General features: G+C 35.8%; 4 protein-coding genes and 3 long non-coding RNA genes across 31 annotated transcripts; 4 read left to right on the forward strand and 3 right to left on the reverse strand.

Annotated features, from left to right (window-relative positions):
• Window positions 1-6,532: 6,532 nt before the first annotated feature.
• LOC104886555 (F-box protein At5g49610) lies at window positions 6,533-10,366 on the forward strand. Its single transcript, XM_048639093.2, has 2 exons — window positions 6,533-6,686; window positions 8,905-10,366. The coding sequence occupies exon 2, from the start codon at window positions 8,906-8,908 to the stop codon at window positions 10,220-10,222; it is 1,317 nt and encodes a 438-aa protein (XP_048495050.1). The 5' UTR covers window positions 6,533-6,686; window position 8,905; the 3' UTR covers window positions 10,223-10,366.
• Window positions 10,367-13,678: 3,312 nt separating this feature from the next.
• On the reverse strand, window positions 13,679-19,496 carry LOC104886556 (uncharacterized). 8 transcript variants are annotated; one of them, XR_007271317.2, is made up of 11 exons: window positions 19,220-19,494; window positions 19,040-19,111; window positions 18,841-18,930; window positions 18,670-18,749; window positions 18,133-18,264; window positions 17,665-17,822; window positions 16,103-16,540; window positions 15,009-15,142; window positions 14,571-14,702; window positions 14,062-14,185; window positions 13,679-13,965 (listed from the first exon to the last, which is right to left on the reverse strand). It is a non-coding gene; the product is annotated as an uncharacterized LOC104886556 (long non-coding RNA). The 8 variants fall into 8 exon arrangements; XR_007271315.2 differs by having other exon boundaries at window positions 18,841-18,919; window positions 19,220-19,492; XR_007271314.2 differs by adding an exon at window positions 14,268-14,354 and having other exon boundaries at window positions 13,724-13,965; window positions 18,841-18,919; window positions 19,040-19,495.
• A 10,407-nt stretch (window positions 19,497-29,903) lies between these two features.
• LOC104886557 (uncharacterized) lies at window positions 29,904-68,848 on the forward strand. Of its 17 annotated transcripts, XM_048639084.2 has the most exons (24): window positions 29,906-30,329; window positions 30,801-30,861; window positions 32,795-32,931; window positions 33,166-33,267; window positions 34,750-34,807; window positions 34,894-34,995; window positions 35,623-35,660; window positions 35,757-35,837; window positions 35,931-36,070; window positions 36,200-36,309; window positions 36,425-36,528; window positions 36,853-36,985; window positions 37,074-37,196; window positions 39,358-39,432; window positions 44,701-44,797; window positions 48,183-48,296; window positions 48,370-48,494; window positions 48,709-48,924; window positions 54,118-54,234; window positions 54,431-54,493; window positions 55,090-55,299; window positions 63,454-63,690; window positions 67,966-68,205; window positions 68,564-68,848. In XM_048639084.2, the coding sequence occupies exons 3-24, from the start codon at window positions 32,912-32,914 to the stop codon at window positions 68,612-68,614; spliced, it is 2,556 nt and encodes an 851-aa protein (XP_048495041.1). In that variant the 5' UTR covers window positions 29,906-30,329; window positions 30,801-30,861; window positions 32,795-32,911; the 3' UTR covers window positions 68,615-68,848. The 17 variants fall into 17 exon arrangements, with proteins under 17 accessions (XP_057248617.1, XP_057248609.1, XP_057248612.1 ...); XM_057392626.1 differs by lacking the exon at window positions 30,801-30,861 and having other exon boundaries at window positions 29,905-30,329; window positions 35,757-35,825; XM_019247507.3 differs by lacking the exon at window positions 30,801-30,861.
• Window positions 68,849-76,880: 8,032 nt separating this feature from the next.
• On the forward strand, window positions 76,881-84,807 carry LOC125494991 (uncharacterized). The gene is made up of 7 exons (XR_007271320.2): window positions 76,881-77,011; window positions 77,109-77,282; window positions 77,946-78,042; window positions 81,320-81,433; window positions 83,905-84,024; window positions 84,160-84,297; window positions 84,397-84,807. It is a non-coding gene; the product is annotated as an uncharacterized LOC125494991 (long non-coding RNA).
• A 7,140-nt stretch (window positions 84,808-91,947) lies between these two features.
• On the forward strand, window positions 91,948-95,825 carry LOC104886559 (F-box protein At5g49610). Of its 2 annotated transcripts, XM_057392635.1 has the most exons (3): window positions 91,948-92,171; window positions 94,253-94,280; window positions 94,386-95,825. In XM_057392635.1, exon 3 carries the CDS (start codon window positions 94,387-94,389, stop codon window positions 95,701-95,703), a length of 1,317 nt encoding a protein of 438 aa, XP_057248618.1. In that variant the 5' UTR covers window positions 91,948-92,171; window positions 94,253-94,280; window position 94,386; the 3' UTR covers window positions 95,704-95,825. The 2 variants fall into 2 exon arrangements, with proteins under 2 accessions (XP_057248618.1, XP_048495051.1); XM_048639094.2 differs by lacking the exon at window positions 94,253-94,280 and having other exon boundaries at window positions 91,949-92,171.
• Window positions 95,826-99,148: 3,323 nt separating this feature from the next.
• On the reverse strand, window positions 99,149-115,218 carry LOC104886560 (copper-transporting ATPase PAA2, chloroplastic). Its single transcript, XM_010671013.4, has 18 exons — window positions 114,431-115,218; window positions 114,004-114,081; window positions 113,246-113,343; window positions 113,087-113,140; window positions 110,226-110,312; window positions 109,043-109,207; window positions 108,807-108,917; window positions 108,570-108,638; window positions 107,560-107,669; window positions 106,526-106,631; window positions 104,396-104,462; window positions 104,158-104,237; window positions 103,576-104,027; window positions 102,217-102,391; window positions 101,786-101,917; window positions 100,777-100,927; window positions 99,488-99,611; window positions 99,149-99,391 (listed from the first exon to the last, which is right to left on the reverse strand). Exons 1-17 carry the CDS (start codon window positions 115,062-115,064, stop codon window positions 99,496-99,498), a joined length of 2,685 nt encoding a protein of 894 aa, XP_010669315.1. The 5' UTR covers window positions 115,065-115,218; the 3' UTR covers window positions 99,149-99,391; window positions 99,488-99,495.
• A 4,478-nt stretch (window positions 115,219-119,696) lies between these two features.
• LOC125495210 (uncharacterized) lies at window positions 119,697-120,871 on the reverse strand. Its single transcript, XR_007271896.2, has 3 exons — window positions 120,744-120,871; window positions 120,509-120,588; window positions 119,697-120,378 (listed from the first exon to the last, which is right to left on the reverse strand). It is a non-coding gene; the product is annotated as an uncharacterized LOC125495210 (long non-coding RNA).
• Window positions 120,872-144,179: the final 23,308 nt, after the last annotated feature.

Raw genomic sequence — 144,179 nt, forward strand, 5'->3', positions numbered from 1 at the left:
TGCACCTCCCTGAGTTTGACCGTATATACTACAACATCGTTCACTGCGGTATTAAAATAAGGGAAATGATATATGTAGCCCTTAGGGCTATGTATAAGGTGTTTAAAATGGAAATAAAATATTGAATCAAGCATTTATTAACTCAGTTGATGTGAAAATGTGTCTTGAATTCTTAAATTGTTTCCATTTAAAGAAATGTATTTAATGCTTATATGTAGCCCTAAGGGCTACATATAACATTACCCTTAAAATAAAATCCTAACAGATATTTATATACTTTTCATAGAAGATATCAAGAGATTAATCTCTTCATATCTTATGGTAAAATGGAGAGTTCATTTCATAGATCAATGGTTGAAAATACTGAAAGGGGGTATAGGGTGATTTTTTGGAATATTATTTTCGTGATAAATTAAGTGTACGTCTTAATCCTAGCATATGAAATGGAGAAAAGTACACGGAGATGATCCTAATACATAAACGAGTATAAGAAAAACAAATATTATACAAGATAGTTAACATATTCTTCAACAATGCAAATTGATTACTACTTTTTTCTTAACTAACGTATGTATTAAAAATTTAAAATCATTTCTCTTCAAAAAAAAAAATTAAAAATCATTAATAAATGATATAATATAAACTATAAGTCTTATATTATTTCGAGAGTGGATTATAATTATTCCATCTTGAAATCTTGACAAAATATTTTTACAAAGTATTATGGGCATGTTGGCAAAACTAGCGGTTCTATTAATAGTTGTTAGCGGTTGCAGTAGTTGTAGCTGTAACTGTTAGGTGTAATTGTTAGCTGTCTACTAGTAGCTATTAGCGATCAGCGATTAAATTAGTTGTGTTAATTAGAAGTGTTTGGCAAAATTAGTTGTTAAAATTGTAAAAGACAATAAATGTCATTTATTCGTTCAATAATTAAATTCAATATTTATTTTTTTTAAAAAGGTTACATAAAAAGGAGCATAAGACTTTTTAACTGCTCAAGGAAATGTATAAATATATCTAGTGACCATTTTAATACTTTAATAATCACATTTTAAATCCATTTAGTGACTAATTTGCTCTATTAAGTAACTAGTTTAATCCATTTGGTAAGACTATAAATTTTAAAAAAAAATTGTCTGCGATAGGTCGAAATTTAAATGGAAACAAAGCAAGGTGAAATGGTGGGACAACTAGGTTAGTGCGAGAGGTTTAGGAATAGTGTTAGGTTTAGAGCGAGATGGAACGAGCTTGTTAGGAGAAAGAAATATTAAATGGATCAGGTGCATACTAACTTAGCGTGCACCGGGTTGGTAATTGATATTAACTTCATATAGTGAGTTTTAGAGAGATATAGTGTACTTATATACTCCCTCCGTCTTTTATTAGTTTACCCCTTTTGACTTTTGACACTATTCACATACATGACTTTGACTATCTTTTGTAATTTGTATTTAAGGAAAAATATAATCATGTGAGATCTGTTGGATTCGTCTCCATGTGTATTATCCAAATATCAACTTTTTGTAATTTTTGCTTATCGAAAATTAGAGATATTAAGGTTCAAATTAGTATCTCGGCAAATGTGCCCCAAAGAAAGGGGTAAACTAATAAAAGACGGAGGGAGTATTATATAATGGATTTTATCAACGAAAAACATATGATGATATTATATGCAATATAATGAAGGATTTAATTTTAACATAATATTTTAACATGCGGGAAGATGTAGGTTGTGTAGTATATATCGTAACACGTGATTTAGCATATCGAAAGATGTAATTTCTGCATAATAAGTGAGTGTCTAAATGATATAGTGAGTTTCTAAATGATATAATGAGTTTCTACATGATATAGTGAGTGTCTGAATGACATAGTGTATAATTCAGAAATGATGTAAACTTGTATGACATAATATGTTTCTATATGATATAGTGAGTTTTTTCATGATATAATGAGTTTCTGAATTATATAGTAGATGGTTTAAAAATGATGTAGTTTCTACATGATATAGTATATTTTTAAATGATATAGTGAGATTCTATATGATATATTAGGTTTTTGCATGATATAATTGGTTTTTGAATGATATATTGGATTGTCAAGGAATGATGCATGCTTTTGACATGGTGCACACTAATATTAATGTGAATCGGGTCCACACGAGTCAGATTGAATGTAAAAGTTAGATTGTTTATTCTAATGATTTAGGGGGCGTTTGGTTCATATATTGGTATGAGTTTGGAATCAAAAATGAAATCAAAGTGTCATAGGTTAGAACTTGATGTGCTTGGTTTTATTTGGGAATGAAATTTCTTATTTAATACCTAGAGGTATTGATATGAGCCAAACTCACCTCCCTTTTGGATTTCTAAACCCCATACATTATAAGTTTGAGGTATGGGTTTTAAATCTATCAAATTATCAAAAAAACACTAATTATTACACTAATTTCTTATTTTGCTCATTCTAAACCCACACCTAATACCAAAATCATATAAACCAAACATTCTCATTTGTATATAAAATTTTATAATAATTCGGAATATCACTCAAGTCAAACCCGAAATAGTAGTTAGATTTATTATACTGCTCTCGTATCCCTATCCCCTCCCCTAGTCCCTCATACCAAACTCCCTATAAGGGAGTGTTTGGTTCATATGATTTTGGTATGATGTATGGGTTTAGAATGAGCAAAATCCATACCTAATGTTTGTTTAATAATTTGATAGATTTAAAACCCACACCTCAAACTCATAAGGTATGGGGTTTAGAAACCCAAGGGGGAGGTGGGTTTGGCTCATACCAATACCTCTAGGTAAAGTAGAAGAAAAAATGTCATTCCTAAATAAAATCAAACACATGGTATTAGGTATCAAGTTCCAAACCTATACCACCTTGATTTCATTCCTGATTCCAAACCCATACCACTATATGAACCAAACTCCCCCTAAGAGAGTGTTTGGTTCATATGATTTTGGTATGAGGTATGGGTTTAGAATGAGCAAAACTCATACCTAGTGTTTGTTTAATAATTTGATAGATTTAAAACTCATACCTCAAACCTATAAGGTATGGGGTTTAGAAACCCAAGGAGGAGGTGGGTTTGGCTCATACCAATACCTCTAGGTAAAGTAGAAGAAAAAATGTCATTCTCAAATAAAACCAAACACATGGTATTGGGTATCAAGTTCCAAACTTCTACCACCTTGATTTCACTCCTGATTCCAAACCCATACCACTATATGAACCAAACCCCCCTAAGGGGTTTGGGGTTTGGGGTTTGGGGTTTGGGGTTTGAGGTTAAATACACTTGGCAAAGGTCGAAATCTTAAATTTACTTCATCCCCGAAAATTTTTCGTTCAGCAGATTAGTATACTTGAAGGTTGAATCTTCCATATTTGAAGGTAAACATCCTAATTTTCTGACTGACATTGCTGTGAATTTATTTTTTCAAGTTGATATTATACGGAAGTACGGAGTAGTTGGTTAGACTTTGAATTTTGAACCTCTTCAAAATCCCAGATGATTTGATTTAATATTAACAGTAGTCAATTGATTCAATCTTATCTGAAATCCCATAGTTGTCCTCTTATTCTCAGTGAATGTGCAATTGTGAATGTAATATTTGTTATTTTTTGAATTAGAGTCCCTTGCTAACCAACTTACTCTCGATGCTAATTTATCCTGTTTTAATACCAAAAAATTGTACCTTTTATGTGTTATGATGTGGACCTAGATTGTGGCAAAAAAGGAGAAATAAGAAGATGAGTTGTTCTCAACATGAAAATAAAAATACATAGACAATATACTACTGATTTATCAAAATTATTCAACATTTTTCTTCGTCATCAGGCCCGTTTATGAGATTTTGGAGGCCTAAGGGTTAGCTCCAATTTTTTTGAATATTTGATTTTTGGTCCAAACCAAAAAAAAAATTTGGTCCGCATTTTTTAAAGTTTTGATTTTTAGTCCAAATCACGAATAAGTTTCTTTTTCGGCTTTTTCATAGTTTTTATAGAAAAACTAGTTTTACAATATTTTTATGTATTTTTTTATGGATATTATATCAAAAAATTATTTTAATATTATTAATAGCTATATTTTTTTTGTATATTAGAGATAATGGAGAGGTGACAGAGAGATAGAGATTTTGTGTAGAAGATGAAGATAGTGACGGAGCCATTTGAATATATGAGTACCAAATTATTGTTAGAGATTTTGAGCTTGTCGGAGTAAGCAAACTCCCTTATGGAGTGAAATTTGCTTTGGATGTTGATCATTAAATCTATTGGAAAGTATCCAAATCAAAATTTATCAACTTTATGAAACCTAACTCGTTTACAGTTGCAAAGCTAGTCGATATAATATAATACAATATAATATAACATAACATAACATAACATAACATAACATAACATAACATAACATAACATAACATAACATAATATAATAAATTTTTTTTTTGGAGGTACATGAGGTACTAGTGGATCCCTATCTCAAGGAAAATCCATTAGGAACCTAAAACTAGTAGAATCCCTATCTCAGGGAGAGACTACTAGATAACTAAAGTACAAATAAAAAAGAAAAGAAAAACTAGTTCTAGCTTCTCAAGGAAGCCTTACAAGCAAACTTCACAGATAAGTAGCAACCCCACAACGGTGGAGGATGTTGACCCCTCGCTTCAGCTTCAATAACCTGGAACACGATGTCTTTGTCCAAGTCCTTTTGAAGGCAGGGACTATGAGGGACAAACCACCAAACCACCAAATACAACACCGACAAGAGCATGGATGTGTCGGTGATGGCGGTGGATCCGATTTTAAGAAGTTCGGATCCAAGTCCGGTAAGAAGGAATATTCACTTCAGATCTAGGGATTTTGGTGTCCTCGAATTGGCTGCAGAGATGGCGGTGGAGATTTATAGATGCATGAGTGGCCACCAGAGGAGCGCGGTCGGATTCGATGGCGGTGCCACCGAACGGGGCATAAGCTCGCTTCGTAGCGGCAGACGAACTCTCTAGTTGTGGAGGAGGCAGTAGGGGCGGTGGTTAAGGCTGAGAGAGACGATGAGAATAGGCTGTGGATAGGGCTAGATTAATAAGTTGTGAATAGGTCGGTGGAGGGGCTGGAGAATTCTAGAGAGAAGGGAGAGCCCCCCTCTCTAGAAAACTCTTTTAATAATAATATAATATAATAACTTGCGCAAAGAACAACTTCGGCTAAGTAGAGAAATATTTGTAAGTCTTGCTAATATGCTTAGAGCACAACAATTCTAGTAGATGGTAGATAATAATAATAATAATAATAATAATAATAATAATAATAATTATTATTATTATTATTATTATAAAGTAATAGTGATAGTGATAGTGATAGTAATAGTAATCTTCCTCCGTTTCATAATACTCGATACACTTTCCATAATAATAATAATGCATTGTGGGAAGTTTCACATTACTTGCTACACTTCCTTTTTGGGCAATGAACTCTCTCTATCTCCCTCCTCTCACATGAGTCCCTTATATTTTTACTCTCTACCTTTCTCTTCTCCAAAAATTGCCTAAGAGTCCGTGAATTGAGATGTGTAACGAGTGATATGAAACGGAGGAAGTAGTAATAGTAATAGTAATAATAATGATGATGATGATGATAATGATAATGACAATGATAAAATAATAGTAATTGTAATTGTAATTATTAATAATAAATTATATTATTTTATTATCAGCGAAATAATTAGGAAGTGAACAAAACTGATTGGAATCGAGGCTATGTTGGTTGGATGTAATATATTTTCAGTATAGAACATTTTACATGGAAAATCCAATTGTGAAGCTAATTTTCTTTTGTTTGGTTCAATCTAAAAAAAAGTTATGGAATGAGAAAAATCGATGGGAAAGGAAGACGAGGGATAAGAGGAGAGTAAAAGGTTGCTAAGAAGAAGGGAGAAAAATGTGTTTTTCCTTCTTTTTTAAAGAAAAATAATTTCCACCTATAGCTACTTTGATAGAAAACTTGTTTTACATCCCTTAACATACCAAACGACGGAAAAGGAAAACTAATTTTCATGAAAAATATTTTACACCCTACCAAATGAAGCATGAATCCGACTGATTGTAACTGAATTGAAAATAAGATGGAGAGAACAGACTATGAATAATAATCCTATTTATATGATAGTATTTAGAATCCTAACAGATCATCAATGTACAATAAGCTATTACTAGTCTCATATGCACGTTTATATTAATGTATAAATTCTTACTTTTTAATTGTTTGAAATTGCTTTATTCAGATTAGTTTAATTTTCTACCAAAAATATCTCTTTTTAAGCATATTATTTTGGAAAATATTTTATGTGTACATTATATCTTATTATAAATTAGACAATCTTAGATTTTCTTATTAGTTATTAATTGAATATTTTATAGTTAGCATTTTTTTTTTATTAAATAAAGGGTAGAACAGTAATATTAAAAGATGACATATAAAGATAAAAGTTACATTTTCGGGTGGTGTGCATTAAAAAAAACTTAAACTACATAGGTATAGTATATCTTGCTGTGTCTGCGCGTGTTCTTGTTGAAAAGTTCGACTCAACGGAAATTGAATTCCTTTAGAACCTCTGGAATCTGGAACCTCTCATATTTCATACGCAAAGCTCGAATTGCAGAAGCTCGTTCCAGGTTCTTGTTTTGTTCCTTAGATGAATCTACTTGTTTTGTTGCGGATTTTGGTGTGGAATTGCGATTTTTGAGATCTACTTGATGTGATTATTCATGCGATTGGTTTTATGCTGTTTGTTTCATGAATTCAACTTATTTTTTCTTTCTCATATATGCTATTTCATGTTTTTAGTGATAATTTACATGTTATAAACTTATGATTTGAATGAATTTCTGGTATAACTTGTTAATTCATGTTTGTTTGTTTCATGGAAGTAAATGATAAGAAAATTTATGTTACAATTTGTAGATGCGCATATTTGTGTTCACTTGTTCTTGTTTAATTTCATGAGATCAATTTTTCAAGTGTTGTGGCTGGAAATCAGTAATGAATGACCTGTCATCCCCGGGCCCAGGGCGGCCGCCCCTCCTGCCCTGGCTCAGGGACGGGCCTGCTCGTCATCTTGGGCATTGGCCAGATTTATGCTATTCCTTTACTTGCAGTTAAGGCTGGAAATGAGCTGAGCCGATAAGCTCGGCTCAAGCTCGAAGGGTAGGAGGCTCGGCTCGAGCTCGAAGCTTGTCGACCGTCAATTGCTAAGCTCGGCTCGAGGTCGATGCTAAAGCCACAAGCTTGCGGCTCGGATACAAATTGGGCCATTAACCCATTATGGCCTTCTTTTTTTACCGGTTGTTTGTGACAAAAAGGTGCCTATCAAAATTTGTTAAAGTTTAACCAAGGAAGTTATGGTTAGGTGAGAGCGTTAAAATGAAAAAAAAAAAACAGTTGATAATGTTGTTAGCACAACCCATAATTGAGGATGCAAATTGCTACATTGATGACGATGAGCAAGTTATTATGTTATCTTCATCTGAACAAACATCCTTATCGATGTCAAGATTTGCATCCTCACTTGTTGCATCAACCAAAATCACTGAGATTTTGTTTGCATTTTCCTCAACTTTTGGTCTCTAACATCTAATTTATTTTGAAGTTTCAACAATCGAAACTTGATTTCCTCCAACTCAATTTCCTTTTTGTGTTTGTGTGTGTTGTGTGTGCGCATGCGTGCTGTCTATGTGCGAGCTTGGGGATGTGTGTGGGTGTGAAAGGCGTAGCATTGTTATTCCAAGAATTTGAAACCTGATTTTTCTATTTCTAGGCCCAACAAATTTTACAAATCTTGTTGTTAATTGAGTGTCAAACGGTTGTAAAATAGGCAATTTGATCAAACTAACCAAGAGAGAGCAAATTAGTGATGCTAGGTTGGACGAATAAGTGTCTCACATACTGTAATATTGGTTCATCCACCATCAATTTTAGTACCATCCAAAGAATTTTATTCGTTTTTAGGATTAGGCGATTAGCAATAGTAGTATCAGAGCAACTCTAATGGAAACACCTTGTATCTTGACTTGCCACATCAGCTTTTTAAGCAATATTGCTTTCTAGCTACAAGTTCTTCCAATGGTAAGCTATAATACATTGTTGCTTGAATGGTACCACATCTCAATCAATATTTTCAACTTTACTTTTTTATTCAATTATAATTAGCTAGGAAACATTAAAAATTGTGCCTTTATTGTGGATGGAGATACACTCACCTACCATATGGAGTGTGAGCATCACCTTCCCTCAATTTTAAGCCATATTGCCTTTTTAAAGTCAAGCAAGTATCAATTATCTTGCTCCAATGGTTAAGCAACTTGCTCACTACTTTCAAATATTACAAGCAGGTCCAAAATTACAATCATTGGAGTTGCTCTCATGTGGTTAAATTAATATTAATATGTATTAATATATTAGGAAAACATAACTGAAGTTTCCGTGTATATTGATGATTCTCATTCACTGTTTATTCTCTCTTTTTTCTTCAAGGGACTTTAAATTAATGTGAAAAATATTAGTTTTTTAACTTGCATTTCTATGTTTGCACAGTATGGGAGACAAATTATTACTTGTCTGTTTTGGGTGTAGATCTTGTTTCCTAGGTCTTTTTAAGCTAGCCTACTAAATTACTCTTGATCTTGCTGCTCATATGGATAAGAGTGCATTGTAGTGTTCATGAGATGTGCAAGTTTAACCTTTTTTCTTTTTCTAAATAGGAAAAAGATGTTTAGCAATTTTCAAAAGGTTGTTTATACATGCTTTCTTTTTGACAATTATATATACTAGTGTAGTATCTGTGCAAAAATTGCTGTTCCTTTACTTACAGTCTAAAATATTCTATTTTTACAGCATGGAAGACAACTTATCTGTTCTGAGTGATGATCTTGTTGCCTATATCTTGGGACGTTTGCCCCCTAAATCACTCTTAACATTTAAGCGCACTTGTAAAAGGTGGTGCAGTTTCATTTCGGACCCAAAATTTCAACGTATTTATACATTTAACTTGCAGTCGTTGAGTTCTTGTTACCCTGCAGGACTTTTTACTGAAATAACGTGTTATTGTTGTGATCGTGTTCGAGAAGCAACATACTATGTTAGTACAAGGCAAAGGTTTGTGTCGCAGAATATTCTGGATTTCCTACCTGTCAGAACAGCATTGGTTGGCTCCTCAAATGGTATCCTTTGTTGCCGTAGTCTTGACCTAAGTCGGTGTAAGATTGATCGGTTTCACAACGTGCCCTGTGTAACCAAACTTCCTCTTATTGAACCCCCTTTACCATTAGTCTTTTATATATGCAATCCAGCTACAAAAGAATGGATTTCTTTGAGGTTGCCCCCAAGATTTAACTTGGGGAAAGCTTTTGGATTTGCTTTTGATCCAGACGGTCCGAGTTTTACATTAGTTGGCCTACAACATTCTTGTCATAAACCAGGTCGGTGCTCCTTTGTCATTTATGATTCCAAGCTAAAGACGTGGAGAAAGTCAAAAGAATTTGATTGTTTTGCTTTAGGAATTCATCCTGAAAAGCATGTTTTTCTGAATGGTCGATGTTATTGGATCACTTATAGGACGATTTTTGATGAGTCTCGTTTACACGACTGTGATTTCCATATGGTTATATTCGACATTATGAACGAATCATGCGAAGTCATTAAGTTGCCTCATCTCTCAACACGGGATAGTGCATTCCCTAGACGTTGTTGTTTGGGAGTCTCAAAAGGTCATGTTCTTTATGTATGTGCTTATCGTTATGAAATGAAAATTTGGCAGTTCGACCCTAATGAGACTACGCATTTTGTACCTGCAGCATTGAGATTTCCATCTCTTGCTGAGTTTCTCAATGAGCCATTCCCCCCAATTGACGATCCCGAACAATATGTATGTTCCTCACTTGTGAAGCCGTACTACTTGTACGATGATGGCTTGTTTCTTGGAACGATTGGTAAATTAGGTTATTATAATATTAAATCAGGAGAATATGTTCCCCACTTCGGTATATCCACTAACCTTTCTTATGATACTATGTGCTTGATGTATTGGCCGACTTCTTTTCCATTGAAGAGGTTTGGAATTAGACGGTTACAAACTCAAGGATGCTACCCTTGCACTCGAACGCGTAAAAGGAAGAGGTCTGTTTTGTCACCAAAGAGATCTCCTCTATCATAAAGCTGTATTTTACGTTCACCAAATGTTTAAAGTTATTTTGGTTAGAGAATGAACAAGCTTAAACAAAATTCTAAGCTCGTTTAATGTTTTTTATAATTGTTTATGTACTCATTATTAACTTATTGATGTTAGTTGATATGCTCATTTATAACTCCATTTTTTCCCTAGTTGTTTCAAACTTCGAAGGAATAGTAGTCAATACCTTTGAAAAAAGTCTTTTAGGCTGAACGCTAATCAAAACGATATGTTTTGGACTTCTGGTGAAACTTCCAAGGGACCATCATCAAATACGCTTTGTTTTGCTTGAACGAAGGAGAACTTTTATAAACAAAGCTAGTGAACTACCCGGTCGGCACAATGGCCAATTCTACCACGCCAAGTGGCCTGCCGTCTATTGCCATTGCTCAATGACTAGTTTTTACTTTTTAGTACTCATATTGTTTCTAGTGCGCCGCATATGATTTGCCATTAAAAAATTTACTTCCTCTGTAACATAAAGAATGTAACAATTGGGTACTATTTGTGACTTATAAAATATTCAGTTGTTGCATTCTTTCTATTACGAAGGAAGTAGTATGTTTTAAACCCGATTTTTAAAAAAAATATAGTATTATCACTAATGCAAAAAACGCAAGGGTTGCGTTTTTTAAAAAGCACATCCCTTAACAGTGAAGGGTTGTGGTTAACCCAAAAAACAAGGCCCTTCATAAAGGATGCGGTCAATGCAAAAACTACAGCCTAAGGGTTGCGGTTAGTCGAACATCGGAACCCTATAAGAAATAAAAGGCTGCGATAAAGGGTTGTGATTTATTGAAAATCGCAACCCTTTGTATATACGAAGGGCTGCGGTTAGGCTGCAATTTTCTTATAAATTGTAGCCCTTCACGTTCCTTTTTTTTGTTAACATTTTGCGCATGCATACACAGTGCTTAGCTTCCCTCCCTCTAACAACTCACACAAATTTGCCTCCTCCCTGCTTCTAACCGACACAATTCTCTTCTCTCTCTCACTTAACGTTCGCCGGAGCCTCGCGCTTCATCGCCACCGCTATCATATCCTTTACTTGCAGCTGCCGTTGTCATCTCCTCCGCCTCCGCTGTCATCTCACACGCACTCTCCTCCACCTTTCGTTTGTCACGCGACCATTATTGCTGAGTGTCCGGAGCTCCGGTTTACCTCGATCTCGTTTTGGACTACCTCGCCGCTGAGGTATATTCTCTCTCCTCTTTTTTGATTTTAAGTTCTACCTGATTTTGCTTTTTTTTTTTTTTTTACGATTTTCCTAGATCAAGGGTTTGAAATTGTTATAGTCTTGCAATGGCTTACGTTTCCTTTGTTATTGGTTTAAGTTACTCCAATTCTTGGGTTTCAATGATAAATAGGAGCAAAGAATTTTTTTTTTTTTTTAAAAACAGTTTTTACCTGATTTTTCTTTTGTTTGGAAAGAGATGCCGAGGGATGTATAACTCATGCTTTTTCCCAGGGGATTCATAACTCATGCTTTTTTAAGAGTTTTGCTTGTCATTCTTTTAGCTAGTTCCATTTCATTGGTTAATTGGTTATTGTTATGAATTTATGATAGTGCATGGATCTTTCTTCCCCTATGCGCACCAAGTTCTATATCACATAATTTCTTATCAAGTTCTAGTAAAAGTAGTCAAACATTGTCTTTTGTCTTCTGACATCGTGATAAGTTTCATGCCTTCATTATTAGCTTCCATGCATTAGGTCTAGAGTTTTGATGTTATCTTCCCTTAGCTCGTGAACATCCATTATCAAATTCGAAAGTATTAAGCATACAATCCATGCGCTCATCAGATTCTTTTGATGAAGTAACAGTTCTTGAAATCGATGGATTAGGCTGTGAAATGAACAAGTCATTCATGCCACAACTTATTGTTCTTCTGAAATACTCATTGAAAACCTGCTATCTTTTTCTTTTTATTTTATTTCCTTTGCTTGACCTTTTTACCTTTTTAGTCTAGTATTTTTCTTATAGAAATGATCGAGAATGGGGGATGAAAATGCTTAATTGTGGTGTTTTGTTAGACCTGGGAGGGTAATCATGCCAAAGCAGCTTGTCTTCCACATAGTTACAAATGGTGTCACATATGGTATTTTGCAGATATATGCCTACCATGTTGCACATTTTGTCATTTAAAAACATGTTATTTTATGAGAGCATTTATTACTTCTCCATAAATTGTAGATATGGTTTGCCCTTCTAATAATAATTTACTGATATGCAAACATTTCAAGATTAATTGAATGCAGCTAGAGCCTATTAGTTGTTATTGAGATATCAGTCGTCCAAACCTCAATTCTACCATCAACTTTTGTATCTCCACTTCAACTCAATATCAAAATCGAGGAGCAAAGAAAACAAAAGGGGCAAAATTTTCGGCATAGAATTCCAATCATCTCATTCATAGAGATCTCGTTTGAAATTTGTTTACTTAATCAAATCATAGAATTTTTCTCAAAATACATCATCATAAACAACACAAGACACTATAACTTTACATAAATGAAATCATATAACACATACAAAAGCACAAACACTTACACGCTCAAGCTTCAACAGTCCTAATTTCTTATCATCAATTCTCAACCATTAATAATCCCAAATCAATTTCAAAATTGGTGTTGTCTGAGTGTATTGATGAGATTAATAATAGCCTCAGTTGTGGTTGGTTGATGGCGAAAACATTGTTTTGAGAGTACCAAATTCTCCAATGTGTTGCAAAAAAGACAGGGAGATGGTTTCCTTCCTTTCCATCATCTTTGCAGAATTTCGTAACCCTGGCTATCAGCCATTGTTAAATAGGCAGTATTGGTCTTGTGTTGATACATTGTGCCAGGGGACTTGTAGACCAAACTTCCAGAGCTCTTGGATAGGCTCTGAGGCAATGATGGAGGTCCTCATTGGAATTGGCACAAAGCGGGCGAAGGTCACCTTGTCCCATACCTCGCTCTTTACTGCGAGGCTGTTATGCCATATTTTTCAGATAAAAAGTTTCCATTTGACATGATGCTCATCCACAAATATCGGAAAAAAATAACTTCCTATGGAGTTTTCACGCTGGTGATTTCTTGTTGCTAAAGTAAAACATAATAGGCTGATTTGGTTAAGAAAACACCAGATTTAGTGTGGGGCCAATAAAGAACGTTTGGATGATACCCTTCCCCAAGCATGAAAGTACCGAATTATGCAATCAAAACTAAAAAAGAAAAGAGGAATAATAAGTCGAAGATTATCAATAATTACTTGCTGGCTATTTCATTTGTGGTTCTACCCCACTTATCCACTCCCCCAAGAAAAGGTTCACCCACAAGAAAATTGCTGCGAAATTCCTGTCGAATGCTCTCATCTTTCACCAATAAGGTGGTTACCAAATGTTTTGGAAGGTGAACTTAACAAATCTTACAAGAGGCGGAAAGTGTAGTCTCGTATCATGCAATAAAGTTACTAATGTACATAGCATGAAGAAGACAGCAAGAGAGTAAAATCGGTGACTGAGATAGTAAAATTACCAAATTTCAGGGGAAGGAAAGTGTTCTAGCGATAAAATGATTTCTGGTACAATTTTACACAGATCTCTACATTGAATACAGGCTCTTTCTAAGGGCCAAAGAAATATGATACATTTTAGAATAAAATCTGTGAGTATTAACACAGATTTACAAGAATCTTTGAACCCTAATCTCTTTTCCAATGTTGGTAACATGTCTGAACAATGACCCTGTCGCAGATATCATCAGATTAACAAAGTAAACCAAACAGCATGCAGAATATATTGGTATTACAGTTATCATTTCTATCAAGGAAACAGGCAAACCTATAATTTCAGGCTTGTTTCAGTGTTCCTGAGGTGATCTCTTCCTTCTCTTTGTTGGAACCATGGAGCTGCAGTAGAAGAGAATTGGAGACGACAAATATTAAACTCAAAGCCATTAGCCCACCTGATACAACCGATACAGAAAAAGTCACTCAGTTAGCTTTTGCCAGAGCAGACAGCCAGACAGGTATTTTAGGACATACTACCTTCGCTTTTTTTTACTTGCTACATTTTCCTTAAATGGTTGTCTGATAATGACAGCTTATGTTAAAAGATATTGAAGCAAATAACATCTGCAGGAATTCATAGGCAACCAAGAGGTAATGAGTGGAAATGGGATGAACAGGAATATCAGATTTACTTGGAAAGAAATAACATCGTCGATTTTCCGAGAACATCTATTTTGCTGTGTGTTGCAATATATAGAGAAATTCATTTGAATACTCATGCCAGAGAGCCAGAAGTGTTAACAGACACTGGATATCTTATTTTTCCATGCAAAAAGATACCTGTGACAGCCTGTTCCCAAGAAGTACAATGGAAGCAGTATCAGATGCAGCATTTTCTTGCATCCCAGTTTTCAAAGCGATTCCGACGTCTGCAAGCGCCAAAGAAGGTGCGTCATTTATCCCCTCACCAACCTGCAAGGAGTTGATATTTAGAAAGATACATGCAAGGAAGCAATACCAAAAAAGAAGGAAACAAGGTTATACTATGACTAATACTGTAATACAAATACCAAAAGACTAAATACATGTAAAGCTAGCTTGGTTCCCCTTTCTAATCAGTTATCCAAATTCCCTGGAGAGAGGTTGAGAAACCATGCCCTAATATATTTGCAAATAAATACAAAGGAATGCAAGAAAGCCAAAAACTTCTGTAGCTAGGATTGCAAGGTTCAAGCTCAATGAATAGCTACAAAGCCGTCAGAATAGAAGGTTAATTACCATAGCAATACGATGTCCTGAAGCTTGTATATCTGATATAAATTGAGATTTCCGCTGCGGATTCAGGGATGGTACATGTTCATCATTTATTCCAATGATTTTCGCGACTTTTGTAACTGCTTCTTCCCTGTCACCTGATAAGAGAATGTGTTTAATTCCCATTATCTTTGAGCCTACAAGAGGCAGGAAAACCAAAAAGCATAAGCAGGTAAACTCATTATTCTCGAAGTCTTGTTAGAAGTAAGTTTAAGTATTTAACGACAATAGCAGGTAAACTCATTATTCTTAAAGCCTTGCAATTCTGTAAAAACAATAGCAGGTAAACGAATTACTAGAGGTCTGCTACCTTTGTGTTTTATATCATAGAAGGGCCTCGTGGAGAGATTGGGATTAAAAAAAAAAAAGGAAACAAAACATGTATGAGGGTTAATCTAAGATTATCATTGCATGGTTAGTAAAAGTCGGCTAAATCAGACTTCAGAGCATCAATAGGCCTGACAAAGGAAAGCTTTTCGGTAGGTTAAAATGAGAAGCGGGTAATATTTCTTCACTCTGCATACTTCTAAAATTTCTTCACAGACCACCGTTATATTACTTGTTCAAGGGCGAGCAAGGCCATCAGGCCCCAAGGTCCTAAGTACAAAAGAATGAGGCTCCGAATGCATGGGTAAATATTGGCACCGAAACGTTGATGAGAATGAGAAGTCATTCAGCACATATAGTATTCCATAGTAACCGGAGAACCAATTATTACATAAAATACGATTTGGAGAGCAAGGAGATCCAAATATAGTTATTCTTTGTTGTTTTTCTTGCACAACTCCAATTAGACGCTGGGAACCAGATTTTAACAGATCTGGGTACTATCAACCTAAAGTTGCAGTTTACAAGTTCAAACCAAAGAAAACATGCTTCCACATTTTGGACTCTGCATGCACATTGCACAACAATGAATGGTTCAATGCACAACAGTGGAAAGATGAATTGGCTGAAATCTGAATGCACAACATAATTACAGAAGTTGCAGAAACTCGTAAGTCTTATGCATAGCATGCATCGATCTAATAGATGACTTCAAAGAGAAATTTATCTACCGTGCTACAGTAGCTTCAGCATCATGCCTTAAGGCATCAGAGATTGCAATAGCACCAATGACACCCTCTCCTTCACGTCCAACATAAACCACCGTTTCCGATTTATCCAATGATGAAGTTGGTTTGGCTGACTCAAGCACCAAGGCACGCTCCAAATGTTCTATATCTGATTGGTTCTTCCTTTCAAAACGTTGACAAACCCATTCCAAAGAACCTACTAACGTCGATCTACTTCAGCTAAGGTTCCAAAACCTGGCTCTGTTAATTGTCGACTTGTGGTTGGAATCTGCAAACCACATGACTCTGCTTTACTTAAGATAGCATTTGCAACTTGCAAGAGGATGTGATGTTGTTTTCTCTACAGCAGCAGCAAGCTTGAGAATTTCTGAAATATCATAAGCCAAGACATCGGGGAAGATTTTTGTCCCGATAGACGACCTACAAAAGTCACCAAGCAATACCGAGTGATCATGGTGAATTTTAGGCAGAATACCATTATCACTGTCATTTACATCCATGGAAAGTGATAATAGACAGAAAATTATTAGTATATAATTTGTCAATAACTGGTTTGAGGTTAAGATGTAGGCTGGCTTACCCCTCACAGCATGGGGGAGATCAAATGTAGAAACAATTTATCCCTACTAGAGAACTACGGAATACTCATAAGAAAAAGAAAAAGAAAAAGAAAAAGAAAAAATATAGTTACAATTCGTTAAAAAGTTATAACAGACAAACAAAATATATTTTTTTATCATAGAAAGTAGACAGCAATTCCTGGAATTTACATCAAATACAGACAAATCCTTCTCGCTTCAAGCTGGTAAGTTGAACATGCGCCAGTAAAGCACATAGTAGCGGTTTGTAAATACTTAACGATACACAAGTGCACAAAAGGGGGACCAAAAGCTAACCATCATATGATGTATTAAGTCATAATGACCCTATTAGCTGGGATTTTACCTTATCCCCCAGGCGGGCCCGGCCCCAGTTTAACGAAATTCAGATGAAATTACAATATTACATTATAAGGACAGAGATAATCTCACTGTGTCTCAGAGTTCAGGACATGGAAGCACATTTTAAGCATGTAACAGTATTTCATAATTTTTCAGATGAAGTGGTTTTTCCTTCCGATATTAAGCTCAGATTGAATTGTGCTTTAGACTACAATAGTCTACATCAGATATTCGACAGAACTGTTCTTTGTTTATCAATAATATGTCAATGAATTGGCTGTCAGGTTATTGTTCATTTGTTCCAAAAGACACAACAGAGACTACAGAGGTCTGTGCTAGGTTGTGTTACTGTGTACATCTGAACTCTTCTTCCCCGTCGCTTACCCTACTCTAGAAGGGAGCTTTTAGAAGGGATGAAGTAATGGTATAATAATATGCAGGTAAGAGAGTCGAAATACTAAAGTTTCATAAAATCTTAATAGAAAGAATTGTTTTTAAGGACATAATACACCCTCCTACATGACTAGTCATTTTTTAGGATCTGGTTACTTTTGCAAATTTTCACCACTACATCCAGGGATCCCAAACGTCCTGTGACTATACCTGATAAAGAAGGCGTCATAGCAAAATCAAAATGAGGAAGCAGTACACCAGCAGCTACTGGAAATTGGAATTGTAACAACATTATATGCAACTGCCCACAACAAATTTGGATGTATTTTGCTCATAGTCGCACGAGCAAGATCAACAGCTTCAACAACCTGGCAAGAGTGCAGGTTAGTGGAAAAGGAAAAAAAGCCACCAAGGAAAGTCTGATAATGACAGCTTATGTTAAAAGATATTGAAGCAAATAACATCTGCAGGAATTCATAGGCAACCAAGAGGTAATGAGCGGAAATGGGATGAACAGGAATATCACATTTACTTGGAAAGAAATAACATCGTCGATTTTCCGAGCACAGCTATTTTGCTGTGTGTTGCAATATTTAGACATTCATTTGAATACTCATGCCACAGAGCCAACAGTGTTAACAGACACTGGATATCTTATTTTTCCATGCAAAAAGATACCTGTGACAGCCTGTTCCCAAGAAGTACAATGGAAGCAGTATCAGATGCAGCATTTTCTTGCATCCCAGTTTTCAAAGCGATTCCAACGTCTGCAAGCGCCAAAGAAGGTGCATCATTTATCCCCTCACCAACCTGCAAGGAGTTGATATTTAGAAAGATACATGCAAGGAAGCAATACCAAAAAAGAAGGAAACAAGGTTATACTACGACTAATACTGTAATACAAATACCAAAAGACTAAATACATGTAAAGCTAGCTTGGTTCCCCCTTCTAATCAGTTATCCAAATTCCCTGGAGAGAGGTTGAGAAACCATGCCCTAATATATTTGCAAATAAATACAAAGGAATGCAAGAAAGCAAAAAACTTCTGTAGCTCAATGAATAGCTACAAAGCCTTCAGAATTCAATAATCAAGTCATTAAACCAAAAACTCCCCAGTAAGTTGCCCCACAGCAGAAAAGAACGAGAAAATTTACTTTCAGTAATCAAGCTGCAAAGTACAAACAAGTCAAGTTGAGTGAAGTTTAATGACATACAATACTTGGAAGGCAGTACAGTTTAACAGTTGCCTATACTCTCAGGTATATTTCCCGTCAGACTGTTGTTCCTAACATTACTGCAAAAATTAGAGGACACCACATTACTAAGATCCAGGTAAGTGACAAATGCTTGAACTACATATATAGCTAGAAGTATAGATGACTTACAAGTTACAAAGACCATAACCCAGTCAGCTGGCACATATCAGGTGAGAGTGTCCCGCCCAAATTGTTTCTCCGAAGCCCACTACATTTCAGCTAGTCATTAAGAAGAATGTAAATATACCAGTCCCCAAAACAGACAATACAAAGTACGCTTACAACATCATCTAATAAAGCTTCAGCAAATTGCTGGTATTATACTTACAGATATTGCAAAACCTCATTCCAGTATATAAGCCTTGGGATGTCCCCTGTTAGATATTTCTGTGCAAGGTCTCTGAATAAACGATGAATGAATTGAATCAAATTTGTACTTATCTAGCCCTTGAAACAACGTGATAATGATCACAAGTTTGCAACTTAAAGGCAGGTTTCAGAACTTTACAATATTTTCAAATTTGGAATTTGAGAGAGGGTGGATGGGATTGGGTCTGTCAATTGATTATTCTTCAAGATCCTGGAACACCATTTGAGATGACAAAAAATTGAGCTTTTTATTGCACAAATAAATCAATCGACTAATCAGCAGCAGATGAATCCTTTCGGAGCTTCTAGTTGTTTCAACTTCGATATTGAAAATGGTATGTCCCTGTAAAGTTCATTGAAAGACAAGTCCCTAATAACAAATCTTCGCGAAAACAAGTCACGATAAGCTTTGCACATATAGAGGTTTGTACAACTATAAACCTAAGGTCCAACCAAGGATGTCTTGGCCTAGTGGTTAAGATTGAGGTGCTTGGCATGAGAGCTTGTTTCGACTAAGGCTATGTTTAGTTCACCTGAACTTATCTGATCTGATCTGAACTTATTTTTTCTTATCTGATCTGATCTGAACTTATTTTTTCTTATCTGATCTGATCTGAACTTATTTTTTCTGATTACAAGATCTTATCTTTTAGATTTTTCTCAATATATAACAAAAAATATAGTAATGTGGGGTCTTGTTTGATTCGTCTCAATGAGTACTTTATTAATATTCAATTATTATAATTTTTACTAATATGTAATGAAAGATATAATGATTTTTAAATATAAGCATAATCTGAACTGATCTGATCTGAACTTATTTTTTCTGATCTGATCTGATCTAATCTGATTACATCTGAAATAAGCAAAAATAAGGTGAACTGAACATAGCCTAAGGCTTCGTTTGGTAGGGTGTAAAACATTTTCCTAGAAAACTGTTTTCTTCTATTTTTTAATTTTTTACATTGTTTGATTTGCAAAGGAGTGTAAACCATTTTCTACATCCTTACTTTCCCTTTCAGTTTCCTTTCGTTTCATCATTTTTCTTACATGGTACCAAACAAAGAAAATCTAATTTTAGAATTGTGTTTTCCATGAAAATCATTTTACACTGAAAATAGTTTACGCCCAACCAAACAGAGCCTAAGATCAGTGTTCAAACAGCATACCATATATCAGCCATTGATCATATATAGGCAAGGCCAAAAGGAAAAAAAGTAAAACTGACACAAACAAATGCAAAAATTAGTATAGTGTGCATTGATTGATAGTAAGCTCTTGAGATCTCCAATGGAAGATGAAATCTCTCCATCAAGATTTAGCGTTGGAAAAATCCTAAATTAATCCCACCACCCGAAAGACAAACAAAAATTAGAAAGTTTCGGATAAAGAACAAAGCCAATATGCAAAACAACCAAAATAGCATGATGATGACTTTGTTGGACTAAGCAAAAAAGCATAAATAATATATAAGCAAATGAGATAGTGGAAATAGTAAATGATCATGTTATATCTACAATTCCTGGAGAATAGAAAGTCTATTTGAATTCGCATACTATAAGCAAAGAGGAAGGAAACTTTGGAGTCCATGAAATATACTCCACAAAATTCCTCAATGCAATAAGATGCTCAAGTCTCTCAAATCATAACATACGATTAAAGGTTGGTGTGCTAGTTATGCTTCTAAGGAATATTAATCAAACATCTGTATTATGTAATGGCACGAGGTTAGTCGTCAATCATTTAAGAAATCATGTTATTGAAGCTATTGTTATTTCCGGAAGCAATGTGGGAGCAAAAGTTTTTATTCCAAGAATGACATTGTCCCCTTCGTACTCCACCAAATTTACTATCAAAATTTAGAGACGTCAATTTCATTTAATGATTTATTTTGCTATGACTATGAATAAAAGTCAAGGACAATCTTTGTCTCATGTAGGCATGTATCTCCCGATACCTGTTTGCAGCCATGATCAATTTTATGTTGTTGTTTTCAGTGTTACGAGTAAAAAATGTATGAAGATTCTTCCTTTTGATAAAGAACACGGAGTGCGTACAAGTATAATAAATGTAATTTACAAGAAAGTGTTTGCAAACATATAGATTGATTTAAATGTTATATATGTAATTAATGTTCTTTATCACTCATATATGATGGTTTTATGATGTTGCGGTATTTGCATCATTGTTATTATTTGATTATTCCTTAATTATGTTATAAAGTAATAAATACACCCGTGCATTGTGCACGGGTCCTAAAACTAGTTTGATTGTATGAGAGAGGGAAGAATACATGTGGTAGCATGACATCTGTTTGTCAGACTTATTTTTTTCACTTTTGAGACAAGATGGGATAATGAAATTAATGAGAAAGCATGTTACAAATTTGGTTAAAAGTAGAAACATCTCTCGAAACTTCATCCCCCAATTTGCCTCCCTCAAAGCTTCAACATCTAGGTCGCCAACGGCCAAATCTGCCCACTAGTCGCCGACGAGCCACCAACTACGGTGACCTTTAGCGTAATTTGGTGTGCAATAGTCTTTCGTGTTGCATGTCTCGTCGGACGATGAGCGTCGAAATCTCCTCGGCGGTGTACGGTACTTAGTGTCAGTGTAGGAGTCTTCTACCGTGGTTGGCTTATGTTTATCAGCGTAGCGATCTCATGTGTGCTCTTTCTAAATCTTGTGTTCCTTTTTACAAGTCGTTGTTGGAGCCTCTCTGTTAATTAGGTTTTGATTCTCATTTCTTGTTTTTCAGATATGTTTTATGTAGAAGGTTGTGAGAGGTTGAAGGGAGAGCTCCATGAGCTTCTCAATAAGGACTACTAGTTTTTATATGCACGCTATGCATGCGAAAATACGTAGAATTTTTTTTTAGAGAATGTAACAAATTAAATTAATTGTTAATTATATTTAATAAATTAGGGATATTTGAATTGTTGATGTTTTTTTTATAATGTCTTTTTTTATTTTTTAAATTAATTAGGTAGTTTCCTTTTTTATTTTTAAATTAGAGTAAGCAGTTATAATAGAGATGTAATGAGGGTAAAATGAGATTTCTAATATTTTGGTGTCCTACCCCTCTTCCCATATAGAATAGAGATAAATTAAGTCCAGATAATAATGAGTTTTTGAGTTATGTTTCTAATTTAGACAGTCCCAAGACTTCATTGGAGCTTGTTAAGTCATGGAAGGAAGAAGGAAACTCCCTTTCAAGTCAGGGAGATATTGACGATGCATTAGAAATTATGGTTTTGCTGGAGTGATGCTTAGCTTAATTGTTTTGGAAGAGGAACATATTAGAAACTTTAGTGAATTATCTTACTGCATCTTGCTGAATCTAGCTGCATGTTTACTGAAAAAAATTAAATTCGATCAAGTTGGTCTTCTTTGTTCTAAGCTTTGACCCGTGCAATGTGAAGGCCTTATTTAGAAGAGCTAAAGCATCAGTAGGGATAGGAAGGTGTGATTTAGCTTATTGGGATTTACTGCAAGCCTCTAAAATTGACCCATTAAATAAAGAGATCGCAAAGAAACTACATGAAGTTGAGAGTTTAATTTGTTTGATCAGTAGAAGGATCGCCCATTTGGATTAGGGGTGGCGCCGCTGCCACCAAGAAAAAATATGAAGGAGCATCATCAGGAAGAAGGGGAATGTTCTTCTAAGGTGATGGAAGGGGCAAATAGAGAGTATTTAAACTTGTTGCGGGTTAAAGGAGATAAGGGTCAAGCTGTTGGTGAAGATCATGATATTGAAATGGAGTGTGTTAAGGAGAGTGTGAGTGATTCCGAATTTGAAAAACCAAATCAGGCAAATCCAAGATATCGGTTTATTAACCGAAGAAGGCTGGGCTCCTCATTACAATTGTCTAATAATATTATTCAATCACTGAGGCAAAGGAAATCATTGCAATTGTATAATCCAACATCAGGGTCATACATGGTAGTTCGTGTTCGACTTGCTAATTTCACAAAGGAGGGCACCAAGGGGAAAACCATAATGCAAGGCGAACCTGTGAGTGAGCATAGTCGCCCTAATAGAGGTCGATAGTCCTATCTTAGCTCTCCAGGAAAGTGAAGATTTATTGATGGAAAACGAGGTGGCCAAGTCTACATGTGTTATTGAAAAGGAGATAGCAGCTAGTAGGCCCCAGCTGGCCCAGACGAGCCTAGTTGTTTCATCCAGTCTCCAGCTAGTGGGTGTATTTCATTAGCCTCCAAGGAAACTCAAGGACGAGGAAAGCGTAGCAAAGCCCAATCACAGTTTGGGAATTCCAGGAGAACCCTGAAGACTAGTCGTAAGAAAAGGTCCAATTTTCTTCTTAAGTTTGATTTTATTGGCAAGTTGCGTGCAGGAATGAAGAGGAAATCTGATTTCTTTGATGATCCTGCCCAAAGATCAAGGAAAAAACTAGCTCCAAGTTCTTGTGTTTCTAACAATAAATCAGATGTTCATAATGCGTCAAGTCCTTGTCTGAAGTTGGATGTTCTTAGTAAGTTAAATGTTAGTAATGTGTGACGTCCTAGTTTGATGTCGTCTAGTAGTGAGTTTAAGGATGAACTTACTAGTCTATGTATTATGATCCCGCAAATAACCAAAGTCTACAACCTAATTATAGAAGCTAGACAAATGGGGTCACTTGTAGTTTAATAATTTTATCAATGTATGCTTTTGGTGCCAAAAAAAAAAAAAATTAACGAGAAAGCGAGTAATTTAAGGACATACACCATACTATTGCCAATATTTGGTTACAAGTGTATAATTTCGCGGGTAACGAACCCAATGTTCTACAATCAGAAAAAGACCAAAAAAGTTGATTTTATCATTGGCTTTTTTTTTTGTTGGCAATTATTTCTCTCTCTTCTCCCTATATTATAGCGTTTTTCAATTTCCACTACCTGACACTGAGTTGACACACTTTCTCTTTCCTCCATGAACGCAGGCGCAACTCTTTCTCTCTCTACTCTACTGTGTTAATTCATTATCCTTAGCTCTCCTTTTCGTCTGTTCGTCTGTTCGTCACCAACAATATTAATGTCCAGTAGTGGTGGTAGCTTTCTTGGGGGTATTGGTAAGGGTGACGGTGGTAGTGATGATGGCGGAAAAGGAGGTAGTAACAGTGGAAGAAGCAGAAGTCATAATGGTTATGGCGGAATGCGAAGGCGAAAGCAAAAGCGAAGACGAGGTCGTGGCGAAGGGTCACCGCCAACGCCAAATGAGCTGAACATAATAATGACGACTGATCATTGCGACATAGAAACAAGAAGGCGATTATCTTTGTTCAGACTAGGGTTTGGGGAAATCGGGATAGTTCATGGACAACTTCTCCATTACGATGTGATTTACTTTTTCTCTTCTAATATCGTCTTTTATACTACTGTATTATCTCTTTAATTTATTTGATTTGTTTATACTTGATTTTGTTTGCGCATAATTTTTTTATTACAAGCATGTAAAATTCGTTGTAGTAATCTATATCCGATCATGTTCGTAATTGTAATGTTTGTTTGTTGTTGTGAATTGGGGATTTCCACCTGCTAAACCCCTTGAGACTTGAGGGGGCGTTGCATGGTACGATAACTGGAAAATGAATGAAAATAATTCGGATTACGTGGTATCACTACTAGAAAAACCTTACTTTGGGGACACTTATTGCTCGACGCCACAGTATAAGTGTTGGATGGGTTAATAAATTTCCGCCTCACCTCAACGCCTAAAAGCGTCGACAACCTTGATAACACATTTTCGCGTCCAAAAATTACATGTTGCCTATAATGGACTTCAATTTTCATTAAACATGTATTCTCGCGCTCAAAAATTTGTAGGAGCAAACTAAATAAAATTATCCCACGCACTAAAACCGCACGGCTAATAACTCCCCAGTACTCGATCCGCGTCTAACACCAAACCCTATCAGCGCTGGCCGGATTATTCTCAATTCCTTCACCGGCGTGTGAATTCTTAGGTAATCTCGTCGTCTCTCTCTGTAATCCTTGTCCTTCTTTTCTTCTGCATCTTCGACTTTCCATTGAATTCTTTTTCTCTCTTACCTCTCATCAGTCTTGAAGCTGCGCGAAAAAGATTGTTGCGAATTCACTTTGAAGTTGTTGCGAATTCACTCTGAATTTGTTGCGAATAATAATTGTCTTAAGTGGGCCACGGATTGTTGCGAATAATCGTCTTCAGTAGGCTAAGGATTGTTGCGAATCAATCGAAATCTAGGTTTGTTGCGAATAATTCTTTTTTTCTTGAATTTGTAAGATTTCAATATGAAATTCACGAAATTGTCTCTTGATTCTTTGTCCTCAACCTTTCATCAATTAGGGCTGACGGATTTGAACACTTGATTAAGGAAATTCAGGTTCGTTTAATGAAATCTAGGGCTTTTTAAATAAAAAGTATAGTACTTTTAAATAATTAAGGGTATGCTTCTTATCATGAATATTACGTGACAAATTGGCAATGTTTTCAAATTTCTGGCTACATTAATGATGATAAATTTAGTTCAATAGTTAAAATTTCATCTGGATTGTGCTTATTGTCTGTTAACATAGTAGCCCAGCATGTATAACTGCTTACCTTTTCTTTTGCAAAGGGGGCAAGGGGGGAGTTTCCTTAAGGGTTTGTTATAATCAGATAATCTGAATTGAGTTCTGCATTTCTACATTTCTACATTTCTTGTGAATCTTCGCATCTAGCTTATCAATTCATATAGCCTATTTGAACGTGCATTTTCTATAGGATGTCCCAGTTAAATGTATAGGATTATGAGTTCTGTACTCACCTCTTAGGCCCTTGTTTATGCAAGAGAGGAGTTTTAGTAGTTTCACAGCTTTTCTATGACTTCGGCTTTACTTCTTTTAAAGACTTGTATCTGCTTTTGATTGATCTCTGAAATGCAAGATCACAAGAAAACTTGTGTAAAATTGGATATACATGAAACCTACCTCTTGAAAACAAGTATTGTTTCAATTTCAATAGGATTCAACTTACAATTTGATCCATTTACTGTTTTCTGATGATAGTAAGAAGTCCTAAAAGTCTACCCATGTAACATCACTTCAATGAAGAAACTTGATATGTAAATGAGTGGAAAAACTCACCATTGAGTTTTCGCTTGTAGTAAATGAATTTTCATGGGAGTAAACTTTTCTTTCTAGGGTTGCTTCTTTCAGAATTTTCATGGGAATGAAGTCGCTCATGAAATGGGATTATTGAAGTATATTCTTTGTGCGAATCGTTCATCTAATATAGTCTCCATCATAGCTCATATAGGGAATAAAGGGTTTGACGTTGATTAAGGGAGATAATTCTTTGTGTTAATTGTTCATCTGATAAAGTTTTTCTGGCTAAAAGATTTCTTCTTTGTCAATTTTTTATGTGTATTCATCATGAGAATGTGTATGTTGAAGGATCAAGATAGCAGCATCTTTCTCATTTTTATACTTATACACACTAGTGGAATCTAATATTTGTGTATAAAGTGTATTAGATTCGCTACTTTGAATTTTTGATACTTGGGAAAATCCTTGTCCCTCTATAAAGTTAGGCAAGTAAATCATACAGTATTTATTCTATTCGTCAAGAATTATGTGATATAGTAAAGTATGATTGTATCAAGCATAAATTTGCTTGTTGGCTTCGTTGCCACTATATGAAAATTTTAAAGTCTACTAGTAACCCCCCTCCCTCTCAAACAAAAAAAGAAAAAAGAGAAGGGGAAAACTGAGAAATGTGATTACTTATCTCCTTGGATTATCTTATATGCATAATATTTAGTCAAATTTGTTTGGCCTCAGAATGAAGAAGTCATGAATTGTTGAAGAGATTCTTGATCTTGTTTGTGTCAGGAAGGCCTCGTAGTTAATTATTATAACTTAAAACTAAATAGATGAATCTTAATGAACTTTAAGTGCTTAGTTAGTAGAAATACTTAACCTGGACACTTGTGTTGTCTATATTGTTGTGATGGGTTGGCCAGTTGCCCAATTAGCTGAGTATGAGGTTTGAATACTATATGCTCATTGCTTGATTTATAATTCTCTCTCCATCACAAACTAGTCACTTCCTTAGTTTCTACTTTCTACTCTGGTCAACTTGGCTAACCAAAAGATGGAGATGGAAAATTAACGGACCTTCTATGATATGAGTTCCAGTCAGCCAAGGTACCCATGTTCAACATGATCCTGAAGTCTTGTGCACTAATGTCTAGAACATGATACAGAAAGAATTTATGATTTTTTTGATTAAGCAACTAGATCCCCCATTCCCCCTCCCACTCTCTGTAGGTCATTAATATTAGATATTTAAATAATTTGACAGCCTCAAACATTGTATTTGCTATTGCGTGGACCTTATAGCTCCGTAAAAACAAGAAACAGTTACTCCCCGGAAAGAAAAAACACAAAAGCAAAGTCTGATCCAGAAGAAGACAACAAAACAGCTGATGTCTAGATGCTTCGGAATTTGTCATATGTAGTCATAAATCTATCTTTAATTCTTTTTTCCGTCCTCTTGTTTTCTGTTTCTCTCTAGTCGGCTTTCCAGTCCACACACCAAGCCGCCACAACCACCTGATCACCCTTTGCACACTTTATACCACATTCTGCCATCCCAACTTCACCTCCCCAATCTATGCAACTTTGCCTTTTGCAACACTCACTAATACAACCGCCACCTCTGACCTCCCCAACTCTAAATGTCTTTTAAAATTTTCCAGGGTATGGAATGTTTTATAAAGAACTAATATTTTGGAATTAGTATGTTCACCAGTAATTTAAGAACCTCTGAAATGAGTGAGACTTTAGTGATGTGTTTTGTTCTACTTATTTCAAGAAGATAAGTTCTGGCTTGCATAGCTGCTGATGAATTATATTCATACACTGACTAAGATGCTAACACACTGATTGAACTGTGCAATGAATTCCCATATAAACAAATGCATGGCATTTGGAATCTCTTACTCCCGTGTTCTCTTATTAGAGTACATTGTCCTGTATTAGTTTCTGATTACCATTATGGAATCGATTCTCCTGATAGTTTGAAGGCTAAATGTATCAACTTTACTTTACTAATGATGTAGAGGAAATTGATCATGTCTAAAACTTGTTCCTATGATATATGAAGTCCTTTCCTTTTGCATCTCCTCGAGCGAAACTCCACTCTTTGGTTACTTTTGCCATTGGCTGATATGTTTGACTTCTGTAGTCTAACAAAGGCATAAGTGATAAACCTGCAATGATTTTTAATGAACAGGGATGAACATATGATGCATGCCAAATGACTCTGTGTGCTCATTATTTGGGGCTGATTATTATTATTTTTGTGGAATCGCTTGCAAGTTATGACTTTGTTCTGTATTAATATCATGGATCGAGCTATTGTTGCCTATTTTTTGGCTCCAAGCTTATTGATTTTCTGTTACCGGGAGTATTCATGCCAGGAGAGGTTGCTATTTTTTGCCTATTTTTTGGCTCCAAGCTTATTGATGACATGAATTAGTCTGCTCTTTTATGGGATTCATCGTAATCCTTTTCTCTTCTATAATCCCAAATTTTTCTATTGGATAGGTTTGTAAGTTTAAGGTTTACGTTATACTATAGTATATGCTTTGGATGCTTTTGGGTTTAAATTGTTAGTGCTATATATTAAAATGTAAAATTATGAACACCAGGGATAATTTTGTTATCAAATATTATGGAAATGCAAGATTACTTTAGAATATGAGCCGCATTATATAGTTTTCAATTTGACGAACTCTAAACTTTTATATTATCATTACTGATTATATTTTTTGTCTTTTTTTTCCTCCTTTTGAAGGTACTTGAAAATATTGAAGGTGCAACAGATCAAGAACGGATAACTTCAAAGTAGCTACCATCGTATCGTCATCTATTTTGCTAGTGCGATAGATCTTATTAGTTAGCTTATTTTCAAGGCTACTTCACTTTGGATATTTTTATTAGACTCAACTACGACATACGATTTGGAATAATGTTTATAGAAAAATATTGGCTAGGATTTTGGTGAATATGCAATATTTATAGGGATTTTAATTATATTAGTATACATTTATAATATATTGATCAAAGTATTTTTTTTATCTTATATATCTTCAAGTTTCAATGTTTGTTTTATTTTAGAGCTAGTAAATGTACATATGTGTGTGTGTGTGTGTGTGTATATATATATATATATATATATATATATATTATTCGGAAAAATAGCAAAAGGGACTACAAAAATCGAAATACATTTTATAGCCATGAAATTTTGCCAAATAAATATTAAAATTTGAATCCAACTTTTCTTTTAACGACGCCAAAAAGCGTCCAGATTTAGACGCGACAAGGTGTTGGAAGTCATCGCGAATGGAGACGCTTTTACGCGATGAGACAACTAAGGACTATGTTAAGTGTCGAGAATGGCTGTAATACCCTTATTTTAAAGTGTATTTTATTAAGTGCTAAGTATGATTACTAGCCTTATTATATAATAATATTTCTCGAGTGTATTTAAAAGAAATTTAGTTTGACCATACAATTAGTGAATAGCTAATATTCTTTATTTAGTTAATCGTATTGTAATATTTTAGTGGAATTACTTTTAATGTAAACTCTTAATAGTAGTATATAACTTATATTTTGAAAAGGAAAATATATGTTTTCTTTTAGATGTATATATGTATAAGGAGAGAAGTTTAAGATAATTTGGACCAATTAGGAAGCAAAAGTCGGTTATTCCCTTAACTTGTTTTTTTTTTTTTAGTCGGTTGAAAGTAGTTTGTCTTTGTTGTTTTGTCCATTTAATGAAATAAAACCCCAAACCCGTTTCATGTTGGTTCATATACCTTCTATGTGAAACCCATGAAACTCCAAACCCCAGCGAACCCCCAACGAACCTGACCTCCTCTCTCTCGCTCACCTTCGCCTGCGCGTCGCCGGCGATTCTTCCAGGCTCGCCGGAGTTTCGTGCCGTTCCTTTCTCTGTTTCGGTGCTGCTGTGTCCTTTCTTCGCTCTCCTTAAGGTTCGATTCCCTCCTTAGCTCGCGCTGCTCGACGCTGCCCTTACGTCGTCCCGCGCCACCTTGTCGTCGCCGGTGCTACTGTGCGCTTGGTGCTGCCGCTTATCTAAGGTGATCTTGTTGGTGTTGTGTTGTTATTGTTGTTGCTGCGTCGTTGCCGAAGCTTCGAAATCTCCCTCTCAACCCTCTGTTTCTCGATTCTTCGCTGATCCTGATAGAGCAGAGGTAACTTACCTCTTTGTTTTTAACTTCAGAATTCTTGATTAGTAATTCAAGCCTAATTTATAATTAGATTATGATTAGAAGTTTAAGTATGGAGTATAGTTTAATTGAAAGGAGATACAGTGGTTGTTGTGTTAGTATGGTTAATGTTGTTGTTCTGTTGAGGTAGTTTAATGGTAAACTGAATTTTAGTTATTTATTGAGGTAATGGTGTTGTTGCTGTGATAATTATTGGTGGTGGTTGTGGAGTTCTCGTGGTGATTGAGGTAGAATTGTTATGTTGTTATTGTTAGTGGTGGTGTTGCTATTATATTGTTGGTGGCTGCCGTGGAGTTGTTGTGGTGGGGTTACGTTGTTGTTGTGTCGTTGTAGTGGTGGTGGTGGTGATGGAGTTGTTGTTAATTGCTTTGTGAACTAAAGTTAGTTGTATCCAAGTCTTTTATTACTTACGAAGTATACATATTTATATTGTAGCTTTCGGTTTCATTGAAGAGTCGTTTAGACCGAGATAGTTGTTTAACTGTGATTCGAAAAGGTAAGGTTTCATATTCAGAACTTTTATAGTTTACATTATAAGTCCAAAGAGGTACGATTTCTTACCTAAACGTTTGGTAAGGTTAAAAGGTAATATTTCTTATTAAGACGTTTATAGTTACGAGAAGAGTTTTATAAAAGTTTTAAACTCATTTTGATTGAGTTTCTTTTAAAAGATGGGAGTTTAGTTTTAAAAGTATCTTTTATAGTTTACAAAAAGAGTTTTGAAAGGGTTTTTATCTAATCTTTGTTGAGATTGGTTTGAATGGGAGGATGCTCCTCCAAAGATAGAAAGTTTGGTTTCCGAACCGTAAATGAAGGAAAGATTATAGAAAGATATTTCGAATAGTTTTTTTATGTTTGCAAAGTTATTGGATTGCCTATGTGGTATCTCTAAGAATAGTTTTGTGTTTTCAAAGTTGTGGGGATTACCTTAAGTGGTATCTCAAGGAATTGGAACTTCGTCGGGTTTGTCTCGACTTTACAGATACAGAATAGTTGGGGGGTACGTTGATCAGTACCTCGAACTTAGATCTTCTGCTGCGGTTTGGCCGTATGTAGGGTGTGCACACTAGGGGGTCTTTGTCTATAGTTATCCAGAGGGCCTAGCTAGCCCAAAGGCAAGGAAAGTTCGTTCCATTCCCTAGGTTTATGATTCTTTCTTCGTGAAAGAAAAAGAAAAAGAAAGGATTTGATTTAAAGAAGGAAATAGAAAGGATTTGATTTAGAAATAGAAAAGAAAGGATTTGTTTTGGAAAAGAAAGAAAGAAATGATTTTATAAAGTTTGTTATTTTATTTATATGTTTTCAAAGAAAAATAATTTGTAGGATATGATTAATGTTATCCTACCTGCATATATGTTTGGCTTCTTAGTATGAAATCTTGCTCAGCCAGTTTGGCTGATACTACATGCCTGATATATGCAGGTACATGAAGGTAATGTATAATGAAGAAGGTTCGATGTTGGAAGTTTGTTGTATGCTTTATACGATTTGTATCGCGGCGAGGACGATCAACTTTGTAATATTATAGTTAATAGTTAATTTGTAATTGAATTAAAAAGGTTTGAGTTTGTAAAGTCTAGACTTGTTTGGGTTGCTGGATTTTGAGGATACAGGATTACGAATCGGACGCGAGTCCTAAATTATGTTTTAGGCGGTTCATATTACAAATGGAACTCTGTCGAATTTTCTGTAGAATTTTAGTAACATATCTAGTTGTTTTAAATATTTGAGGATCATTTAATATAGTTTATTAGAGTTAGAGGTTCTAATATATTCATTGGATTCTAAAAGTTTTAGTAAGTTAAGCGTTTTTGAGGTCCACACTCGTGGTGAGTGTGATGGTAATGGCCCGGATTAGGATTTCCGCTGTGTTTAGTTCCTAATTAGGTTGGTTATAGATTCGGGTTGTTACAATGGCGACGCTTTTAGGTGTCATAAATTACCTACTCAATTGACGCGACGCTTTTAGACAGCGTCGCAAGCAAATTTAGCGACGCTTTTGGCGTCGCCAAATGGATTAAAAAGCGTCGCGATAACACTCCTTTTGTAGTAGTGTATGTCGGTTGGATAGGTGGTTTTCGTGATGCGTATGCCGTATGGGGTGGTTATGTGGTTTCGTGGTTGGTATGGGGTGGTTCAGTGTTGTTGGGTGGTCAGTTTATGGGGTGGTTAGGTGGTGTTCATGGTGGTTATGGGATTCGTAGTGGTTTCAGGGAGGTGTTGTCGGCACTGGCAGCGTCTAGTTGGTGGTGGTTGGATAGTGGTTGACTAGGTGGTGGTGGTGTTTAGACAGTGGTGGGGTAGCCCAGTAGGTGGCGGGGTAGGTGGTGGTGTGGTGTGGTGTGGTGTGGTGTGGTGTTATAAGATGGTTACTTGCATGCATCTTCAGTTTGATTTCTAGTTTTTTTGATAAAATACTTTATTGACAGGAGGCAATATTTCGTGTATTGGCTGCTAATCTCCATTTGGGTAATGTGGGATTTTCTCCTGGTAAAGAATATGACTCCTCAAAGATAAAGGATCCGACATCTAGCTTCCATCTTCAGATGGCCGCTGATCTTTTAGAGTAAGTAGTGAACTTACTGAACTATAATTATTCTTTCCTTGCTATAGGTTCTTTGTAGCTATTACAAATGTATTGCATATTTAGCATTTTAGTTGATTGCTTTTGCTAGTCGTGATGCTTTGGCTAAGACTGTTTATTCTCGGTTGTTTGATTGGTATACTTTCCATAATAAAGAAGCTTCAAGATGTTATTTGGGAAATGAAATTGGAACTTAAATGTAATGGATCATTTCAGGCTTGTTGAGAAGATTGATAGATCTATCGGGCAAGATGCAAATTCTAGCATACAAATTGGACTCTTGGACATGTATGGCTTTGAGTGCTTTAAGTACAGCAGGTAGTTCTTTAGCAGAGGCTAGTATGGTCTTTTTCCCGAAGAATACTGTCGTACCTTCTTTAGTCTGTTTGTCTTTGTCTCTTAGTACACATAGCTAATTGAGGAGTAACCTTTTTTTCTTTACTTGTTGATGAAAGCATATGTGGTATTGATCTCAAAAATATTTCTTGCTATAAACACACCTTCAATTTTAATAGGTACCCCTTCCATTTGAAAATGTATGGCACATGAGTAAAATAGCACATAGATTAAGAAATTCATATAGTTAGAAAACTAAAGAAGATGAAATAGTTATAAAACTAAAGAAGGTTAATTGACTACTATTTATTGTAGACACTTGATTGTATTCCCCTAATATAATCCCTGGTGATTGGACTCTAAGTCATCTAAATGGTGCGAATGTGATAATGGCCTCAAGTATCACCTAAAGTATATAAATACAAAGAACCACTAAAAAAAAAAATGTAAATACAAAGAAGCCAAAACCTATTTCAGCCCATAGTCAATCTTTATTATCCGTAAATGGTTTGATTATAAACCTAATCCTGCATAATCAATAAATCCAACTTAGCCGTAAATGGTTTGATTCCAGATGCCACGGACGGTAGGCATGTTTCTGTGCTCTACCATGGTCACGACTCATGACCGTCCTTGAATCATTTGTCCATTTTTAACCTAATTTTCTTATTTGCCAGTTAATAAAGGTCGAAAACCTCATCATTTTTTTCTACTTATTATTATTGAGAAGTACTAAAATACCCTAGTTCTCTTTAAGCATTCTGAACTTCACACATAATATGTCCCCATTCATTCACAATACTTCCTTGAGGCAATTTGAAGATTCTTTTTGAGGATCTGAGGTACTACCTTCTGACCTAGACAACAAAGGTGTAAGTTTTGTTGGTCGTTTTCTTTCTTTATTTCACTAAAAGAAACCCTGTCTCTATTTCACTCCCTTGTTTGCTTTTTTACTTCTTACTAGTAATACCTTCCCATGACTTAGATCTAAAATTTCGCATCTCTTGGATATTTTGTGCCACCTTTATTATTGTTAAACAAGATTTAAAACATGTGTCCTCATGTTTATTAAGATCACTTGGACAAACAGATTAGGATCCTTGGTATACGTTGGCTGAAACTTACTAGCCTTTATTAATTTTATTTATTTATTTAAGCAACTCTTACTGTTTGGGTGTTTATATGGTTTGTTACTTTGTTTTTTTATTTGAATTACAAAAGATATGCTATGTGGAATCAAGTATTGGTCAATTGGGACGGATTTGGGCTCCTGGCCTAATACATACTCTCATTTCCGAACTCCTTATGGTTGAAGATCAATGGAATTTGCCGATGGTTTCCTACCAACTAGTGTGTGTGTGTGCGCGCGCGCGCTCTGTTAGAGGTCCTTAACAGTCCCTTTTATGTTTCCAATGGTGGTCTGTTTTTGCACTTGCTTGGATAATTTGTGCTCTGAATCTACAGTTTCGAGCAGTTCTGTATCAACTTTGCAAATGAGAAGCTCCAGCAACACTTTAATGAGGTGTGTAGTGCTGCTAAACTGATCTCCGATTTGTTGATGAAGTGCCATTTGACATTTAAGGATCTAACTTCTTCTCTCGCTTCCAGCATGTTTTTAAAGTGGAGCAGGAAGAGTATAATAGAGAAGAGATCAATTGGAGCTACATTGAATTTGTTGACAATCAGGATGTTCTTGACCTCATAGAAAAGGTGCAATGTGTTTTTTTTTCGCTTGCTGAAATATTACATATGCTTTTATTGCTCAGTTTTAATCTTTGCACTTACAAGGTTTTGTAGTTTTTACCCTGCCATATGATGTTATGAGCTTATCTGTAACCTGAAAAGGCCGACAATAGTAAACTAAAACAGCCCTTCGCGGGTTTTTACACAATTCCTAATTACTTCCTCCGTTCTGAACTACTTGCAACAAATGGACTTTTGCACTATTCATGCACACCCTATTCACCATCTAGTATGATTTATATGTAAGGTCAAACAAAGTCATGTATGATCTTGTTTGATTTGTCTCGATGTATACTTTCAAAATATCAACTTTTGTAACTTTTACTTATAGATAATAGAAGATATCAATGTTTAAAATTGTGCATTGGGAGGCGTGAATATCCTGGTTTTGCAAGTATATTAGAATGGAGGTAGTATACAGAAGCTTGCCTTTCCCAGACTCGAGGGCTGAACCTGCATGTTTTAAGAAGTCTCTTTGGTGCTTGGAACTTTATTTTATCTAAGAATAGGATTCTTTGTGAAGTATTGGTTTGCACCTCTGCAGAGGCTGATCTGCTTCATTTGCTTATTATATATCATATTTGTATTTTGCAGAAACCAATTGAGATCATTGCTCTTCTGGATGAAGTTTGGTACAGTTGAAGTTTCTTGCTGTTTATGGGTGTGCATTGTCTAATGAAGTTATGTTCATATTTTTTATCCTTTCCCCTGTTGTGCTTCAAATGCAGTATGTTTCCAGAATCAATACATGAGACATTTACCACCAAGCTATTCCAACAGTTCCCATCACACCCAAGGTCGGAGAAGGAGTAAGTTTGCATCTATTGCATTCATTGCATATCTTTCTAAATTATTATAAATTGCAATTGATGGATGCATCATTTTCAATTTTAATCCTACAGCTATGTTCCTGTCCGAAGATCTCTCTTCAATCCAAAGAGTGGCGGTGATGGTGATGGTGATGCAGCTGATGATATGATCCACTGGAAAGGTTTTCAACAGACTTTGCAGCCCACTCAAATGAGTATTTCCTTCAACATGGGTAATCTTATACCCTTATAATTGTGCTTTGTTGTTGATGATTTGGCAGTTGGCGTGATGGAAGGAGTTTTCTGAAGTTGGATTTACTTCTCATCTCTATTCTAAATTGTTATATTTCCTACCTTCATAGGTTCTCCTGCAAGACTATTGTGCATAGCTCAGGTTGTCATTAAATCTCTAAAGAACAAATTTGGAAGCGGTTTACTTTATAGATATCTCTCTGATCGAGAGTGTCTCAAGGTGAATATAATACTTTTCCAACTCAAATGATATTATCTATCTCCTTTTTTCTGTGACATTGACTATGTATAGACATATAGTTATATCCCGCTATGGTCTTTTGCACAATGAACAGGTTGAGAAAGCCTTGAAGGGGGTCATAATCGAAATCCTGCACTGGAAATCCCGGAAACAATACAAGGCTTTAGGCTTATCAGCTCAACCATCAAACCAGTTGACGTAAGTTCTTGATTGTTATAGACTCATAGTACACACATCAGTGTTGGGTTCATGCACTTCCAATGTATCGAAGTTTCAATATACGATATGCTGGTAATGTATGATTTGAGGAACTAACTGGCATGCTATGGCTTGTTTAATTTTAATTCAGATAATTCGTGAAAGTTGGTCTGCTGCTATATTTGCACCGTGGCTCTTATTGATTAAAAAATCTACTCTGCGGCTGTTCCTTATATTATCATAGGTGGATTTGTTTTAATATAATTGGCAAACATCATGTTTTCATTAGAAAGTTATAATGTGCCTTTTCCCTTCTACTTATAGGTTTGCCCTATCTGGCGTGACTCAAGAGTCTGTTCCTCAGTTTTTCCTGATGAAGTATAAACTCATGCTTCCATGCTACCTTTCGTGTCTTGAGGTTGGAAGTAGCAGACATCCAATATATTTACCCGTGGAGGTATTTCTATTGATCTGTTTTCTGGAACTATGTTTTGCACATAATGGAGTTGCACCAACTCTAAGCAGTAAGTTCTATTATATTTTAGGTATGTGAAACGGTTGAAGCCCGAAGATGTCCAAAGAAATTGAATGGTACTCTTGTGTTCTATCTGGTGAATAATTGTGCAATTTCTCCATTGAAAAGAGCTGCTGCTATTGATATCGTAAGGGTATAGTAATTATGTTCTCTCCCATTTCTAGTGATAATTATCTTCTTTTGTAGCTTGCCTGATTCCATGCATCATGATTTCTGCTGATGGTTAAGCAGAATAATTGTAGTGAAGATGACTTGGTTGAACATTTTGGACTTCTAGTCAATAATGATTTTGCATTAGTTGAAGCTCGAGTGCTGCCACATATATAAACTAGTTGCATATGCACGCGATGCGTGCGTCGATAATCTTATATTGGTATATATAAATGGACATATTTTTTTTATCTAAAATTATTTTTGTAGTGATGTAAATTATTGAGGTTCTTTTGTAGATGTTATTATATTTTTAAATTAAAGGTGAATGATTTTTAACTATTCAGTACCGTAACTGAAAAATTTGGTCGATGATTTAATAATTTCTTTTCAGCAATTTTAATATAGTTCTTTAACCATTATAAATATTAATAAACCACATTGTTTGAAATATTATGTTATCACAATATATTGCTAACTTTTTTTGGTTGAATTCTAATTGATAATTGATTTCGTGAATTGATTGTGTCAATCTTGTTTGTCAACTTATTAATGGTATTGCATATTCTATTTGACCTACTCATATGGCAAGTTTCATTGATTCTCATTTTCCAATTTTTTATAAAAAGAAAAATATTGTTTTAAATTATTAAAGGGTATTCTAGTCACTTCAAAAAAGGACACCACACCTCCTCCCTTGGCTTATATAATAGAGATATTGATAATAAATGGCAACGACGACTTGATTTCTCTTATTTTTCTTTACTTCTTGTCTAGCTTTTGTATGATGGCCCCACACCAGCTCGAACTGTTACTTCTACAGTGGGGCAATGGAGTATGTCTTATCAGGTGTATCGAATCAACGATCGTTACTATTAGTGATCTTACATGCATTTATGATTGTCCATGTTTGTCTTCAAAGATTTCGTGAAGGTGCAACCAAAGTTCTTGTCTTGTATAAGTCTCTTTCCAAGCATGTATCGCAGAACTATGACAGTGTGATAGAATGCATGCTTTTATGTATAGGAAAAGTCTCAAGAGAAGTGAACATGTGAAATTTATTAATTTTCATTTTTTGTTCTATGATGCATGAAAATTAGATACATGGCATGTCTTGCTGGCAATGCCTATAGATAAATAGTACTCCCTCTGTTTTTTTTATCTTTCTCACTTAGAATCTTGGCACTATTCATACTTAGAGAGAATCTTCTCAATTATTTTTAATTTATGAGAAAAAATATAGTGATGTGGGGTCTTGTTTGATCTGTCTCAATTAGTACATTATTAATATTCAATCCTTATAATTTTTACTAATATATAATGAAAGATATTCAAATTCAAAAAAGTGCACTGGGAGGCGCGCACAGAAAAGTGAGAATGATAAAAAAAAAAACAGATGGAGTATTTGTTTATAATTGCCAGAAAAGCCTATGGATAATAGCATATATTATGAAATTGCCAGAAATGCCTATGGATAGTAGCATATATTCTGATTGCTAGAATTGCCATGCTTTTGAAGGATAATAATAGGTACCTAGGTTCCTGCCTAGAAGCATCATAAATTAGGAGCAATCAATCTGTATATTCAAATACATCCTAAATTCTTGTTCATGATGAAAATGGTATTCTACTGTCATATTTACCTGGAGTGTAACCCTGTTGTGGTCACCTACTGAATTGAATTTATTTTTCTGTTTTTAACTTTTTTTTTTGAAAGGAAAGCCAAGATTAAATTTACTGAACTGAACAATAGAATATTTTTTTCCCTTTCTGAAATGGACTTATTGTTACTGAAATGCTTTTTGTTCAACTTATTTGCACTGAACAGAATTTAATTTAACTTAACTTACTGTACTTATTTTTTAAAGGCTCAACTTATTTTTTAAAGGCTCAACTTATTTTTAACTGAACTTGTTATGATAAGGTGAGTAGAAGGGATCGTACTCAGATAGATAACAAAGAAATACTTCTTCCTTATATTTATGATAATTTTTGGCACTTTGACCATGTGAGTTTTACTCGTCATCAGTCTATTGTTATGGCATACAGATTATGTACTAATAGCTTCATCTTATTCCATAACTTTGGAGATGTAGTCTACATTATCTTAAAATTGCATCTTTATTCTTAAATCTAATTTGCAGACACATTCTTTCAAGTTGCTTGGTGGGGTAGGAGACAGTAGCTGTCCATCATCTATTGCTGCGAAAGAAAATTGTGTAAGTATTATATCTCAAATATCCATTTTTGACACTATTTTGCTGCATGTATTTTGTTCTATAGAGCACTAGTATAGTAATAGTGCAATGCATAATTTACAAACCTTAATATTTCTTCCACACAAAATCTAGAAACTAAATTTAATTTAATGCATAACAATAAATATTATTTCCATGAACATATTAATCATAATTCGTGATGACTATCTAATCATGAAAATATGGACCCCTCAAAAGGATTTATTTGGAATGTAAAAAGTTAATATGCAAAGTTTGACCTTTCCGATATAATGTAGCAAGTTTATAGAAAATATGTTGTTTAAAATGAATCTTTTTTTCCCTTCTAATGTGAGAGCCTTAATCGACTACCCACATATTGTATATCATTTATGTGTCACTCAGTCTTATTTGTTGATATTAAAATCTTTTGATATTAAATATAAAAGCTGTTGCCAATATATTGATAACAATAAAAAAGGGTGCACAATTGGTACGTTAATAGTACTCCCTTCGTCCCATAATATAGTGCTTGTTTCTCTCTCTTCGGGTCATACTTGAAAATCTTTGACCAAATATTTTCATTTGTATATATAAAAAAATATATTCATGTGTGACGCAGTCGGAAAATATGGAGAAAAGCAAACGCTAATCTCGATCAAGAACGAACAGATTTACAAGCGATAAATCTGTAGAAAATCCGGAATCCACCAGAAAAGAGTAGGAACTCTGTGATATTATTAAAAGTCAAAAATCCACCGGAATCCTAATAATGTTTAAATACTTAGCGGTGAGTTTGACTCGTTGACCCGTTCTGCTTCCAGAAAAGTATCACAATAAGCAATCGGACACCGTTGGCCCGATTAGTAGAAATCATTTCAGGCTAATTTGTCGAACTTCCTTATCGAACTTATCCGCTAACCTTCCTACGTCATTCTCCTCCATCTCTAAAGAACTTGACCCCGAGTTCGTATTATCATAAAGAGCCTCATCCGCATGGTACTCATAAATGTCAGCAACATTGAATGTGTTGGAAATGTTCCTATCATCTGGAAAAGCTACCACGTATGTATTGTCATTAATCTTGCGAGTCACCTTGAACGGCCCATACTTGCGTGGCTTCAGTTTATTTTACGCAAAAACACCATCACATCATCACCCACACTGAAAACCTTGACTCTCCTGTGTTTATCAGCAGCATACAACTTAGCCTTCACAGTCTCCTTGACAGCGACAATCTCTATTCTCTTCTGCCATATTCCCAACTGCCAAACTAACTCCCGAACTCTTAGGAAGCTTAATCAGATCAATCACATGCCTAGGAACATAAGTGTAGACCACAAAAAATGGTGATCTCCCTATGGCCGAATGCAATGTTGTAAGCAAACTCCACCTGAGGTAAAGCCAAATCCCACTGTTTTGGTTTATCTTTACAGACACTACGAACCATATTCTCCAACGTTTTGTTAGTGACTTCAGTCTGACCATCTGTTTGTGGATGAGCTGTTGAACTCCTATTCAGCGTCGTCCCAAACATTCTCCACAAAGTTACCCAAAAATGGCTAAGAACTTTGGTGTCCCTGTCCGAAGTGATAGAGGTAGGAACACCATGAAATCTGACCACCTATCGAAAGAAAAGCTTAGCCACATTCGAAGCATCATCCGTCTTTTTACATGCAATGAAATGGGACATCTTCGAAAATCGATCAACTACCACAAAAACTGAATCCACTCCTCGTTGAGTATGAGGCAATCCCAACACAAAATCCACGGCCAGATCTTACCAAATATCATCAGGAACATGCAAAGGCATATAAAGACCCGTATTTTGAGACTGACCTTTGGAGACTTGACACACATAACAGCGACGAACTAAGGTGCCATCATCCCTTCTCAAGTAAGGCCAATAAAACCTCTCTTCTAAACCTGCAATAGTCTTGTCTCGTCCCAAATGTCCCTCAAGGCCACCCCCATGAAGATCTCTAATCAAGGCCACCCCCATGAAGATCTTTGATCAACTTCTGTCGTAAGGACGAACAAGGAATGCACAACTGATCACCTCTAAAAAGGTAGCCCTCTCGAATGTGGAAATCTGCACTAGGGTCTAGGCTGCCCTTTGCTACACTTGGTCCATAACTCCTTAAACTCAGCATCATCCTCATACAACTCATTCAAGCATTCAAAACCCACGATCTCTTGAGCTAACGTGATGAGTAAGGAAGCTCTCCTACTCAATGCATCTGCCACCTTGTTCTTCTGCACACCAGATTTATGCTATATAATGAAAGGAATTTTTTGAAGAAAACTCACCCATCGAGCATGCATTTTATTGATCACCTTTAGGGTATGATGATCAGTGTAAAGGATAAACTCCCTCTGAACCACATAGTGCTCCCACTAACGAAGTACCCGAAACACCGCATAAGGCTCCTGTTCATAAGTACTCCATTTCTGCCTAGCATCACTCAATTTTTCACTGAAATAGGCCTCTTATCTTGAGACAGAACAACTCCAATACTGATGCCACTGCCATCACATTCAACTTGAAACACCTTATCAAAATCAGGGAGTGCTAGGACCGGAGCACTACAAAGTTTTGCCTTAATCAATGAAAACTCCTTTACTTCCCTTTCTTCAAACATTCAGTTATGTGTGCGGTTATGGTACTGAAATCCCTGATGAATCTCCTGTAGAAAGTTGCTAGGCCATGAAAACTACGAACTTCAGTCACTGATGTGGGTGTAGGCCAATCCCGGATTGCGCTCACCTTCTCTTCATCCACCTGAATTCCTTCGGCACCCACAACAAACCCTAAGAAGAGTGCACTTCTTCAGATTAATGTACAGTTTATTCTCTTGCAAAACCTGCAGCTGAGCCACATGCTCCGGGTGATCTTTCTTGTTCTTGCTATAAATCAGAATATCATCAAAATAAACAACTACAAAAGGACTAGTAAAAGGACGAAGGACTTGGTTCATCAAGCGCATGAAAGTGCTAGGCGCGTTCGACAAACCAAATGGCATTACCAACCACTCATACAACCCCTTCTTACTCTTGAAAGCTGTCTTCCACTCATCTCCAGGTCGGATACGATACCCACTTCGCAAATCTATCTTCGAAAACACCTTAGATCTGACAATTCATCAAGCATATCTTCCAATCGAGGGATAGGGAAGCGATACTTGATAGTTATCTTATTGATGACCCTACTTTCAACACACATCCTAAATCAAATCAAACGCTAATCTCGATCAAGAACGAACAGATTTACAAGCGATAAATATGTAGAAAATCCGGAATCCACCAGAAAAGAGTAGGAACTCTGAGATATTATTAAAAGTCAAAAATTGCCTCCCAATAATGACCTAATAATGTTTAAATACTTAACACTAAACCCTAATACGAAATTAAGGAGATAATAAAATACGGAAATAATTAAAATGCTGATTTAGGGCCTTAAACGAACTCGGATGGCTTAAAAAGCCTATAGGTCACGACGTAGCGGTGAGTTTGACTCGTTGGCCCATTCCGCTTCCAGAAAGGTATCAGAATAAGCAATGGACTCCGTCGGCCCGATTAGTAGAAATCGTTTCAGGCTCTTTTGTCGAACTTCTGTATCGAACTTATCCGCTAACCTTCTTAGGTCAATGTGGGATCTTGTTAGATTCACCTCAACGATAGTTTAATAATATCAAATTTTTATTTATTTTAATAATAAAGAATTGAAGATATCGAAGGTCAAATGGTGATCTCGGAGACCGTACAAAAAAGAAATAAGCACTATATTACATGACGGACGGAGTAGGATATAGGATATGGATCTAATGATGGAAACAAAACTTGTATTGCTTCACCATCATGTCATTCACCTTTGTATCACGACCCTTAATCAACCTAATGCAAATATAACCCGAAATAGTGGGTGGGGTAAGGTCTCCAACCCATTTAATTAAAAATCTTGACATAAATAACTCGTTTAATCATATATATAAGCTTAAGGTTTATATTTCCTATTAAAAAACACCCTAAGCCACTTAACACATTAATATGAAAAATTAATATTTTAAAATGTGAAAAGTGGTCAAAAAGCTTATAAATTCTAAATATCTATTATAAGTGATATAGCGAATCAAATTTGCAACATGTTTATGGGTCTTTTTTTTAAAAAAATAAATAAATTATATTCATTTACCTGAACTTATGCAAATGGAATTTGTCCAATAGTCAAACCTTATTAGAATTTATTCGAACTTACTAAAACTTATAAGGATTGGGAGTAATTAAAAATAACATTACCTATCTCTTTGCACATACATGCTCTAAATTATGTAAAAAAAGTATAATAGATAAATGAGTTAAATGTGTTAAATGGTTAACCCATTTAACAAATAGCGGATTCAATATCTTCAATCAGTGTAATAAATGGATTAGGATTGGAATAATAGAATTCCAACAAGACCCAGACCAGATCCGACCCAACTAACCTTGCCCAACACATTACCCACTTTACATGTTCTAGCAATTAATCTTGCCCACCAATTTTAGACTTAAATTTAGCATATCTTTATATGTGTTTCCACCTCTATCTAACTCTAGGGCTTGAGGGAGATTACCCTAGCATCAAAGATATGTTACACCTTTCATAGAAATTATAATCATTTTGAGGTGTAATAGAAACCTATGTTGCTAATTTGGTTAGTGCCTTTGCAGCCGTGCTGTCGTATTTCATGGCCATACTTAAGTTTTTAACCCTCTATTATTTCATATGTTGAGGTTGTCACAATGATTATATGTTAGCATGCTCAATTTTTTGATTTGTGATGATTGCAAAACTATTAGTGTAAGTAAACTGCTAGGGATCAGATTAGTAACACACAAAGAAATAGTTAAGTTGATAACTAGTTACATAGAAGATAAGTGAAACTTTATAATGGTAACCCTCTACTTTCAAGCGGTAGAGTAATCTCCCAAAACTACTCCATATATTAGATCAACATTTGTTCCTTCATGTCATTGAGTTTATTATTGCATTATAGTTTCTTGTAGTTAGATTTAACTGGGATATAAACTAATACCTCTTATACCTCGTATCGGATATGAGCCACATGGAGTAGATTTTATTCATTTATTAATTAATTTATGCATTTTATGATAAGACAAGCCGATTAAAAAGCGTCACTTTTGACTTGTTTGCCTTGTAGTATAATGTATTTATTAATTGTCTAACTAGTGAGTTCATTTTGAACTAATTTATACTCTTGTTTTTATCAGCCGCCAGGAATTCAGAATCTAGGAAATACATGCTTCCTTAATTCTCTTTTACAGGCATTGGCGAGTTGCAGACTGAATTGGCAACTTCCTAGCTTTTGTAAGTGTTAGTTTTTTTTTTTTTAATCTTAATCTATATTGGAATTGTTCAGCCTTAATCAATCCTAAAACAAAGAACCACAGCACAAGATATAAAAAAATAGATGAGCAACATAATTGTATGATTAAAACACGTCACTATATGTTTGAAGTTTAAGATATTAATATCGTAGATACCTTCATTAAACACCCAAAAGAGTATTTATACTTAAAAGTTTAAGATCTGGACATAAATTTTGCGCTACTGTAGTCCAATTGTGACAATAGGTTTGTTGGCATGTGCATTATGTGATCCAAGTTGTTATAACAATTTCAGGAGTTTGTTAGTAGTTAATTACAATTAGTTAAAGTGTTAGTTAGTTGCTAGATAAAGTCCGTGTGTCTTGTAATGAGGCTTGATTCATTTATCAATGAAATTCCTTTTTTCCTTCAATATCCTATCTCTTCCTTTCTTTTATTATCTTGTAAGATTCAAAGATCTATACGTGTTAGGACTCTATGTATGATATGTATTAGGAATAGGATTGTTATTCATAGTAGGACTCTCTAAATAAGTTGTATATATATATATATATATATTCCTAGGATGAATGAGAAGATGTGACGGAAATTGACCATAATTTAACAATACAAAATCTTCCTAGCTTATTATTGCATTGGTATTAGAGCTGTTTTTTGTTGCCATAACTCCGAGCGGTGTAGTATTCAGCAACAGTTGAGTGCATACTAAGTGTTTGATCAAAATACAATTCTAGAAAACCTACAATTTCTATCTTCGATCAACACTTTGGTACCTATCTTGCAATTTTGGTGTTAAGAAAGTTTCTGTTGCAACTTGCAAAGCAATCAAACAATAATGGAGGTATAAGTTAGAGATATGGAACAAATATACTTCAAGTTAGGCAAATTAGATTTTGCATCAATTCATATAATTACTCTTCTTCAAATTCTACTTCTTCTGTTAAACCTTTTGCTAGATCCGTAATTACTTTAAGCCTTGACAAAGGATATGAAAGGAATCACAATTCACAAGTAACTAAAACAAAAACAAATGTTCATTACGATTTTTTGGTGCGGAAGATTTCAAGTCATGGAAGGTTGCCCAATATTTGAGCATGTTCTAGTTTTATAGCACCTTCCCAATTTGAAATGAAAAAGGGCTTGACAAGTGGCTTTTGATTTACATTTTTTTTATGATCAGGTGTATTCAAAGGTATGAGATAGAAATTGTTGGGCAAGCACACTTTTGTGTGAAAAACAATTAAATAAGGGGAGGTAGAAATTGAAGTCAATGAAAAATGAGGTGGATGAAAGAGAAAATGAGGTGTAAAGATAAACGAGAAGAGAGAGAATATGCTATAAGTCACTCGATACTTTGAAAAGGAACCCTTACACATTCCATATTATTTTGGGAGTATTCATAATTTCCTTGACCTTGGTTTAGCCTACAAACTCGGCCTTAACCTTGAATCTATTGCCACATAAGGATTGTTGTCGCTTGTCGGTGATGGAAATCATTTATCATGTCAAATTGTTTGTAAAGATTTCTAGTGGAGTCTTCACAAATCACAATACCATGTACACTTCAAGCATGTTAATCATTCCCTTGGAAAGTTGTGATATGATAGATTTTAAGAGATTATTGATGGAGTTCGAGTACAATAGATGTCATCATGTATTAAGAGGTATCCCACCAAACAGCACTAAGACCACTGAAAAGGTGAAGTCAGAGATTATGCATATTTAATTGCTTCGCCTAAGTTTAGTTTATCCTAGATGACGGTTTTGGAAGTGATAAAGATATTGATTAAGATGATGTAAATGATGAATGGATGAAAATTTTGATGTTTATGGATTGATAATGTGGAGATTGCACTAACAAAGATAATCTCAAGCTTTTGAGCAGCTTGGTTCTCTCCTAATTATCTGAAGAGTTATGTCATACACCCATCTAAGCTAGGGTAATTCCATTGCTGAGTTGGACTAATCAAGAGGAAAGGAATACGATGATCTAGTCCAGTGAAACCAGAAACGCGGGACGTACGGCCGAATCGCGTTCTGGTTCGTTCGTACCGAATCGCGGAACGAACGCGACCCAAATCGCTGGGATTCGCGTCTCAGTACGGTGGTCATGGCGTTTCCTTTTTCTTCTTCAAGGGTCGACACTAGAGGACCGAGAGAGAGAGGAGGAAAGAAAAGAAGATGAAAAATCACAGATCTAGGGTTGATTCGAAAACCTAGATCTGGAAATTGAAGAGGAAAATGCTTATACTAGGATAAATTACCATGGGGCTTTGGTTCTAGCAAGAATTCCGAGCCAGATGGTGTTGTCAGATCCCCGGATCTCCGGCAGCGGCGGTCGACAGCGGCGGTCGGCAGTTGGCCTTCTCTCGTTCTTTCCCTAGCCTCCGACATTTCCTTTCTCTGTCTTCCTCTCTTTTTTTTTTTCATTTAATGGGCCTCCAGTCAGTTTTTTCTAATTACGTGGGTGTGCCCCTCCCCCTTCTCTTTATTTTTTTTCTTTTTGACTTTTTCTTAAAGTTTTACCAATTAGGGTTTTAAAGAAAGCATTAAAGTGGGCTAGGTATAGTTGGGCCTTTAAAAAAAACTGTCAGAACTCACAACACCAAACGTTCCCGATTCACTCAAGGTAGCGTTTCCCGTTTCCGTTTCCGTCCCGCGTTTCGTATCGAATCTCGTTCCTTGTATCATTGATCTAGTCAATATATATAGTGAGAAATGATGTTGTGAGAGTCATTGGGATTAATGAAGTGAGAACTTTTTTGTATTGTAACTTTAGTGGGAGAGTCCAGCATCTACTTGAAGTGTGCTATGATTGTACTATTACATAAATCACATTGCAATACAAAATTACCCAACCTTACCTTACTTGCCATTATTTCATATCTTTCACAAACTCCCTTAAAGTTTTCATCTTTATTATAATCGTCAACTCAAACGCAAATTCTTGTCTATAACAGCTTGGCATCAGTGATATACGATTCGTGGTTGCCCAAGTACGATAGGGTATCAAGTAATGGAGTTAACTAGATTAGATGACCTAATCTATATAGTGAGAAATGTTATTGTTAGTCAATGAAATTAATGAAGTGAGAGAATCTTTGTATCGTGACTTGGAGAATCCTGCTTGAAATGCTGCTGTTTTACTATTCTATTGCAATGCTTTCCTTACTTTGTTGTTATTTCATATCTTTCACAAATTCATTTACATCTTATTCTAATCGTCAGCCCAGACACAAATTCTAGTCTATAACAAGTTAATACTCAATAATTCAACATACTTTTCCCTTACTTTTCCCTCTATAGAAATTAACCTATAACTAACTTTCAGGTTTTATGGACTAACAAATAGATCAAATTTTCAGGTACATGTGTTGCACAACATTGTTTATACATTCAATTTGGTGAGACGATTGAGAAGATTCTCAATCATACTGCAGGACCTATTAGACCAAGCAGTATTATTCATCTTTTACATGGTAAAAGCCTAAACACATGTCTAATATGTAAATAAAATCAGCTACACTTGACAAATTGTTTTTTTGTTTACAGATGTGTTATCATCATATGTCATTGGTCAACAAGAAGATTCGTCTGAATTATATGTGAAGTTGTTATCCAAATCCTGTTTTAAACGATTGAGAGACTTCTTCACATTATATCGGAGTGGTTACGAGGTATTATATTTTTCATTTAAATATCTTTCTAATTCTATTATTGTGCAACTACTGATTCTAGTTAGTTATCCTCTGCAAGTACAAATTCAATGTTACTGTTTCTCCAAATGCCTTCCCTCTTTAACATATTTGTTTGCTAACTTAAATGTGAGAGTGACATGCTGGAAAATACCCTGGTATTGTTCTGACCTATGTGTGTTTATTTGAACAACAGGTTGAAGATATCCACTTTATCCTCGAATTGCAAGATGGAACCACTTCGAGTTCTGTTCAACATTTACTACAGGGGACAGTATTTTCCAAATGTCCTCAGATCTTGACCTGCTATGTTGGATACAGTTTCAAGGAAAACGGGGAAAAACTAAAAAGAAACCTAGTTTGTGAACGTCATTTAACTCTCCGTTCTTCTAGCAACGGCGTTGAAATTGGAGTATGTTTTTATTGTATTTCTGTTTTGTTTTTATTTTTTAAATTCTTGTTATGGGTGTGTGGTAAGAAAATATGTTTAATTACCTATAAGCAATAAGTACATGTAACAGCAGCCTAGATAACTACTGTTAACACAAGAGTATTCAAGAACTTAAGGGATAGAACAGATAGAGAGAGATTAGAGAAATAGAGAGAATAAAGAATAGAGAGAGATCAGAATGAGATAAGAGGGTGAAGATTGTTGTTATTTACCAGAATATATCTCAATTACAGCTGATGTTAGCTACTTATACTGAAAATACAAGCTAATAAAACTTCCCGCCAAAACTAACAAACTTCTAATAACGGAATAACTATATTCTGTTACAATCCTTCCCCCTTGTAAAAAGAATTGCTGAATCAATTACATGAATTCAATCACTTAAGTAACAGTTTCAAGGTATTGAAAATGTAGGATAAGTGGATTCAAATTCTGGGAGAGATACCAAGTTGCGTAGCTTCCATCTAAAATCTTTACAAATGAATTGACATGCTAAGTGATTGCCATCTGCAACAGTGATAGCTTGTATAGCAATTGGTTCTAGTTCTAAACCCATAGATTTAGTTAAACTTAAGTCTAGGAAGTTATGAGTACTCCCAGAATTAACCAATATATGTAATGGTTTCTTCCCAAACAACCCATTGACTCTCATAGTCTGATAGTTATGGCTACCACTCAAGGCTGTAACTGAAATACAAGGCTCAGTTTCAGGCTTTCAGCCTCAAAATATCCTTCCACACACTGATCACCTCCATCTTCTTCTTCTTCTTCTTCTTCTTCTTCTTCTTCTTTACCATAAATCTCAATCAAGAACAATTGAGTTTGTCTCAAATTACAATTATGTCCCTTCTCTTAGGGGTTATCACAAAAATAGCATTCACCCTTCAATTGTTTCTCCCTCTTTCTTCTCTTGAAATGTTAATTTGGGGTCTTTGAAAACTGGTTTGAAAAGGCTTAGAATAAGTGGGCTGTATAGTATTTAGTTTAGAAGAACTAGGAGAGGTGGGTAAAATAGGTGGTAAAACTGGTTTTGTGTATTTAGAAGATGAAAATGTTGGTTTGGCTTGACTAGCAGTTATATTCTCTTCTTGCAACCTATGTACTGGATTTAAATTGGATATAAATTGCAACCTAGCAGCCATTGTTACAGGTTTGATGGCTCTTACAAAGGGTTTTAAATTGGATTTATTCCACCAATAAAAGAATCCAAGAAATAAAAATCGGGGTAGAACATGATTTTGCTGTGATATCAAAGACTTTAACTCCTCAAATTCATTCCCATATTCTTCTAGACTAGCAGTTTGAGAAACCTTATTAAGTTTCTCTACAATGTTAACCCCTGCTTCATCTCTAAATCTGGCAGACAAGTGAATAACAAACTCAGTCCAATCTACATTTTTCTGCTTAACAATGTAACTAGACATCCAATGTTCATACTTTATCAATCATGTTCAAACAAGCAAGGTCAACTTTTTTATCATCAACTATTTTGCATAGTGTAAAGTATTTATTACACTTTTTAATCCACATCCTAGGATTAAACTTAGGGAAATCCAATTTAGGAAACTCGATTGAAATTATGATCATGATTCCTTGGAGAAGGAGACCCTTGCCTTGAACTTGCTTTTGCTTCCTTCAATCGCTCATTCATTTCAGAAAATGTTTGCATTATCGTCTTCATAGATTCCTCAAATTGTCGAATTTGAGTTTGTTGGGCTTGGAGTCTGCTTGAAGCTTCAACGGCTCTTCCATGGCAGAATTTGCGTGTTGCAGGTGCCAGAATGACTAGAAGATGAAAGAAAATTGAATTTGGGCGAGTTTGCTCTGATCACGGAAAAAAAACATGGCCGCGTTCGCGGGAACAACTTGTAATGGGGAAATAGAATGTTTCGCGGCCGACGCGGTGTGAATTTGTTTAAAAAATTCACATAAATATGTTCGACCTTATTTGCAATTTTTTTAGTTTATGAAGCATTATTACAACATAATATAATCAAATCTAAGAGAATATCATGTTTCGTCAACTATATAATTAAATCATAAAAAGAATTTGGCTAATGTTTAAAAAGTATGGATGTAACAGGGATAAAATCATTCTAACGCGACGAATTCGCGTTACGGAACAGACAACAGAGTGAGAAGTATGTGAATTTTATTATGACGTTCTGTAACGTGATTTCGCGGAACGACAAATCCAAAATCTGTTACACAACGATCGTTCTGTAACGGGACGGGAGAATTTTAGTTCCCTGGCTCTAATGCTAATGTAACAGCAGCCTAGAGCCATGTGACTATCCAAATCAACAACATACCTAATTATTTTTCGAGGGGAAATCTTGAAGAGGGAACTAATTTGATAAATAAATATCAGCAAAGCTAACAACAAAATTCGGAATATCGTCCACCCAACATCAATAGCCAATCTCCACATGTTGGAAATGTGCTAACATATGAGCCACCTTATTGCCGGAGCGTTTAATAAAAGACCAACTAACAACATCAAAATCAGAAATATAAACTAAAATGTTATCTATAATCAAATGGAAATCACTAGACCCTGTCTCCTTAAGCTTGAGGGCATTTATAACGTGTAAGCAATCACTCTCCACAATGAGCCTTCGAACATCGAGTCTACTAGCCAACCGAAGCCCTCCCAAGCTGGCTCGAGCCTCGACCACGTGAGTCTCCAACCCAACACGCTGCTGCACCACAGCGCACACTTCCGCACTTTCGTCCCTGCACCACCCTTACCCCCACGCCTATGCCTAAGCCATCCACACCCAGAATCTCTGCCTTCACATTACACTTCCACCATCCCGGGTCCGGAGCAGTCCATCACTTAGCGTGGCCCTGCAGCAGTCCGACACTCGCCCGTGGACGCTGAATCTTAGTCTCAAGCGCCCCTTTACATGTCTTCATAGCATATGACAAGGTAGCTGCCGGTGGTGAGAAGTCATGCTCCATCAATGCTTTACACCGTGCGCTTCACACTGGAGCAAATAGTAAGGAAAAGGGCCACGACATTATGGTCCATCTCCTTAAGGCATTTCGACCACCATTCCACTATCGACCCACAAGCCCGAGGAGCGTTCAAATCAAACGAGCTTACCTCCCATACCTCGTCCGCAAGACCACAAGTGTGTATGGCATGAAAAGCAAATTCTTCGACGCACCCACATATACCACAAAAAGGCGAAATATGCTTTAATCGACGACGTAAAGCACGGCTAGTTGGTAGTGCATCCAAACAAGCCCTCCAAGTAAACACTTTAACTGTAAGAAACACCGAGGCCCCCAATAATTTTCAACATATCATCAATTGAGGATGAGGATTCTTCAGACAACGACCACACATCATTCACTATCGCATGATAAGGAGACTTCACAAAATAATTTCCACTCTTTTCCAAATCCCAGCACATTCTATCTTCCAGGAGTCGATGACTCAACGGGATTCTCAAAATTCTATCAACTTCAAAGGGAATAAATAACTGAGAGAGAAGTACCTCATTCCAGGTTCTAGAAATAGGGTCAATCAACGCTCCAACATTAAGATCTTCACCACACGAGGACAAGACTTTGCGCGACTGGGAGCCGGGAATCCAAGCATCATGCCACACTCTAATCTTCTCTCCATCAGACACTCTCCACCTCATACCCCTCCTCAACACCCATTTAGCCTCCCAAATGTCTCTCCATGTATAGCTCGGATGAGAACCAAGTTTAGAATCTAAGAAAGAGGTGGTCGGATAATATCGAGCTTCAAGAAGTTGCTCAAATAAGCGTCCTGGATGCATGACAAGGCGCCACCCCTGCTTACCCAACAAGGCCCAATTGAACATCTTCAAGTCCCGAAATCCCATGCCACCTCACATTTCGGCCTACACAACTTCTTCCAAGCAACCCAATGGATCTTACGCTCCCCGCTCTTTTGACCCCACCAGAACTGCGAGATCAAGGATCGAATCTCATCACAAAAAGAAGATGGAAACTTAAGAACACTCATAGCGTAAGTAGGGAGAGATCGGGCCACAACCTTTATCATGACCTTTAGAGTTAATTAGGCTTTATTTGTATTAGTGAGGTTAATTTGATTGATTTAACCCTAATGACTAATTGAGTTGATGGCCGTTAGTCATTAAAGGTATTCTAAGTATTTTTCAAAACCTCAAGGGTACCAGGTGAAATGTTGAAAACGTGAGGGTAGCAAGTGAATTGTTGAAAATGCGAGGGTACCAGGTGAATATTGTGAAACCTCTGGGGTACCTAGTGAAAAAACTGTATCTTAAATGAAATACTTAATATAATTTTTAATATATATAAATAATTTTTTAATATATAATATTTTTTAATCTAGAATATTTTTTTAATATAAAATATATTTTTTCAGCATAAAATAAAAATCGAGCTGTTCACGAGCTTTACGAGCCGAGCTTTACCTAGCTCGGCTCGGCTCGTTTAAGTCTCGAGCCGAGCCCGAGCTCGACTCGTGCCCTAGCTCGAGTCGAGCTTCAACGAGCCGAGTTTTGACTGAGCTAAGCCCGAGCTGCTCGCGAGCTTGTCAAGCTCATTATTACCCCTAATTATTCCTAATAATTTTTCTTATTAACAATTAGTTTTCTTATTAACAATAGGATTTTTTGTCCCAAACTACCTTTAACTTTCAAGTTTTTGCGAGAAACTACCTTATAAAAAAATTGTTGTCCTAAACTACCTTACTTTACAATTTTGTTGTTGACAGCTACCTTATGCCGGTTTCCGGCGTTGACTTTTGTTTTTTCAGTTCAAAATTGTGGGAAAAACAAAATTACCCTTGTGGGAATTGAAGAGGGTGATTGTTTCAATTTTAGTTTAAGTAGAAGAGGAATTTAATAGTGGATTGGTGGTACAAAGTGTCACATAGATATGAGGGAGAGAGCGCGCGCACACCGGAAAATGTGACAATAAGAAAGCGGAAAAAACAAAAGTCAACGTCGGAAATCGACCTAAGGTAGTTGTCAACAACAAAATGGTAAAAGTAAGGTAGTTTGGGACAACAATTTTTTTATAAGGTAGTTTCTCGCAAAAACATAAAAGTTAAAGGTAGTTTGGGACAAAAAATCCTTAACAATATAATCAAGTTGTCTTATTATCATTTGATTTTATTGTGTGCAGGTTAGGTATCAATTTGTAGCGGCTGTGATTCACACGGGACAGTGTTTTACCATGGGTCACTATTTTACTGTTGCAGCTGTTGGAGACGACATATTCATGCTTTTTGATGATGAAACCGTAAGATTTCTTATATTGTCAATATATTTTATTTTATTTTGTCGCAAGGGATATACTTTTTAAGTTCAGATTTTATTTTTGATTCCTTTAAATATTAATTATTGAGGTCATCTATAAAATCATAAGAATAAAGTGAATTCATAATCCTTTAAAAAGTCAAAAGTTCATTTATGTTGTAATTCTTTTTGTCTTACAGGTAAAAGTGTTTGATCAAGAACTTCATTTTGATGAGGCTTATATGTTGTTCTACAAGAAAATGGTAATATATTTTACATCTTTTATATATAATTTGACTGATCAAAATCTAAAAATAAACAAAGTATGTTTGGAAAAATGGAAATGAAGGGATTTATACTTACCAACCGTATACTTACCAATGATTTGAATAATGTCTCTTGTCTTTAACTCTGTACCACTTACAAATGGAGCAAGTAATGGTTTCCATTTATTTGTCATAACATTCTCCATTTTGAGACCCAATTCATTTGCAAACTTTTATGACACATTCACCTCAGACATCAGCTACATAAGTCTCACCCGAAAGCTTGGTTAACTCATCCTGAAGCGATAAATATAACTTATAAGGTACATTAAAATAATCCCTATATTAACAACAATAGTTGCTTCTTATACGTTGTATCTATGTTTGAAACAATGCCGTATCAGTTAGTCTTTAAGATTAGATATGTGTCTTAAAGATTATGTTTGTGTTTTCGAAAGCTAAGTCTTGTGTTCAATATTAATATATGCACTTACAAAGTGATCATATTAATTATTAATACCATTATATTAATCCAATAGTTACCGTTAATGAATTTATATAAATCTCAACTAAAAATTTGCGTCTGTTTGCAGGCTGTGCCAGTAGAAGTCCCCGTCGAGAGTTTCTCATTACGGAGGTCTGGGAGGACTAGGCGTCATCCTGTCCATTTCCGTGTCCCTATAGTGACTGGTTGCGGATGTGGCTGTTTGGCTTCTAGGACCAGACGCCGCCGTAGGACCACACATCGTCCGTCTCTGCATCCTGTAGCTGACACGGAGTTGAGGCGAGATGACTTTGAAACGGTATGATAATTTATGGTTGTTCATGCATTTCTTTATAGATTCTAGCCAAAAAGTATTGATTAATATCTTAAAAAAAATATAAAGCTGCCCTAAGATTAGTTTTTCATACTCCCCAACTCCCATATCAATAGAAGTATTAATTATCTATATCGAGATAGAAAAGGAGAAAAATAAGAGGAAATGGACGCACTCCCTTGTTCATATCTCAAGGAGGTGAGAGGGGTCCCTCCCATATAAGGCCTTGAAAGGTCCCCACTTAATTAGTGGGCAGAGGTATTATAGCTCTACTCAGCCTAATGCAACCAATCAAACCAAGTCTTTGACTTCATGAAACGTTTAAGATATGCCACAAAGTCTTTTGTTAAGGACCTCATTTTTCCCATTAGATGGGGGGTGATAGGCAATGCTTCACTCTCTAAGCTGAGAACGGATGCCATAAGGGAAGAAAGTGAGCATATTTGGGAAGCCTATCTACCACCATCCCAACGTTGAGAAATTGGCAAGGACTCTAAAGTCCATTGATTTGTCCTCCCACACTTGAGTATTGAGGGGTAGAGAGTGTAGTAGCCCTAAGCAACTCAAGGAGGATGTTGCCGCTGGTAAATCACACTAGTTTGCACATATTTGGATATGTCCCTTCTGATACCAACTTAGTATCACGCATATGCAATTTTCTGGTAAGTTTTGAAGTCACCTATTCCCTCTACTAGTGAATGGCAGCAACGAGAGTCGGAGCCCACCCAACCCACATGCAATAGATATCCTGGTGCATGACACTTGAGAAGTGGAAACCTAGATAAGGGATCTGCAACTTTGTTTGAAGCTCAAACTTGTACCCGTATGTCTTGCTTACCCATTTCTGATATGCATGCCTTATCTCTCTTTGTTCCAAAAGAATTTGAGACTCCCTTTTGAAATCTCAAGCTAACCACAAATTGCCTTCGAAGTAAATAATGCCTCAACTTTTTAAATGGCTAGACAATAACCATTAATTCCTTCTCATAGATAGGTTTGTTTATAACTTGTTACCCCATAATTTGGTGTATAGGATGGCCATTTTGAGATAGGACTGTGGAAGCCATGACTTCGAAATGAAGGTGTGGGCGAGTTTGGCATGGCTAGAATTGGGCTATCCTCAACAGAAAGTCGCCATTCTTTTTTCATAACAAGAAACACGGGCAAGAATATGGATTACAAGAAATTTGTATGATAACATGTCTTGTGTATTAATCTTTCGATTTCATTTGTATGGTAACTAATGGGTTCGTTTCTTCTTTGAGAGTAATGACATGCTCTTTTCCCTAATTGGTGGTAAGCCTTCAGCTATGTTCAACATATGTGTTGTTCCAATGGTGGTCTACGGAACCAACTTATGTTTCTTTGTGAATGTCCTGTCCCTCAATTTGATTAAGCTTCACTATGTATCCTTACTTCTTTCTATGGGATAGGAAACATAGTTCTGACCGTAAAGAAGGGTCACCTAACATCTGTTTTTTTTTTTCCATATGGTTAACATTTCCCATCTTCTAGTCATTAGATACCCAAATAATCAAGTCTGAGAAGTCGAAAGGTAACGTAAGAAGTCCTCCACAATACTTATGTGATTGGAGCAAAATCCCCTTGCACTCGCTTTCCCCTTGAACAACTTCTCTTGTTCTCGGAGTAACGCCAAAGCCCTTGGAACTTGTGGTGACACCCTGCTGTGGTTGAGATAAAAGTGTGAGTCACGTCGGGATCTATGATCACCATTATCTCTTTCCCCTTAACGTGTCCAATTAGCTTCATGGTTTTTGTGCTCGAGATACCCATCGTCGAATTGAGGGATATTCCTAGTTGAGCTACTCCTTCCAACTCTTCAAAAGCGGATTCCACCGCGTTAAGCTCCTTCGCATTTCGATTTCCTTTTCGCCATCACCCTGATCTAACAACTCACTAAGCTCACGATGTTTATAGCGATGGTTTATATTCTATTGCTCATCACATTTCAAGCATAGTCCCTTTTCGCGATTCGTGGTTCCGATGGAAATGTTTTTGCACTTAGGCTCCTCACTCTCCAAGTGGTCGAGCTACAAGCATGCGGCGGTTGAGTTTGTGGTTTGATTTTATGATGGGTTTTCGTGGGTGTGTATTTAGGTAAGTAATTCCGGTTGGGTTATATTTGTTGAGTGTGGGTGTAGGGTTTTTCCTTTGGGTTGTGGTTTTAGGTTCTCATTTTTGCATTGGGCTTAGTTTTAATTTCTCTACGACCTATCGTGAAAGGTCCATTGCTTGGTTTAGATTAGGTGGAGTTGGACTTCGACCCATATGTCCTCCTTTAAACCCACCAAAGGTGCCAACAACTCCATGACTGTTTGTGATACTCCATAACCCCCTCGACTAAGGTGTAGGTTATGCAATGATCCAATGGTGTAAACCGAGCAAAATTGTCGAAGACAAGCTCTTCAACTCTTCTCGCCAAAAAATCAACTTGCGTTGGTCCTCCTACTGGCTAGGTTGCACTGAAACTGATACGGGTGCACACGTAGAGGTACATGTACGATGCAAAACGCTAACCCAAAAATTAAAGATACGGGGACATGGAAAAATTCTATTAAATAATATTTTTGTATATTTATTATATTACAAAAATGTTTTTCTTTTTTTATCCTATACTTTATTATAACATTAATTTTAACGCATACCAAATGATTTTCATAATTTACTTTTCATTTTCTCGAACCATATGTCCTCCTTTAAACCCACCAAAGGTGCCAACAACTCGATGAACTGTTTGCGATACTCCATACCCCCTCGACTAAGGTCTAGGTTATGCAATGATCCGATGGTGTAAACTGAGCAAAATTGTCGAAGACATGCTCTTCAACTCTTCTCGCCAAAAAATCAACTTGCGTTGGTCCTCCTACTGGCACGTGCTAACCCAAAAATTAAAGATACGGGGACATGGAAAAATTCTATTTAATAATATTTTTGTATATTTATTAAAATTACAAAAATGTTTCTTTTTTATCCTATACATTATTATAACATTTTTTTTTAACGCATACCAAAGGATTTTCATATTTCATGTGAATTTTTAAACTTTAAATATGTTTAAAGATGCTTTAAAGTGTTCGAGCTATATCTTATAGCTATTCGTTTACATACAAGTGTTGGACACTCGAACTATATTCAGGTGTGTCCAATGAGTGTCAGTCATTACGTGTCGGATACGGGATACGCCAGTTACGCGAAGTGTCCATGCAACCTAGCCTAGTTATGGTGGCTTCCACCATATCCTCCTTGCTTAACCGATAAAGCTGAAAATAGTTAGCACGATCCACTCATCAGGGTTCAAACCATCAAAAATTAGGATAACCAATTTCTTCATCTTCAACTTTAAGTATTCCGCCGGTAATGGTAGTTTAAACCCTCCGATCATCCCAGGTTTAACCCCCCCCCCCTTTAATCTCCCATTTCGTCATTCACGCTAGACCTTGATTCGCCTTGCTAATTGTCAAATACCCCATTAAGGAACATGCTTCGATATGCTATCACGTTCACCAAACAAGGAAGAAGGCCACGCGGAATGGGTGGTCCTTGTTACAGGCTAAGATTGATGTGTAAAATCTTTCATGGTCTTCTCGCATCGACGTTGCCTTCTCTTCCAGCCGCAAACTCATCCTCGACATTTTGACGTTGAGGTTGCGGTTCACGGTAGCCGCCACGTAAGCAGCGAGGTGTTGTTGAGTTGCGGCCATGGTGTTGACTACTTCTTGACTCATAGCTACAATGTGGTTGCCATTTCGCTCCTACTTTGTTGGCTCTGTCACAGTGTTGATAAATTGTAGAGAATATTGAATTGAAATGCACACCTTCATTAATGACCCAACCATCATATTTATAGTACAACCTAATAACCTAAAGTATAAGGATACACCGAATAGGATTTGTAAATAATACAACTTTCCACAACTATATATAATTCTAAATCACCTAGAATTCCTAACACTCCCCCTCAAGTTGGAGCATGCAAATTCCGGATACCTAACTTGTGCAATAAGAAGCCAAGTTGTTGCGTGCCAAGCGCCTTAGTCAAGATATCAGCTAATTGATGACCAGTAGGAACATACTAAGTAGAAAGATTACCGGAAACTAACTCATCACGAACAAAATGACAATCCGCCTCTATATGCTTACTACTATCATGGAAGATAGGATTCTTAGCAATGTGTAAGGCCGATTGGCTATCACAAAATAGACGCATAGGCTTCGAATGAAGAATCCCAAGAGAAAACAATAAAGATTTTAACCATTTCAACTCACAAGTAGTAACTGCCATAGCACAATGTTAAGCCTCAGCACACGAACGTGCAACAGTAGGTTGCTTCTTCGTCTTCCAAGAAACAAGAGAATGTTAAATAGCCGGTCAAAGAACGACGCGTAAGTGGACAAGCCGCCCAATCACTATCACAGAACGCTGTTAAACATAAGTCAAACATAGGACAAAATGTTACACCTTGACCAGGGCTACCCTTAATGTAACGCAAAACATGGATAACAGCATCCCAATGTGGAACTTGAAGAGAACTTAAAAATTGCGCTAAAGTATGAACGGCATAGCTCAACTCAGGTCGAGAGTATCGATTGGCTTACACCCAGACAAAATATCCATGGAGTATTTACGTTGACAAAAAAACAAGCCTGCAGGACTAGCGGCTCTAGGCGACCTAACCTCAGCACCACCTCTAGGCAACCCAACCTCAGCAGCAGCTCTAGGCGACCCAACCTTAGTGGAGCTGGGCTCCCCCTCAACCGAAGCGGCGTCAAGGTATAACACCACACGTCGCCGATACGAACAACACTAGAACTGGAAGAAGTTGCGGCCCCATCATGGCCCATTGTGGGCACGTCATCAACACCAAAAAAACCAGGACTAACATCATCCCACAATGGAATCTGACGAAAATAGGCCTCCCGTTGGAGACGGGAACTATCACGAAGGGTGTCAAGATAAGGGAATGTAATCTTCAAAAAATTGCACATCACGACTCACAAAAAATTCTCTAAGACTCCAAATAAAACAGACGCCATCCTTTTTGTCCAAAAGGATATCCCACAAAAATACAACGGCGGGACTTGGAATCAAATTTATCCTTGATACGAGGCCTATTAGCAGCATAACTCAAGCAACCAAACACACAAACATGGTCATATGAAGCGGGAACTCCAAATAGAAGTTCATAGGGAATTTCACCATGCAACACAGAGGTAGGGGTAAGATTAATCAAATGGGTAGCAATGAAAACACATTCTCCCCAAAAATATTTGGGTAGCTTAGAAAATGCAAAGCACGAGCAACATTTAAGAGATGGTGATGTGTTCGCTCAACTCGACTATTTTGTTGAGCAGTATAACACAAGATGTGTAATGCAAAATACTCTTTTGGGCATAAAAGGACTTCAAACTCAAAAATCCTGACCATTATCACTACGCCTCACTTTGATTTTGGAATTAAATTGAGTTTGAACCATAGAATAAATTTTTTTTAATCAACTGTGCAACTTCATATTTACCAACCATCAAAAATGCCCAAGTAGCACTAAGAATAATCGTCAACAATAGTAGGGAAATAGCTAGCATTGCAGCTTGACAAAACTTTATTTGGGCCCAAATATCACTATGTATCAAATCAAACGTAGGATACTCAACGAAAAAGAGTTGCGAGGTTGTTTTCCCATAAAACAAATATGACAATCAAAGGAACAACTACTATTCTCAGCACTACTAAGACTACCAGCGACGCCAGGAAGAGAAGAGAGAACATGAAGAGACGGATGACCTAAACGACGATGCCATAACAACCGAGCATCAGAAACAACGACCTTATTTGCTTGAAGAGGACGAACACGAACTGGACGAAAAATATAGACCCTATTACGGTAGTACTTTTATCATTAGGTAACCCAACAAGAGAAGAAATATCACGAGAATGAGAGAACAAACCAAGATTACCTGACATGTGATTGGAAGCACCACTGTCAATTATCCACTCATTAGAAAAGGACGTACCAAATAATTTTATTGTAGAGGAAGAAGCTTGCTTGGAAGCCTTAAGGGCAGCCATAAGTTGTGCGCATCGCTCATCAGTCAACGTAGGAGCACTCGAGCAGCATTAGAAGCACCATGAGGACGTGTACTGGCCACATTAGCGGCAAACCCCTTGATTGAGCATCATGGTTTCCACGGGAAGACCGACCCCCACGACCACGAGTACCTTCGGGCCAGCCGATAAGCTCGTAACAGTGTTCCTTGTCGTGATATTTACGGACCACATTGACTACAAACCGTCGGCTCGGCACTGCTGGCAGGAGCAACTCCACGACCTCAAGCACCACCTGATGTTGAGAAACCCACAACATCGCCTCAGAGACCGTTTGTTTACGCTCATCAGATATTATTTTAGAATAGGCAACATTAAGGGAGGGCAAGGGATCCATCATTAGCAAACCCGAAACTAGAGTACCAAATTTTGTTTGATCAAGGCCAATACAAAACTGGTGAAGATGATCAGTGGCTTGTAACTTAGCATATTCAGAGGCAGCGGAACAAGTACATGTAGGCAACTTATAGTAACTAGATAACTCACCCTTAACTTACGTAATTCACCAAAATAAACAACAACAGAACGACCAAGTTGACAACAATCACGAATTTGATTTTTTAACTTAAGAATACGCAGGTCATTACCAAAGAATAACGGTCCCGCAAATCGTCCTAGAATTCTTTGACACTATCAGGAAAATGCATGTTAGAACGAACAGAAACATCAAGAGTATTGAAAATCTAAGAACTTAGCATAGAATTAACAATACCCCATTGAGAAAAATCAAGATCTTTTGAATTTGGAGCAACAATTAAGCCATCAATAAAGCCAAGTTTATTTTTTGCACGGAGATTATTGCGAAGGGAACGACTCCACTCTTCATAATTGTCCCCCTTCAGTAAAATTGAGTAATAAGAGCACCATTGCCCTCAATAGGATGAAGATAATAGGGAGAAAATGGTTCATAACGAGGAGGCGAAGTAGACTTACTTGGTTCACCCGTCGCAAGAATCAAGAAAGACTGAACTGCGAAGCAAAACAACACTAGTAGCACAAAACAGCACGGTGCCCGGAAGAGGAGGCAACAGAAGATTAAACCTTGCAGGGAGAGAAAAAAAAAACGAGTTGTCTTGGGGAGAGAAAGAAAATGAGTTGTCCAGAATAGAACAAACAGGAGAACAAGTCCCAGAGATTAGAGTAGTCTGATACCATGATAAATTGTAGAGAATATAGAATTGAAGTGCACACCTTTATTAATGACCCAACCATTATATTTATAGTACAACCTATTAACCTAAAGTATAAGGATACACCGACCGGGATTTGTAAATAATACAACTTTCCACAACTCTCTAGAATTCTAAATCACCTAGAATTCCTAACACGTGCCACCTCCGGTGATTGTGACCGATACCACTTTGCTAGGAATTAGATTAGTAACACCTAGAGAAATAGGTTAAATGATAACAAGTTGCATAGAAGATCACCGAAATTTACAATGGCAACCGTCTACTTTCGAGAGGTCGAGTACTCTCCCTATTATACTAAATGACTACCTCCTTCGTTTCTTTTTATTTGCAATAAATGTTTCCTTTCCTTTTTTGTATGTCATTTCTTTCTATCTCTTACTTTATAACGTGTCCAATTTTTTCTCTCTATCTCTTTCACACTCACTACATGCAAGGCCATTTATTGCAAATAAATCGAAATGGAGGAAGTATATCAATTTCTTAATGCTAATAACTCGATATAGGTTTATTGTCTATATATGGTTTAACATCTTGAAGCCATACATATAACTTATAAGGCAAATCAAAATAACCGTATATTAACCCTAGTTGCATCCTATACTTTGTATCAATGTTTGAAATAACAACGAATCATTTAGTCTTTGAGATTGGACATGTCTTTAAGATTAGGTATGTGTTTTCGAAAGCTAAGTCTTGTGTTCAATATTTATATATGCACTCACAAAGTGATCATATTAATTATTAATAACATTATATTAATCCAATAGTTATCATTAATGAATTTTTATAAAATCTCAAATAAAAAGTTGTGTTTGTTTGCAGGGTATGCCAGTAGAGAGTTTCTCGTTACGGAGGTCTGGGAGGACTAGGTGTCAGCCTGTCCATTTCCGTGTTCCTATTGGCGAGCGTGTCCGCTTGGATTCTAGGCCGACTTCTGCTCCACTTGCAGATCTTGCCGGGGGATTCCCGGTGCGCAGACGTAGGTCATCTAGGACCACGCGTCGTCAGTTTCAGTGTCTCGTAGCTGACACAGAGGTGAGGCCCGATGAACTTGAAACGGTATGATAATTTATGATCGTTCATTTGTTTCTTTATATCTTAGCCAAAAAGTATCGATTCAAGCAACATTACACAAAATACAGATGCCATCTGTAGTAATCCCCCATTGAAGCAGTTTGTCTTTAGTTAATGTGCCTTGAAGAAGAAGCCAGGTTATGAACACAGCTATAGGACTAGACTTGCTATTGCAAATGATCCTCTTCCAAGGAACCTGAGGCTTATCTCCTCTCAAGAACCAATAAAATTTCTTGATAGAGAACTTCTTATTGTGAATGAACTGCATACAGTTTGCCTGATTCTCAAGGTGTATTCTAGCTTCCAAAATTTTCTTCATTGCCCAAGATAGTCTCATAGGAATCATCATGCTCCAGATATCCCTTCGTTTAATGTAATAGGCATGAAGCCATTTAATCCACAATCTATCTTGCTTTTGCGCTAAAGCACAAAAATGCTTCCCAATGGCAGCCTTGTTCCAAGTGATGCTCTCTTTGAAGTTAAGGCCCCCACAAGTCTTTTTATGGCACATATCATCCGATGCTACTGGAGCTTTCCTAGCTGCAAGTGAGCCTGTCCATAGGAAGATTCTGAGAATAGCTTGTATCTCTCTTCAGGACTTTTTTTGGCAGCAAGAAGATTTGTGGCTCCAGAAGAGTTGAATTCCCTGAAGAACTGAAGAAATCAGTTGGCATCTTCCAGCATATGAGAGCTTTTTAGCAGTCGACAGCTGGATCCTAGCCACCACCTTTGTGATGAGAGGCTTGCATTCATTATAAAAAAGTTTTTTTTTAGCCTGGAGGGGCATCCCCATATATTTAAATGGGGATCTGCCTATAGGAATTTGTAAGATGTTCTGCAAGCAGAATATACATTGCTCTTGTCTAAGTTGGCTTATACACCCGAGGCAGCAGAGAAGATTAACTCGAGCTTATATCAGCCAGGCAAAGAGAAGCAAGTAATCAACAAACATTAAATGTGTGATACTGAGTTTCTCACATCTTGGATGGTAGTTAAAATTAGGAACATCCTTCAGAGCACCTAAGCATCATTATGCATCTTGATAGGTATTCCACGATAATAGCAAACAAGAATGGAGACAAACTACAAGGAGTACCATTAATAAGTACAGTGTATGTAATTCCGAGAGCATAGTAAACAGGAAAGGCCACTCCACTGAGTCATAGGCCTTCCTTAGATCAATCTTCACCGTACACCTTGGACTAATATTCTTAGTAGCATAGCCCTTAATAAGCTCAGTAGCTAGAAGAATATTGTCAGAAATTGATCTATTAGGCATGAATCCTGCTTAGAGCTAGATCAATAACATCACCAACAACTTTCTGCAATCTCAAAGTGATAGTTTTAGCAATTATCTTATATAACACACCGCAACAAGTTATAGGTCTAAAGTCTTTTACAGAAGAAGGTTTGCAAGTTGAGGCACCAGAGTAATCAAAGTATAGTTTATGTTAGTAGACATAACACCATCTTCAAAGAAAGCCCAAATAGCATGATAAACTTCGCCTTTAATAACATACCATACCTTCTTAAAGAAGAAGCTGTTATAGCCATGAATTCCTCGAGCTTTGCTATCATCAATACTTTTAAGTGCATTGTCTATCTTAGCTGTAGTGACAGGAGCTGAGGTTTCTAGCAGCAGCAGAGACTTGTTTTCCATTTCTACTAATAGAAATGTCCATTCAAGTGAGTGATATGGCAGCAGAGCGAAGTAAGTCTTTATAAAAATTCATCACCTCATTCTGAATATCCACAATTCTAGTGAGTTTTATGCCATTTGCATCATACAATAAATCAATGCTATTTCTAGCAAACCTTTCCTTCATAGAATGGAAGAAGAAATGACTGTTACTATCACCCAATTTAAGCCATTGAATCCTGGACTTTTGCCTATAAGCACTTTCCTCAACTGCTAAGAATTTTCTAAGAGAAGCTATATGAGTAGCCTCTTGAATATGAAGTTGCTCATTCAAAGGATTACTCAATATCAGTTTGAGTTATAGTTATGTCTAATTGCTCCTTAACATGAGCAATTCTAGCATCCATGTTAGCAAAGTCCCTCTTATGCATCTCCTTCAACTTTCTCTTCAAATGTTTCAACTTGTCCCAGACTTGCTGCATCTAGTTGTTACCCTCAAAATCCTTCCAAGTATCAATAACTGAATTATCAAACTCATCATGATCTGCCATATAATTAAAGAACTTGAAAGGTCTGCCACCCTGACTTTGAGAAGGAGTACATTTCAGCAATAGTGGACTATGATCTGAGAGGCCAGGATTTAGATATTCCACCACAACATATTTCACAAGCCAAGCTGAGTTAACCAAACACCTATCAATTCTACTAAGAACTCTAGCATCACCGTGACTCTTATTATTCCATGAAAAGAAATGCCCACAACTTCTTAGCTCCAAAAGATCATTATTTTGCAAGCAGCTAGTGAAGTCTTGGGTTTCATAAGTGGTGATAGGCCTTCCTTGAAATCTATCATCTTGTGATAGAACATCATTAAAGTCTCCAAGAACACACCAATGATCTTGATTGCTATTACTAAGCCTATCAAGACTTGTCCATAAAGCTTTCCTAGTTTCCACTGTGTGCATAAACCATACACAGTGGTGATCACCAAACTTTCACCAGTTTGTTTATCGGTAGTAACCCCATGAATCCATTGCTCATGCTTCTCACATATATCAAAGCAGATCACATCAGTATTCCAACCAACCCATATTCTTCCTCTAGGAGATAAGTCATAATTATCCTCCCATTTCCAACAACTTGAAGGCCAATAAAATTGACTTTATTATTTCTTAAGTATTTCTTTACTTCCACTACTGATGCAGGTTATTTAAACCCCTTACATTCCATGTACTGATGATCATGTGGGGTTTAGATGGAAAGAGCTACTTCCCCCCTCATCAAGTATATGCACCGCCCTTATTCTTACTTCTTGAAGAGGGGACTACATTCCATACAATGTCACCTACTCTGACTTGTGAGGCTTTGTCAGCATTAGGTGTTGCAATAGTTTCCCCTTTATCAGCATCATCATCTTTGGGAGCCTCCATATGAACTCCACTATCTCCCCCTAGCAGCATGTGTAAGAACTTCATCATGGTTCTCAACATCATCATGTTTAGGAGCCTTTACAGGAACTGCAGCTTTAGGCACCTAGTGTTGCTTAGAAACTTCAGATCTTGGACCCACATCAAGTTTCTTTTCCCATAGTCATGGCCTGCAGTGATGAGATCCAATCATAGTGCAGTTATTGTTCAACTACATCTCCATTGGCATCTTCAACGTATACAATCTTGGGCACAAGTTTAGTGACATCCACTTCTATGAGTAATTTAGCAAAAGAGACTTTCATTTGCCTTGTTGTACACTCATCAGCAAATAAAGGAAGCCCCACCATATTTCCTATTCTACTGAGAGTTTCTGGACCCCAACAATTAAGTGGGAGGTTGGGGAATCTAACCCATAGAGGAATCACTCTCATAATTTCATCATGGAAATTGAAACTTGGAGTCCAAGCTTTCACTATCATCGGTCGGTTATTCAAAGTGAAAGGACCTGAGTATAAGATTTCATTCCTATTCCGAAGACTCTCAAATTTCACCAGAAAATAGCCATATTCATGAAGGAAGACTTTAGGTTTAGCTACAGTGTTCCACTCAAGAGTAATGAATCTAATAATTGTTCCAATAATAGGAGTTTGCCCCACCACATACACCACCACAACATTAGCCCAAATATCACACAGTTTCCCAACTTCTACTTTATCTATGTGAGCTACACATTTCCCATTTTTAACATTAGGTGCTACTAATTTCAAATGACATACCCTTAGACGTTAATTTCTTACCAGCGGTGAGAGCAGCCAGGTTTTATGAGTAACATCTTCAGAAGATAAAGCCTTCACAGCAACCTCCTCTGTGTGTGTGCATCGAGTTTCGATTAATGCCTTTGTCCCCTCAGTCATTTCTTCAACCTCTCCTCCTCCTTGTCGGGTGCTGGAACATTAGTCACACTATGCACCTTCGTCACCATATCATGTTGACGTTGGCTAATCCTGTTTTGCTAAAAAGCTTGTTGTAAAGATGAGACTGCATTTTGTATTGCCATCAGCACCGGTCCCGGTGTGGAAACTAGAGTCACCATTACTGAATTTTTAATTATTAATAACATTATATTAATCCAATAGTTACCATTAATGAATTTTTATAAAATCTCAAATAAAAAGTTGCGTTTGTTTGCAGGTAGAGAGTTTCTCGTTACGGAGGTCTGGGAGGACTAGGCGTCAGCCTGTCCGTTTCCGTGTTCCTATTGGTGAGCGTGTCCGCTTGGCTTTTAGGATCAGACATCGCGAGCCTGCCTCTTCACTTGCAGATCTTGCCGGGGGATTCCCGGTACGCAGACGTAGGTCATCTAGGGCCACACGTCGTCTGCGTGAGGATCTTGCAGTTGACACGGAGTTGAGGCCTGATGAGCTTGAGACGGTATGATAATTTATGATTGTTCATTTGTTTGAAACTCCCAAAATCATCATGTAATGTTAATAGTTTTTTTTTTAAAACTAATTTTAAACTTTTTAGTTGTCAGTTTACAAAATCATGATGTTCCAAATTAGTTTGACTAATTTTTATTCGTTATAGGACATATATCGTATGACTTTGAAAATCAAAAAACCAAAACGGGACATAAACAATTATGTTTGTTTCATAAATCTTTTCTTGACATTTGTGCATGCATTCACAAAATTATCATATTATATAATAAATGAGATTACATTAATCTAATAGTTGCCATTAATGAATACATTTAAAATCTCAAGTAGATATTTTTGTTTGTTTGAAGGTTGCGTCGCTTGTTCTTTTGGGCGTTGACTCCACTAGAAGGCCTTGTTGAGGATTTTTCGTTACACAGGTCTCCAGTAGTCGACAACCTATTTTTGTGCCTACGCCCAAGTGAAGTTCATGCTCGCCTGCGCCATTTAGCTCGTTTGATCGTTCTCTTAGACTTCTTGGATATAAAGAAGTGATCAGTACTTTTGTACATTTTTTTTATGTAAAATTTTGTACATTTTTTTTATGTAAAATTTTGTACATTTGTGGTATTACTGATATACATGTTTTTGTGGTCCGTTAGGTTTTACTAATTAAATATACCTCTTGTTTGTGTTTGTTAGGACATGGGTATATTAGTTTGATTAATGCGGAACAAATAAATGAAATAATAAGAATCCATAATTCCATACTCATTAAAAAGTGAGAATTTCATCTATCGTAGCTTAGGAGCAGTGGAATGTCTATTTTGCCCCTTCTTATCACCCAAAGTTACAGTGAAATGACTGTTTCGATCTTGCTTTGCTTAGTTGCTTTTTGCTGTTCTTCTCTTGTCATCTCTTTCCTCCCGTTTTTCCTCTCAATCATTCATCTTCTCTAACCTAATTTTTTCCCTCTTCTATAACCTCTGTCCTCTTTCCATACCACATTGCTCATCGCCTCTTACCTTATTTTTTCCCTTCCCTTTCTACCTCTTAACCTTTTGGTTCTTTGTGATGTGGTTTTCTGCTTTGCTGCTATTTGTTCCAGAATTTTCCGGCGAATCGTTCCAGAAATTTTCCGAGCTTCGAATCACTATGAATTTGTCCCAAATTCACTGTAAGTTTCGGTGATTATTGTATTCTTCGATAATCATGCTCGTCCAATGTTGTTTTCTATCATATTAGGGTTTGTATTCGAGTGTGAGTTTTGATTGTTTTGTTTCTAATTCTGACAATTTATCTTATTAGGGTTAGTCCTGATGTAATTTTGCCATTTAATTCGGAAATTCCTACAGTGGTGTTGCACTTCGATTGCATCAATTGCTATTCTGACCTCATGCTCTGCAACCTATGCTTTTTTAAATTATCAGTGATTCGATTTTTTCAATCATCCAAGTGTTCGTGGAATTCATTGGCTCAAGTATTACTCAAATTTATTCCGTTCTTCTTATCAATTTTTCTCTAATTTTTTGTTTTTTTCCTGTTGTTTGCCTGCTGGTGTTGTATTGCTGTTGTATTGCTATCTCGCGTTGTATTGATGTAAAAAAATTTTGATTTAATTAAACTGATTTTGCGTTGCATTGCTGTTTTGGTTTGCTATCTCATTCAATAAAAAAAATCTCGTGTTGTACTGTTGTTTGCTATCTCGTGTCGTATTGCTATCCAAGTGTTGTATCTCGTATTTTGGTTGATGTCCATGTTCTGATTTTGTTGTATCTCGTATATTGGTTGTTGTTTGCGTTGCATTGCTGTTTTGATTTGTTATGATCTTAGATACACCTTGAATCAATTTAATTGAATCAGATTTTTTTTAGGTCTTGTCATATTTTATAATTGGGTGAAAATAGATAATCAAATTATGGTAAATGGTAAGCATAAACCAGTAGACTTGAAATGATCAATTTCCTCATTGGCAGTAGCATTGCATCTCAAGAGAATCATCTTGTTGACTTTAAATTATCTACTCGATTTTAGGTTTGTAGAGTGAAAGAATTGATTTTCCTTAGCCATTCCATAGAGTCAATGTACATCATATACAGAGGGTAATAAGGAAACTAATCCTAGACTACCAAATATACAGATAATCAAGGATTCATAATCCTTGAGTTATTTTACAGAATAAGAAATATACTCTGAGAATATTACATTATTCTAGCACACCCCCTCAGTCGAAGCGGGAGGTGGACGAAAACTGAGACTGTCACGAAAATCTTCAAAAAGAACCAAGGGAAGCCCTTTGGTGAAAATGTCGGTTTCGCGTACAAGATGAATATCAAGCTCGATGTGCTTAGTACGTTGATGATTAACTGGATTATCGGACAAATAGATGGCGCTAACATTATCACAATAGACCAAGGTAGCCTTCCGAATAGGACAATGAAGCTTAAGGAGGAGATTACGTAACCAGCATGATTCAGAAACTACATTGGCAACCCCACGATATTCGGCTTCTTCACTAGAACGTGATAGGGTACCCTGACGCTTTGCAGACCAAGAAATCAAGTTATCACCAAGAAAAACACAGTAGCCAGATAAACTTAAAACAGGTGAAGTCCAAAGATTACCTTCAATCATTTTATTAAGCTTAAGAGAATCTAAAACAGGAGCTCCAGGATGTCCCAACCGCTCATGCCATAATGAGGATGCTAAGGCAGCAAATGTTGGAGGTGATGAAGTAATGGTGGTAGAAAGAGGATAAACATCTCCTCCGCTCTCACATCTCATTAAGCGCCTCCCCGTCTGAAAGTCCTTCACAGAAAACCCAAAAGGATCAAATTCCACATAAACATAGTTATCGGTGGTAAATTTGCGAACTGAAATTAATTTTTCACAAGTTGCGGAGCATGAAGAACATTTTTGAGGGCTAATGAGGAGTGAGGGGAAGGTATGTGAGTGTCTCCATAACCATGAACAGGAATTAAACTACCATTACCAACAATTATACGAGATTTGCTCATATTAAAATAGGACGAGAGAGTACCTGAGTTCGAAGTCATGTGAGAAGTGGCTCCTGTGTCCGTATACCAGTTAGGGTCGGGTGGAGTGAGCCTAAGAGTGTACATGGCAGCTTCGATGTCGGCTGGGCTTGGAGAGGAGCCAACTGAGGCTGTTGAGGCAGTGTATGCTTGCTGTACATGTGGCTGCTGCTGTGTGGTCTGGAGCCGAGCTTCCTGGACCATAAGGCGCTGCTGGACCATAAGTAAGAGCATGGGCTGGTCGGGTCCAAGGAAACGCAGGATAAGGAGAAGGGGGAAGATCCCATTGCCCCCATGCCCAAGGCCATGATGCTGGAGCGTGCACCCCCTGCCAAGTAGCCATGTCACCTGTGGCCTGGCCGCGACCACCGCGGCTGCCACCACCACTTCCGGCATTCCGACCACCTTTGTTGCCGCCCCTTCCACCACCACCACCGCGAGATTTATTCCCACCAGTGTTGCGGTTTTTGTGGTGGTTTTTCGCACCTTGTGAATTGTGACGGGGTTGAGAAGACTCTAAGGGTGAGTCACCCGAGTCACGCACCACCATAGCGGTGTTGGATGGGTGCTTTTTGGCGAGCCCCGCCTCAAGGGTAAGCATAGAGCGGGCTTGGTAAAAGGGAGGAAGAGGATCACTTTGGCGTATGAGAGTGGCAACTTGGTTGTAGGATTCCGTGAGATCGGAAACCATTTGGAGAACAAGACGGTTATTAGAGATCGTTCCATCTACATTTTTGAGTTGATCGGCTAGTGTTTTGAGATTTTGACAATATGCGGAGGTATTAGGAAAATCCTCCATTTGAGTATTTGAGAATTCTTGTTCAAGATTAACGGCACGAGAATTCTTATTGTCTTGGAAAATATCGCGTAAATGATTCCAAGCTTCCATAGCCGTGGAGTCGGCTCAATTATAGTATGTAGGAGATCATCGAAAATGGTGGTATAGATCCATTGAAGGACCGTAGCATCAACGGTGGACCATTGCTCGGTTTCAACATCCATCGAAGGGACCTTCTCCTTCCCTTTTTTTTCCGGTGGGATAATGTGATGGATGACTTTGTGAGAGTGGGCATGGATTTTAAACAACTTCGCCCAAGTAGAATATTGGACGTTTTCCATGGCTAGAGTGATAGGAATCTGCTTTCGAATGTCCGAAACACAAAGGGCAGTATGAAAAGATGATTTTTCAGCCATGAGGAGGAAGAAAAGTATACGGCCATAGAGAGGAGGCCGGAAAAAATGGTGGTCGAGTGCAGCGGAAGAGAAGCAGAGAGAAAGAAGGAAATTTCGTCCCCTAGGATAAATCTGATACCATGAAAGAATTGATTTTCCTTGCCATTCCATAACAGTCAATGTACATCATATACATAGGGTAATACAACCAATAAGGAAACTAATCCTAGACTACCAAATATACAGGAGATAATCAAGGATTCATAATCCTTGAGTTATTTACAGAATAAGAAATATAGTCTAAGAATATTACATTATTCTAACATAGAGCTGTAGTATATCATTGATGTCTAAGTGTGTTAAGCATGAACCTTCTTGCCTAACATTGTTGGTTGGACGTAAGATTAGCTACTTGAACTTTCGTCCTCGACAACTACTACATTATGGTAGAACTCAATTTCCTTCTCTTTAAGAAGTCCTTGACAGATGGATGATTGAATCCCAAGGGGGGAACTTCTCAATAGGAGATTTCGATCGTGGAATAATGTTACGTAAATCACCTAAAAGTTCCAACTACATGTTCATCATTGACATTCACTTGATAATACTAGCAACTAAAATCATTTGACGATCAAATATGTTTTTCTTTTAAATATTTGTATTATTTGTTATAATCGTCACCGACCTTCGAACTAGACCTTGTTCAAGAATTCACTATGCTGTTCATCTTATCCTTTTCGTCATTGATTTTGCTAATTGTTTGCATGTAAATAATACAATATCCCAGAATTTTTTATTTGTTTTGCCTATTTGGTGTAGTTATGGGAAAAGTTGAAGGCCAGGGTGAGTCTTGGCATGGTCATGTTACAGCTGTGACTGTTGCACCAGAGTATCGTAAGCATCAATTAGCTACAAAGTTGATGAATATACTGGAATACATCACTGACAAGATGTAAGTATCTTGCTGTTAGATAGCCGATTAAATATTTACTTCTTGAACAGAATCTTTGCATCACGGCATGGAAGTGTTACTTACCTGAGGGTCGGGGATTGTTCTCTGTTTGACTCACTCTTTTCATGATGCATGCAGTATGAGTACTGACTTAAGACTTAACTATAGCTGGGTCTTCCACTATACCTTATGATTACGTATATCTATGACTTGAGCATCTTTAATGATTTCTACAAAAAGTTCATTTTCTTTCCAGGCAATGCCCTGTTTATAAGTTCTTTTTGGCTTTGGCGTAAGTAACTCTAAACAAAATAAAAAACACCAAAACATATTTTAATACACTGAGTGGATGGGCTATATGTATTTTCAGCCATCACATTCATGAGTTATACTTAGTTTTGCATAAGAGTATACTTATCTTGTTCCCTTGCCTTTGCTATTCCGCACAGGCCCATCTGATGATGCGTGCATAAAGGACTAATTACAGATGCACGATGAGACGAGGAACTATGCGTGTTCTAGATTGAGAAAGCTTTGAGTAAGCTCCCAGAAGGCCAAGAACAAATACTTGGAATAATTGATCTCAAGGGCTTGGTATTGCAAATGCAGATATGACTTTCTTGACATTTCTGGTAATTTCTTGACCTTTTCCAGACTAACAACAAAACTATTTCATCTTTTTGTAGTTATTGAGCAGAAACTATTACACAAAATGGACGTAAAGGAGGAGCCACCTAAGTGCAACTTAGTAGTCAAAATTTTGATGTTCCTTATGCTTATACTTATACTCACATTATTTTCCAAAGTTTGCCTTTGTCTGCACAAATTTTACTAACTTTTACCAGAATTTCTCACTGTTATATAAGATAACATGGAGTCAAAGGTATTTTTAGACTATAGAAATGTCGAAGTAAGTTGTAATTAATCCTCAGACTATAATCTAGGATATAGTTCGATTATTCTAAGAACTTGTTACTAGCTGTATATGAATAGTAGGATAGCATCACAGATTCAAAAGGGTGTACAAAAACGTAATTGATGAAGCAATTCATATGTAACATTTTTGGTTTGTTATTAGATTGAATTTTTTAGAGGCTTAGTATATAGAATTTGTTATATCTTTTCATCCTTCCTTTTTCTGGAATTGTGGTAACTAGGCTTTGGGATATTCATTAATTAACCTTATGTAGCTTTCTTGCTGTCTGCCATAAGGTTTGCATTTATTTTAGTTACATAATGGAGTCTAGGAAACTATTTGGGATATTCAAAAGGAGGCTTAGTGTGGCTGTTTTCTTGATTGGTGATCCTAAATCCTGAGGTTAGTCTGGTCCAAGCATCCAGCTAGCATGCCTCCCCCATTCTCATGAGTCATGCTTCACTTTGTTGTACTGATCATCAGTGTATGTTTTGGATATTCTTATTGATGTTCTTCCTTACTAAAGGGTGTTTACATGGATGAATTGAGCATTTGACTAGACCCTGCTTCAAGAATAATTGTAGAATGTTGTGAAACAAACGAAACAAGACCCTATTACTCTTATAAGTATTCTCTCTTTGTCTCTTTTATCCATTGACGTTTTACTTATTTATTTCCCTTTTTTCGGGTTGTGCTGGAGTTTGGAAAAAGGCTAATGTTTTAAAATATTAGTAGGTCTGCTTTTCCGAGTATAAATGAATCATATCCAAAATATAAATTTATTAAAGTCAAACAGAAAAAAAGTAACCATGAAAAATACTAATGCAGATCAATCATGTATGAGCTGTTAACTTCTTTATAGTATAATAGTTACCATTGAATTTATAGAAACATATATCATAGAATATTATAATATTACATACCAAAATGTGTAAATACTTGTGTTTCTTTACGATCCTCGAAAGGTTCTTTGTTACTTTTTCATTCCATTGCTAGTTTAGAAATTTTTGCAATGTCCATGTCATACCACAATTAGTTTTGAAATTTGAATTGAAGCCCTTCTGGTGACTTCTGACCATTTTTGCCAAAATTCAATATTTTCTTCTCCCCTATGCATTTGTTTTCTCTCTTTGGAAAAATTCTCCCTGTTTTGCAGTTGTGTTAGCGTTAGCATACACAATATAGAATTATTTGCAATTTGACAAAATCTTGTTATTGTATGTTTCTTTCCATTTGCTAATTACTTGTCAGTTAAATAGCTTCCATCTTCTGTTCTATTATAATTACTTGTTCAGATATCCACTTGGTTGGTCTTTCTAATGAACAACTGATTGGTAGTGTTTAATTTGAATCTTAGTCGATGCAAGTATAATGTTGTTTCCTTTTCTTTAATGTTACTGTTGTGATTGCACAATTTATTGATTTTAGTATGCTTAATAGTCTCTATGATGTTAACTTACTCTACACACCTCCCTCTTTTATGTACATGAATAAGCATTCACAAGTGTCATGATTCTTATGAGAAAAACTACCTGCCCACCTATTATATGCACTGTTTGCAATATGTGAGTGCAGAGATTTTGTGCTTCTTTTAGTTGCTACTTTTTTGGCCAAAATATATGAAATCATTTTTTCTTTGGGGTGATGTTTGACTTACTGGTGCTTCAAGGTCTGGAGGTGATGTAGGCAATGCAATCAAGGTATGCAATACCCAGAAGAAGAAAATGTTAGTTTCTATGCCGGATTTGAGGGTAAGTGTTATTCACTTGCATGAACATTTTGAACCAGAATTGCATGGAAATATTAGTAATAAAAATGGGAGTTTATAATGCAATTTGATTGCATTTTTGTATGTTGAATGATACACATTTATGGCTGGGGGAATGTTGACATTTCTTTTGTGGGGAATTGTGGCTGATCGTTATGGGCGGAAACCTGTCATGATTTTGTTTCGTCAACTTTCTATACTGTGCTTAGACTACATTATAGTGTAGACCTGTTAAATGAGGTATGAACTCTCCTCTTCTTTCCTTATAGTGTAGATCTGTTTTATATCCTCTAAACAATCTAACATCTTTCTTTTCACCATTTAGATTGATTAAGGTTCCATATGTAGTAGTTTCCACAATATTCAAGCCACTCAGATTTTCAGGTTTCTCCACTTCCTCAACCTTGTTTTATAGGATTACCACTTCCCTAAATTCAAGTTTGACTTGTTGGGTACTCTCATATATCACTGGAATAGTGCATACTTTCACTTTAGCGGCTGAAATTCGAAGAAAAGAATTAATATGTTTCTTTTCAATGTGAAAACTTGCAGTAAATAGCCTTTCATATGTGTGCTCGAGTTCTGACCATTTCAATATCTTAGATCATGAACATAGCCTTTCATATGTGTGCTCGAGTTCTGACCATTTCAATATCTTAGATCATGGAGCTATCAACAACATCATCAATGACAGTTCTCAGGTAAGTTTGCCTTATTTTTCTTTTATCACCCTAAACAGGACCATCTTAAACGATTTGCAAGTGGCCCTGTGATAGTAATGTCAGATTTCAAGAAACACTAAGTAAACTCTTAAATGTTATATTTTTTTTGGAGTAGGCTTTCCTAGATGCTTGGAGATTAGTATGCAACTCGGAAGTAGATAATACTACGTTGTTCAATCTGAGATGGAGAACATTCATAGTGAATCCGATTGTTTTTACCGAGCCTTGCAAGCCTAATATTATGAACTTTCAGGTTTATGTTATTTCATACATGCTGTATCTTCAATCTGATTTAAGAAAATATCTTAGATCTTATGGTTTTCCTTTAATTTTTTGTGTCTTAAAAACAGGTACGACGAGAGATTGTTGCAACTCCTTCACCTTCTGCTTGGGAAAAACAGGATCCAAGCCAGTGGCTTGCCTTTAAAGAAGTACGCGGTTGCCGAGTTTCTGGCAGTGGCATGGTTAATGGAGAAGGCTTTGGTTGATTGGTGGAATCAATCATGTATAATATACCAACCATGGTAATTAATTATAAACACAAGAAAACTATACCAAGTGTTGGAATTAGTTTATAGCTATGTTACTTGGACTCTCTTCATTTTCTCTTAAGTAGTTGTGTCGGATTCTAGACACTTCGACACTTCTATTTTGGCCAAAATCATGAAAATATTTTTCTAAATAGCCAAGTCATATACATGGACATGGTGTTCAAACTTGAGCATCAAGTTGAGTAACATAAGTCAATACTCCGGACATATAGTAAATGTTCTCATTCATTGTTTTTCTTCAAAGTTGATGCACTAAACTGGCCCTGACTGTGCATATTTGCCTCAAAATTTAGGCACATACTCAGTAAAATGTCGTGAAAATAAGAGAAAGAGGATATAAACTCCATCTATTAGATCAACATTTGTTCCTTCATGTCATTGAGTTTATTATTGCATTATAGCTTCTTGTAGTTAGATTTAACTGGGATATAAAGTAATACCTCTTATATCTCGTATCGAATATGAGCCACAGGGAGTAGATTTTATTCATTTATTAATTAATTTATGTATTTTATGATAAGACAAGCCAATTAAAAAGCGTCACTTTTGATTTGTTTGCCTTGTAGTATAATGTATTTATTAATTGTCTAACTAGTGAGTTCATCTTGAACTAACTTATACTCTTGTTTTTATCAGCCGCCAGGAATTCAGAATCTAGGAAATACATGCTTCGTTAATTCTCTTTGACAGGCATTGGCGAGTTGCAGACTGAATTGGCAACTTCCTAGCTCTTGTAAGTGTTAGTTTTTTTTTATCTTAATCTATATTGGAATTGTTCGGCCTTAATCAATCCTAAAACAAAGAACCACAGCACAAGATATAAAATAATAGATGAGCAACATAATTGTATGATTAAAACACGTCACTATATGTTTGAAGTTTAAGATATTAATATCGTAGATACCTTCATTAAACACCCAAAAGAGTATTTATACTTAAAAGTTTAAGATCTAGACATAAATTTTGCGCTACTATATTATAGTCCAATTGTGACAATAGGTTTGTTGGCATGTGCATTATGTGATCCAAGTTGTTATAACAATTTCAGAAGTTTGTTAGTAGTTAATTACAATTAGTTAAAGTGTTAGTTAGTTGCTAGATAAAGTCCTTGTGTCTTGTAATAAGGCTTGATTCATTTATCAATGAAATTCCTTTTCTCCTTCAATATCCTATCTCTTCCTTTCTTTTATTATCTTGTAAGATTCAAAGATCTATACGTGTTAGGACTCTATGTATGATATGTATTAGGAATAGGATTGTTATTCATAGTAGGACTCTCTAAATAAGTTGTATATATATTCCTAGGATGAATGAGAAGATGTGACGGAAATTGACCATAATTTAACAATACGAAATCTTCCTAGCTTATTATTGCGTTGGTATTAGAGCCGTTTTTTGTTGCCATAACTCCGAGGAGTTTAGTATTCAGTAACAGTTGAGTGCATACTAAGTGTGATCAAAATACAATTCTAGAAAACCTACAATTTCTATCTTCTATCAACACTTTGGTACCTATCTTGCAATTTTGGTGTTAAGAAAGTTTCTGTTGCAACTTGCAAAGCAGTCAAACAATAATGGAGGTATAAGTTAGAGATATGGAACAAATATACTTCAAGTTAGGCAAATTAGATTTTGCATCAATTCATAGAATTGGTAAAGCTCACTCTCATTTCCATTAATATATAGCAACAAGAAATTGAGTTGAATGGGATGATTTTGTGCGGGTGATGTGCAGTCTGTGAGCTTATTTGTGAGATCCCTTATACATTCTCTCAGGCCTTAGGGCTTCATGTAAATAGAGAAAAGTCTGCAGTGTACTTTGGTAATGTTCCTGAAGAGATGCAAAGGAGGATTCTTCAAGTGTCAGGGTTCCAAAGAGGCCGATGTGTTTCCATTTAGATATCTTAGGGTACCAATCACTGCTAAGAGATTGCAAAAGCTGATTGTGACATGTTGGTGGATAGAATTCCGAGAAGAATCCTATGCTGGAGCTCAAGACGATGTTTATGCAAGATTTAAGGAGAATATTGGTAATAATGTTATTGAAGAGTTCAATAAACTGTCTTAGGATGGTTCCATTAATGATTATTTGGATAATTTTGAAAGTCTTACATCATCAATGATATAAACAAACCTATATTAACTGCACGAGTTCTTTGAACAAAATCATTACTTCCAGATTATGACCCCTTTTACCCACACCCTCTACTTCTAGAAAACAACCACAAACTCTTCTTCAAATTCTACTTCTTCTGTTAAACCTTTTGCTAGATCCCTAATTACTTTAAGCCTTGACAAAGGATATGAAAGGAATCACAAGTAACTAAAACAAAAACAAATGTTCATTACGATTTTTTGGTGCAGAAGATTTCAAGTCATGGAAGGTTGCCCAATATTTGAGCATATTCTAGTTTTATAGCACATTCCCAATTTGAAATGAAAAAGGGCTTGACAAGTGGCTTTTGATTTACATTTTTTTTATGATCAGGTGTATTCAAAGGTATGAGATAGAAATTGTTGGGCAAACGCACTTTTGTGTGAAAAACAATTAAATAAGGGAAGGTAGAAATTGAAGTCAATGAAAAGTGAGGTGGATGAAAGAGAAAATGAGGTGTAAAGATAAAGGAGAAGAGAGAGAAATTATGCTATAAGTCACTCGATACTTTGAAAAGGAACCCTTACACATTCCATATTATTTTGGGAGTATTCATAATTTCCTTGACCTTGGTTTAGCCTACAAACTCGGCCTTAACCTTGAATCTATTGCCACATAAGGATTGTTGTCGCTTGTCGGTGATGGAAATCATTTATCATGTCAAATTGTTTGTAAAGATTTCTAGTGGAGTCTTCACAAATCACAATACCATGTACACTTCAAGCATGTCAATCATTCCCTTGGAAAGTTGTGATATGATAGATTTTAAGAGATTATTGATGGAGTTCGAGTACAATAGATGTCATCATGTATTAAGAGGTATCCCACCAAACAGCACTAAGACCACTGAAAAGGTGAAGTCAGAGATTATGCATATTTAATTGCTTCGCCTAAGTTTAGTTTATCCTAGATGACGGTTTTGGAAGTGATAAAGATATTGATTAAGATGATGTGACGGTTTTGGAAGTGATAAAGATATTGATTAAGATGATGTAAATGATGAATGGATGAAAATTTTGATGTTTATGGATTGATAATGTGGAGATTGCACTAACAAAGATAATCTCAAGCTTTTGAGAAGCTTGGTTCTCTCCTAATTATCTGAAGAGTTATGTCATACACCCACCTAAGCTAGGGGTAATTCCATTGCTGAGTTGGACTAATCAAGAGGAAAGAAATACGATGATCTAGTCAATATATATAGTGAGAAATGATGTTGTGAGAGTCATTGGGATTAATGAAGTGAGAACTTCTTTGTATTGTAACTTTAGTGGGAGAGTCCAGCGTCTACTTGAAGTGTGCTATGATTGTACTATTACATAAATCACATTGCAATACAAAATTACCCAACCTTTCCTTGGCCATTATTTCATATCTTTCACAAACTCCCTTAAAGTTTTCATCTTTATTATAATCGTCAACTGAAACACAAATTCTTGTCTATAACAGCTTGGCATCAGTGATATACGATTCGTGGTTGCCCAAGTACGATAGGGTATCAAGCAATGGAGTTAACTAGATTAGATGACCTAATCTATATAGTGAGAAATGTTATTGTTAGTCAATGAAATTAATGAAGTGATAGAATCTTTGTATCGTGACTTGGAGAATCCTGCTTGGAAATGCTGCTGTTTTACTATTCTATTGCAATGCTTTCCTTACTTTGTTGTTATTTCATATCTTTCACAAATTCATTTACATCTTATTCTAATCGTCAACCCAGACACAAATTCTAGTCTATAACAAGTTAATACTCAATAATTCAACATACTTTTCCCTTACTTTTCCCTCTATAGAAATTAACCTATAACTAACTTTCATGTTTTATGGACTAACAAATAGATCAAATTTTCAGGTACATGTGTTCCACGAGATTGTTTATACATTCAATTTGGTGAGACGATTGAGAAGATTCTCAATCATACTGCAGGACCTATTAGACCAAGCAGTATTATTCATCTTTTACCTGGTAAAAGCCTAAACACACGTCTAATACTCACATTATTTTCCAAAGTTTGCCTTTGTCTGCACAAATTTTACTAACTTTTACCAGAATTTCTCACTGTTATATAAGATAACATGGAGTCAAAGGTATTTTTAGACTATAGAAATGTCGAAGTAAGTTGTAATTAATCCTCAGACTATAGAAATAACTGGTAGTTCGATATCTAAGAACTTGTTACTAGCTGTATATGAATAGTAGGATAGCATCACAGATTCAAAAGGGTGTACAAAAACGTAATTGATGAAGCAATTCATATGTAACATTTTTGGTTTGTTATTAGATTGAATTTTTTAGAGGCTGGCTATGTTCAGTTCACCTTATTTTTGCTTATTTCAGATCTAATCAGATCAGATCAGATCAGATCAGATCAGATCAGAAAAAATAAGTTCAGATCAGATCAGATCAGAAAAAATAGTTCAGATCAGATCAGATCAGACAGATCAGATCAGATCAGTTCAGATCATATCATGCTTATATTTAAAAACTTATTATTATTAAATATCTTTCACTACATATTAATAAAAATTATAATAATTGAATATTAATAAAGTACTCATTGAGACGAATCAAACAAGACCCCACATGACTATATTTTTTCTTATATATTAAGAAAAATCTAAAAGATTATCTCTAATTGTGGATTGTGTCAAGATTCTAAGTGACAAAGATAAAAAAATACATAGGGATTTGTTCAAAAGAATTATTATTGTTGTTGTTGTTGTACTTATTAATTATTAATATTGGTAATTATTATTAATCTTGTTGTTACCATTATAAATGTCATTGCTATTATTATATTAAGTTATTTTGTTGTTATTAAATAATAGAAAATTAAAAGCCACATGTTAAGAACATAAGATTGACGCAAAAATAAGAAATATATAAAATATGATATCTCAAATTCATGACAACGAAACTACTAATTTCGGATTACATTTCAAAATAAGCTAAGTGTGACATACAAATTATAAATTTAGATTCGGTATACCTTTCTTACCGAATTCCAAATCTCTCTAGCTATTTGAAGTTGCACGATATTTATTTATTTTTTGCTCAAGTCATAGTTGTTTGTATATCTTGTTCTATTTTATATGAAAAAAAAAAAGAGTTCAGTTTGCCGACTTCTCAATGTGAAACTTTTTTTAAGGGAAAGTGTGAAACATTGTATAAGTGCTCTTATAAAAAATGACTTGAGTTATATAATTATTTTTAGTAATAATAATAATTATGATTATAATTATTATTGTTGTTCTTATAATAATGATAATAATAATAATTATTATTAATAATAAAAGTTGTATAAAAGTTGTAATAGAAATAAAATGATAATAATAGTAACACTATAAAGAAGATCTTATAATGTATTGCATAATAATGATTTACAAAGTAATAATATAATAGTAATAATATATTTTATAAAAGATAAGATCTTGTTGAAAAAATAAGTTCAGATCAGATCAGATCAGATCAGATCAGATCAGATCAGAAAAATAAGTTCAGATCAGATCAGAAAAAATAAGTTCAGATCAGATCAGATCAGATCAGATAAGTTCAGATCAGAAAATTTCAGGTGAACTGAACATAGCCTAAGTATATAGAATTTGTTATATCTTTTCATCCTTCCTTTTTCTGGAATTGTGGTAACTAGGCTTTGGGATATTCATTAATTAACCTTATGTAGCTTTCTTGTTGTCTGCCATAAGGTTTGCATTTATTTTAGTTACATAATGGAGTCTAGGAAACTATTTGCGATATTCAAAAGGAGGCTTAGTGTGGCTGTTTTCTTGATTGGTGATCCTAAATCCTGAGGTTAGTCTGGTCCAAGCATCCAGCCAGCATGCCTCCCCCATTCTCATGAGTCATGCTTCACTTTGTTGTACTGATCATCAGTGTATGTTTTGGATATTCTTATTGATGTTCTTCCTTACTAAAGGGTGTTTAAGCTATGATGTATAGCGCACACCACATGTGAGTGTCCCACATTGATTAAATAAGAGAGATGGGTTCACTTTATAATGCAAAGGGATTACTCCCCTTATTGCCATATGGTTTTAAGGTGGAACCTCCTTTGTGTTGTGAAGTGGACTCTCTCTCCTTGTGATGGGTGCGGCCCATGCCCATATTTAACAACTCTCCTCTTCTTTCCTTATAGTGTAGATCTGTTTTATATCCTCTAAACAATCTAACATCTTTCTTTTCACCATTTAGATTGATTAAGGTTCCCTATGTAGTAGTTTCCACAATATTCAAGCCACTCAGATTTTCAGGTTTCTCCACTTCCTCAACCTTGTTTTATAGGATTACCACTTCCCTAAATTCAAGTTTGACTTGTAGTGTACTCTCATATATCACTGGAATAGTGCATACTTTCACTTTAGCGGCTGAAATTCGAAGAAAAGAATTAACATGTTTCTTTTCAATGTGAAAACTTGCAGTAAATCACATACTCAATGCCAATCATTCAACTGGTTTGCATGAACATAGCATTTCATATGTGTGCTTGAGTTATCTTAGATCATGGAGCTATCAACAACATCATCAATGACAGTTCTCAGGTAAGTTTGCCTTATTTTTCTTTTATCACCGTAAACAAGACCATCTTAAACGATTTGCAAGTGGCCCTGTGATAGTAATGTCAAATTTCAAGAAACACTAAGTAAACTCTTAAATGTTTTATTTTTTTGGAGTAGGCTTTCCTAGATGCTTGGAGATTAGTATGCAACTCGGAAGTAGATAATACTACGTTGTTCGTTCCGAGATGGAGAACATTCATAGTGAATCCGATTGTTTTTACCGAGCCTTGCAAGCCTAATATTATCAACTTTCAGGTTTATGTTATTTCATACATGCTGTATCTTCAAGCTGAATTAAGAAAATATCTTAGAAATCTTATGGTTTTCCTTTAATTTTTTGTGTTCTTAAAACAGGTACTACGAGAGATTGTTGCAACTCCTTCACCTTCTGCTTGGGAAAAACAGTATCCAAGCCAGTGGCTTGCCTTTAAAGAAGTACGCGGTTGCCGAGTTTCTGGCAGTGGCGTGGTTAATGGACAAGGCTCTGGTTGATTGGTGGAATCAATCATGTAAATATCATCCTAGCATGGTAATTGATTAATTATAAACACAAGAAAAGTATACCAAACGTTGAAATTAGTTTATAGCTATGTTACTTGGACTCTCTTCATTTTCTCTTAAGTAGTTGTGTCGGATTCTAGACACTTCGACACTTTTATTTTGGCCAAAATCATGAAAATATTTTTCTAAATAGCCAAGTCATATACATGGACATGGTGTGTCAAACTTGAGCATCAAGTTCGAGTAACATAAGTCAATACTCCGGACACCTATAGTAAATTGTTCTCATTCATTGTTTTTCTTCAAAGTTGATGCACCAAACTGGCCCTGACTGGGCATATTTGCCTCAAAATTTAGGCACATACTCGTAAAATGTCGTGAAAATAAGAGAAAGAGGATATAAACTCCATATATTAGATCAACATTTGTTCCTTCATGTCATTGATTTTCCCTTAATCATCTTTTTGGGTCAATTATTTGTTAGCATTTATGATCGTTTTATCAGTCTTAAGTTCCCGTTTTCCCCTTAATCTCTCTCTTAATATTTTGATTTTCTCCTAATTTCTCTTCTGATCTGCTGTCATTATCTTCCTCATTTATTGACCAATTTCAGCCATGTTCTGATATCGTTTGGTTTTCCTCTCCCTATAAATACTAGTGTTTTGGTAGTCATTGGGAACACAGAAACACACAATCATATCTTCTCTTTCTTCTCTATTATTCTGGGCAATATTCAAGATCGTTCTCAATTTGTTTTTCTGTCAACATCGAAAACGCAAAAATTGTGTATTTCTGAAGGTTGATTATTGCGAGTCCATGTGTTGTTACGGTGTGAATTCAAGTTTAGGACAGTGATCTTCTCACGCCACGGTTGTCATATATAAGTTTGTTTTAATTGTTACCAGTTTACGTTCCTACACGTAATGCTTCTAATTATGTATGTAAGCTAGGAAAATAAGAGACATACATGTTATTAGGCCTTTTGCTATCATGAAAGCACGCTCTAGGTATTGAAGAATGACTGGAGATTTAGTTTCGGTTCGCAGTTGTGCCTTATGATCGAGTCATAAGGGAATGTCAATCTCGTCTGAGCTATAATTGAATAATTGGGATGTGAGTTGTATTTTTTTGATCAATTCATATTAGTGCTGCTGTTTAATCTTAGTATTTATTTATCAGATACATCGTAGTTTATCATATCTTGTTATTAGTTACATAGACTTTTCTTGATATTTGAATAATGTAGCTATTTCATGATCTAAAATCAACTAGTGTCTCATCTTGCACCTCCCTGAGTTTGACCGTATATACTACAACATCGTTCACTGCGGTATTAAAATAAAATCCTAACAGATATTTATATACTTTTCATAGAAGATATCAAGAGATTAATCTCTTCATATCTTATGGTAAAATGGAGAGTTCATTTCATAGATCAATGGTTCAAAATACTGAAAGGGGGTATAGGGTGATTTTTTGGAATATTATTTTCGTGATAAATTAAGTGAATGGAGAAAAGTACACGGAGATGCTCCTAATACATAAACGAGTATAAGAAAAACAAATATTATACAAGATAGTTAACATATTCTTCAACAATGCAAATTGATTACTACTTTTTTCTTAACTAACGTATGTATTAAAAATTTAAAAGCATTTCTCTTAAAAAAAAAAATTAAAATCATTAATAAATGAAGAATGTGTAATTATAACTATAAGTCTTATATTATTTTGAGAGTGGATTATAATTATTCCATCTTGAAATCTTGACAAAATATTTTTACAAAGTATTATGGGCATGTTTGGCAAAACTAGCGGTTCTATTAATAGTTGTTAGCGGTTGCAGTAGTTGTAGCTGTAACTGTTGGGTGTAATTGTTAGCTGTCTACTAGTAGCTATTAGCGATCAGCGATTAAATTAGTTGTGTTAATTAGAAGTGTTTGGCAAAATTAGCTGTTAAAATTGTAAGACAATAAATGCCATTTATTCGTTCAATAATTAAATTCAATATTTATTTTTTTAAAAGAAGTTACATATAAAAAGGAGCATAAGACTTTTTAACTGCTTAAGGAAATGTATAAATATATCTAGTGACCATTTTAATACTTTAATAATCACATTTTTAATCCATTTAGTGACTAATTTGCTCTATTTAGTAACTAGTTTAATCCATTTGGTAAGACTATAAATTTTTTTTTAAAAAAATGTCTGCGATAGGTCGAGATTTGAATGGAAACAAAGCAAGGTGAAATGGTGGGACAACTAGGTTAGTGCTAGAGGTTTAGGAATAGTGTTAGGTTTAGAGCGAGATGGAACGAGCTTGTTAGGAGAAAGAAATCTTAAATGGATCAGGTGCATACTAACTTAGCGTGCACCGGGTTGGTAATTGATATTAACTTCATATAGTGAGTTTTAGAGAGATATAGTGTACTTATATATTATATAATGGATTTTATCAACGGAAAACATATGATGATATTATATGCAATATAATGAAGGATTTAATTTTAACATAATATTTTAACATGCGGGAAGATGTAGGTTGTGTAGTATATATCGTAACACGTGATTTAACATATCGAAAGATGTAATTTCTGCATAATAAGTGAGTGTCTAAATGATATAGTGAGTTTCTAAATGATATAATGAGTTTCTACATGATATAGTGAGTGTCTGAATGACATAGTGTATAATTCAGAAATGATGTAAACTTGTATGACATAATATGTTTCTATATGATATAGTGAGTTTCTTCATGATATAATGAGTTTCTGAATTATATAGTAGATGGTTTAAAAATGATGTAGTTTCTGCATGATATAGTATATTTTTAAATGATATAGTGAGATTCTATATGATATGTTAGGTTTTTGCATGATATAATTGGTTTTTGAATGATATATTGGATTGTTAAGGAATGATGCATGCTTTTGACATGGTGCACACTAATATTAACGTGAATCGGGTCCACACGAGTCAGATTGAATGTAAAAGTTAGACTGTTTATTCTAATGATTTAGGGGGCGTTTGGTTCATATATTGGTCTGAGTTTGGAATCAAAAATGAAATCAAGGTGTCATAGGTTTAGAACTTGATGTGCTTGGTTTTATTTGGGAATGAAATTTTTTATTTAATACCTAGAGGTATTGATATGAGCCAAACTCACCTCCCTTTTGGATTTCTAAACCCCATATATTATAAGTTTGAGGTATGGGTTTTAAATCTATCAAATTATCAAAAAAACACTAATTATGAATTTTGCTCATTCTAAACCCACACCTAATACCAAAATCATATAAACCAAACATTCTCATTTGTATATAAAATTTTATAATAATTCGGAATATCACTCAAGTCAAACCCGAAATAGTAGTTAGATTTATTATACTGCTCTCGTATCCATATCCCCTCCCCTAGTCCCTCATACCAAACTCCCTATAAGGGAGTGTTTGGTTCATATGATTTTGGTATGATGTATGGGTTTAGAATGAGCAAAATCCATACCTAATGTTTGTTTAATAATTTGATAGATTTAAAACCCACACCTCAAACCCATAAGGTATGGGGTTTAGAAACCCAAGGGGGAGGTGGGTTTGGCTCATACCAATACCTCTAGGTAAAGCAGAAGAAAAAATGTCATTCCTAAATAAAATCAAACACATGGTATTAGGTATCAAGTTCCAAACCTATACCACCTTGATTTCATTCCTGATTCCAAACCCATACCACTATATGAACCAAACTCCCCCTAAGAGAGTGTTTGGTTCATATGATTTTGGTATGAGGTATGGGTTTAGAATGAGCAAAACTCATACCTAGTGTTTGTTTAATAATTTGATAGATTTAAAACCCATACCTCAAACCTATAAGGTATGGGGTTTAGAAACCCAAGGAGGAGGTGAGTTTGGCTCATACCAATACCTCTAGGTAAAGTAGAAGAAAAAATGTCATTCTCAAATAAAACCAAACACATGGTATTGGGTATCAAGTCCCAAACCTCTACCACCTTGATTTCACTCCTGATTCCAAATTCATACCACTATATGAACCAAACCCCCCCTAAGGGGTTTGGGGTTTGGGGTTTGAGGTTAAATACACTTGGCAAAGGTCGAAATCTTAAATTTACTTCATCATCGAAAATTTTTCGTTCAGCAGATTAGTATACTTGAAGGTTGAATCTTCCATATTTGAAGGTAAACATCCTAATTTTCTGACTGACGTTGCTGTGAATTTATTTTTTCAAGTTGATATTATACGGAAGTACGGAGTAGTTGGTTAGACTTTGAATTTTGAACCTCTTCGAAATCCCAGATGATTTGATTTAATATTAACAGTAGTCAATTGATTCAATCTTATCTAAAATCCCATAGTTGTCCTCTTATTCTCAGTGAAGGTGCAATTATGAATGTAATATTTGTTATTTTTTGAATTAGAGTCCCTTGCTAACCAACTTACTCTCGATGCTAATTTATCCTGTTTTAATACCAAAAAATTGTACCTTTTATGTGTTATGATGTGGAATTAGATTGTGGCCAAAAAGGAGAAATAAGAAGATGAGTTGTTCTCAACATGAAATAAAAATACATAGACATTATACTACTGATTTATCAAAATTATTCAACATTTTTCTTCGTCATCAGGCCCGTTTATGAGATTTTGGAGGCCTAAGGGTACTTACATATTAAGGCCCTAATTAGCTCCAATTTTTTTGAATATTTGATTTTTGGTCCAAACCAAAAAAAAAAAAAATTGGTCCGCATTTTTTAAAATTTTGATTTTTATTCCAAATCACGAATAAGTTTCTTTTTCGGCTTTTTCATAGTTTTTATAGAAAAATTAGTTTTACAATATTTTTATGTATTTTTTTATGGATATTATATCAAAAAATTATTTTTATATTATTAATAGCTATATTTTTTTGTATATTAGAGATAATGGAGAGGTGATAGAGAGATAGAGATTTCGTGTAGAAGATGAAGGTAGTGACGGAGCCATTTAAATATACGAGTACCAAATTATTGTTAGAGATTTTGAGCTTGTCGGAGTAAGCAGACTTCCTTATGGAGTAAATTTGCTTTGGATGTTGATCATTAAATCTATTGGAAAGTATCCAAATCAAAATTCATCAACTTTATGAAACCTAACTCGTTTACAGTTGCAAAGCTAGTCGATATAATATAATACAATATAACATAACATAACATAACATAACATAACATAACATAACATAACATAACATAACATAACATAACATAACATAACATAACATAACATAACATAACATAACATAACATAACATAACATAACATAATATAATAAATTTTTTTTTTGGAGGTACATGAGGTACTAGTGGATCCCTATCTCAAGGAAAATCCACTAGGAACCTAAAACTAGTAGAATCCCTATCTCAGGGAAGACTACTAGATTAAACTAAAATAAAAAAGAAAAGGAAAAACTAGTTCTAGCTTCTCAAGGAAGCCTTACAAGCAAACTTCACAGATAAGTAGCAACCCCACAACGGTGGAGGGTGTTGACCCCTCGCTTCAGCTTCAATAACCTGGAACACGATGCCTTTGTCCAAGTCCTTTTGAAGGCAGGGACTATGAGGGACAAACCACCAAATACAACACCGACAAGAGCATGGATGTGTCGGTGGTGGCGGTGGATCCGATTTTAAGAAGTTCGGATCCAAGTCCGGTAAGAAGGAATATTCACTTCAGATCTAGGGATTTTGGTGTACTGTCCTCGAATTGGCTGCAGAGATGGCGGTGGAGATTTATAGATGCATGAGTGGCCACCAGAGGCGGCGCTCGAATTCGATGGCGGTGCCATCGAACGGGGCATAAGCTCGCTTCGTAGCGGCAGACGAACTCTCCAGTTGTGGAGGAGGCAGTAGGGGCGGTGGTTGAGGCTGAGAGAGACGATGAGAATAGACTGTGGATAGGGCTAGATTAATAAGTTGTGAATAGGTCGGTGGAGGGGCAGGAGAATTCTAGAGAGAAGGGAGAGCCCATCTCTCTAGAAAACTCTTTTAATAATAATATAATATAATAACTTGCGCAAAGAACAACTTCGGCTAAGTAGAGAAATATTTGTAAGTCTTGCTAATATGCTTAGAGCACAACAATTCTAGTAGATGGTAGATAATAATAATAATAATAATAATAATAATAATAATAATAATAATAATAATAATAAAGTAATAGTGATAGTGATAGTAATAGTAATAGTAATCTTCCTCCGTTTCATAATACTCGATACACTTTCCATAATAATAATAATGCATTGTGGGAAGTTTCACATTAATTGCTACACTTCTTTTTTGGGCAATGAACTCTCTCTATCTCCCTCCTCTCACATGGGTCCCTTATATTTTTACTCTCTACCTTTCTCTTCTCCAAAAATTGCCTAAGAGTCCGTGAATTGAGAAGTGTAACGAGTGATATGAAACGGAGGAAGTAGTAATAGTAATAGTAATAGTAATAATAATGATGATGATGATGATAATGATAATGACAATGATAAAATAATAGTAATTGTAATTGTAATTATTAATAATAAATTATATTATTTTATTATCAGCGAAATAATTAGGAAGTGAACAGAACTGATTGGAATCGAGGCTATGTTGGTTGGATGTAATATATTTTCAGTATAGAACATTTTACATGGAAAATCCAATTGTGAAGCTAATTTTCTTTTGTTTGGTTCAATCTAAAAAAAAGTTATGGAATGAGAAAAATAGATGGGAAAGGAAGAGGATGGATAAGAGGAGAGTAAAAGGTTGCTAAGAAGAAGGGAGAAAAATGTGTTTTTCCTTCTTTTTTAAAGAAAAATAATTTCCACCTATAGCTACTTTGATAGAAAACTTGTTTTACATCCCTTAGCATACCAAACGACGGAAAAGGAGAGGAAAAGGAAAACTAATTTTCATGAAAAATATTTTACACCCTACCAAATGAAGCATGAATCCGACTGGTTGTAACTGAATTGAAAATAAGATGGAGAGAACAGACTATGAATAACAATACTATTCATATGATAGTATTTAGAATCCTAACAGATCATCAATGTACAATAAGCTATTACTAGTCTCATATGCACGTTTATGTTAATGTATAAGTTCTTACTTTTTAATTGTTTGAAATTGCTTTAGTCAGATTAGTTTAATTTTCAACCAGAAATATTTCTTTTTAAGCATATTATTTTGGAAAATATTTTATGTGTACATTATATCTTATTATAAATTAGACAATCTTAGGTTTCCTTATTAGTTATTAATTGAATATTTTATAGTTAGTATTTTTCTAATAAATAAAGGGTAGAACAGTAATATTAAAAAATGACATATAAAGATAAAAGTTACATTTTCGGATGGTGTGCATAAAAAAAAAAAACTTAAACTACATAGGTATAGTATATCTTGCTGTGTCTACGCGTGTTCTTGTTGAAAAGTTCGACTCAACGGAAAGTTTCATAGCCTATATGCGAGTAACACTCGAAAAACGCTCACGGTGACCGGGTGACGGTGCCCAACTCATACGCAAATTGAATTCCTTTAGAACCTCTGGAATCTGGAACCTCTCATATTTCATACGCAAAGCTCGAATTGCAGAAGCTCGTTCCAGGTTCTTGTTTTGTTCCTTAGATGAATCTACTTGTTTTGTTGCTGATTTTGGTGTGGAATTGCGATTTTTGAGATCTAGTTGATGTGATTATTCATGCGATTGGTTTTATGCTGTTTGTTTCATGAATTCAACTTATTTTTTCTTTCTCATATATGCTATCTCATGATTTTAATGATAATTTACATGTTATAAACTTATGATTTGAATGAATTTCTGGTATAACTTGTTAATTCATGTTTGTTTGTTTCATGGAAGTAAATGATAAGAAAATTTATGTTACAATTTGTAGATGCGCATATTTGTGTTCACTTGTTCTTGTTTAATTTCATGAGATCAATTTTTCAAGTGTTGTTGCTGGAAATCAGTAATGAATGACCTGTCATCCCCGGGCCAGGGCGGCCGCCCCTCCTGCCCTGGCTCAGGGACGGGCCTGCTCGTCATCTTGGGCATTGGCCAGATTTATGCTATTCCTTTACTTGCAGTTAAGGCTGGAAATGAGCTGAGCCGATAAGCTCGGCTCAAGCTCGAAGGGTAGGAGGCTCGGCTCGAGCTCGAAGCTTGTCGACCGTCAATTGCTAAGCTCGGCTCGAGGTCGATGCTAAAGCCACAAGCTTGCGGCTCGGATACAAATTGGGCCATTAACCCATTATGGCCTTTTTTTTTTACCGGTTGTTTGTGACAAAAAGGTGCCTATCAAAATTTGTTAAAAGTTTAACCAAGGAAGTTATGGTTAGGTGAGCGTTAAAATGAAAAAAAAAAACAGTTGATAATGTTGTTAGCACAACCCATAATTGAGGATGCAAATTGCTACATTGATGACGATGAGCAAGTTACTATGTTATCTTCATCTGAACAAACATCCTTATCAATGTCAAGATTTGCATCCTCAGTTGTTGCATCAACCAAAATCACTGAGATTTTGTTTGCATTTTCCTCAACTTTTGGTCTCTAACATCTAATTTATTTTGAAGTTTCAACAATCGAAACTTGATTTCCTCCAACTCAATTTCCTTTCTGTGGTTGTGTGTGTTGTGTGTGCGCATGCGTGCTGTCTATGTGCGAGCTTGGGGATGTGTGTGGGTGTGAAAGGCGTAGCATTGTTATTCCAAGAATTTGAAACCTGATTTTTCTATTTCTAGGCCCAACAAATTTTACAAATCTTGTTGTTAATTGAGTGTCAAACGGTTGTAAAATAGGCAATTTGATCAAACTAACCAAGAGAGAGCAAATTAGTGATGCTAGGTTGGACGAATAAGTGTCTCACATACTGTAATATTGGTTCATCCACCATCAATTTTAGTACCATCCAAAGAATTTTATTCGTTTTAGGATTAGGCGATTAGCAATAGTAGTATCAGAGCAACTCTAATGGAAACACCTTGTATCTTGACTTGCCACATCAGCTTTTTAAGCAATATTGCTTTCTAGCTACAAGTTCTTCCAATGGTAAGCTATAATACATTGTTGCTTGAATGGTACCACATCTCAATCAATATTTTCAACTTTAATTTTTTATTCAATTATAATTAGCTAGGAAACATTAAAAATTGTGCCTTTATTGTGGATGGAGATACACTCACCTATCATATGGAGTGTGAGCATCACCTTCCCTCAATTTTAAGCCATATTGCCTTTTTAAAGTCAAGCAAGTATCAATTATCTTGCTCCAATGGTTAAGCAACTTGCTCACTACTTTCAAATATTACAAGCAGGTCCAAAATTACAATCATTGGAGTTGCTCTCATGTGGCTAGATTTATATTAATATGTATTAATATATTAGGAAAACATAACTGAAGTTTCCGTGTATATTGATGATTCTCATTCACTGTTTATTCTCTCTTTTTTCTTCAAGGGACTTTAAATTAATGTGAAAAATATTAGTTTTTTAACTTGCATTTCTATGTTTGCACAGTATGGGAGACAAATTATTACTTGTCTGTTTTGGGTGTAGATCTTGTTTCCTAGGTCTTTTTAAGCTAGCCTACTAAATTACTCTTGATCTTGCTGCTCATATGGATAAGAGTGCATTGTAGTGTTCATGAGATGTGCAAGTTTAACCTTTTTTCTTTTTCTATATAGGAAAAAGATGTTTAGCAATTTTCAAAAGGTTGTTTATACATGCTTTCTTTTTGACAATTATATATACTAGTGTAGTATCTGTGCAAAAATTGTTGTTCCTTTACTTACAGTCTAAAATATTCTATTTTTACAGCATGGAAGACAACTTATCTGTTCTGAGTGACGATCTTGTTGCCTATATCTTGGGACGTTTGCCTCCTAAATCACTCTTAACATTTAAGCGCACTTGTAAAAGGTGGTGCAGTTTCATTTCGGACCCAAAATTTCAACGTATTTATACATTTAACTTGCAGTCGTTGAGTTCTTGTTACCCTGCAGGACTTTTTACTGAAATAACGTGTTATTGTTGTGATCGTGTTCGAGAAGCAACATACTATGTTAGTACAAGGCAAAGGTTTGTGTCGCAGAATATTCTGGATTTCCTACCTGTCAGAACAGCATTGGTTGGCTCCTCAAATGGTATCCTTTGTTGCCGTAGTCTTGACCTAAGTCGGTGTAAGATTGATCGGTTTCACAACGTGCCCTCTGTAACCAAACTTCCTCTTATTGAACCCCCTTTACCATTAGTCTTTTATATATGCAATCCAGCTACAAAAGAATGGATTTCTTTGAGGTTGCCCCCAAGATTTAACTTGGGGAAAGCTTTTGGATTTGCTTTTGATCCAGACGGTCCGAGTTTTACATTAGTTGGCCTACAACATTCTTGTCATAAACCAGGTCGGTGCTCCTTTGTCATTTATGATTCCAAGCTAAAGACGTGGAGAAAGTCAAAAGAATTTGATTGTTTTGCTTTAGGAATTCATCCTGAAAAGCATGTTTTTCTGAATGGTCGATGTTATTGGATCACTTATAGGACGATTTTTGATGAGTCTGGTGTACACGACTGTGATTTCCATATGGTTATATTCGACATTATGAACGAATCATGCGAAGTCATTAAGTTGCCTCATATCTCAACACGGGATAGTGCATTCCCTAGACGTTGTTGTTTGGGAGTCTCAAAAGGTCATGTTCTTTATGTATGTGCTTATCGTTATGAAATGAAAATTTGGCAGTTCGACCCTAATGAGACTACGCATTGGGTACCTGCAGCATTGAGATTTCCATCTCTTGCTGAGTTTCTCAATGAGCCTTGCCCCCCAATTGACGATCCCGAACAATATGTATGTTCCTCACGTGTGAAGCCGTACTACTTGTACGATGATGTCTTGTTTCTTGGAACGATTGGTAAATTAGGTTATTATAATATTAAATCAGGAGAATATGTTCCCCACTTGGGTATATCCACTAACCTTTCTTATGATACTATGTGCTTGATGTATTGGCCGACTTCTTTTCCATTGAAGAGGTTTGGAATTAGACGGTTACAAACTCAAGGATGCTACCCTTGCACTCGAACTCGTAAAAGGAAGAGGTATGTTTTGTCACCAAAGAGATCTCCTCTATCATAAAGCTGTATTTTACGTTCACCAAATGTTTAAAGTTATTTTGGTAAGAGAATGAACAAGCTTAAACAAAATTCTAAGCTCGTTTAATGTTTTTTATAATTGTTTATGTACTCATGATTAACTTATTGATGTTAGTTGATATGCTCATTTATAACTCCATTTTTTCCCTAGTTGTTTCAAACTCCGAAGGAATAGTAGTCAATACCTTTGAAAAAAGCCTTTTAGGCTGAACGCTAATCAAAACGATATGTTTTGGACTTCTGGTGAAACTTCCAAGGGACCATCATCAAATACGCTTTGTTTTGCTTGAACGAAGGAGAACTTTTATAAACAAAGCTAGTGAACTACCCGGTCGGCACAATGGCCAATTCTACCACGCCAAGTGGCCTGCAGTCTATTGCCATTGCTCAATGACTAGTTTTTACTTTTTAGTACTCATATTGTTTCTAGTGCGCCGCATATGATTTGCCATTAAAAAATTTACTTCATCCGTAACATAAAGAATGTAACAATTGGGTACTATTTGTGACTTATAAAATATATTCAGTTGTTGCATTCTTTCTATTACGAAGGAAGTAGTATGTTTTAAACCCGATTTTTTTTAAAAATATAGTATATTCACTAATGCAAAAAAACGCAAGGGATGCGCTTTTTATCCCTTAACAGTGAAGGGCCGTGGTTAACCCAAAAAACACGGCCCTTCGTAAAGGATGCGATCAATGCAAAAACTAAAGCCTAAGGGTTGCGGTTAGTCGAACATCGCAACCCTATAAGAAATAAAAGGCTGCGATTTATTGAAAACTACAGACCTGTAAGTATTAAAGGGTTGTGATTTATTGAAAATCGCAACCCTTTGGATATACGAAGGGCTGCGGTTAAGGGCTGCAATTTTCTTATAAACTGTAGCCCTTCACGTTCCTTTTTTTTTGTTAACATTTTGCGCATGCATACACAGTGCTTAGCTTCCCTCCCTCTAACAACTCACACAAATTTGCCTCCTCCCTGCTTCTAACTCACACAATTCTCTTCTCTCTCTCACTTAACGTTCGTCGGAGCCTCGCGCTTCACCGCCACCGCTATCATATCCTTTACTTGCAGCTGCCGTTGTCATCTCCTCCGCTCGCCACCGCCTCCGCTGTCATCTCACACGCACTCTCCTCCACCTTTCGTTTGTCGCGCGACCATTATTGCTGAGTGTCCGGAGCTCCGGTTTACCTCGATGCTCAAGTTCTACCTGATTTTGCTTTTTTTTAAATGATTTTCCTAGATCTAGGGTTTGAAATTGTTATAGTCTTGCAATGGCTTGCGTTTCTTTTGTTATTGGTTTAAGTGACTCCAATTCTTGGGTTTCAATGATAAATAGGAGGAAAGAAAAATTTTGTTTTTAAGTTTTTACCTGATTTTGCTTTTGTTTGGAAAGAGATGCCGAGGGATGTGTAACTCATGCTTTTTCCAAAAAGATGTATAACTCATGCTTTTTGAAGAGTTCCGCTTGTCATTCTTTCAGCTAGTTCTACTTCATAATTATGATATTGCATGGATCTTTCTTCCCATGTGCGCACCAAATTCTATGTCACATAATTTCTTATCAGGTTCTAGTAAAAGTAGTCAAACATTGTCTTTTGTCTTCTGACATCATGACAAGTTTCATGCCTTCATTATTAGCTTCCATTAGGTCTATAGTTTTGATGTTATATTCCCTTAGCTCGTGAACCTCCATTATCAAATTCGAACAACGCAAATATTAAGCGTACAATCCTTGCGCTCATCAGGTTCTTTTGATGAAGCAACAGTTCTTGAAGCCGATGGATTAGGCTGTGAAATACTGAAATGTACTAGTCATTTATGTCACGGCTTATTGTTCTTCTGAAATACTCATTGAAACCCTCCTATCTTTTTTCTTTTTATTTTATTTCCTTTGCTTAACCCTTTTACTTTTTTAGTCTAGTATTTTTCTTATAGAAATGATCGAGAATGGGGGATGAAAATGCTTAATTGTGGTGTTTTGTTAGACCTGGGAGGGTAGTCATGCCAAAGCAGCTTGTCTTCCACATAGTTACAAATGGTGTCACATATGGTACTTTGCAGATATATGCCTACCGTGTTGCACATTTTGTCATCTAAAAACATGTTAATTTTTGAGAGCATTTATTACTTCTCCATAAATTGTAGATATGGTTTGCCCTTCTAATAATAATTTATTGATATGCAAACATTTCAAGATTAATTGAATGCAGCTATAGCCTATTAGTTGTTGTTGAGATATTAGTCGTCCAAACCTCAATTCTACCATCAACTTTTGTATCTCCACTTCAACTCAATATCAAAATCGAGGAGCAAAGAAAACAAAAGGGGCAAAATTTTCGGCATAGAATTCCAATCGTCTCATTCATAGAGATCTCGTTTGAAATTTGTTTACTTAATCAAATCATAGAATTTTTCTCAAAATACAAGACACTACAACTTTACATAAATGAAATCATATAACACATACAAAAACACAAACACTTATACGCTCAAGCTTCAACAGTCCTAATTTCTTATCATCAATTCTCAACCATTAATAATCCCAAATCAATTTCAAAATTGGTGTTGTCTGAGTGTATTGATGAGATTAATAATAGCCTCAGTTGTGGTTGGTTGATGGCGAAAACATTGTTTCGAGAGTACCAAATTCTCCAATGTGTTGCAAAAAAGACAGGGAGATGGTTTCCTTCCTTTCCATCATCTTTGCAGAATTTCGTAACCCTGGCTATCAGCCATTGTTAAATAGGCAGTATTGGTCTTGTGTTGATACATTGTGCCAGGGGACTTGTAGACCAAACTTCCAGAGCTCTTGGATAGGCTATGAGGCAATGATGGAGGTCCTCATTGGAATTGGCACAAAGCGGGGGAAGGTCACCTTGTCCCATACCTCGCTCTTTACTGCGAGGCTGTTATGCCACATTTTCCAGATAAAAAGTTTCCATTTGACATGATGCTCAAATTCCACAAATATCGGAAGAAAATAACTTCCTGTGGAGTTTTCACGCTGGTGATTTCTTGTTGCTAAAGTAAAACATAATAGGCTGATTTGGTTAAGAAAACACTAGATTTAGTGTGGGGCCAATAAAGAACGTTTGGATGATACCCTTCCCCAAGCATGAAAGTACCGAATTATGCAATCAAAACTGAAAAAGAAAAGAGGAATTATAAGTCGAAGATTATCAATAATTACTTGCTGGCTATTTCATTTGTGGTTCTACCCCACTGATCCACTCCCCCAAGAAAAGGTTCACCCACAAGAAAATTGCTGCGAAATTCCTGTCGAATGCTCTCATCTTTCACCAATAAGGTGGTTACCAAATGTTTTGGAAGGTGAACTTAACAAATCTTACAAGAGGCGGAAAGTTAGTCTCGTATCATGCAATAAAGTTACTAATGTACATAGCATGAAGAAGACAGCAAGAGAGTAAAATCGGTGACTGAGATAGTAAAATTACCAAATTTCAGGGGAAGGAAAGTGTTCTAGCGATAAAAAGATTTCTGGTACAATTTTACACAGATCTCTACATTGAATACAGGCTCTTTCTAAGGGCCAAAGATATATGATACATTTTAGAATAAAATCTGTGAGTATTAACACAGATTTACAAGAATCTTTGAACTCTAATCTCTTTTCCAATGTTGGTAACATGTCTGAACAGTGACCCTGTCGCAGATATCACCAGATTAACAAAGTAAACCAAACAGCATGCAGAATATATTGGTATTACAGTTATCATCTCTATCAAGGAAACAGACAAACCTATAATTTCAGGCTTGTTTCAGTGTTCCTGAGGTGACCTCTTCCTTCTCTTTGTTGGAACCATGCAGCTGCAGTAGAAGAGAATTGGAGACGACAAATATTGAACTCAAAGCCATGAGCCCACCTGATAAAACCGATACAGAAAAAATTACTCAGCTTTTGCCAGAGCAAACAGCCAGACAGGTATTTTAGGACATACTATCTCTGTTTTTTTTACTTGCTACATTTTCCTTAATAGTTGCGTTTTTTAACTTTCAACTTTCCTTATTAGGAGACTAGGCCCACCAAAAAGTAATACTAGTATTATATTTGTTTCTCTCTTTTGTCACCAAAAAGTAATTACTTTTTCATCTTTTCCCACCTCTTTTAATGATAAAAGGGTTAAATAGTACACCAAAAGAGATTGAATAAAAACTAGTGAAAACAACAATGTAGCAAGTAAAAAAAGCAGAGGGAGTATCAATTTAGACTCCAGTCTCTAGTTAACTTAAAAGTTGGTCCTTTAGGAGTTGAAGAATATATAAGAGCTAAGACTGGACTGAACATCATTCTTGCTTCAATCTGGTGAGTTGAACATGGGCCATTGAAGCACATAGTGACATAGTAGCGGCTTGTAAATACTTCACGATGCACAAGTGCACAGAACGGGGACCAAAAGCTAACCATCAGATGATGTATTAAGTCATAATGACCCTATTAACTGGGATTTTACCTTATCCCCCAGGCAGGCCAGGCCAGAGTACAATAAAATTCAAATGAAATTCCAATATTAAAAAATGACAGAGATAATCTAACTGTGTCTCAGAGTTCAGGACATGAAAGCACATTTTAAGCATGTAACAATATTTCATAGTTTTTCAGATGAAGTGGTTTGTCCTTCCGATATTAAGCTCAGATTGAATTGTGCTTTAGACTACAATAGTCTACATCAGATATCAGTCGGAACTGTTCTACTTTGTTTATCAGTAATATATCAATAAATTGGCTGTCATATTATTGTTCACTTGTTCCAAAAGAAACAACAGAGACTACAGAGGTCTGTGCAAGGTTGTGTACATCTGAACTCTTCTTTCCCGTCCCTTCCCCTATTCTAGAAGGGATGAAGTAATGGTATAACAATATGCAAGTAAGAGAGTCAAAATACTAAAGTTTCATAAAATCTTAACAGAAAGAACTGTTTTTAAGGACATAATACACCCTCCTACAGGACTAATCATTTTTTAGTTTCTTAAGAATCTGGTTACTTTTGCGTCCAGGGATTCCAAACGTCCTGTGGGCTGTGACTATACCTGATAGAGAAGGCGTCATAGCAAAATCAAAATGGGGAAGCAGTACACCAGCAGCTACTGGAATTGTAATAACATTATATGCAACAGCCCACAACAGATTTTGATGTACTTTGCTCATAGTCGCACGAGCAAGATCAACAGCTTCGACAACCTGCAAGAGTGCAGGTCAGTGGAAATGGAAAAAAAGCCACCTAGGAAAGTTTGATGGTGACATCTTATGTTAAAAGATATTGAAGCAAATAACATCTGCAGGAATCCATAAGCAACCAAGGAGAAATGATAAACTTCTTTTTGCTAGATGTTTACAAACATCTAACAGGGGTAAAATTGTCAATGTATATGGAAAATAATTGTCGGTCAAACAAAAACGTGATCTCGAAAATCGGACACTGTCAGTTAAACAAAATAGTGATCTCGAAAATTTCGATGCTAATACATAGTGTTCATGCTACTACAACTAGTATTCGTGTAACTATAACTAGTGTTTATGCAACTAAAAATAGTGTTTGTGTATAAACAGATAGTGTTCGTATATTTTTTTTACATATCTAAACAAGAGATAGAGAAGAGTAAAATAAAAATATGATGAAATTATATCATAATGGATGTCTATTTGTAGAGAATAAAAATATGTGAATATTGGTATATTTTTTTAAAATTTTTTTTTTTGGAGATATACAGGTTTAAAAATTGCAAAAAGTTATTTGTTTTGGACAAACAATATCGTGACATGTGTGCTACTTATATGCTGCCACATAGATGTTAGATGTTTGGCAAATATCTAGCAAAAAGAGGTTTATCATCCCTCGGCAACCAAGAGTTAATGAGCGGAAATGGGATGAATAGGAATATCAGATTTACTTGGAGAGAAATAACATCGTCGATTTTCCGAGCACATCTATTTTGCTGTGTGTCGCAATATTTAGAGAAATTCATTTGAACACTCGTGCAAGAGAGCCAGAAGTGTTAACAGACACTGGATATCTTATTTTTCCATGCAAAAAGATACCTGTGACAGCCGGTTCCCAAGAAGTACAATAGAAGCAGCATCAGATGCAGCATTTTCTTGCATCCCCGTTTTCAAAGCAATTCCGACGTCTGCAAGCGCCAAAGAAGGTGCATCATTTATCCCATCACCAACCTGCAGGGAATTGATATTTAGAATAGATGCATGCAAGGAAGCAATACCAAAATAGAAGGAAACAAGGTTATACCATGACTAATACAAATACCAAAAGACTAAATACATGTAAATCTAAGTTCTAACTTGGTTCCCCCTTCTAATCAGTTATCCAAATTCGCTGGAGAGAGGTTGAGAAACCATGCCCTAATATATTTGCATATAAATACAAAGGAATGCAAGAAAGCCAAAAAAATTTGTAGCTAGGATTGCAAGGTTCAAAATCAATGAATAGCTACAAAGTCTTCAAGGTTAGTTACCATAGCAACACGATGTCCTGAAGCTTGTATATCTGATATAAAATGAGATTTCCGCTGCGGATTCAGGGATGGTTGTACATGTTCATCATTTATTCCAATGATTTTCGCGACTTTTGCAACTGCTTCTTCCCTGTCACCTGATAAGAGAATGGGTTTAATTCCCATTCTTTTGAGCCTACAAGAGGCAGGGAAAAAAACAAGAAGCATAAGCAGGTAAACTCATTATTCTCAAAGTCTTGTTAGAAGTAAATTTAAGTATTTAACGACAACAGCAGGTGAACTCATTATTCTTAAAGCCTTGCAATTCTGATAAGTGAATATAAAAACAATAGCAGGTAAACTAGTTACTAGAGGTCTGCTGCCTTTGTGTTCTACCTCATAGAGAAAGGCGTTTTGGAGAGATTGAGATAAAAGAAAAGGAAACAAAATATGTATGAGGGTTAATCTAAGATTATCACTGCATATTAGTAAAAGTTGGCTAGTTCGTAGTTCAGACTTCAGAGCATCAATAGGCCTGACAAAGAAGCTTTTTGGGAGGTTTAAATATACAAAATGGTTTTCTAAATAGTATATTACCCAAAAGGCTACTTGTATGCTCTCGGTAATCCTATGGCACAAAAGTATCCTAAGAACTCTGTTACTTCAACACCTTCATTGACCTCAAGTGTCCACTTGGATACTTCATTTCAAACCAAAAATTTCACATTTTACTATGAATGGATAGTCTGACACCCGTATCTGAGTAGACACTTTATCCAAGTCTAAGTAATAGCCAAAGAATCAAAAGAGTACACTGACAAATAAGAGAATTAGTCAGAAATGAGAAGTGGGTGAAATTTCATCACTCTGCATACTTTTAAAATTTCTTCACAGACCACCATTATATAACTTGTTCAAGGGTGAGCAAAGCCATCAGGCCACAAGCTCCTATGCAGAAAAGAATGCGGCTCCGGATGCATGGTTAATATTGGCGCTGAACCGTTGATGAGAATGAGAAGTCATTGAGCACATATAGTATTTCACAGTAACCGTAGAATTAGGTGTTACATAAAATACGACTTGGAGAGCAAGGAGATCCAAATAAAGTTATTCTCTGTTGTTTTTCCTGCACAACTAGACGCTGGGAACCAGATTTTAACAGATCTGGGTACTATCAACCTAGAGTTGCAGTTTACAAGTTCAAACCAAAGAAAACATGCTCCCACATGTTGGACTCTGTATGCACATGCACAACAATGAATGGCTGAATGCACAACAGAATTACAGAAGTCGCAGAATAAAAAATCAGTTAACAATTCGTAAGTCTTATGCATAGCATGCATCCATCTAATAAATGACTTCAAAGAGAAGTTTATCTACCTTGCTACAGTAGCCTCAGCATCATGCCTTAAGGCATCAGAGATTGCAATAGCACCAATGACACCCTCTTCTTCACGTCCAACATAAACCACCGTTTCCGATTTATCCAAGGATGAAGTTGGTTTGGCTGACTCAAGCATCAAGGCACGCTCCAAATGTTCTATATCTGATTGGTTCTTCGTTTCAAAACGTTGACAAACCCATTCCAAAGAACCTACTGCAACCAAACGTCCATCTACTTCAGCTAAGGTTCCAAAACCTGGCTCTGTTAATTGTCTACTTGTCGCTGGAATCTGCAAACCACATGACTCTGCTTTACTCAAGATAGCATTTGCAAGAGGATGTGATGTTGTTTTCTCTACAGCAGCAGCAAGCTGGAGAATTTCTGAAATATCATAAGCCAATGAAGCCACGGCAGACACAGTAGGTTTTCCTTCTGTAAGAGTTCCTGTCTGAATACAAAATAATATCAGAATTAGCAGATTAACTTTCTCAGATATTCAAAGATAAACTGGTTGCAGCTCACTCAAGTCAGATTCCAGCAAAGAGCACAATCAAATTTACTGGAAACATATACAAAACCTTGTCAAAGGCCATATAATTTATGCCAGCCAAGCGTTCCAGCACATCACCTCCTCGCAAAAGAAGTCCTTGCCTTGCTCCTGATAGTTCAGGAAAAGCAATGGAAAGAGAATTCACGTTAATTATCCAACTAAATATGAATTTCGAATAGTTAATGGAAGGTCATCCATGAAGAGAAATATCTTGTCGATAGAGAGTAAATCGTGCAAAAGGAAACGGAAGCACTGAGGTCACATACCAATAGAAGTGCCAACTAGGATTGCCGTGGGCGTGGCAAGGCCCAAAGCACAGGGGCAGGAGACCACCTGAGAGAGAGAGAAAGACAAAATATTGATTAGCAATGTACATGTTTCATATTGCTTCTCACCACCAGAGCAGGGGAACATGTCACTAGCATGCTTAAGCTAAGAAAACTACCATATACAAGATTGTTCAAGTGGCGTTAATGGCTTGTCTGGCAAGTGGTAATGCATCACCTCAATTATATAGAGCTTGTGTAAATTTTGCATGAAAAGTTCCACGCCAAACTTCCTGGTAATGCAAATTTTACCCCAATTTTTTTTATCCCAATAGATTTCTATACACTCAATACTGCATCAATATTTTACGCAAATTTATGTAGCATATACTTTGGATTGGAGTTGCATTATCTCATACATTGGCATGGAATTTACATTGGTGTAGAACTTCCTTCTTTTAAATTACATGCAAATTCCTAACCATTACCACTATTTATTACTCTCTACAAATGGGCCACAAAAGTGATTTAGAGCAGATAGGTGGCAGCAACTGTGTAAAGATAGCTTAATAAGTCAGAGGGAAAGGTTTAGCTTGTAAGCCTATTAATGTTTGAAAAAGAGGGCTGATGGTTTGTCTTAGGAAAAACTAGATTTGATAAATAATAAAACAAACAAAAGATGAGAGAGAGATTACAGAATACAGAGAGTCACTAAGGGTCCGTTTGGTTGGAAATATTTTAGGCTTGGAAACGGATTGAGGTAACACACTCCCTTATTTTATGTTTGGTTGGGTTATCCATTTTTTTCACTCCCTTACTAGCCCAATTTTGATTCCCCCATCTTGAAACCCTCCTCACACCACATGAAACAAAAAGTAAGGGAGTCATTAGGCCAATGATTCAATTCCTACATCAAAACAAACAAGTGTCTAAAGTAACACATTCCATTTCCATTCCATCCTTTCATCCCATTCCATTCCCTTTCCATTCCTTATTTTGAACCAAACGACCCCTAAAAAGATATTGATGGTAGTTTCTAATAAAGATGAAAGGGAGGAAGAAATAAATGGAAGTTATGAGGGGCATCATATTAGGTGGAAATCCTTTGGATACTTGAAGTCACGCAAAATTTCACTCTGTTGACCTCCATTAGAAGAAAAGTACCCATTTCAAAGAGCCTCAAACTATATACACTAACTCCTCAATTATGTCCCTGACATGAAGAGCATGATCCAAGCACGCGTGAATTTGCAACACAGCAACAGCTTGAAAAGACATCAACTTCAGTCCAACAGGCAAGATTATAAGAATTAGATCCAATCTGGAACTTCTAACTGAATTGCTTGAGAAAACCAGGAAATAGTCTACAGATAAGGACTTGTTCAATTAATTGAGTGGTATGAAATCAAGAAGTGGCCACGTATATTGATCAAACTACTGTACTGCCCAAATAAGTAACTTAACCTAGATGTTTATTCCTTTCTGCTGGAGGTACCCAAAATAAACAATTTTATGAACCTCACGCAGAGAACAAAAATCTTCCAAATTTTGAGGAAGTCATGTTAAAGAATTATGTGTGGCATACTGTAGACTGTAATTTGTATATCCTGTTTTTGCATGTATCACCACAGAAATCACGGCGAATAAAGAAAGGGAAACAGAAAACAGTTATGCCAGCTCAGAACAAACCTATGAAAGTATCTACTTCCTCCGTTCTATTTCTATTTCAACAATTGGGTTTTTGCAATATCCATCCACCACTCTTTCACTATCTATTGTGATTTTTAAGTAAGGAAATATATACCCATGTGGGGTCTTGTTAGCTTCGTCTCGATATGTACTCACAATATCAAATTTTTATATTTTTTACTAGAAAGTAATTAAAGATATTCACAGTTAAAGTTGTGTATTGACAAGCGTAAAAACTCAATTATTGCAATAGAAAAAGAAAGGAGGAATTACAAAAGAAAGAATTGTTATATAACACTATAATTTGCTTGGTAACTTGCATACTATTTTTCTGTTGGATCACCATCGATTGTCAAGAAAGACAAAGGATACAACTGAACACAGAAACTGAATCAATAAGTTTAAAATCTAGGATAGGTCAGCTTGAATCTTATTACTCACCAAGACATCCACAGCCAGCTTCAAGCTCAAGATCAAAGGACTACCATCAGGACCAGCAATATCATTAAGCAAGACATCAGGGAAGATTTTTGTCCCAATAGACGACCTACAAAAGTCAACAAGCAATACCGAGTAATTACAGTGAATTTCGGGTAGAATACCATTATTACCATCATTTACATCCATGGAAAGTGATCATAGACAGATAATTATAAATATGTAATTTGTCAATAACTGGTTTGAGGTTAAGATGTAGGCTGGCTTACCCCTCACAGCATGAGGGAGATCAAATGTATAAACTATTTATCCCTACTGGAGAACTAGGGAATACGCATAAGAAAGTAGACAGCAATTCCTGGAATTTACATCAAATACAGACACTAGAGTTATCGCTTCCTTGTTTAGCATTCTACCTAAATTGAACTGCTTGCTTGCCAAATATGGTAAAGAGCAAAACATCATTAACTTGCGCGTACAACTTAAACAATTATATGTAGAATACAGAATATTCTGGTGCTCAAGATGATTAAGGGAGTTGCGTATATAAATATGACATTACCTAAAACAAAAATGGTCATGCCACAGATTAACCCATTGGTGTATCTCCTTTTGTCATGATGTCACTTCAGGATTACATAAATCTTTTCCATAATGTCACTCATTTTGCTCTGCTTCCAGACAGGAGACAGCACATTGCAAGCAATTTATTCTATTAGGCTTGTGACCAAGTTGAACGACAGTAATGGGTGATCCCCAAACACCACAACAATCACCTCATAGCATCAAGTGTAGGTCTAAAAGAGCCAATTTACAATTCTACGGGAAGGGTTGCATATGTGCAATTTATGAACCCCAACCCCTCAAATTAACCCTAATCTAGTTAGAAACTCTGAGGAATTGGGAAATGGTAAGCTAGCTATGATCTGGTAGTCCATCACTCACAACCCACACAGTGATTGCTTTAAAACACACATGCATAAGTGTCAAAAGTTTTTTTTGAGCCAAAATCTACAAAAACGAATGAATACACATACCAAAAGGCAAATGTGATAAGTGATAAGGTCATAACACTGTAAACAAAAGGGCCAGCAATTGAATCTGCAAGCCTTTGAATTGGCGCCTCATTACTTTGGGCATCTTCAACCTAAAAATACAAAGCCATGTGTACGCCATATCAGAAATTTCATATTCTGAGAATTAAATTTTGAAAAGGAAATCAAAGTAATTAATGATGATGCATAATTTTTTTGCCACATCTTATGGAAGTTCCACTTGATATATGCTCAGTTTTAGGGCTCAAGTAACTGGATCCTTTCCTGAATAGAGATGTGTCCTGTAACAGCCATTTGATTTCTTTTAAACAACTCACCAAAGTATTCCCTCCATAGATTCTTGACCTCTTTATCATAGACTATGATCCCTTCGTTTCTATCCTTCACATTAAGGATTATGAATAAAATTGAAATATTGTACTTCCTCCTTTCCAATTTAGTTCTGACATTTTTAAAATCACGGACTCCTAGCCAATTTTTGGAGAGGAAAGATAGAGAAAGAAAATAAAAGGGTCCCATGTGCAAGGAGAGAGATAGAGAGAAGTTATTACCCAAAATGAAAGTGTCACAACTAAATTGAAACTTCCTAAAATAGAAAGTGTCACAACTAAATTGAAAAGTGTCACAACTAAATTGAAACGGAGAAAGTAATATAATACCACAAAATTTGGATGATATTGGTTTCAATTATCCTAATTTTCTTGAAAGTTGACAATTCCACCTCCGTGCTGCATTAGTGTGTGTATTTGAGAGACTAGAAAGCCAAGAAAGAGAGGGGGAGAGATGGGCCACGAAATCTCTAGACAAAGAATAGTGCAGTTCTAGATATACTAAAGAAGCATACAATCATTTAGATAGCTAAGAAACTGTAAGTATAGATGTTCCATTGCAGAATGGGACGAAATGGATAATATTTGAGCATGGTCACATCTGTATTGTACTCTTGCACGCTTGTTAATATGTTCAAGAAGGCAGATACGATGATTACATACCATGTGAATGATTTTTGATATTGTGGAGTTGGAGCCTGTGGAGGTAGCTTCTATCCTTATGGGACCGTCCTGTAAAGTTAAAACATAAAGAATTTAGTTATATAAAAGTTTTCCCCCAAAATACAATCATTTCAAACAAAAAGCATCAAAGATTACACGTGAACAATGCCATATTGGACACTAAAAACCCTCCCTCCTGGAATACAAAGTACAGCAATAATTGCAAAAGATTTATACCCAGTTTATTGTCCCAGCGGACACTAATAGCCCTGCCTCCTTGAATACAGGAAGAGATTCTCCAGTAAGCATGGATTCATCCACCACACTTCTTCCAGCAAGTACCTTTCCCTGGAGCACATAAATTGCATAGCTAAAGCTCATTATGCATGCCAACAATTCTTGTCTTTACATACATGCTTCTGTGGACAGATATGCTACTTAAATGTGAAAATGTCAAAAGATAATAGGCGTACATCCACAGGTATGGTTTCTCCAGGTAAAACCAACACAGTATCACCAACTCGAATATCATCAGTAGGGACTTCAATGCAAATAGCATCAGAAGCAAGCAATTCATTGGAAGCAGACTCACTCTCTGAGGAAGTAATGACAAGTCGAGCTTGTGTAGAAACTAGAGACTGCAGATGAACATTTAGATACGATCAATTCATCATTACAACAAACAGATAGGATTCATGGAAGTCAAGAATGCAACTTAACCCCTCCCTCTTTAAATTCAAAAAGACAAACATAAAGAATTACACAGGCATGTCAAATTAACAATAGTATTAGACTAAAAGAGTATGTAGCCCATGCTAAAGAACCAGTAAAGCTTGGTACTTCCCTAGCCAATCAAAGTCCATCCAAGTATTGGAAAAAAAGAAGCAATATTCTGCTGTTTATCGCCTTCAGATAGAAAAGTTGCTTCGACCAAAAGCTTATCTAAAAAATTTATGGAGGTTTCTGCCGCCATCTACAAAAGGCCGCAGCGTTTAGGTATAAGTAAAAGTAGCAATATTATATTGGTCATTGCTTATATGACTTCCAATAGATAAGGTCTTCCTATAACATGTGTGCGCCAAAGACTAAGACTTGCCATACTCTGATCTATGGAAAATACAGAAGAATGTCCTCTAGGCAAAAAAAAATAAAATATATGCAAAGAATTAGCTTGTTCTGGGAATCTTCAGCTCTCAATATTAGAAGACCATAGCTAATAGCATAGACATTGCATTCCCACAGAATTTTTCATATTGGGGGAGCTAAGACCCTCACATCTCTCGTCCAAAAAAAGAAAATGATAGATTATGGTCAAATTGCATAATAATGATTTTGCCATGCAAGAAATTACTAGAAAACCCAGTTCGACATAATAGTTAGTACAATATTATGCTAAAACTTTCTGTCCCATTTCTATTTCCTAAATGTTTTGCGAGGCTCAGAACAAAGTAGCACTATGCAAATTTGGAACAAAAAACATGGCCTACAGCCTTTGGAAAATTATTAATGATGCCATAACAAAACTGACGTTGCGATGAATAGAACTTATCAGAAGCTAAAGAAGGGACACAATAAATTACCCATGAATTTTTCTGTCAAATACTCAAGCAACTCTCGCAATTAGCTTCAATCAATAATATAGAGCACAGCACTTACTAAAAGTTCATTCATGTCGCTAGAGGCTTTGATCCTTGCTCTTTCTTCCAGAGAACGACCAAGAAGCACAAACCCAAGAAGCATGACCTGCAAGCTAAAAGCCAATGTCACCACATGAGAGATATACCACTTTCCTCCATGCATCATCATCAATAAAAGGGCATACATAGAAGACACCCCAAAATAAAGGGATGGGAGGAGGCTATTATAAAATTTTGGACAAAATACCACGTCATGTTCAGATACAACTTATAATGAACAGAATAGATGTGTTGAGCGTCACTTTTATTATTATCAATATTAAAAATGTTAACAGCTCTCCAGAAACTTATAGACATTTGATACTTCAAAACTATCTCCTTTTCTCCTTTATTTCTTCTTTCCTTTTAACGAACAGGAATCATATGATAAGATAGTAGATACATGTTAAACACCATCTTTTGAGTTTTGATATTTCAAATATTCTGAATCAGATGGGAACAGAAACAACAAAGTAAAGTACAAGAAAGACAAAGCTTTGGTAAAAGCTAAGTGGAAGAGATAATAATTGAAAAGAAGTTGGAGCAAAATAATTGATTACCAGTCTGTGCATAAATAATTGTTATGCACACAAGAAACAGAGAGCAACAAGCATACCATTCATCACACCTAAGAAGCATGCATTCTTAACCCCACGACTGTTCGAACTAGCCAAAGGATCAAGTAGGTGTAAGTTAACATCAAATTAATTAGATTGAGGAAATATACAAGCATCTGGGAGAGCAAGCTTGAGTTAATTTTGGAGCGATCTACCATAGAGGTCATACATCTTATGAGACAAATGATAGAGTATCACAGGGTGAGGAAGAAGGATCTAGGATTGATTTTCAGTAAACTAAAGATGATAAGGTACTAAAAGATGTATTTTCATGGGCAATATCAAAGAAGGGTATACTATGTAAGCATATTGTCTTAATGATAGATATGTATCGAGACACGAAATTACATGTCAAGACTTGTGGAATAACAGAGGATTTTCCTATTGCAATTAGATTACACCAGGGATCCCCATTAAGTCACTTCCTGTTTGCAGAAGTAATAGATGAAGTAACATGGTCTATCAAAGATATGCTGGGTGTATGTTGTTTTGTGCACCAGTAGACGAGACTAGAGTTAATGGTAAATTGGATTGATGAAAACAAGTGTTCCATCTCAAGGGTTTAAGCTAAGTCATAGCAAAACATAGACCAACACGTGACTCAAGAATACGTTCAAGGTGTCTCAAATGGGAAGGAGCACCATATATTGTGTGGATATAACTACCTCTAAGGCTAAAAGGGTTACTCTACAGGATTGCTATTGGACCAGCGTCACTAAATGCGTCTGAATGTTCAGTATTTTGAAAGGTTACATTAGGAAGACGGGGTAGCAGAGTTGCGTATGTTTGAGATAAATCATGAATGTGAGGGAACACCTTAACAGATAGAATTCGAAATGAAAATATTTTCAAGAAGGTTGGAGTTGCGAATACTAAGAATAAGATGATAGAGAATTGGTTATGTCGGTTTGGACATGTGAGACGTGGACTAATGATGCATGGTAAGGGTAGTGGAGAGTTCAAGTCAAAGGAGGCCAAAGATGACTTGCACATAAGGTATTAAGGATGATTTGAAAGAATAATAGGTTAATGGGAGCATATAGCATATAATAATTGACTTAAGGGAACGGAGGCAGATGATACATGTGGACGATCATCACAAATTAAATTCTGACTCATGTTGCCCATTTCATCATGATGGGATTACACCTGTGGCAAGTGAGTGGAATTAAGAAGGCGCGGAAGATGGTTTATGCATTATCAATGATAGTCTCTTACTCAGTTTCTCTCTAACTTGAGGTTGTGCCCCAAAGAAATAAACCACATTTTAAGAAAAAAGACTGCGACAAGTGTGAGATCGCCACATACATGACATGCACTTCACTACATATGTCATTCTTAACGAGATGCGCCTAGAGTTTCTTCATTTTCCAAGGAAATTGAAATGATATAGTCATATAGAGCATCTGTCCTTCTTTTTGCATCACTTTGAAATATTAGCGACAAATAGAATTTATCACTCTTTTTGAGTGAATAGATCCATAAACCAGAAAGGTTCTTGCATTACTGATAATCTGATATACATAGTTCAACAGTTATCACTAATCGATACACATGGATGATGGCTTTTCATTCAACCTATTCAACATCTATACATAGACATGCATTTCATGCAATCTCCCTTTAGTCATTTGTTCTTGTTCTCTCTAAGATTCATTCATTCATATTATATGCAATAATCTAATAGTCGCATACCATTTTACTCGAAGTGAAATCTGTTGTTCTCATTAAACTGAAGTAATGTGAAGTGTGAACACATATTTCATCAGTAAAATATAATGCTAAGTTTCTAAATCATCATTTAAAATCTAATTAGATAGCCCAGGGATGAAGAGGAGATTGGAGACGAAAGGAGAAAGGGTATTCTTGGATACAAAATCTCATATAAGATCGCCTTACCATAATTTATGGAAAGACGAGGGTAACTCATTGTCTTAAAGGGGTCAATTATGGTAGAAGTGACCCATTTAAGGTACAAAGGTGACCCATTATCTAAAAGTGACCTTTTTAACTTGTTAAATGACCCATTTAACTTACAAAAGGGCACAAAGTAAGGTGGTCTTACCATAATATTATTGACAACACAAGAAGACATCAAAATACGTTAGCTGATTTTAAGATCATTGACATTAATATTGTGGCCAACTGAGAGACTTCAAAAATATAAAGAGAAAAGTTGGAAACACATTGACGATTTTGTGAAGTGTAAGAAGTGATAGCTCACCGGTTCATCAAAGAATGAAGCGTTCCACTCAAGTTCAGGGTTGACAAGTGAGACCTAGGCAGGAAAGATTAGATTAATATGAAAAATTAGTAAGATAAACTAATGATCCAATATAAATGCCATAAGTTGTTAAAATTCTAATTGATAGAGCGGTCTTACAGCACTTAAGATGAATGCAGCAATAGATCCAAATCCTACGAGAGAATTCATATTTGGAGAACCCTTGAAAAATGCCCTGAGGCCATCATACAGCAAATCTGACCGAGAAGTACAAATAGTCAGTCTCTCTCTTAGCAAGGTCAGTCTTTCATAACGTCAACAAAGAATTTATACACAAATTTTTGAACATGGGAAGGCAACATTAAAGGAAATAAGGTAAAGCAGTAGCCAGTAAACGTGTTTTTTTTTCAAACCAAAGCAACTTCAACACAACGATAGGCTGAACTTTAATCATCCAATAATGATATGTGATGCAACAAAGGAGAAGAAGGGAGCAAGTGTGGTGCCTAACTAAGACAATTGCTTAGCGGATCTAGGGGGTGGCCTACCTGGGCCTTGGCCCACCCCATGATCCAAAATAATTATAAGTAACCTATTTGGGATAGTAATGCAAATAGGTATGGTGGTTTTCAAAGAAATTAATCAATAAGTTCAGCCCACCCTATATAGAAATCCTAGATCCGCCACTAGCTACAAAGAGCTCTAAATCCTCTTCTATTAGGTTCATCAAACTGCAGGAAGAAATTGAAAACTAGGAAATGGAAAATGCAAAAGAAATTAACATATCAATCATAAAGTTCATATTACATCAATTTTTTCAAAGTTGTAACTTATTACATCCAATAGAACTGTTAGCTAAGAGATCATACTAAATCAGTAAAAAAAAACCATTGTCATAGAAAAGCAAATCCACAAACCTCTTCCTGGTCCCAGCAAAGCTCCCAAAGCTAAACCACCCTTCACATACGAATTATGCAGCACATCCCAGAAACCTCCTGCACCCAAACAAAAGAAAATCCACTAAAATTACCATAGCAGAAGCTATAAATAGTATTGTGAATACGAGTTCTAAACGTATAAATTGTAGTTTATGCTTTCCATACAATTTTTTTTCTTTTAAACAATGGTAAGGAGAAATAATCATTAGGAGGCCATCCTCTCGAGGGGAACTACTAACGAGTTAGATACAACATACAAGGATAGAAGCTAGTTGAGATTGTTCGCAATATTAATTGAAACATTGGAGTTAACTAGATGACCTACGTTTGCTATCTAATCAGCCGCTCTATTACGCATAATGAAGTATAGAACTCGAATAATTAGAGCACAAAAGAAAGTAAATACCATGAGCAACATGAATTCCAACGGAATGCATGATATGAGAAGCATGAGAACCACAACAAAGAGCAACTAAAGTCCAAGCAAAAATCACCCGATTTTTACTCTTCTCAACTAACTCCTCCTTCTTCGCCGCCATTTCCTTCCACTTCTTCACTCTCTCTCCTACTCCACTCCCAGCCACTCTCTTCTTCGCCTCAAATCCACACTCATTCAACCTCTTCGCCAATTCCTCCGCCACAAAACCACCTCCCGAAACCTCCGATTTCAACCGCACAGCAGCAGTTTCCGTCAACATATTCACCACCGCAGACTCCACGCGATCGTCGGCGGTGAGAAGTTTCTTCACGCGTATCGCGCACGCTCCGCACATCATACCTCCGACATCAAGAAGAAACGACGATTCCGCCGGAATATGATTTTCCGTCGACAAATCAGAGGTCAATGTCGGTGATTTGATCTCGAGAGCTTTCGCTGCGATTGAGTTAGGGTTTCGGCGAAGTAGAAGTCGAGGATTTCGAGGGAGAGGAGAGAAAATCGGAGAGTGAGATCGGCGAATGTACTGCTGGCGGTGAGAAGTGGTTGTGGAAGGGAAGTTCGAGGAGAAAGAAAGTGAGAGTTTGAGTAAATTCGCCGCCATTGTTGAAGGAGGAGAGAGAAAGTTTGTGTTTAACAATGGCGGAAATGAATGTAAGATTAGAGAGATTGGATTTTGGAAGGCTGCTGCCTGTTTTTGTTTTGTTTTGACTTTCTAGAGGTTGAAGTTGAAGGAGAAGAGTTGAAAAGAAAGGAAATAGGTATTGACACGTGTGTTTAACAGATGTTTATAATTTCTTTTGGATTTTTTTGTCGGAATGTGAAAAAAGCGCGTATATTAACTGTTTTAAATGAATTTTAAGATCGGGGAAATTATTCTGAAAGATAAGCTCAACGAACAAGGTGGATTGGGTCCCATGTAGTAAGTGTGTAACACGTGATAAGTGCACGTTATAGAGTTTTTGGTGGGTGAGAAGTGAAGAGGTGATATGAATGCACATGAATAATAATTGGAAGTGTGGAACATGCTTTGAGTAGTTGATTTTTTTTTTTAGGGGAGTAGTTGAGTTTAATATAGTATAATTGTGAATTGAAAAAATTGACATGAATGATAAGTTTCATCCATTTTCTTCAAATGATTTCAATTTCGAATTGTTTTAGAATAATTTCATTTTTATGAAATACTTTGTTAAAATAATTCGAAATATTAAATTTTTAGCATATTATAGATTTAAAATGAATTAGTGTAGGAAAAAATAGAGATAATTCAGATGACTCTAAGAAGGTCCCCTCAAAAGTTGAGATTATTGTACAAAAATTCAAAGTTGGGATCATTTTTAGAATACTTGTGAAGTTGGGATTATTCATGTTCATTTTTCCTTGTGAATTTGTTAGTACTTCCTTTGGCTTTGGGATAATTTTTCTTTTAATGGTAAAATCTTGACTCACTCACTGATCTATCTGAAAAAACAAATTGTTAGAAGGTATATCTATAAAAGTGTCAACTTAAACAGTTGAAGTACGTTTTTAATATTAAAAAATAAAACAGGTACTTTTATCTGTTCATAGGAAAAAGTGAACTTTCTCTCTCATGTACTTTAGGAATCCTTGTTTGTGTGTTTAAAATATTTGTTATCTACATAACCGACTCATATTTATGTGTTTAAGATACTTGTTATTTACACATCAACTCATGTTTGTGTAATATTACTTTTTGTCAAAAAGTACAGTTGTAATCTTTGAAAAACGTAAAAATTACATGATACTACAACACATTACTCCTTTTACTCTTTATTTATTAGTTGGCAGCGAACGAGCATCGTCATCTTATTAGAATCATACGAGCTACTTAATCCTTAATAGACAACTTGGTCTATTAGATGAAATACAAATACGGTTTTGTTCCGTCTCACACCCATCACCTTAGCATGCATACCCCCAAGATCGTACGGAACCTGCCGCCTACTTGAGTTATCAAAATTTACAAGGACACTACTGTCGTCACAGTAGGTCTGCGTAGGAGTGTAGAACTTCCTACACTCCCCCCATTGTTCTTCACTTGTCGGGAGTCCAACTACAAGTTTATTGCCATATTTCACTTTTAATACTGTCCATTCATATCACAACAACATGGAATCATTTAACATGTTCTCTTAGTTACAGTACTCAAATCTTTTCTCTTGTAACACTCTTGTTACACTATAGATCAGATTAATATGAATACAATACTCATGTTCATAATACGATAGAATCACGCATTTTAATGCCGCATATCGATTTCCAATCATAAACATGTTACCAAACAATCTCAACAATCAAAACGTTCCCTATCATGATACTAGTACTTGCAAATAAACTGGTATGCGTACGTACCTTGTAACAAAGAATTTTCGTTGTTTTAGTCAAACGTTCCGCTTATGAAATTGGGACCTAAACGATTAAGTAAATACTTTAGTGCTACGTCCTTGATAATATTATCAACTAATACGTAACTAACTATAACGACCTAGTAATTCGAAATAAACGATAGCTAAACTCATTGTCTATGAACTCCCTTTTCTTTTCTATTCTATTGAGTTTAGCGTCTTTTAGGAGTCGATGTTAGTGAGCAAACTGATTTTAGTTCGTGTAATATTCCGTTAAAAAAGGGGCCCAAAACGCGTCAATAAGCGCAGAAATAACAAAAAAAAGCAGAGGGAAAGGTTGGAGCATAGAGCCCAGCCAAAGCCCTCTGCAGCAACGCAAAGGCTTGAGTTACAACTCAACCTAATCTACGACTAGCAAGACACGAAGAACGACTGGCAAGGTTGAAGCATAAAGCTTAGCCCAAGCCCACAACAGTCGAGGTAAAGACTGAGACTTGAGCTCAGTCAAGCCATATAACATGGTAAAGCTAGGCAAAGATCTAGCTAAAGCCAAACAGTCGCAAGGTGGGATTGACCAACAGGAGTGATTGGCTATTTTCCCTTAACTGAATCAGTGGAAGAAGCTACTCGCCTTTTATGAGAATTCTCTAATTCCACATATATGATATGAGAAGTGAAATGTCGCTTTATCTGCAATATGATTAAGGTACTGTACTAGTAGTTACTCGACTGTAAAGGTAAAGGAGAGGTTCGAAGACCGCCCTCCACAAGAATACCTTTTCCTTTGGTCAGCAACTGAATATGAGAACCATCACCCCTAGGCAGAACATCATACTGATTGCTAACCACAACAGTAGCATCAGAAGAAGCAAGCCCCATTAGTGGTTACTTTACTAGCTGCCTGAAAATACGAGAATTGGGTTTTGAGACCGGCCGGTAAACTTTCGTATACCTTTACCAAATCCAATCAAGTCATATGTCCAATCAAGTCTTATGTCCAATATCCAAAATCAGGTTCGCATAACAAGGTTATACTTCCAACTAATAACAATAATATAATTTCTTTACTTCCCACCTTAATTATAATCCTAAAACCAGATTCGCAACTTAAATCAGATTAATATTTTAAACTAATTATACAGCTTAATTAGTTACTTTACCCGAATTACAAATTAATTATTTACAACTTAAATTAATTATAAAACAGAATATAAATATAATATTATATTATACATATTAGGTTTTTTACCACTGACTTCCGCCGGCAACCGAACTCCGGCGACCAACTTCCGGCAACGACGCACACCACCACACTTCACCTGGCTCGCACGCATGCACCTCTACCCTCGATCCTTGCGCGACTCGCACACCACACTCGCTTGTCCCACAGCACGTCGAACTTCTCCTCGCACTTCGCACGCACATCCAAGCACTCGCCGCACAACTTTCTCGCACCACCCTCGAAACTCGTCGCACACTCCACCGCGACACTCGCGCACTTGCTCGCACAAACCCTTGTCACAAATCGCTCATTCGAATCGTCGCGCAACAGCCTCGCAAGACTCCGCACACACACCACAACTCCTCGTGACTTCGCACAGCACGTCGCACCACCCTTCGCACGTTCACGAACGCTCGACTACACAACCCTCGCACTCTACTTCGTCGAAGGCGACGAGAGAGAAGAACAGAGGAGAGGGAGAACAGCGAGAGAGAGGAGAGTGAAATTGAGAGAGAAGAAAAAAAAACGGCCGGAGAGAGGAGAAGGAGAGTTAAGGTTTTTTCTGATTTTTTTAATTCTATTTCTTCTACTTATAGTGGCATATTTAGGTCTAACTAAACTCGGTTTAATCTTTTAGAATTTTGAAATTCACTAAACCGAACCATATTATTATTATCCTATTATTATATTTTGTAAATAATATTAAAATACCTTTTAATAATACCAAAAAAAATACGGAGTATTACACTGACCATTTCTTTTTAAAAAAAGCATATCATTTAAGCCTAATCATAAAAAAAAATATAGGACCTTTTTATTATTTGAATACTTTAGATTTATGGATTCAATCACCCTCAAACCAATCCAATTCAAAAAATCTGATTTATTTCTTTTTCAGAAAAAAAAAACTCAATTTGAATCCATTCATGTCCAATCCGAATTACTAATTCTGTATGGCTTGGATTGGATTATTGTTTTTATCTTAATAACTTTCACCCCTATAAGGGATAAGGGAAATTTCTCAAATGATGTGAGTGGATAATTGCTGCATTACTGGACCAGGGTCTTTTGTACTCCCTTTGTTTATAAAAGATTGTTACATTTTTACTTTTCATGCATGTCAATGATAAACATTAAGCATTAATATCTCTAGTTTTGTATTTGTAAAAACCCCTCCCCTCTCCCCCTCCCCTCTCCCCCCTCCCCCCCCTCCCCCCCTCTCTCCCCTCCCCCTCCCTCCCCTCCCCCTTTCCCTCTCCCTCTCCCCCCCCCTCTCGCCTCAGGGATGGTTGTACATGTTCCTCATTTATTCCAATGATTTTCGCGACTTTTGCAACTGCTTCTTCCCTGTCACCTGATAAGAGAATGGGTTTAATTTCCATTCCTTTGAGCCTACAAGAGGCAGGGAAAAAAACAAGAAGCAGATCAAGGCCATCAGGCCACAAGCTCCTATGCAGAAAAGAATGCGGCTCCGAATGCATGGTTAATATTGGCGCTGAACCGTTGATGAGAATGAGAAGTCATTGAGCACATATAGTATTCCACAGTAACTGTAGAATTAGGTGTTACATAAAATACGACTTGGAGAGCAAGGAGATCTAAATAAAGTTATTCTGTGTTGTTTTTCCTGCCCAACTTCAATTAGATGCTGGGAACCAGATTTTAACAGATCTTGGTACTATCAACCTAAAGTTGCAGTTTACAAGTTCAAATCAAAGAAAACATGCTCCCACATTTTGGACTCTGTATGCACATTGCACAACAATGAATGACTGTATGCACAACAGAATTACAGAAGTCGCAGAGTAAAAATTAGTTTACAATTCGTAAGTCTTATGCATAGCATGCATCCATCTAATAAATGACTTCAAAGAGAAATTTACCTACGTTGCTACAGTAGCCTCAGCATTAAGGCATCAGAGATTGCAATAGCACCAATGACACCCTCTTCTTCACGTCCAACATAAACCACCGTTTCCGATTTATCCAATGATGAAGTTGGTTTGGCTGACTCAAGCATCAAGGCACGCTCCAAATGTTCTATATCTGATTGGTTCTTCCTTTCAAAACGTTGACAAACCCATTCCAAAGAACCTACTGCAACCAAACGTCCATCTACTTCAGCTAAGGTTCCAAAACCTGGCTCTGTTAATTGTCTACTTGTGGTTGGAATCTGCAAACCACATGACTCTGCTTTACTCAAGATAGCATTTGCAAGAGGATGTGATGTTGTTTTCTCTACAGCAGCAGCAAGCTGGAGAATTTCTGAAATATCATAAGCCAACGAAGCCACGGCAGACAGTAGGTTTTCCTTCTGTAAGAGTTCCTGTCTGAATACAAAAGAACATCAGAATTAGCAAATTAACTTTCTCAGATATTCAATAATAAACTGGTTGCAGCTCACTCAAGTCAAATTCCAGCAAAGAGCACAATCAAATTTACTGGAAACATATAAAAAACCTTGTCAAAGGCCATATAATTTATGCCAGCCAAGCGTTCCAGCACATCACCTCCTCTCAAGAGAAGTCCTTGCCTTTCTCCTGATAGTTCATGAAAAGCAATGGAAAGAGAATTCACGTTTATCCAACTAAATATGAATTTAGAATAGTTAATGGAAGGTAATCCATGATGAGAAATATCTTGTCGATAGAGAGTAAATCGTGCAAAAGGAAACGGAAGCACTGAGGTCACATACCAATAGAAGTGCCAACTAGGATTGCCGTGGGCGTGGCAAGGCCCAAAGCACAGGGGCAGGACTCAGGAGACCACCTGAGAGAGAGAGAAAGACAAAATATTGATTAGCAATGTACATGTTTCATATTGCTTCTCACCATCAGAGCGGGGAAACATGTCATCACTAGCTTTAAGAAGAAAACTACCATATACAAGATTGTTCAAGTGGCGTTAATGGCTTGTCTGGCAAGTAGTAATGCATCACCTCAATTATATAGAGCTTGTGTAAATTTTGCATGAAAAGTTCCACACCGAACTTCCTGGAAAGGAAAATTTCACCCGCAATTTTTTTTTGTACCAATAGATTTCTATACACTCAATACTGCATCAATAGTTACGCAAATTGATGTAGCGACCCCTTCCTCCTCCTTGTCCTCCTCCCTTCTATCTCCTCCCCTCCTCACGCTCCTCACCTCACCGACCCCTCTCTCCCTTACCCCTCCTTGCTCCCGCCAAGCAAGTACCTGCATTTACATGGAATAAATGATAAAGTCGTAGATGAATTGAAATTCTAACACTAACCTTCAAGTTCACTTCGATGCAAGAATACCTAAGTTCTTTTCCGAAATCTTTGATACTTTTCAAGGCATTTGTTGAACCAGTAATTCCTCCCATATCTGAAAAAGCCAAATAATGAAGACTATTTAACATTTAACAACAGCACTATTACATTTAATATACAAAAATCAATTTATTATCATTAAACGTATTTATCCATTTTATTGAAGTAGGTGTTAAAATTATCCATGAAAACTAAAATTAATCTCAATTCTACAATAATTAGTACTAACCATATAAATACATGAGCATATTATTCTCATTTATGATGTAAGTAACAATAGTGTAATAATATCTTTTGCTTTTAAAAATATAGAGATACATAAAGACGACTAAATTACTAAAAAGATACGCAAAAATTACATGAATCAAATTTTAAAAATAAAGGGTAAAACGTAGATGATTTTTTTTCAAAAAATGAAACAACAAAACAAGCAAAATTACCCCATATAAATTTAGCAAAAAGAAAATCAAAAGGTTTCTTCTTATGAGAATTAAAATATAAGCTATAAAGAAAAACAAATTTATAACAAAGGAAAACAAAATGGAAAGCAAACCATATAGGTGGAGGAGGTTACCAAAAAAGAAAACAAAAGGTAAGAAAAGGACAAAAAAGTAGAGGAAAATTGCTCTAAAGGGTTAAACCCGCACCAATTTGTGATGGTCACATAAGGAAGACACATCACGCTAACCATTGAGCCAAATGTGTACAACTGGGAAAATGAGATAGAAGATCGTTATTTGTAATTTTCATTTTTAATTTTTTGTCGTTTCTTCTTGTTTTTTTCATATTTTTGTGGGCTTAGTTGAACCCACTGAACTTGAACTTATGTTGGATCCACCCCTGTTCGTAGCCCAAAACTAAGACAACAGAAGTAGCCAATAAAATACAAAAGCATTTTCAAGCTTATAAAATTTGCAGCTTCAAATGACTACCATCTTCCTAATATTAAGTTCTGATACGATGCTGAAATGAGCATAGTAGCATGTTAGCATAACAGGAGTCCAATTAGATCTCAATTGCTAGCACTGGCCCACATAAGAGCATATGAACAACCTTGAACAAATTCCATTAGAGTCCATCAAACTCTATAACTTCAAGCATGTAAAAAGAGCTTTATGTACCCTCTTTCAAACTTAGGACCAAAGCATGATGAGACACACAGTAGAAAATTACCTTAATATTTATAATGTTCACAATAATACACACAACTTTTTAAGGCTACACTAAGATGCGGGAACTAACATCTAAACAACTTAGCATCACTAGTAATAATAAGAACCTCCCAATTGGTTCCCAATTCATTATGAGTGAATTCGAGGCAGGTTTAATTCATCAAAGTGATGCTAATCAATCTTCTTTGGATCTTAATTCTCTCTGCTAACATCGATTTGGCCACTTATGCGTCAAATTTAGGAGATTCAACATCAAATACCGGTAATGCAAAAAACCATAATCCTAACCTTGCACTAACCATTAAATTGGAGAAAAGATTGAAATTTAGCAATGCTCAATCACAGTTCAAAAAAATTGAAGCTATGACTACTATGCAACATAATCTTATATTCTGGTTCCATAACATGCTTAGTGTCGTATAACGAAATATAGTTAACAGTTCTAGCATAGGCAAAAGCTGCACAAAAAAGTATACCGTTCTACAACTTCTAAAAAAAATTGCTCAAATTGGTCATACAGTTGGTAGACACAAGTCCCAATAGTGACTATGAACAATGATAAGTTCCAAGAAGAACTGCATGACTAGGGGATAAGAAACAGAAAAAATCACTATTCCCCTGAATGCAATATTGGTTTTAAATTAATTTCTACTAATCATAAAGGAAGTAAATAATATGCAACTCCAAAAGTGTCTTCTGCAGGATAATACTACCTCTCTCCCATAATGAATGTCCAAAAGCGTGAGCAATGAACTATCTTACTTATGGCTATTATACAAGTACATTATTAGTTAAATTCTCCTAATTAGTTACATTTTTAACTTCATGTACCCAAAGTCTATCACTTTATCCCAAAAGAGAAAAAGCACATAATAATAACAGCTAGGATACATAACCATGTAGATTCTTTTTACGACACAAGAAACCTTTTTGAATTTAGAAAGCCATTCAAAAGATAAGCTATTACCTAATAAGAGGATAGCCACCATACATTGATGGAGCACCGGGAGGAAATGCAAACAGTGATATAGGAGCTGCATTGGTATTATAAAACATCATCCCAGGGCTTCCATACACGTTTAAAAGGGCCTGGAATGTGGACTCCCAGGCCAATACACTGGTGAATAACCTGAAATAGCCTCAGGAAAAGACAGAACACCTGGACCAGATATTTGAATTAGGAACTAGAAAAAGGCCACAAATAAGCAAGTTTCTGTACAGTAGAAACAAACCAAAAGAACAATGACTAATAAAATAGACAAAACAACCTACCATTCCAGTGGAAGGTCGTGCTAGAACCGCACATGTAACATGTCCAAGGACCCTAAAAATTGCAATACAACAGTATGTCAATCACACAATTCCATTATGTTATTACATAAGTATAAAAGTTTGGAACCAAGGATAGCTTCCAACAACTATCCAGGAGAATAGATCATAAAGAGAGAATAATGTAGCCGAGGTCGGAGAGGAAGGGACATGCAATAAATGCAGATTGTCCGACCCCAACCATCATTAGAAAACGTAGTAGGAGGAAGTATAAAGAGGCATCAATCAACACTAAATTTTTATTTGCGCATTTTATTGATTGATAAACACTGCTATATCTTTCTTTATCCTGATTATTGTTGCCTCATTGAGGAATCACACTGTACATTTTTTCACCCTCTGCATGTACAGATAAACTATCTCTCAAATATTCATCCCCTAAGCTAGGGTTGAAGGGTCTCTTGGACCCCTTATGCAATTAGAAAAATAGAAAGGAAGATCTTGAGATCTCCCATCTTATGTTGATACTACTTGAAGAAATAGATAATTCATCATCGAGTTATTCCCCAATTTTCAAGATTAATTGTGGAAAGAGAAATACCTTTTTCTCCCTATATACACACTATAGTGGAAAAAACGTTATATGTCACATCAAAACAGATCCGGTTTTGTTACCGGTTCGTAGATCCTCGAAAATTGGGGTGGGAAAACTGAGAAGAATATCTTCTCCGGTCCTTACGGGAATCGGACCAATTAATATTGCTTCGGTTTTCTATTACCTGTGCCGGTTCACATAACTGCAGCAGTAAATCGGCCCAAAAGTAGTCACAAGTACCAGCCCAAAAGTTGTCACAAGTACCCCACAAGTTGTCACAAGTCCGGTTATAAGAGTAATATGACACACGTACACACCTCTCTTTCTATCAACCCTAGCCTCCTCTGATTCTCTCTCCTCAACAAACCCCTTACCCTCTCCTTTTCTCTCATCCCATGTCCTGCCTCCAGAAGTCCTCAACAACAAACTCCAAATACAATCGTCGTCCATCATCGCTGAACTTCATCATCGTTCTTCCTCAACATCATCGTCGTCCATCATCGCTGCTACATCATCATCGTTGCTACATCAATCATCATCGTGCAACAATTTCCTTGGGTTGTTTACATAGGTTTTTGGATTTATTTTTTTTTTCGTTTTCTAGATCTGAAATTTCCATTTTCTATTGATTTTCTTAGCCTAGGCAATTTTTGTATTTATTTATTATATAGTTTTGTAATTTATAAATTTTTTGTTCATCTTTTTCGTTCTTGATATATAATTTTTTGTAATTTACTATGTTGGGATGTTTCTTCGTATGTAATGTGATGTTGTTGTATTCCCTTCTTCCATTATCAAGAAAAATGGGTGTGTATTGGAATGGAAACGCTGTTTTCTTTTACTTTGTGAATTAAAGAAATTGATGCGGTTGTACACAAAACTGATCCGGTTTTGGGCCGAATTAGTTTCTTACTCTTAACCGTTGCGGGCCCATCGGATCCGGACCAAAACCGGATATGTAAACCCGGTTTTGACAAGATCCGATGAGCTTTATTTCACTAGTGACAATATCCTCTTAATGGACTCAGCAGAGTGTCCAGAGACCAAATGCAATGATTTAGGCCTTTACTTGGGAAGTTGGGCTTACCCTTTCTTAGTAAAAGACCTAAGGTGAACACTTGCAATTCATCTTCATAAAGTTTCGAAAAGCCAGCCACCTAGAAGATAATATTATCTATTTTTTACTTTTTATATATATAAAATCGGCAAAATAAGCTTTATTCCTCTAGGTCACAAGGACTCCCCACAAAGCACTTAGGACAAATATAACTTCATATATAGCTCATTCCTCCATCTTGAATTTGCCCTTGATAAGAAAATTGACTTGCATCTAGAGATTCACTATTAAGGTAACATATCAATACCTAGTAAAACCTAAGTAGGACACTCTGCATTCGACAATTTGTAGGTCAAAGAGTTCCATAAAATGTTCTCAGCGGGAAAAATATGTCATGAAAATGGGTGATCCTATAAAATTGAGTTAGGTCCCACTAGTCAAGAAAAAATGAGAATTTCTAATCTCTCTCGATTTCCATTTTATTGGTTGTGTGAAATATTCATATTCCCTACAAGAACTTAAATGCCAAATGAACAGAGACAAGCCAAGTGATTTTCATGCAAGCAAACTAGCCACATGATCTTCGGAAGCAATGTCCCAAAAATTACATGCTAAAGAATCTTACTAATTTATCTTTTACTTAGAAAGATGACTCATGTAGTATAACAGTTGTAAAAGAATTTTGGCACTTCATGTTTTACTAAGATTTCTGCATTATGCTATATCTTACTTTATCTTACGTAACTTTAAATATCATTTATGAGTTGTAAAAGAATGATGCTCTAACGGTTGCATTTTATAATAGAATTCTAATGTGTATGAGCTCCCACTAATACAAGGAGTTTTGACTTTTGAGTAATGTTAGAAACTTGGATGTCATCGATCTAACCTTTAGTGTACTTACATTAGAATCTTTGAATAAATGAATGCAGGAAGACACACTTGGAAAGGCCTATAGCGGCTACTGTTATGCACAAAAATAGTAACATTAGAATTCAGCGAACCAGTACTTACCTTGCTTGGTTGGCCTGGTGTTGTGAAGTTCCTCTACCCACCTGAAAGTATGACATCATTACAATATCAAGATCTGAAGCTTGGATGACAAAGATATTCATAAGTCATAACTAAATTTAAAAGATGTGTGGCATACCTCTGGTAATAACACGAGATCCCTCCCCATTCTTGTAGAAAGAATCTGCTGTCAACAACATATTTTATGTAGGACAATGTTACAATATTATTCAAAATATAAATAGTAACAAAATCAAGAAAATTGCAACATCTATTGACAGGGCATCATTATACTTCTTTTAACTAAAAAGATGAATTATGTTACATATGGTCTGCATATTACATCTTAAACATCATAGAGATTTAGAGGAAGGAACTGGAAGAATACCCTTACCTCCTTCATTTGTTCCATCCATACTTTGTGGATCATTTTCCCCTTGGAAGTCGCTGAAATTTTTTAATGTACCAGGATTACACTTATCAGCAAAATGAGCATGATCATGTAACTTGCTTTGCGTTATGTGGTTTGATCTGTTCCAGGTCAGATAGGCTCAATTGCAAATGTCTATGTGGAACTGATGTAGCATATCAAATGTAGCATAGGAACTGATGTAGATTGGCCCAATTCCAGATTCACCATCTGCACAGTATTGGTTATGTATTAAGCCACCTAATTTGATAAGCAACAATTTTGTTATAGCATGTAGATATATATAAATATATAATACCTGGTGCAAATCTATGAAGATTGTTTTTTGAGCCATAAAGTAAGAGTTGGGATTAAAGAAAACACTCAATTGCTTGCCTAAGTGAAACATTTAGAAGCAAGTCCTTTGCTTTGCATTTGCGGATGAGCATATAGGACATTTTGCATCTCAGCGCTAAACGAATAACTGGTAATAGAATTTCAAAGCAGGAGATATAAATGTATTGGACATGCATATATTGCTTTTCAATCTTAAAGACAATTTCTCTTGGCCTGAAGCTATGGTTTTGTAGTTGTCACTTTCTCGTATCACGTTCATATGAGGAGTAATCTGACATTTGTTACAGGTGATACGGAATAAAGGGGGTAGAATTTAGACAACCCTATACAAATTGGTTAATATTGTATGGTAACTTGCAATCCCGTTACGACTCCACAGATACAATATCTGTTAGTCCACTTTCTCAAACACTACCCTGTCTTCCCGCACCACATTCTCAAAAGCATTTCCCCTTGAAATGATCACTATAATCATCCAATAGTAGTCTCTCAAACTTCCCATTCTTACCATTCTATGGCCCCTGCCAGTTCAGTGGTGGGAGTCATAAACCACCGGTGGTCCTCTACTCCCATCCTTTCTGAGTTTCACCCCAAAGAAGAGAAGTAAACTACTCCGAAAAGAATTGATGACAAAATTAAAATCATATGAAGTATAATATAAAAGTTAGAGATGAGCCCTCTGACCATACATGGCACAAGAATTAAAGCTATCCTTTAACTTTGAAGGAGAGGACACGAAAGTTAGAGCAAGAAACAATTTAATGAAAAATTGGGATCTGAGACTGCAGAAGGAGGAGCGGCGCCAATTTGTCAAGTCAAATGAAGTTTTAAAGTCCACAAACTTTATGACTGGAACCTCTTAATCTAAATTTCTGAGTTAGTCTGACTAAAGAGGAACTTTTATGACAAGTCTCTTATTAGACAGGAATCAAATAGGTCACCCAAAAAAAATAAAGTTTACCCCCAAATACTTACTAATATTCAACATCAATACTAAAGCTCCTAATACATGCAATTTTCTAGCTGAAAAAACCTGGTATGACAAAATGAGCTTGCATTTCATATCATATGAGAAAACTTACATTTTCCGCAGAAGCTGCGTTGACAGCATGGTATCATGACAGCCTCTTTAGAAAAGGTTCAACACGGTGAACATTTTAGCTCTGATGGCATGTCACTATTCTCCATGGCTAAGTGTTTTGCAGGAGATGTTCTTCACAAAATCATAAAGCAATAAAGATACCAAAGGTTAGATGACTCTCTCACACAGGTAATGAAAAAAATTTACCCGTTCAACTGCATTTGTTCCTTAAATTTGGGCCTCGGCATTACTAATGTACTTCCCTCATTTGCACTGGAACCTGACAAGATGAACATATATAAAAAGCGCAGATAACCTCCTTCTTGAGTAAAATAGAATATAATATGCATCTCAGCTTTTAGAGTTGATTGGTCAGAATATCAGTCATGCAACATAATCAATTTATATTCCTTTTCTATAAGATCCATATAAGCAGAAAATGCGCATATAAATGTTCCAAGACGGATGATGAAATATGAAAGAGGCTAAGGCATAGGCTTGCTAATAATGTGAGGCGTCAACCAAACCCAAAAACATAAGCAAGGAAGAAATACACACCTCAACTTTGAGAAGTTGTGTGAATCCTTGATTTTTGCAAACCACACAAGAGCTCGATGATCTTTGATGCAGCACATGTATTAAGTCAAAAGTGTGAACCAACAATAACTTAGACAAAGAAAAAATGAGTAATAGTAATCATACATATAAGAATAAAGTTTGCATTTCTCTTAATTAAAGATGTTTAACTGGCATATTTTATCTAATACTTGCTCCTCTCCATACAAATATATCCTATCTTCTATTTTCAGATGCCCCAGCTAACATTAATAATGTTTCTCGTTTGCTAAACACCACCCTAAAATATCCTACTCACACCCTGTATAGTGTATAAATACATACATATATGTATATATATATATATATATATATATATATATATATATATATATATATATATATATATATATTTGTGTATTATAATACTTTCACTCTCCCACTCTCACTCTCCTTCACTCTCATCACCACTCTCCCCCACTCTCTTTCACTCTCTTCACCCTCCCTTAAGGATTTTTAATCAAGAACTCCGGCGACGAGAATTCTGGCGACAAGGATTCCGGCGAGGAGAACTCCTTCTTTGCGGCGTCAGTGACCTAGGCGACACACCACCACGGCACCACCACCCCTTCTTCTCTCCTGTTTTTTCTTCATCTTTTTGATTTTTTTTTAAAAAAAAGGGAGGCGCCCATGGCAGGCGCACCACCAAATGGTGAGGCGCCTGCCATGGACGCCTCCACCAGTGGTGGGGCGTCCATGGTGGACGCCTCCCTTAGTTTTTTTAAAAAAAAAAAAATCAAAAAAAAAAGAAGAACCATTTTAATATTGTGCTAATCATTTTCATTTTTCCAACCCAATACATTACATCTCGTGTTCTTAAATCGTGTGTTCATTCAACCAGGAACTTCCATCTAAGATAAAAGGAATCAAATTGTAACTTCAAAGGAAAAACATATAGTATCCAACTTACCATTGAGTTAAAAATACACGAATAGGCTAATTAATTGCAAATTTTCTCGTTAAAATAATCATGTAACGAATTTGCTTAATAAATTATCATCACACAAATGATCAACCCAAAATTTAACCCTATTGAACAAAATAATCATGTAGGAAACCAGATATCCTACCATTTTTTACGGATTTGTTTAGAGCTCGTCGGAGATTTCGGCAATAGCGACACGAATCTTGATCCCACTTCACGAACCCTAGGTCGAGATCATCGGGGAATGTATCGGAGTTGAAATTTTCGATGATGATTGGGGGTTTGGGTTTTCCGACGCCATTTTTCACGAGTTCTGGTGTTAAATTATCGAATTGATAGAGAAACCCTAGAATTTTTTTATGAATTTTCTCTCTCCTTAACTTTGATCTGGTTTGAAGGTAGGTTAGATAGAGTGAGAAAGGAAGTGAAACAGGAACAGGGAAGAAGATTGTGACGTTGAGGAGAGAGATTGTGACGTTGAGGACGTTGTACAGCTGTAGAGAAACTAGCCGTTAGAAGTAGAGGTGTCAAAAACTGGGCCGACCCACGGGTGAACCCGCATGCGACCCAGACCCAACCTGTTCCGAGCCGAGAGTGGTCGGTTGGAAAGCCGACCCATTCCGACCCAGTGTCCACCCGTGCCCAGTTTAACCCGTGAAATTGGTAACCCAAACTGAATTGGGCCGACCCAGGTTGACCCGTGCCCAGTTGTACTCGTGAACAATGACCCAGACCCAACCTGTTTCCGACCCAAAATGACTCGCACCCAACTTCACCCGCCAATGACCCAATTAAACCCACCCAGTTATCACCTAACCCAGTTGTGACCCAACCCAATTGTGACCCAACCCAATTAGCGGACCCAGTTGTGACCCAACCCAGTTATCACCGACCCAGTTGTGACCCAACCCAGCTATCACCGACCCAATTGTGACCCGACCCAGTTACCACCCGACCCAACGGCCCAAAATCATTCCAACTCAATACAACCCGACCCAAAACCATTCCAATCCTTATCACCTTAAAATATGTTTCCTAACAAGTGTTCAAATTTTTCTGACAAATGGAGTAAGTAATGAAACAAGTCAATGATGATTAAGTATCATTCTTATAAAAAAAAATCATGACGATCATGAATATAAATAACATATCCACTCGTTTCAATAATTTACAAAATCAAGTACTCAAGTGGTACGTGTATCAATCCAGAAGATACAAATTTCCTTCGTTGAGATAATAAATATTGATCACCAAAATGGTCCAACTAATATGAGATCAAGTAACACTACTACAAAAAAGGCCTAGAAAACCGGTTGAAAACAACCTAGGAAACCGTCATTGTCTTCAATCTCCATTGTCTTGTGTTTGATTGTTTAAAAATGCCACCCACGTAGCTTTTAGCTCGTCAATCATCTCTTGCGAATAAGTGCATGGAATCCCAAGAAGGTACTACAAAATAATTTCAAATAATTATAGTTAGAACTAGCTATTATATATTTCATAGTTTCTTATACACAAAATCATAAACAAATTGATCAAAATAGGATATATTCTAGTTCATGACATAGAGAACCATTCCATCTCATTAGAAGCTAATACATAAATAATTATAATCAGATACCTGTATAAATTAAACATGTGTCCTGAAAGTATTATTCATAGCACTATATCAGAAATCAAAATACAGTGAATCATACAGCTTCAAACTATTAAAACAGTAAATTAATTTTGAAAACACAACTATGGAACCTACTTATTGCAGTATTGCAAGGGAACTGGAGTGTCCAACTTGGTGATTTAGATCTTGCCATTCCAACTCATCAGAAGCTAGGTTTTGTAGCTGCATCCTAAAAGTTAGTAGCACTATATCAAAAGTAACAAATCGATTATGTAGGCTCGTATAATTGTAAAGTGATATAACTAATACTGAGATAATAAAATGAAAATCAGTTAAAAATTTAAACAATTAACCACTAAAAGCCAATAACTATGCAGAATTTGGGAGCTAAAGATACTCCAGTGAGGTTTGGGGTAAAGTTTAAAGTTCTTCCCTCAACATTTTGGTAATGTACAACAACCCCAGCCCTGACTACCACTGATGGACCCTCATAGGAATAGCAAAAGCAAAAAGTACAAGGAGTAGTATAATACAGATGGTTTCACTTAATGTAGGACAAACAGTACTATTATGTGGTGAAAAAATACACTAACTTCAGTTAAATATATAAAAACATAATAAATCACAATGGAAGTATAAATTAGAAATGTTTCATCAATTGAATTCAATGATACCAAACTAGTATATAAAAACCTCAACACTATTACTGATTTGTGATAGTATGAACTGAAATTGGAGAAAACCTCCATGAAAGAAAGGGTGATAGTGAAATTTCCACTTTGTCTAAGATAATGCCAACATGATAGAATATGATACATTTTCGGTAACTGACCTCAGCAATGAAATCAATAGATGTAACTCCAGTTTCTTCTCGCAATTCTCTTACTGATGCAAGCTTCGATCCCACCCTAATTATAGTCATATATAACAAGTGATGATAGAAATCTTAAATTGAGTGTGCTAATTCGTCAATTAATCCGCAAATAATATAACATGTACAACTTAAAATGAAATCAACAACGAAAATTGTGAGAAAGTAGAACCTCGTCGGCGAGTCGAAGAAGAAATACACTTTGGTTGAAGCAGCGAGCGACAAAGAACGGTTAGCAACGAGTGACGAAGAACAGTTAGTAGCAAGGGGACGAAGAACGATTAGCAACAAGTGACGAAGAACAGTTAGCAGCAAGGGGACGAGGAGGAAGATTTGGGAGAAGCGGAAACTCCCCCCTTACACAAAGACCTCGACTAATTCTTTTGCTCTCACACCCTTTCCCATATCCCATATGATTAGTGACCCTCCACTAATCTCTCTCCCATAATCAATTCTTTCATTCTTACTTTTAACCAATACTACAATAAAACCTATGAAGCTCCAGTGCAAAATCATGGTTGCATCAGTTTAATCGGAAAATTACATAATATATATTCAAAATTCTAAAACTGAAATCCTAAAAAAGTAGACAAAATATTCACATACAAAAATATGGGAAAGTGGGAAATACATACGTTCTCGTTCTTGAATCTTGAAGTACCGTCTTGTCAAGCCTTCATCTTCAGTTCTTCACCACCTAAGAAAACAAAAGTTTGCCAATTAGAGCACTCAATCGACCAAATGCAGAAAAATGAAGTTAAAATCAAGTTAGAAAACAGAGAGAATTTCGATTTGCTGCCGATGGATTCGTTCAGAGTGAGAGTATAAGTGGAGAGGCGTGAGGAGAAAGGGTTTTGAGGGGGCTAAAAACTAGAGATTGGTTTGGTCTTCTAGGGTGTTTTCATCCGTTGGATTAAAAGATTGAAGAGCTGAGATTTGCTCTTGTGAATTTAGGGTTAATTTTTTAAAATTTTTAAAAGAGTAAATGATAAATGAAGGGTTAAGATTTGGTCTTTCTCTAATGGAGGATTGAGATTTGCTCATTCAAGGAGGGATCCATCACTAATTCTATTTAACCAATGAGCATTGAGTTAGACCAAGCACATGGATTGCTATTTTGATCAATGGTTGGATTTTGTCCATTTTGATATTCTCACAAATCAATGGCTTTAGTTTAATTTTCTCATTTTGATTAAATTGATATTATTTTCATTTGCAAATTCTAAGTTAATAATTCTAGTATTATTGGTTTTGTTAACTTTAAAAATTAGTACTATTGACTTATTATTAGGAATTAATATAAATAGAAACTTTAAAATTCAATTAGTTATTAGTATTATTAATTTTAATGAACTTAGTTCATGTCATAATCCTAAATTATAGGCCTACTATTGTTATAATATTTAATCATGTTTTAATACTATAATTATTGAATGGATTATGTGGGTCACTAAGTAGATTAAGTTGGTCACTTAATAGATTAAAATAGACATTAGTGATTACTCGCTTACAGGACCAACTCAGTAGATTGGTGATTACTCGCTTACATTGGCTTTGATCATGGTATACTAGTATAATTTGTGTTTATCAACTTTGATCATCATTGACTCCAATTCATCATTATCAGTCATCATCACCTTTAATCTTTGATCACTTGTGAACTATACTTCTTGTTCTTGAAATATTACTTATATAACTGTTACTTGCACAATTAAATGTTTTGATTGCAGTCAGTTACGTGAACTATAACAAAATACTTATATTGATGTGTTATTGTATCAATGATGTTTAAGCCATAGGTTTTTTTTATCGACACTTATAAGCTTTTTACCAAAATCTTGTTAATAAGAAATAAGATTTAGTCAATTAAGATCTTGTTAATATGCAAAATGATATAGTACTTTAACAAACCTCCCTATGTGTTATAACAAACTATGTTGTAGTTGTTGTTCTTGTTGTTATTGTTGTTGTTATTGTTGTTGTTGTTATTGTTGTTGTTGTTATTGTTATTATTATTGTAATCATTGTTCTTAACCTAGAGACGATTAACTTAAATGGAGCATTGTTATTAGGGAAAATTCCTCAGGTACCCCTGAGGTTTGGCGTAATTCCCAAATTACCCCCCACATTTGGGGAATTCCTCAGATACCCCCGAGGTTTGTGTTTGTGCTGCAAAACCTCTTACTATGGATGGAAACCTAACGCCGTTAGGTTTCCTTTCCTTCTCCACCCATCATCCTCCATTGATGAACATGGAAGCTTTCTCTCTCCTCCCAACCCACCTCTAAAGCCCTAACCACCCAACCCCCACCACTTCCCCTTTCCCCACCCTCCCCCACCCCTGCAGCCCCACCCCCGCCAGTCGCAACCCCCATTTTCGCAATCTCTCTCTCTCTCCTCTGTTTTTTCCCAAATCCCAAATCTCCGACTGAAGAAGATCGATTTCGCCACTGCTCATCAACCAAAGTGAACTGGTCAAGGTTCGACTGGGAGGGGAAGGGGTGGGGTCGATTTCGACGGGGTTCTGGGCGTCGATTTCGAGGGGGTGGGGTGGGGGAGGGGTGGGGTTCTCGCGACGGATTGGGGGAGGGGGGAAGGCTGCGGGGGTGGGGGGAGGGGGGCTGCTGGGGTGATGGGAGGGTGGGGGAGGGGAGTTGCGGGGTGGGGGAGGGGTGGGGTGGGGGGAAGCCCGGTGGTGGGGGTTGGGTGGTTAGGGCTTTAGAGTGGGGTGGGAGAAGAGAGAAAGCTTCCATGTTCATCAATGGAGGATGATAGGTGGAAAGAGAAGAAGAAAATTGGAGAGAAGGAGAGGAAAACCTAACGGCGTTAGGTTTCCATCCATAGTAAGGGTATCTTGAGCACAAACACAAACCTCGGGGGTATCTGAGGAATTCCCCAAATGTGGGGGGTAATTTGGGAATTACGCCAAACCTCAGGGGTACCTGAGGAATTTTCCCTTGTTATTATGCTGAACCAATCTACTGAATTACACTGTTCTACATATGTTGCAACTGAATTAGATACTTTCGGTTCCAGAATGAATTTAATTTAAAGTGATTAACTTAAGTAGAGTATTGATATTATCTTGAATTAAACTTACAATAATGTTAAAGTAGTTGTTTTGAGTTTCAATATGAATTCAACTTAGAGACAATTAACTTAAATGAAGTATTGTTATATTGAACCAATCTACTGAGTTACATTGTTCTACATTTGTTGCAACTGAATCAGATGCTTTCGGTTCGAAATTGAATGCAACTTAAAGATGATTAATTTAAGTAGAGTACTATTATTATTATCTTGAATTAGTTTATCGAATTTATTAATACGCTCATTCCAATAACAACATGTTTCAATTTAAGTAAATAATTTGAGTTTCAATTACTTTACTGACTCTCCAATTGTAAACATTAGGCTCTCCAAAAGTCCAAGTCCCGCCCGAAAGACGGCTACAACAAACAAACTTCATCTAAGTTATTCTGAAAGCCAACTTAAGGTCTTAAGCCGACCCAATCGCACCCGATGTCGCATTGTTTCGAGAGACGATTCATTCCGACCCAAGTCATTCCGAGAGCCAATTTGTTCCGACCAAAGTCAATACGCCGCCGGTTTAAGGCTTTAGCCGCCCAAGTCCTATCAAGAGCCAATTTATTCCGACCCAAGTCATTCCGAAAGCCGATTTCTTTCGACCCAAGTCATTCCGAAAACCGATTTATTCCGACCCAAGTCATTCCGAAAGCCGATTTATTCCGACCCAAGTCATTTGAAAGCCGATTTCTTCCGACCCAAGTTATTCCGCAAGCCGATTTATTCCGACCCAAGTTATTCCGAAAGCCGATTTGGGCCGACTTCACCTTATTCCATTCCGACCCAAATTCACCCAACCCAGATACTGGCCGACCCAGTTCCAGCCGACCCAGTTTCGACTCAGTTCCGAGAGTCCGTCACCTAGTTGAACCCGACCCAAGTCCACCCGACCCACCCAGTTCCGACCCATGGCACACTCTCACCCAGATTATTCCGACCCAAATCATTCCGACCCAGGTTGGGTCAACCCAAACCCACCCAGTGACCCAGATTGACACCTCTAGTTAGAAGTATGACGGTCATTAAAAACTAGGGGATTTTGTTTAGGAAGGATTTTATTTTAAGTACTAAACAAATGAATTGCCCTTTTTGATGCAAATGAAGGACAACTTTAACTACTTCCTCCGTTCCGTTTTAAATGAAACGTTTGCTTTTTCACGCAACCCAATGCGCTTCTTTAGTCATTAATATCTATAGTTGTGTACGCGTAAAAAATATAAAAAAGTTATAATTTGATAGTATGCATCGAGACGAATCTAACAAGATCTCACTTGACATATAAATATTATTATTTTCATTTTCCTTTTTTATTCAAATCTTTTTCATTTCATTTCGCTTATACTTCCTCCATTTCATTTTAATCTACACACTTTGACATTGTACACTATTCACAAATTACACTTTGACCTTCGTTTATGATTTATACGTGAATAAAAACATAGTCATGTGGGATCTTGTTAGATTCGTCTTAGTATGTATTTTATTAATATATACTTTTTATAATTTTTACAAATACAAAACTAAAGGTATATGTCTTCAAAGTTTTGCATTGGCATGCCTGAAAAGTGTAAGTGTGTAGATTAAATGAAACGGGGGTAGTATTGATTATATCAAACCTTGCCCTTAATAGTTGTTTGGTATTTTATGTTTAGGGGAGTGGAATCAATTGAGAGAATTATGATTAAGGAAGGAAATGTAATTGTTTTTACTAGTTTGAGAAGGGTAACAAATTGGGGATTATGTTTCCCTACGAAAACGGTATCTGTTACTTAACACTCATGACTCATACCAAACATTTAGAAATGAAAATGCTTATTTGAACCTGTTTCCAACATCAAGTTTGTTCATACCAAACACCCTCTAAGAATGGATTAGATTTAGTATTTATTAAATCTAATGTCGTGATGTTAACGAGAGCCGAATGAATTGTATACATGGACCAATATAAATTAGAACTTAGAAGGAACGGTTTCATTATGTGCTAATAAGATCATTATTTTTTCATCACTATGATCATAGTACTTATCATTAAAGCACCTTCGTGACAAAATAATAATACAACGTTCATAATATAGTTTTAGATTTTATTTTACGCGGGAATTAAGATAACCCAAACATAAAATAATAAACAATTAATATAATGTTATGGGGAAATAATAAATTTTAGAAAAGAGAATGAAGAGTATTGGCCTAAAGAGCATTAAAGGATGCATCCTCTTCAACTTAAAAAATCAAGTTTCAGGTCCAATAAGTTCAGATAAGTTGCAATCAAGTCCAATCAGGGCAATAAATTTCAATCAGGTCTAATAAGGTCCAATAAGTTCCAATCAGGTGCAATAAGTTCCAATCAGGTCTAATCAGGTCCAATAAGGTCCAAATAGTCAATGTTCAATAAACATTTGTATTATTGTCCATTTTATTATTCATATCACTATTAGCTGATTATGTTATTATTATAATTTTAATTAAGTACCACAATGATTATATAGTATTATACTTGTATTATTGTCTATTACTTTATTAAATATTTGTATTATTGTCTATTTTTTTAATATTCATATTATTATTGGTTGATTATGTTACTATTAGAATTTTTTATTAAAGTTCCACAGTGTATAGTATTATAATTGTATTATTGTCTATTATTTTATTATTCATATCATTATTAGCTGATTATGTTATTATTAGAATTTTAATTAAAGTACCACAATGTATAGAATTATACTTGTATTATTGTCTATTATTTTATTATTCATATCACTATTAGCTAATTATGTTATTATTAGAATTTTAAGTAAAGTACCACAATGATTATATAGTATTATACTTGTATTATTGTCTATTATTTTATTAAATATTTGTATTATTATCTATTATTTAATTATTCATATTACTATTAGCTGATTATGTTATTATTAGAATTTTTTATTAAAGTACAACAATGAGTTCTTCATAAATTTTTCATATGTGCCAATTTCTCACTTGTTAGCAATAAATGTTAATCAACTTTTGGTTTTCTACTAGTGCTTTATGAAATCAAAACAAGACAATTAGATATATTAGTGGTGAAAGTTATATATGTATAGGAAAATATATAAATAGTAAAAAAAATTTGTTAAATTATTTATCATAAGAGATAATTAATAATTATTATTTTTAAAGGACGAATTTTAATTATTACTTCATAACAAATTTTGAGGGGTAGTATTTACGTTAGGGGTAATATTTATGTTATTACTCGTCAATTTGTTTTGTCTAAAAAGGTCAAATAAGTTTTAATCAGGTCCAATAAGGTCTAATAAGTTTCAATCGGGTCCAATAAGGTCAAATAAGTTTCAATCAAGGCCAATAATAAGGTCTAATAAGTTTCAATCAGGTCAATAAGTTTCAATCAGGTCCAATAAGTTTCGATCAGGTCCAATAAGTCGAATCAGGTCCAATCAGGTTTAATAAGTTCCAATCAGTTCAGATTCAATAAGTTCAGTTCAGATAAGTACAGGGCCAATAAGTTGAAGAGAACGTACCCTAAGTGTATGAACAACTCAACTTTGGGTTTAATAAACAAAGAAAAAAACTACTTTCAAGCTTTCGGACCTCTTAGTCTTTGTTCTACAATTTATAAGATTATTTCTAAAATTATGGTCAATAGGTTAAAAGTTGTTATTGGTAAGATTATTCACCTATTGCAAGGAGCTTTTGTCCCTGAAAGATTAATTCAAGATAATGTGCTCATAGTACATGAAGTTTTCCATTCTTTTAGAAATAAAAAAAGGGCAGGAATGATGGATAACTTTGAAATTAGGTATGGAGAAAACATATGATCGTTTAGAATAAGAGTTCATTTTTATTACTTTTGAGAAATTGGGTTTCTATTCTCGTTGGATAGAATGGCTACAACAATGTATTAATACTATCTCTATTTCTGTTTTAGTTAATTGTATTACCGGAGAAACTTTTTTCCTGTCAAGAGTAATTCGTCAAGTAGACCCTTTATCTCCTTATATCTTTATTCTATGTGCAGAAATTGTAGCTCGTCAACTGCATCAAGCTACTTCAATTGGAGCTAAATCTATAGGTGTTAAATTAGGACACTCAAGAGTTCACTAGTAGAATAATTGCTTATTGTTGCGGTTTTACCCATACGCAACAATATATCACGTAAAAAGAAAAGGTAAAATATAAAACAAAGATATTGCTGCTTCGACCTAAAATCGCAGCAGTGTCAACATGAATTTTTTTGAAAAAAGTTGACTATTTGACCAAACATATTACTACTGTTCTTGACAAAAACCGTAGCAATATATTAAAAAATAATATTTTAATATATTGCTGCGGTTCTTGATAAAAACCGCAGCAATATCATTAAAAAATATTTAAAAAAATATAAAAGGCGTGTCACTTAGGGTTTTTTTTCCTCATTTCTTTTCTCCTGTCACATAGGCGCCTTCCCCTTCTCATCTCACGCCTCTCACTCCTTCTCTTTCCTCTCACTCCTTTCATCACCATCGCAATATCCTCCTTCCTCTACGGATCTCCTTCCACTTTCGCTGAAGACTGTCGATTCTCCTTCCACTTTCGCTGAAAATCGTCGAGTCTCACTCCTCGAAAACACCGTTGGCTGTGCGTTTCCTCTCATCAAAACAGTCGGATGTAGCGGTTCCTCGACGAAACGGGTTAAAACGAAATCCACCGAAGTTCGACATCCGCTGATTCCGGTTCGTCGTTGGACTCGAGAGTTCTTCGTCGCCTTTGTTTGTCCTTCGAACCAGACGAAGACGAACCATACGAGATCCGTTTTTAGTTTTTTTTTTTTCTAGTTTTTCCCTTTAGATCTGAACTTCTGTATTTTTTAGATCTAAACTTTGGTGGATCTTGGAGATCTGTTTGTCCTTCAAGAAGCTCCTTCGACGGCTCTTCAAATCCCTGTTTAGTTTTTTTTTCTGTTTTTTTCCTTTAGATCTAAATTTCTATATTTTTTATTTTTTCATTTTCATTTTAATTTCGATTTAAATCTAAACTTCTGTATTTTTTATTTTCTTTATTTTTTTAATTTTTGATCGATGTGTAGGATTGTCTTCAGTTGATATTTTATGAATTTGAATCTTTTTGTTGAATGTTGAAATACATCTTTTGGTCACATTCCTTGAATGAGCTTTGATTTAGGTTATGTTTATGTTGTATTTTCGCTGATTGATCTGCTATTTTAGTTACCTTTAATTTTTATTGCATTTTAAGTATTCTTAATATTGAAGATTTTAATTTTAAAAAAAACTTTTTTTTTTGAAAAAGTGCATATATTGCTGCAGGTTTGGCTCAAAACTGCAGCAATAGGTGTACTTTATTAATATTAAAAAAATACATATTGTTGCGGCTTCAATTAGGAACCGTAACAATAGGGTACCCTATTTCCTATTGGTGTGCCCTTAATTGTTGCCCGCCCAAAATCATCGCAATAGGCCACTTAATGACCGCAACAATAAGCATTTATTCTACTAGTGGTTAAAATTCCTTTTTTGACTTTTGCATATGACACTATGGTGTCTGCTAAAGCTACTGAGAATAGCTGTCATATTATCAAAAATATTTTAGATAAGTAATGTTATATGTCAGGCCAACTTGTTAATTTTCATAAGTCTGCTTTCCAATGTACTCAAAATATTTCAAAAGTAATTTCTGCTAATTTCGCTAATATCCTGCAAATGGAGGAATCATTCTCTTTAGGCAAATATCTTGGATAGATGCCCAATTATTAGTACCAAAGTAACTAATGCTACTTGCTGATCTTCAAGAAAAAGTTTCGTCTCAATTGACCAAATGGAAAGTTAACTCTTTATCTCAGGCGGGTAGGACCATTCTTATTCTAATCTAGCAACGAAAGTCAATTATCAAATACAAAATTTTACTACTTTACCCCCTGCAGTTCTTTCTTCCTTAGATAAATGCTATATGAACTTTTTCTAGAGTAAAGCCTCAGTGCTAAGTCTCCAAGCTAGATAGGGTGGGCCAAGATTTGTAGACTCAAGAAATTTGGAGGTTTGGGGCTTAGGAAAGCTAAGACTAATATAATATTACCCTTCAGTTCAAGCTTCTTTGGAAAATTTTAGATTCTCCAGAAAACTTATGCTTAAATTTAGTTAAGAAAAAGTATTTAAAGTCGGATGATTTGTTTTCTTATAAAATCAAAGCTAATGTTTCTTTGCAATGGAGAAAACTTATGGGATTAAGAAGCTTTTTTAAAAAATGGGGTAAGACGGAATGTGGGAATGGTGGAACATCTCTTTTTGGTATGATAATTGAGTTTTTAACTATCCCATTGTGGATGTATGTCCTGTAGTTAGTGAGACTGAAAAAACTAAAGTTAGTTATTTTATTAATCAGGTTCGTCAATGTGATAAATCTCTTCTTTTACAGTTTATCCCGCTAGCTATTTTTAATGCAGTGGCTAACTTACTTATTATGTAATTATATTTCTGACAAACTTTTTTCGGGTCTCTCCCTTGATGGAAAATATCCAGTTAAATCAAATATTGATCTAATTCAAGGTCTAAACTCACAGTCAGCTGAGCCTACAATTTTTCATTGGATTTGGAAACTGAAAGTTCCCTAAAAAATTAAATTCTTTATTTGGAAATTTTGGCAAAATGGTCTTCCTATAAAAAAGGGTTGGAATTAAGTCATGTTTTTCTCCCTATGAACTATATCTTTTGTAGTTATCACTCTGAGGATTACTCACATCTTTTCTCCAGTTGTCCTTTCATTATAGATGTGTTTGAAGATTTTTTCATAGTCATATGAATTGGATTTCCCCTCTCATTATTATGGATGACTCATCATTTGTTGATCATTTGTCAAAGCTGAAATCTTGCTTCTCAAGCTCTCAATTAGAGATTTTTGCTATTACTTCGTGGTTCATTTGGTATAATCGTAATGGGATGGTTTTTCATCAAGAGAATTGCTCTCCACACTAGTAGAATACATACTAATTGTGGCGGTAATTAAGTGGCCTATAGCGGCGGTTTTGACCGCGCAACAATTAAGGGTGCAACAATAGGTAATTAATCTATAGCTGCGGTTTTTTACTGTGGCAATAGGCTGAGATATCGCTGCGGTTCCTGGGCAAAATCGCAGCAATATATTGATTTTTTTTATATAAAAATTATTTATGCATGCATTTTCCATCCAACCTCCTCATGTAGGAAGCAGAATTCAGGAGCTGCAGCAATATTTTCTGTATAAATTTCGTGAGACCTCCGTTTGTAAATTGGATAAATCCATAATTGAGAATTAACTTGTACAATATTATATGCAACATTCATCATCTAATTGTCCTAAACAACCAACATCCACCAAAATTCATCCAACAAACAACATCCATCATCCTCTAACAACGAATTTTCCTCCAACATCCATCATCTAATATCCAGTTCAACAAGAAATAAATACGATTCAAAATTCAACATAAATATCGTGCGAATCCTATATATATATATATATAAATGAGTTCATATGAGAATGCACACTTACAAGAGAAATTAGAATGAATTTTACGCGATATAACTCTTATTAAATAAGTGATGTAACTCCAAGAAATGAATATTAGAAAAAAAAATTAATAATAATTTCTAGGCTCAAAATTTGTTAGGGGGTATAACTCTAATGAACAAGTGGTGTAACTCTAATCCAATTGTATGGTTGAGATTCATTCTTATTTCTCATGTAAAAAACATTCTCATGTGATCTTGCTCCTATATACACATATATATATACATATATACATATGTATGTATATATTACTTCCTCCGTTTCAAAATAGATGGTACATTGTTGACTAAAACGCTTGTCGAGGCACTACTTTGACTACTAATATCTTTAATTATGTATTAGAGTAAAGTATAAAATTTTGATTTTCGAAATATACATTAAGACAAATCCAACAACATATTACATTATAACATTTGATTTTACCTAATAGTAATAATGCATGGTCAAACCTCATTCATGAATAGTGGAAAAGTCAACAATGTAGCATCTATTTTGAAACGGAGGAAGTATGAAAAATTGATAGGAACAGTCTCAACTATGGGTGTTCCGCCATTTTCGGTCCCAAATAAAGATTATTTTTGAGCTTTCCCAACTATTGATAGGAACGCCCATAGTATGTATGTATGTAAGTTACAAATACTTATGTAAGTGAAATCCTCCGAACCAGAATATAAACTGAGTACGTAATATTACGCATGACAAATAAAACGACACTCCTCACTTCCTTGTTGTTGTGGGCACTGTATTATAAGTTTTAAGAAAATGAGGAAATTTATCGAATAATGAGATTAACATATATAGGCTTTTAATTGAATAAAATAAGTATATTATACCTCAACACGCTTCCAAAGAATTGCTTGTCCCGACGAACTTTGTTGCCGCTCATCCAAAACCGCCTAAAAGCACTACATAACAAAACATCAAATAATTTACACTTTATTTGCTTTATATTATAATCTGAATCCATTTAAAATATATCAAACCGATCAACTTACGCTATCATAGCCGGTTTAATTTTTAACTTCCGCTCCTTGTGTATGCTAGCAGAATCAAAGACATAAATTATCGCGAGTGTGGGACATATGACAAGGAGCATCCAATGACGGCTATTGCAAGATTGAATGACAAAAGTTACTGTTAAATCAAAATACTATCCAACAATCAACATTTGTAAAACTATTAAGATAGAATATTACCCTTGAAAGATTCACGCGAAGATGATACTAG

The sequence above is a fragment of the Beta vulgaris genome, chromosome 2 (assembly GCF_026745355.1).
Source record: "Beta vulgaris subsp. vulgaris cultivar EL10 chromosome 2, EL10.2, whole genome shotgun sequence".
Classification (NCBI taxonomy): Eukaryota; Viridiplantae; Streptophyta; class Magnoliopsida; order Caryophyllales; family Amaranthaceae; genus Beta; species Beta vulgaris.

What these genes read in the sequence shown, in the direction of transcription:
- LOC104886557 (XM_048639084.2), top strand. Translation starts at nt 32,912, where the DNA reads ATGGCCGCTGATCTTTTAGA. An exon ending in GAGTATTTCCTTCAACATGG is followed by an intron (nt 36,071 to 36,199) that starts GTAATCTTATAC and finishes CTACCTTCATAG; the next exon opens with GTTCTCCTGCAAGACTATTG. An exon ending in TGTTGTTCTACAAGAAAATG is followed by an intron (nt 54,494 to 55,089) that starts GTAATATATTTT and finishes GTCTGTTTGCAG; the next exon opens with GCTGTGCCAGTAGAAGTCCC.
- LOC104886560 (XM_010671013.4), bottom strand. Translation starts at nt 115,064, where the DNA reads ATGGCGGCGAATTTACTCAAACTCTCACTTTCTTTCTCCTCGAACTTC. An exon ending in TTTGCTGGGACCAGGAAGAG is followed by an intron (nt 113,344 to 114,003) that starts GTTTGTGGATTT and finishes CTTCTCGGTCAG; the next exon opens with ATTTGCTGTATGATGGCCTC. An exon ending in ATTATATGGCCTTTGACAAG is followed by an intron (nt 104,028 to 104,157) that starts GTTTTGTATATG and finishes TTTTGTATTCAG; the next exon opens with ACAGGAACTCTTACAGAAGG.
- LOC104886559 (XM_057392635.1), top strand. Translation starts at nt 94,387, where the DNA reads ATGGAAGACAACTTATCTGTTCTGAGTGACGATCTTGTTGCCTATATC.
- LOC104886555 (XM_048639093.2), top strand. Translation starts at nt 8,906, where the DNA reads ATGGAAGACAACTTATCTGTTCTGAGTGATGATCTTGTTGCCTATATC.